The sequence below is a fragment of the Lagopus leucura genome, unplaced genomic scaffold (assembly GCF_019238085.1).
Source record: "Lagopus leucura isolate 7727_CA_CO unplaced genomic scaffold, USGS_WTPT01 Super-Scaffold_100001, whole genome shotgun sequence".
Lineage (NCBI taxonomy): Eukaryota > Metazoa > Chordata > Aves > Galliformes > Phasianidae > Lagopus > Lagopus leucura.
In genome coordinates this window covers 29,125,510-29,269,688 of record NW_024962262.1, presented here as the reverse complement: position 1 = coordinate 29,269,688, position 144,179 = coordinate 29,125,510, and positions in this window count along the sequence as shown.

Here is a 144,179-nt window from a genome sequence, read left to right as displayed (position 1 = left end):
GTCATGGTTTTATGATTTTTGGTCATCAGTATTCCACACCATAACATCATGTAATGCACTGGGGGGTGTTTGACTTCTGCCGAATGTTCATCCGATGGAGAAGAACTACATTTCCCCAGGAGGCTTTGCGGTCAGCAAGGAGATATAACTCTGTGCAAGGTCACCTGACGTTCTTCTTCGCCTGCTCTTCCTGTCTGCGCTTCGCTGTCTGCTCTTCGCCGTCTGCACTTCACCATCTGCACTTCGCCATCTGCTTTTCTTCAGTCACTCAACTGGACTGCACTTCTCACCTCAGCACTGTGTTGAGGTCTATCTACCATCCAGACAGACTCTCTCTCTCTCTCTCTCTCTCTCATTGTATTTTGCTAATACTATATTTAGTAAATCATTTGTTCCACCTCAGATTATTGCTGTTGTTTTCAAGTATTTTGGAGTCCCCTGTTTCCCCTTTCCCAGAGGCATGGATCCGCAGATCCCTCCGCCCTGCTGGTCACTGAACCGGGCTGAACCAGCCCGTAAACCATTGACAGAGGCAGTTTTCCTTCTATCCCCAAAGATTTATAATTTGACTTATTTTGGCCACTATGTCCAAGATAGCCTCCACTTCTGTCATGAGACTCCCCCTGTTTACAATCTAGGAAGACACCTTTCTCAGTTGGATTCTTTTAAAACTTCAAGGAAGTTATAATCAAGGTGTTGTAGGAATCTCTTGGGCTTGTTTATATCTGCTATTTGATATTTCTTCTTAACATCTGGCAAGCTGGAATCATCATAAGGACAAGAGTGTTCAGTCTAGAGGTATCTCTCAGTTTCTTAAATATTATTGTAATAATCCTGGCTGTCTGACCTACAGTAGACTCCCACAACAGCATTCGATTTATTTGCTTGTTCCTTAATCCTAAACCCAGAGGGTCCCAACCATGTCATCATTGCAACTGCAGTCTCCCATATAGCCTAGCCCTTCCCTTACACAGCATCACCCACCCACCCACTTTGCCTACACCGCCCGTCTCTGCTGAAGAGCCTGGAATCATCAACTGTGACATACTAGTTACATGATTCTTCCTACAAGTTTTTGCTTATGCTAATGATATCGTATCTCTGGGACTGAGCCAAGACTTCTAACTCCTCTTGCTTGTTTCCAACAGACCTTGTTATTTAAAAGGCATTTATGTTTTTAAAAAACCTAATGCGTTAGTGCTATATGATGAATAAACACTGAATTGTTGTCCCGTACTTTGATCCGTTAAGATGGAAACAAACTCATAAAGGAAAAGTTAAAAGTATGTATGTTTAAATAAATGTTCAATCCTGATTTAATGATGAATGATTGTTAAACCTGGAGGTAGATACAAAATCTTTGCTCATAAATTCCTTAATATCTGACTAACAGAATTTGGTATGATGGTGTATAACAACAATCCTTCTATTTTTTTTCTTCTCTTTCTCTCTAACATTGCTTACTATTGCAGCTGCCTACTCCAAGATATCAATTTGATCTCACTCGTTTTAGTAATTTTTATAGTAAGAAATAATGTTCTGTGTCATTCTCTGTTCATTCAGTCGTTCTTAAGTTCAGCTTCTACTATGCTATGCACATTTCTCTCTACTGAGATTTAATTTGAATGCAATTTTGTGTCCATAGAGAAAAGTAGATGCTTCACTGGTTTCTACATAAATACTTCTATCACTAAGAATTTTCAGGATTGAGGCTTTCAGCATCAACTTTTCATTTATTGTAAAAGCAAGTGAAGGAAGCAGAAAGCAAGCTAGATATGTTGTACACTGGCAGCTCTCAAAGAAATCATTTTACTGTGAAAATCTATTCTTCTGAAGCTTTTACTTGTGAACCTCTGAGCATTTCCTCCTTGCCTGAATCTGATTTAAAATTAATGCCCAATCATCTCCTAAGTCAAATGCAGGCAAAAGGCTGAGAAAAAAATGAATAATGAGAATGACAAAAAACACAGTTCTATTGTTTCTGATGTAGATATCATTTATAGACCAATGCCTGTAAGATGGCATATTATGAAAGTGCAAACATACAAGCTTCAAAACTTTTAATTGCATTTATACTTATAATCATGATATGTTGATATGATACAGAAATACTGAGTGTCTTGAATGGGTCAAGTTCGGACAAATCAGTTCAAAAAATAGTCAGATAGTCAGAAGTCTTGTCAGAAAGATGATTCTTCCTTGTTCTAAGTTCTCATTCCCACTCAAAACAATTCTCAGTCACATATGCCATATATAAAGAAAAGAGCGATAATAATTTTCGGAAGTAGTTGAGACAAAGAATAACAATGCCTATCTAGACAAGTAAAAGAGCTAAGCTTGGTTCCTCTTTTCACACTGGAGTCAATTAGTAGATTAAGTCAATATGACCAGTGATCTGAAGAGTTATTTGATATGCTAAAGAAAGTCCCTATTCTGTCTCTGCGTACAAGCATGTATGACTATTGAAATAACTTGAGGTATTTGGAGACAGTAACACAGGACTGAAAAATGCAAAGACAACTCTTCCAAGTTGCAACTGGACACAAGACAGGGTATACTGAACGTGTGAGATGAGCCAGAGATGTGGATTTGAAAGCTGGAAAATGTGGAGGATAAATAACTGATTGGATGGTTGTAGCCAGACTGTTGTTGTCAATGACTGTGTATTCAGGTGAAGGCCAGTCATAAGCAGCATGCCTCAGGGTTTTGTCTTGGGACCAGTGTTCTTCAACACCTTTGTCAACAGCAGAGACAGTGGGATCAAGTGAACCCTCAGCAAGATTGCTGATGACACTGAGTTGAGTGGTGCAGCTGACACAAAAGAAGGAAGGAATGTTATCCAAAGCCTGGGCAGAAAAGTGGACACAAGAGGATCTGGTGACGTTTAATGAGGCCAAGTACAAAGCACTTGGGTAGGGCAATCCAAGATATGAGTAGACTGTGAAAAGAAGTCATTAGGAGAAGCCCTCTAGAGGAGGACTTGGTTATCCTGATGGACAGAAAGCTGGACAACATGAGACAGCAGTGTATGCTCTTGCAGCCTGGAAGATTAACAGAGGGGTGGTCAGCAGGGCAAGGAAGGTGATTGTCCCTTTCTACTCTGCCCTTGTGTGGCCCCATCTGCAGTACTATGTCCAAGTCTGGGGTCCCAGTACAGGAAGGATATAGAGCTGTTAGAGTGGGTCCAGAGGAGGACCACATAGGTCATCAAAGGCCTGGAGCACCTCTCCTATGAGGAAACAATGACGGAGTTGGGCTGGTTTATCTTAGAGAAGAGAAGACTTTGGGGAGACCTCATTGTGGCTTTCCTATATGTGAAGGGAGCTTATAAGCAGGAAGGAAACCAACTTTTTACACAGTTCTCTGATAGTCATAGAAGAAGGGGGAATGTCTTTAAATGAAATGCATGGAGATCTAGGTTAAATGTTAGGAAGAAAATTTTTACTCAGAGGATGATGAGGCACTGGAACAGGTTGCCTAGAGAAATACTAGATGCTCCATCCCTGGAGGCACTGAAAATCAGCTTGCATGAGATCTTGAGAAGCCTGATCTACTGGTTAGCAACCCTACCCATCAGAGGGTTTGCAACTAGAATCTCTTTGAGGTCCCCTCCAACCGAAACCGTTCCATGATTCTGTGATTCTACGATATCCTATAATCTATCATTTGTGGCAGTGAACACCTACACTTTGATAACTGTATCAAATTACTAGCTAAGTGTAGATCTCTAGAATTTGAAATGAAATATTATCCTCAGAATCCTTCTAACACTGCACAGTGAATATTGAATTATTATTTAATTGCATTATGTTTAGAGATTTCATTGTCAATCTCATTATTCATATTCTAAATACATAACTTAAGCTACTCGTGTATTATTATCAGACTATACTACTCTTTATCTGAAAAGTTTGCTAACTCAGAATATAGAGGATTGGAGAGGAAGGACTGAATTATCCATGAGAAAGAAGGAAACTAGAAAAAGAATCCCACAAAACCAGTTTAACTTTTCCAGCAAATTGTTTGAAATATTAGTATGATTAAAGGTACATGCTATTATTCTTTCTTTAGAACTTATAACAATGACAGTATTCCTGTTTAAAAACATGGGAACATTAGCAGGTTTTTTATATTTACTGCTATTTTTATACTGATATATACTGATATTTTACCACCTTGTCTCATAGCCATTTGACTTACATCCATTCCTCTGTCATTTTTGGCCTCTCCTATGTAAAATACTTCTATGTAAAAAACAATTTTTTCAAAAGCTCAGATAGTCAAGTCTACAAATTACTCAGTAGTGGTTGCAGGATATGCAGTGTGCACCAGAGCACAGAGCTAGTGTGACTTCAAGACAAGTTTATTCTTGTCTGATTCTGAACCAGTAATGCAACAACACAATTCTTCCACATATGTAGGAGCATCCCAATAAGTCTTTTATAAAAAAACAGCAAGCAATGGTCATGAACTTCCGAAATGACAGGAAGTTTTGCTACAAAGACATAGCCTTTCCATAATCCCTGTATTACAGGAAAAAGGTCCTTTTCAAATCACTGTAGAGTCACTGAGATAATTCTTTAAAAAGCTATTAATATGCTGACCATATAGTTACCTCTTTAAAGTTACAGAAAGTTGTGTGAAAACTATTAACTCAATGGAATATAGAAAAATTGAAAATTTTCTTTGGTCATGCTTGATGTTCTGAGATTTTCATTTGTTTCTGCCTGTAAGTTCCCTAGAATAAAATAATATTTAATTCATTTAATGATGTACTTACAAATAACTTTTTTTTTTCATGTAGACTAAATTTGCTTTTCTCCTTGACTTGAAAATCTATTAGAATTGTGACTCTTATTACATAAGTAGCATGGAGAAATAATGTAGGAAAGTGCATTTCCATTCAGCATGCTATTCTTATTTGACATATGCATACAGACCTTAGAAGATTTGACTCCACCCAGAAGAAGATTTTGACTAAATCTGAGCTTTAGGAGTCAAGTGCTCAATTCAGTTACTTTAGAATAAATTACAATTAACATGGTTGTAGTTAACTGAATGGGCTGGGGCAGTCGCCAGGGTCCACAGGGGCCCCTTGGCCCCTGGGAAACCATGGCAACAAATGACCTGAAGATAAGAGAGAAGAACAGGATAGACCAAATAAGGAAGAAACAAGACATGCCACATGTCCATTGGTCAGAGATAACTGTAGTAGCCCAAAGGCATGGGGAAAGTTTTAAGAAGGATGTGCTCCTTGCAATTAACGCCATTTTGCCGCTCACCATATTGGTGTCATGAGAAGCGTGCGAAACTGACCGGGGCTGTCAGAACACTTTCACAAGGAGACTTCAATCAGGGTCGCCGAAACAAAGGCGACACATGGTACTGTGTGTACGTCCCTTACTCTCCCCCTTTCCTGTCTCATGTTCTCATCGCACTAGGATAAATGGACAAAAAGCGAGTACCAACAAAATTCTTTAGGGACCACCACAGCCCCATCTGCCTCTGAGTGATAAAGATACATTTACTGAACTAACTTTATTTCTACACAGATTTCATGTCTGGCTTGTATTTCAAATGGCACAGACTTAGAACTCAGAAATATCTATTTTCTGTCCCAAATACTGGAGAGTTAATGTCCTTACAGCTTTTTTTCAATGCACAGAATCACAAGAGACATCAAATAATCCAAATGGGGACAGCTAGATGATGGAAATTCCATCTCATGCTGACACTTGCGGTATTGCTACAGATTGATGTTACATTGAGAAACCAGAATATTTTCACTATTAAAGACTGATGGTTAGTGGTCCAGATGGCTTACTTGCCATATTCTAGGAGAGAAGGATGAAACAGAACTGCATTAACAAACAGATCTCTCACTACCAGGGTGCCATAAGTTCTGCCAACTCCCCATGGAGCAGTCACAGCCGTGGAAACTGTGGGAGGTGTGTGGGCCCTTCTCACTCACCTGAATATGAGCAAGTCACACAACTCTTATTCTCAGTAGATTGTCTCTTGAATAAGTTAGGAAGAAAAATGGACAAACTAAGAAAGTTTGGGATAGAGAATTTGGGAAATAAGTTAATCAGTTCTGAGAATAAAAAATGGCATTATGGGAAAGAGTAAGAAGTATGTTGGCACAAACTACTGCATCTTTGTGTGCTTTTATAAACTAGAAAGTAATTCAAGCTCATTTATAATGTCTTTTAGATTTATTATCTCGTGTATAAAACTCACAGCTTTGTTATTCAGATTTTCTTCTGAAGTAACAATCTGTACCATTGAGAGTTATCTGTCATTCAAGAAAAAAATAATGCACCCCACTGATTCTATCTCACAGTTGAAATGGGCAATATATTTTTGTTAGACTCACTTACTTTGCAGATTGAAGAAAGACGTGTTATCCTCTAAGATCAACAGTTTCAACTGTTAATTTAAAATAACTGTAACCTTCCTTGTTTGTGTCAGAGCCTTTCACTGCTGCAACTCCTCCTTGACTCTGAGCAATTTTGTGTGATATCTATGACATTCAAGCTATGGAATACAAGGCACTCAGCGTGAATAACAAAACCAGTTATTATGCTTTGCCTTCTAGACACTAAAAAAGTTAATGCCTTGCAAATATAGTCAAACATTGTCAATAGCTGCATACTTATCTTTTTTTTCAAAGATTTCATAGACAGATGTATTTTTATTAAATTAGATTACACTTACAACTTGCATTACACAAGTTGCATCTTGTAAACTAAATTTTCAAGAAACACAAGTGTATTTTTCCATTATACGCCTTCCTTGCATATAGATGTGTTGATTCACTTACACCGACAGCATGGAAGCACATGGGATTTTTGTTGTTGTTTTTCTCTCTCTCCACACCTCCCTCCCTATGCCTCTTCCTTTCCCCCTTCTTCCTCTCCCCCCCCACCCCCCACCCCCCAAACACATACACTGTAGTAAAAGTTGTGATGTCCAAGACAGAGCTAGAGGAACAAAACAATATTTTTTTCTAGACAGAATAGACATAGACAAAATGTGATTAAATTTATAGTAGTGTATTTAAATCACTGATTATTTCTCAAATCTTTTCTTTAACATTGGTGTGAAAAGAAAAAATGAAATTATGAATTTTATGGACAATGCAAAAATGGAAGATGCTATGTCAGAATGTATAAGGAAGGTTATGTCCACTGACATGCGGAATCAAACTCTGTAGCCCAAGTAAGATTACAAAGCAGGTACGGTTTATTCAGTGCTGTGTGGACGCCAGGTGCAAGGGGGATAGATCCTCCTAACTTGCACACCGTCAGGAAAAATCATGCTACAGATATAGGTGAAACATAATCAATAGTTTTCCCGGAATTCGGATACATATTCATTACACCCCTGAGAGTTTATTAGCATGCAGCTCCCCTCTTGCACGTACGTAGTGGGTCGTGGGATGAAGATTTGTTGTTTTCCTCGCGAAGGCTTCTGACCTTTCTCACTGTAAACTCCTGGCCTTTCATGGGGGTGTTCCCCCAAACTGGTTTCTTCTTGCCCTGTGGACATCTAATCACCTTCCTGCCAAATGTCCTCAGGCTTTTCTCAAACCCTTATCTTTATGGCCTTCATCCCCCTCACTATCCCCACATAGTGTCTGCCATCCCTTATTTTCTAACAAGCTCTACATTCTTGCTTCTATAAACTATCTCTAACTATTCCCCTTCACCCCCCTTATTCTCAGTCACTGTGAAGCCTTCTTGCCTTTTTATTTTCACTTATGGGGCCCATCTCACCTTTCACCACAAGAAATAAAATAGAGTGCCATTGGATGAGGGCCTGGAAAGCTTTAATCTTGTGCACCATTTTTGTCATCTCTATTGCAGCAGAATGGAAGATGGACTGAAGCAGAGAATCATCAGTAGCATGGATGACCTGTTTTACTTAAGAAAACATCAAGATTTGTCTGGATTATTCTACTGTATTAAAAAGAAAATATTTAAGTTTGACACTGAATTGCTCTGAAGAATTTATGGAGGAATGTGGTACTAAATACGACCAGCACAAGAATAAATTAACACTACTTAACTATTTTCATTAGCTAACATGAATGGTTGTCTGTCCCTTCTGAAGAGCTTGTAGCCACTTATCGCAGCACTCCAGTCACGGGAGTGGTCCCACCATGTTTCAGTAATAACAACTAGGTCATAGTTAGCCTGCTGCACAATCACTTCCAGCTTCTCCTGCTCGTAGCCATGTTGTGTGCACTGGTGTAGGCACCCTTAAGCTGAGTTATCTGCCTCATCCCCAGCTCGAGCATTGTTCTCCTAAACTCATCTCAGGTGAGCCCTGCTTTGTCCCATTCCCCCATTATAGCTAGTCTAAAGCTCTTTTGATAAGCCCCTCTAGCTTCTGTGCTAGGATTCGTTGCCCCCTTGGAGATAGGTGGGTTCCATGAACGTACAACAGACTGAGTAAACTGCCCCATAATCAAAGAACCTAAAGTTTCTGCCTCAACACCATCCTCTGAGACAATTATTCATTGCTCGTACTTTCCAAGTGTGCTCTGTACCCTTCACTGCCCCTGACGGTATAGAACAAAAGATCACTTGCTCCTGCTCCTTGAGCTAAATGCCCCAAGCCCCTGATATCTCTTTTCATAGTTCACAGCCTTCTCTGAGCAATTTCATCGCTGCCCACCTGAACTATAAGTAACGTAATCAGTGGACCTAGCCAGCTTTGGGAGTTTTCTAGTTATGTCCCTGTCCCAGGTCCCAGGTAGGCAGCACACTTCCCAGTGGCTTGGATCCAGTCTGCATATGGGGTCCTCCATTCCCCTGAAAAAGGAGTTGCCCACCATGACCACTTTTCTTTATTTCCTGACAGAGGCAGTCTCAAGGTGTGGGGGTGACTGCCTTGCCTTAGGTTCCTTCCTGGGCAGATTCTCCATTGCCTCCACACTTACCTCTCCTTCAATTTCCAGTGTCTCCAACTTGTTGCTTAGTGAGAGCTGGGGAAGTTTCTGGAAAACTGAAATCTGGAAATTATATTAAACTCCAGCTACAGAAATAAACTGTTTATTTTCTGTGCAAATTTCCTATGCTGATGACAAATTAGAGATGCTTCTTCATTTCAAATAGTGTAATAGTTGCTGTTGAGAAAACTCTTATGGCAAGAGGCAGCCAAAGTAAACCATGGTAAAAGAAAGCAGTCATGTAGCTAAAAGTGTGTGTTTGTTTGTTGTTTGGCAGATTTTGACCACATAGTTTTTGAATTATTTAGATTGGAAGGGATTCATAGAGGTCGCTGAGTTCCAAGGCTATGGAAAAAGCAGATCTAGTTAGCACTGGTTGCTCAGGACTGCCTCCAGTCATATTTTACATATTTCCTGTGGAGGACATTTCACAGTCTTTTTGGGCAGCCTATGTCAGTGCTTAAATATCCTCAGGGTGAACTAAATTTTCCTACTATCTAATCAGATATCTAATTTTTGTATCAACAGAATGTAAGTATATGAATATTTTATTACACTATGGATATGGCTAGGTGCAATCATTTAACCTAAGTATGTGAGAGATACAGCCATCAAGGGGAAAGGAAAAGGAATTCATAGTAACACTGATAGTAGCATTGTGGTATTCATAGTAACATTTAGTTTCCAAATAAGGGAAGCAAATAAAAATGACACAGTTCATTAAAAAAAAAAAAAAAAATAAGGCTCAAGAAGGCAAATTGTAGTATGTGGATACAAAACTGTTTAAGAAAATTTGAGTTTCAGAAATAATAAATACTATATAAATAGCAATAACCAAGAAATAAAATAAACTGTTGATGAGGGCAAAAAAAAAAAGTTCTACCTCCCCTCTCCTCCCTCCCCCCCACCCCCCAATCCCTCAATTTTAGTTAAAAAAATCAATAAAAACACTAATTACTAAAGGAGTAAAAAAACTAGTCATATGGGGAAATGTCTAATAGGAAATAACATTAATGTCACTTTTCACGGCAGGTGTTAGAAGCATAACATACGTGAGTTCTTTGAAGTAATTGATAAACATACTGATAATTGTTATAGTTTCTGTGATGGACTTCTAGAAGAAAAAAGCCAAACAATACAACGTTTTTGAACTCTAAAGTAATTACTTTGAGGCTATCAGTAAGTAAGGATTGTAACTTTGTTGTGTAAGTTGTAATCAGATGTAGTTTAGTGATGATAAAAAAAAAAAAAAAATTGTACCAGATAATTAAAATTACGTAGCTAAGGATGGAAACGAGCAATAAATATGGAAGGCAAAGCACACGGGGTGGATTTTAATTGTGTTCAAATTATTTTTAATCTAAATATTAATATACTGATACTGAATAAATGGAAAAGACTTTCTCAATCTGGTGGCCCCTCGAAAAAAAAATAAATACTACTGCCATTACTATTAATGGACCATAACTATTGTACTAGTTTGTCAATGGTTTGTGGGCCAGTTCAGCGCAGTTTCATGACTAAATGGGGCAAGGGGACTCATGGACCCACACCTTGGGGAAGGGGGAAAAAGGAAAAAGATAGGGAGATGGGCTTAAAAAGAAAACAGCGGCAACAAGCTAAGGGAGAACTAATTTACTAAATATGACATCACAATGAAAGATAACACAATATAATACAATATAGTTGGAATTGAAGATAAAAAATCAAATAAAATGAAAGAGTATCCAAAATAGAAGGCCTTACTCCAGTGCTGAAGATGAGATGGCTAGGGAGCACACACGGCAGAGAAGAGTGGTAAAAAAGGAAGGACAGTCTGGTGACTTGCGAGCAGTTATCTCTTTCCCTCTAAATGGAAAACAGAAATGGAACAGTGAAGTCTTCTGGGATATAGTAGGGATGTAGTTCTTCTCTTCTGAGAACAAGGCACGTGGAAATATCAACATTTCATGGAACCAGAGCATTAAACCTTTTACTCCCATTGTACTACATGATGTTATGATGTGGAATACCAATTAAAAAATCATAAAACCATTACATAGCTCTACTTTATGCTGACTGTGCAAGGTACCAGTAATAGTCTGTACTTATGAATTTGTCACGGGAACTGTCTATATGAGCTTTGAAAAGACCACCATGTCCACCTATTAACCCAGTACTGCCTGGACTATGATAAAATGATGCCTCCAAGTATCACATATACGCATCATCTAAATACTTCCAGAAATTGAGCTATTATTATCCTGACTCAACTAATTCTCTGGGCAGCCTGTTCTATGCCTCACAACATTTTTCCTACTATCCAATCTAAACCTCCTCTGAAACAACTAGAGGACATTTCCTCTAATCATATGTTGTTTGGCAGAAGAGACTGACTTCTCATGTCACTACAATCTCCTTTGAGGTGACTGTAGAGAGGGATGAAGTCTCCCTTAAACTTCCTTTTGTCTAGTCTAAATTGAGTTCCTTCGCATGTTCCTCATAAGACTTGTTCTCTAGATACTTTAACAACTTCATTGCTCTTCTCTCGGTACATTCAAGCAACTTGATGTCTTTCTTGAAGTGAGGTACCCAGTACTGAACATACTTTTTCAGGTGTGCTCTCAGCAGAACCAAGTACAGGGGGACAATCAGTTTCACAATGGCCATAACATTTCTGATAAAAGCCATGATATTCTTGGGCTTCTCAGGATCCTGGGTGCACTGCTGGCTCGTATTCAGTAAACAGTTAACCGGTACCCCCCACGTCCTTTTGTACTGGGTAGCTTTTCAGTCACTCTTCACCCTGCCTGTATCTTTGCACATGGTTATTCTGATCCAAGTGCAGGATCTGGCATGTAGCTTTGTTGAAATACAGTTGAACTCAGCTCATCAGTCCAACTTAAGAGTCTTCCTACCCTCAAGCAGATCAACACTGCTGTCTAACTTAGTGCTGTATGCAAACATACTGTGGGTGCACTCAGCGTCTTTGTCCAGACCACTGACAAAGTTATTAAAGAGAACTGCCATTTACTGTTACAATGTATGAACAGCAATTGTAATTATCAGCACAAGAAAAAGATTATCATAATTTTAAAACAAAACATGTCTTTACAAATGACTGTGGAGGTGAGAAATATTGAGTATCAAAAGTCGTTGTCAAGCTTATTAGAAGACAAATCCACTAATAAAATAAAGTAAAATAAAAACAAAATATCCATCTATTCTACTCACGAAAATCTGGAAGTTAATGATTACTTTTAGGGAATGTTAATTTGGTCATTAAGCTTGGATTCACACTATAGGCATCTAATTTATATAGCCGTGTAATGAAGTTCACTGCAGCTGGGAGTAGGAAGGCCCTACAGAGGGATCTGGACAGGCTGGATTGCTGGGCTGAGGCCAATGGGATGAAGATCAACAAATCCAACTGCTGCATCCTGCACTTGGCCACAGCAACGCCAGGCAATAGTACACATTTGCAGCAGAGTGTCTGGAAGACTGTGTAGAGGAAATGGACCTTGGGGTATTGGTTGGCGCTTGGATGAATATGAGCCAGGTAATGTGCCCAGGTGGCCAAGAAAGCCAATGGCATCCTGGCGTGTATCAGAAACAGTGTTGTCAGCAGGAGTAAGGAAGTGATCATCCCTATGTACTCAGCCCTGACAAAGCTGCATCTTGAGAACTGTGTTCAGTTTTGGGCTCCTCACTACAGGAAGGACATCAAGGACCTGGTGAGGGGCCTGGAGCACAGGTCTTACGAGGAGTGGCTGAGGGAGCTGGGATTGTTCATGCTGGTACACAGCAGCATGCACATGTGAAGTGTGAAAGAGTATCAATAAGAAATGAAAAATACTTGCATTGTCTGAAGTTATAAATAAAGCACAAGCTGAAGTCATAAATGCCTATATATTTGCAAGTGATTGGACAAATCCTCACAATTCAGGATCTAGGGACAATCAAACAAAAAGTGCAAAGCTGGTTAACTAACTAAATAAATCCAAGGATACTATTTTTCTTTGTCAATAACAAATAACAGATAACAAATGTGTGAGATCATAATCTAAAATCGCCGAGGATTGCTGCTTCGGAACTGTTTCAGCCAGAAATGGCAGCGACTGACCACGAGGTACAGGGGGGTTTTGGTCGGTTCCCTCGTTCAGGGATCCCTGAGACAACAGAGTGGCCGGGCAGGTCTCAGCCGAGCGCGGCTGACGCGGCGGAAGGAGCGTTGCCAGGGCAACGGTTCTGCATCCACCCCCTCGCCTAGAAAAAGCCTCAGGGACAGAGAGGAGGAGTCGGGGTGTGAGAATCACCTGGGCTATTTTAACGGGGACTACACAGCAAGGAGGGTTGTTATCACTGTCAAGTGAGTGATAAGCGCAAGGGCTCCTGTTAACGACCCAGCAATAGGGCAAGTGCAGAGCCAGTGCTACCGGCAGCAAGGTGGGGCTGATCAGTCACACCCCATTAAGGCTACCTAGTGCTGTTAGTGTGCCTGCTGGTTTGCAATGGCTGCACCCCGGCAGAAGGCTACCGCCACAAAAATTATGGAGACCCAGGGAAGTTCCATGCTCACCCAGAAGGAAGACTGCAGACGAAAAGAATGTGGAGACCCTGACTGAGGTCCTGTGCGTGCTTGAAAGGAGAGCTGATGCTAAGACAAGTGTGGAGACTCAGCTGAGGCTTTTGATTAAGAGGATCTTAACCAAAAAACTGGCGTGGGTCTGGTGAAGAGTGGCATTAGGACCCTGAAGCTGTTCAATGGACTGTTGGTCAAGATCCCCTGGGATGCTGTCTTTAAAAACAAAGATGTTGAGGAGAGCTGGCTACTCTTCAAGGATGCCTTCCTGAGAGCACAAGAGCTCTCCATCCCTCTGAATAAGAAAGCGGGCAGAGGAGGCAGGAAACCAGCATGGCTCAGCAAGGACCTGCTGGGGATGCTGAGGGCAAAGAGAGGTGCGTACAAGCTCTGGAAACAAGGGCGTGTCACCTGGGAAGAATACAGGGATGCCGTCCAGACTTGCCGACATGGGATCAGGAAAGCCAAGGTGCAGGCAGAACTGAACTTGGTGAGGGATATGAAAAACAATAGGAGGACTTTCTACAGGTACATTGGCCAGAAGAGACAGGCCAAAGCAAGTCTACCTCCTTTGGTAAATGTAAATGGAGAACTGGCTTCAATGGACATAGAGAAAGCTGAGGTACTGAATGAGTTCTTTGCCCCAGTCTTCGCTGGTGGCCAGGATTCCAGTATTTCTCACATCTCTGAGCCCTGCATCCCTAAACCTCGAGGTGGAGACCGGGGTGGTAAATCCCCTCTCCTACAGGACAGAGCAAGTCTGAGACTGCCTCATGAGACTGAATGTGTACAAGTCTATGGGGCTGGATGGCATGCATCCCAGGGTTCTGAAGGAGCTGGCTGAGGTGATTGCCGAGCCACTCTTCATCATATTTGACAAGTTGTGGCTGTCAGGTGAGGTCCCGGATGACTGGAGGAAGGGTCACGTCACTCCCATTTACAAGAAAGGGAGCAAGGAGGACCCCGGTAACTACAGGCCAGTGAGTCTCACCTCTGTGCCTAGGAAGATCATGGAACAGATCATCCTGGATGACATGCTTGATCACATGAGAAATAAGCATGTGATCTGAGACAGCATGGCTTCACCACGGGAAGGTCATGCTTGACCAATCTGGTGGCCTTCTATGGTGGAGTGATGGCATCGGTGGACAAGGAAAATGACCGATGTCATTTAGCTGGAATTGAGCAGGCCTTTGACATGGTCCTGAACACACATCCTTATCTCCAAATAGAGGGATGTGGATTTGATGGGTGGTCCACTTGATAGATCAGAAATTGGTTAACAGGCGACGGAAAGAGGGTGGTCTTCAATGGCTCTATGTCCAGGTGGAGGCCAGTAATGAGTGGCAGCCCCAGGGGTCTGTCTTGGGACCAGTGCTCTTTAACATCTTTATCAATGACATCAATGACAGAATGGAGTGCACCTTCAGCAGGTTTGCTGATGACACCAAGCTGAGTGGTGCTATTGACACGGTGGAAAGAAGGGATGCCATTCAGAGGGACCTCAACAGGTGAGATTTAGGTTGGATGTCACAGAATCACACAGAATCACAGAATCACCCGGGTTGGAAGGGACCTCAAGGATCATGTAGTTCCAACCCCCCTGCCTGGCAGGGCCACCAAACATAGATATTCAGATCAGGTTGCCCAGGACTCCGTCCAACCTGGCCTTAAACACGTCCAAGGACGGGGCATCCACAACCTCCCTGGGCAGCCCGTTCCAGGGCCTAACCACTCTCCTTGTAAAGAATTTCCCCCTAACATCCAACCTAAATCTTCCCTCCTTCAACTTGGATCCATTTCCCCTAGTCCTGCTGTTGTCAGCCCTTTTGAAGAGTTTACTCCCATCCTGGGTGTAGGTTCCCTTCAGGTATTGATAGGCTGCAATGAGGTCACCCCGCAGCCTTCTCTTCTCCAGGCTGAACAAGCCCAACTCCCTCAGCCTGTCCTCATAGGGGAGGTGCTCCAGCCCCCTGATCATCTTAGTCGTCCTCCTCTGGACCCTTTCCAAAATCTCAATGTCTTTCTTGTACTGAGGGCTCCACACCTGGACACAGTACTCCGGATGGGGCCTCACAAGAGCCAAGTAGAGAGGGACAATCACCTCCCTGTCCCTGCTGACCACCCCTCTCCTGATGGAGCCCAGGATCCCATTTGCCTTTCGAGCTGCTAGAGCGCACTGCTGGCTCATGTTCAGTCTCTCGTCCAAGGGGGGAAATTCTTTACAAAGAGAGTGGTAAGGTGCTGGAACAGGCTGCTCAGAGAAGTTGTGGATGCCCCATCCCTGGAGGTGTTCAAAGCCAGATTGGATGGGGCCCTCGGCAGCCTGGTCTAGTGTTGAATGTGAAGGTTGGTGGTCCTGCCCATGGCAGGGCGTTTGGAGCTTCATGATCCTTAATGTGCCTTCCAACCCTAGATACTCTGTGATTCTGTGAAAATACGTCACTGATAAAATTTCCATAGAATCAGAGAATCAGAATCATACAATGGTTTGGGTCGGAGGGGACCTTAATGATCATTTATTTCCAGCCCCCATTCTGTGGGAATGGCTGCCAGCTACTAAATCATTTTGCCTATGACCTCTCCCTCACCTTGCCTAGAATGTCTCCAGAGATGAGGCATCCCCCACATACCTGGCAACCTGTTCCATTGACTCAGCACCTTCTTTTCATTGTGCCATCATGGTGTTGTCTCTTCCCAACTGAACAGTCTGGTCTGGCCTAGGGCATGCACCCAGCACACAGCAACAACCAAATATCAGCATGTAATTGGCACTGTCTGGGCTGAAACCCAGGACAAGGGGAGGGTGCAGTGTTAATTCTACTTCCCGTACCTACCACACACAGTTTAAATTGAGTTGTAATGTACACATGGAATTCATGTGCTTGTGTTGCTTGGTGAGTAAGCACAGCACTGACTGATAACATTCCAACCTACCTAATATCATCTAAAAGGAAATATAACCTAGGGAAAAACAGAAAAACAAAACCAAAAAGTTTTAGATGAAGGAAGAGTCAGTGAAATATGGACAGATGAGTACTTTTTTTGTTGAGACAAATAATATGGCACTATGCTTAATTAGTAAATAAATCATGTCAGTTTTCAACTATTACAGTTTGAAAATATATGCAAAATCATGCTGCCAAATTTGATGCATATCAAAGAACTTTAAAAAGTCATCTCAACTTTTTTTTTTTTTTTTTTTTTTTTTTTAGATACAACTCAAACAGGCTGTATTATAAAGGCTAGTATTGTGGTAGGTAATCTAAGCATAAAAAAATCGAAGTCATTTACTGTTGGTGACTTTATGAAAAGCAGATATAGTTGTCCTGATTAAAAAAAAAAAAAAAAAGGATTTTTTCTAAAGTCAATTTATTTCAACATATTATAGCCAGGTGAACTGAAGAAACAGTAAAACCTACCAAATTAAATTTGAAGAGCTAAGCTTCTATTTCTATATTTTATGCTTTGATGATAAATGGAAATATTGATGCTATGTATACACAGGTAAAATACAGTTCTGTGAACAGCAAAAAATATGCAGCCTTGCTTTTCATTTTTATAAAGGCATTTATAGAAATTTATTTAAAGGAATTTATAAGTCCAGACTTTACTGGACTTTTGTAAGTCCTCTCTTACTGTCACGGAGTTGACCAGATCAATCGATGTCCGCGACAGGGGCGACAGGCCTCTGCCCTCCCCCCCCACCCCAGTCCCACGAAAATGGGAAGGAAGGAAGGGAGGAAAAGAGCAGCGGCAACAATCTATGGAGGAAAACTTACTTTACTATAATATTGGAATACAAGATAACACAATATATACAATTTCATTGAAATTGAGATTAATAAATCAGACAAGATGTGAGAGAGGGAGTTCCCGGGACCGATTCAAACCTGAAAAGCTTGGAACGGCTAGGAAAGCACCCTCCAGCACCCACTGCAAGGCAGCAAGAGAGCGCCCCCCCCACCCAGAAGGTCCAGATCCCGTGACTGCTGTAATGTACAGGGATAGGTACTTGGAACTGGGGCAGTGACACTTTAATGCCCCGTACACTACATGATGTTTTGATGTGGAATACTGAAACCCAAAATAAAAACAAACAAACAAACAAAAAACATAGAACCATAACACTTACCTGAGAAAATATGTCTCACTTTGCCATCATATCGGTGTATTTTGGCAGTGTGTACATTTGTGAAGAAGGAAAAGAAAAAAATTAAACAAAAATCTTTAACAACCACCTTGAGAACTCACTAAGAATTGCAATATTTTGCATCAAACCAGACTGGTGCATTAATTTCAAAAAACAAGTTAAAATGCACCAATGCCCTAGTTTTCTGTTTTTGTTGCTCTTTTTTTTTGTTTGTTTGTTTATTTTCATTTAAAAAATACATATAAAATTTTGTTACTTATATGTGTATTTCTATATTATGTACTTTATATGTGCCCAAGACAATTCCTGTTCATTCAGCGCAGCCCAGAAAAGCCAAGAAGTTGGATACCTATGCTCTAGATGTTTGATTTTAATTCCCTGCAAGTCTACTGCATTTAAATACAAGAACACAAATCATCTTTACCATCTTCTTTATAGATGCCCCGGAGAAAGATATTAAGAATTCAGATTGGTTATACAGATTTTAATCAGTAGATTTCAATCTGACAGAGGTTCCCTTCCCCCTCCCCCCTCCTCAAAAATAAAGGTAGGGAGTATGTTAATATGGATCTGCCAAATTTCATCCACTGCATTCAAGAATCATTTACAAAGCTTCCTTCTTTTCATGTTCTTTCAGTGTCTTCTTCTCATTATTTACAGGACAGAATTGTTGCCTTTCTCCCTCTCTGTAAAGAGGATTTAAGTACATGACCTGTAAGTAGTCTTGCTAACATAGGCAATTAAAATGTAAATATGCCACATTTGAAGTGATATTGAAATGATTCTACTTCCTTGCTTTGCCAGAGAAATCCCATACCAGTCCTACTACATTAAATGTCATAGAACTGCAAGTTTGGAGAAGCAAGTTAATGTTTGTTTGTTGTTTGTTTTTCCATCCTTAGAAAAGAATTGGCACTTTTGCTTCTACTCTTTGCAAAGTGTAAGCATCATACAGGAGAAAAATGACCACAAAATGTATGTGATAGGTAACAGATCTTTCAAATATCTTGTGGGATTTTTTTTTTGTTTGTTTGTTTTTTGTTTTTTTGTGTGTGTGTTTGTGTGTGAAATTTGGTACAACTAGAGGATGTCTAAAGAGATGAAGTAAGTATCTTTTTATTTCTACATTATCTGCTAGCCATAAAATGAGGGTTTTGGAAAATTTAGCTGTAGAGAGGAACAGATATTTTGCCATGCCATATCCTACTCAGTTTTTCTCTTCACTGATCATGTGTTAGCTGACCAAGACATAGGCTTTGTCCTAGAGATTTCAGAAGTTTTGCAACCACTGTGAAAAATAGATATATAACAGCAGATATATACAAACTATCATTGAGTCATTTCTCCATCTGTACGCAGCCTACTGTCATAAACAACTGACATTTTTTTTTTTTATATATAAATATGGAATTTGAAACAAATGTTAGGATTAATTGATCTTACAGTTAGATTCAGCAGGCTGCTCTCTTCATCAGGAATAGGAATTGCAGTGTCTGTGTCTGTACATGTCAGATTACTCTTCCAGGTTTCATCAGTCTTAGCTGTTGGATAAAATTTGAACTTTAACACTCTGTGTAGAGGATAGATAGTCACTGTAATAACATATAAAATTATCCTTCCCAAACAAAATGCTTCATTGTTTTCCAGAGGGTCACCTAAATTATCACAGAAATTGAAGTCAGCAAGCAAATACTTTCTAGACTTCAGATCAAAAATCTTGTGCCTCACTAAAAATAAATACATATGTGATAATTGATACAGTCTTCAAAGTGGTTCATGTTGATAATGACAATGATTTATCAAAATAAATTGAAAATGGACGCTGGAAAATCAATTCAAATACTTTTATGTGACAGTTAATTTGATGTACTTTCTAAGTATTCTGAAGAGTAGGAAACAGGTTTTTATTTCTTTTTTCTGTTTGTTTTTAAGATAAAATGCTATAAGGTGTTAACAAATAATCTGCCATTATTTGTGGCAGAAATTTTCTACTGATCCTACTTAAATGGGAATTATCTGTATGCTCTTATTTGTGTATAAAAACTTAACAAAACTATAGAAATATTGTAGTTTGCTAGTTATTTACTCTATCCTCCCCCTTCATTGAGTGCTGATGTAAATTTTTTTCCTGTCTCCAGATGAAACTGTCTAATGGATCCAGCAGCATTTTGCCAATATTACTATCTCAGTACGTGTTTTACGTAACATTCAATGAACACTATGTTAAAAGTTCAGGACACAGTGTATAAAATTATGACTTTGTTCTCTATTCATTCTGTAGGAAAATGAATTCAGATGTATAACACTAGGATGAAATTAGGAAGAATGAGTCAGGGGCTGCTCAGTCTGGAGAAGAGAAGGCTCCAGGAAGACCTGGTAGTGGCCTTTCAGTATCTAAAGAAAATGAAGAAAAAGAAGGGGACAGACTCTTCAGCAGGGTCTGTTGTTACAGGACAAGGGAAAACTGTTTCAAATTAAAGGGGAGAGGTTTAGGCTGTATAAAAGAAAAACATATATATATACATGTTATGGAAAGGATGGTGAAGCACTGAAACAGTTTGTTTAAAGAGGTGGTGGATAGCCCATCCCCAGAGGTGTTTGAGGCTATACAGAGCTCTGAGCAACATAATTAGCTGCAGACATCCTTGTTCATTACAGGGGAGATAGACTAGATGAATTTTAAGGGTCCCTTCCAATTTAAATGATTCTGATTCTATGATTTTATAATTATTTAATGTATTTTTCATTTTAGAAGTGTTTGCTCTACTTTAAATATTTTGATATGACAGTGGTTTGTTTAGTCATGCAAACTATTATGCTTTGAAATATTAGAACTGCTTGTTGCAAAAAAAAAAAATGTTTTGTAGTTTTTTAATCATGTTTCAAAAATTACTCTTTTTAAAAAGCAAAATATAAGAAATATGTAGTGGAGCTAATAAAAAGCTTTTAAAATGAGTGATTTAATAATCATGTTGTTAGCATTTGTGTCAAGGGTACTGATGTTCACATCTTTTCAAATGTCAACCTATTCTAATCCAACTTGAAGGGGAATTAAGTATGATTTAACACTACCTGTCTAAATTCTGCTATCTACACACAACAGTGGCAAATAAATGAGAATATGAACATCTTGAGCATAAGACATTGCTGGGGAAGACAATTAAAGAAGGGGCTGAGAGAGAATATCATGAGGAAAAAAAAAATAAAATAAAAAAGACCTAGTTTACTTCTACTTAAAAATGAAATTCCATTCTCATCTATCTTCATGAAAGTTATACTATGCTGAAATGGAAAATTACAGTGATTCTAAGTAATTAAACTCTCTAAAATAAAATAATCTGAATTTGATGTTAATTGTAAGTGTAGAGAAAAGTCATGCATTTAGAAGTTTCAGTCAAGTAGACATAAGTTTGTTTTTTACTATAACAAAAGAGATAGATACAACATCATAAGAACTTCTGATATCCCTCTTGCTGAAGTAAACCATTACATTACTTTAAAAATAAACAAACTGAAAAATACTCTTCCTGAAAGTAAGTGTAGGTTATTCTTAAGCAAAAATTGAAGTAGCAGCAGTGGAAACTTGTTATTCCCTTGTGAAAATAAGAATAACTCTCTACTTCTCCTAAAGAATACAGTGCCAGCAGAAACAAATTCTTCCCCTCCTGTTTATGCTCAAGGCTATACATCAGACTTTCAGTTTGACTTATGCACATTCAGTCTCTCATGGCATGCTAGTATATGACAGAACTCATTTTGGTGATAGTGTATCTCAGCAGCTTCACATTCCACTGGGATACTTGGTCAGGTCAGACTCAGGTCTTTAACTATCTTCCCCAGTTTTCTTAAAGATGCACACAAAATACTGGAGTTTCTAGGCTGTCAGCATGGGTTTGAGAGAGAATCAAATGTCCGGGCTCCAAGGGCAAATTGGTGCCCTGAGCTGACACAAAACACTATCGCGTAGTTTACCTTGGCTATGCTTCTAATGAAGGCATGAGAAACATATCTTCTAAAGCTGAAAATGAAAAAGAACACTAAAATAATTTTGTTTTACCTGATCTGCATGCCATTGTAAGATATTTTCCCTGTATGTGTGTCCCCTAACATATTCTGTAATGATTATTTTTTCTAATAGCAATTTGATATATTTGAGGTGCAAATTGTCAAGTAAGTTGTTAAATTTTTGAGTAACTAGTAGACGAAATAAAAGCTGTTAGTATCACTTTCCAAGATCTGTGCAATTCGTCTGGATTTCTCCCTATTTTGTTTGTGTTGGATCAGTTAGTTTCAGAAATCAAACACTGTCAAAATGGCAACACAGTAAAAAAAAAAAAACATTTCACCTGGGATAAAGTAGTCCACGCTGGATATCATATGGCAGTAAATAAGAACTGTTGCAGATAGATGAGCCATCTCTATTGAAATCCTTTCCTACAGTTTTTTAGAACAAAATAGCCTTTTGACAAAAACTTGTTTTCAAAGCATACAGCATGTAAGGTGTCCACAGTGGATACAAATAAAAGCAAGAGTAACTGTCATACGATGGCTGCACTGATTTGAATCTTGAGTTATTTTTTAAATCTTCCTGTGATTTAATATCTTGCAGGTGTTGGATTACTAATGCTATCAAACTGTTCTTACAAGCTATTGACAGTATTTGGGCAGTCAGTATAACTTCGCTGTACTCACATGATCTTCAATGGAAAGCAGTCTTGTCCATAAGTACCACTGTTTCTGTGAAATTTTAAGAATTGCTGGGATATCTTTCAGGTTATAAACCATGCAATTATTTTATAAATTATGTGCAACCACATCCTACATGTAAATCCTCATGTTTTCTATTAATTCCTGAAGAATTCTTAATATAATATCTGATGGTACAGCTTTTCCCTGAATGTAAGAGACATGCCAGTGGTATCCCAGTTTCCTTATGGATAACAGCTATATCTACTGTCATCATTCTATTTTAAGTTATTATGGAATTGTCAAATAATTCAGGTGTATATCTGAAATTTGCTCCATATACACTTATTTCAAGGTCTTACAGTTACAGATGAAAAGAACTAAAAGCATGAGAAACACTATCATTACGAAGAAAACTATAATACAACACTACAGAAATACCAGAAACAATTGGTCTTTCTCAGGATTTGATCTAAGTTTTTCAAGGTACCTTGACTTCTACTTGGTTGTAGAAGTGGTTTTATTAGAATTTTTATTAGAATTTTATTTTATTAGAATTTTCAGTTCGCTTTTCTAAAAGTGAGATAGATTTTATTGAACAGTAAGAGGGACTGACATACAGAATGAGAAGTAATGGATTCAAGCTGCATCAGGGGAGATACAGATTGAATATTGCAGAAAATTTCCTTTCTGGAAGATTGATAAAGTGTTAGAACTGGCTGCCCAGAGAAGTAGTCATTGTCCCCTCAAGAAATATGTAGAAGTAGCACTGAGAGACATGGTTTTGTTGGTACTGCGGTGATGGGTTAACCATAGGAGTAAACGATCACAGAGGCCTTTTCCAGGCTTATGATTCTATGACTATAATCTTGAATACCACTAGTGGTTAAAGGAGACAGGAAAAAAGAAAAAAAAAGTAGAAAAAATACCAAATACATGTTGACATTAGAATACAGTGCTTAAATGTTGTTCAGGCACACTATCTATGTCCACCTGCAGATAGAAAAACAGGAGAAAGCCTGTGAAACTTATATTTTTTACTCAGTTGAAAACTGCAGAATCGAAATTATTTATTTTAGGTGCATAATCAATGAATACACAGATGTTATAATTAAGAAATATACAAAAGAATTTGGCTAAGCAGGTTATTACACCAAAAAGAGTAGATAAAGTGTGTAGTCTTATCCAGTCCTCACTGGTAAACTCCAAAAGGAGGGATCTCCAGAAAGATCCTTCCCCACTGGTAGTTAGCTCTTAAATGGAGTCTAGGAGAGGTGGAGCCAAGCTCTACTTCTTCCAGCAGCACAGGTGAATTGCCTTTACCTGTGCTCCCAGTGCTGACTAATTGCTTGCCTCAGGTGATCAGTGAGAGGTTCAGGCCATGATTTAGCAGTTCCCATACATTAGGGAACACAATACATTTGAACAAGGGTATAAATATAAAGTTTTTTCATCTTTTGGGGTGTTTGCTTGCTTGCCTTAGTAATTCTAATAAACTGAACTCAAAATCAGATATCTTTGTGATTGTTTTCAAGAACATGTTTCTTATACTCTTCATCCAATGGACTGCAGCAGCAGAAAACTCCCTCTGTTAAAATAAGTAAATAATAAATATAAAATAAAAATTAACATCACATGACTTTGTTGCTTGATTTGAATGCTTTGAAGTGACTACAATACCTCCTCTTAGAGCAACAAGATACTTTCTTGCTTAGAATTCCAAGCACTGTGAACAGTGAATTTGTGAAAGAATATTTTTGGAACAATATTTTTGGAGGACAGTCTTATTTTCTTTTAAAGACAGATTAATTTTCTCTTCTACCTCTCACCCCTCCCTCCCCACCCCCTCCACCCCCCATTTAATTTGTCCTGATATTATGCTCTAATTCTGGAACCTTAAGGTTTTTTATAACTTTAAGGTTAATTATTTAAATCTAAGATATCAAGCTTAAGATATTCTTCACTGCAAATGAATAAACAGGCAAATCCCAAAAGGAAAGACACCTCATATAAAATAATTATATCTAGTTATTTTCTTTTCATTAGTTATAAAGGAAACCTAAAATTAGTTATTTATAATTAATACTTATATATTTTAACTGCATGAGACATTCAAACATTCATTTAGCAAGATAAATTTATATCTTTGACTTTTATAATTTATTCTCATTTTCATTAAGAGTTTGATGAACACAATCTTAGAAGCTATTACAGTTTGCTATAGCTGTTAAAATTGAGCAAGTTACTCTTTTCTTCTCTTTGTTCATTTGCTTTTCCCACACACATTTACTCCTACTTACTTGCTAGTCTAGTTTGATGTCCAGTTGGTTATCCAGAAAATCATACTCATGCATCTGGTGCTGCCCTGAAACACTTCAAGTTTTCTACTTTCCCATAACACCCGTGGCAAAATTGTTTCACTCCTTCTCCCTTCCTCGCCCTCAGGCTACATCGGAGGGGTTCCTTCAAAGACTCGTCAGACAGTGACCTAAGACTTCAGGTCTTGGTACTGTCTCCATTATTCTCTACTTCCAAGAGTTCATGTATCTGGATATTAAATCAATTTTCCCTCCTCTATCTTTATGCTGTATCATTCTTAATATTCTCACAAACCAGACTATTCACATTTCCATTTCACATGCACTTGCAAGTGCAACTTGAAATTGAGATGATGCAATTTGTTCAGCAGATAATAGAATAGTTGGTTTAAAATAGATTTAAATATGATGAATTTAATTCCAAAATAAAGGGAAATTCTCCTTCAGTGTGTAATGAAAAGAGATATAGCATCCCTAACATACTTGAGTTAGCAGCAGAATGATTATAATCCACTAATGTAATGCAGCCATGGAAAACAAACAAACAAACAGAAACAACAACAACAAAAAAAAGACAACAAAAAACCCAACCAACCAACCAACCAACCAACCAAAAAAAAAAAAACAACCCCTTATTTTTAGAATATATGAGGAGATATATTTCTGGCATATTAAATTAAATCTATGCATTTGTTTCGATACGTTTGACCAGATGGGACAACATTTAAATTATTATGGACAATTCAGGTCACCTACTTTCTAAAAGTGGAATATATAAGGAAAAGAGACTCCAGTCTTTCAGTATGAGTGAATAAAATGCTGATGTAACCTATTAAAAGGAGGACTGAATAGAAACAGTACTGTCATAAGAACTTCAAGGAGAAAGTTATATAAACTAATAGGCAGTGTTAGCACAAAAGTAGATGAATACAGACTGGACATTAATGAGTCTGGTCTTTAATCCTCACAAAATTGAGATTTCAGAACCTAAGTTCCACATCAGAAAGAAAAAAAAATGAGAAGACTTGTGTGTAATTAGAGATCACTGGTTATATATTTTAAACATATTTTTCCCGTTACAGTGATTGAGATCCTGAATACTGTAAATTTAATTTCTTGAGAGAGATTAATTTTTAGATTAAAAACTACTCCTTTAAATATGTGTCTATGATGTAGGGGAAATCAATTTTGTGGTGCTGCTTGCTCTCCTGATCCTTCAAAAATTTGGACTTGCGATCTGATGAGCACACTCATTCTTCATTTCACTTAGTGTCCAGAGAAAGATAAGAATGGAGATAAATAGATTGTTTCAATTCAGGACAGAGAATATACACTGTGACCTGGAAAGCACTCCTAGTTTTCATGAGATATATGTTTAGAATTTTTAATTTTTTTTCTTTTCATATTTAATGAATAATTAGAGAAGAATGAGTTTGTGTGGTTGTGTGTGTTTGTGGGAGATGGTAGCAAAGGATTAAGACAAAGATAAGAACACCAGCTAGGCCGCCATGACCTTCCCTACCACTCCAGGAGTTTTGTAGTTTCTTTTATATTGTCCAAGCTACCCCTATCAGTACCATTTGCAATCACATTGAGTATGAGCAGGGGCTAGCAGTCAGAGAGTTGGATCACTTCCACCAGGACCACCAAAACAACCTGGATCCACAGCTCTGGCAGGCAGCAAACCTCCCTCACTGATAAATCAAATTGACACATGGTTTCCTTTGTCCCCTGCAGCAGAGTTACAATGACCTGTCACTTCTTACCATCTGTCATGTGTAGTTTGGTAGTAGGCACATCTGACTCCTCTTCAATGTTGAGGGCAGTGAATCTACTGTAAAACTTCATAAAATTTGGGAAATTAAAAAACTTTGTAAGGAGAGCTGAGTCTCCAGAGCAACCTTTCACAGAGCCCCAGAGAGATGGGCTGTAGGAAAGAGCTATTTTTGCACAGAATACACGGCTCACAGTCTTTTCCTCATTTAGGTAGTTCTTAAGGTTATCAAAATAATTATCAAAACTTCATTGAAACAATTACAGTGAATAAAAATAATTAGCTGAATATTAAAGAAGATGTAGAAAAGATGATTAATAACCTAGCCCCATCAAAATCAGTGCTACACTGAGAGAGAACCAAGACAGATATATGTTCAAATAGAATTTCTATATTTTATCCTATGATTGTCATGACTACAATCAGAACATAAGCTATTGCAGTTGAATAAAATGTCTTTACTTTCATGTTTTTGTAATATCAGTCTGCCTGTGGTCTTAGTATTAATAAGGTTTATTTCAGCATGATTGTTTCCAGATATAGAGGAAGTGTGATACAAATTTGAAATTAAGTAATTTTTCCCCACTCACTTCTCTCAGAGTCAGGCAAGGATAAATTGGGACAACAATGAACTGTATGTGTATTCCACATAGAAGTCTGTCCCACTTCTGGGAAAGAGCAATAGTAGTTCACAAGAGAGATGTCCAGTAGAAAAGCTTTTATATGCTTCCTGAACTCTGGCAGGCTTGGTTCTGTGATCATTTCCACAGGAAACCTGTTTCAGTGTCTGACCACCCCCTAAGAAGAACCTTTACAAAACATCCGGTCTTAACTTTTTCTGATGCAGCTTCATGTCAATATCAAAGAAAGCTGACAGGAAACTTCTGATATTTTTTCTTTTTCCCACGCCCCTTAAACTTTACTCTTCTCTTGGAGCATGAAAAATATAAGCTAAAATTAATAATAATAATAATAAAAATCTAAAATAAAAAAATCTAAAGTATCTTTATAGATGACTTGGATGAGGGCACTGAGTGCACTCTCAGTAAGTTTGCAGATGACACCAAGTTGGCTGGAAGTGTCGATTTGCCTGCGGGTAGCGAGGCCCTACAAAAGGGATCTGGACGGGCTGAATGGCTGGGCTGAAGCCAATGGGATGAGGTTCAACAAGGCCAAATGCCGGGTCCTGCACTTTGGCCACAACAACCCCAGGCAACACTACAGGCTTGGGGTGAAGTGGCTGGAACACTGCATAGAGGAAATGGACATGGGGGTATTGACTGATGCTCTGCTGAACATGAGCCAGCAGTGTGCCCAGGTGGCCAAGAAGAAGGCCAATGGCATCTTGGCTTGCATCAGGAATGGTGTTGCCAGCAGGAACAGGGAAGTGATTTTCCCCCTGTACTCAGCTCTGGTAATGCTGCACCTCAAGTACTGTGTCCAATTTTGGGCCCCTCACTGCAACAAAGACATTGAGGCCCTGGAGCTGGTTCAAAGAAGGGTGACAAAACTCGTGTGGGGTCTAGAGCACAGGCCTTATGAGCAGCTCCTGAAGGAGCTGGGATTGTTCAGGATGGAGAAGAGGAGGCTCAGGGGAGACCTTATTGCTCTCTATACCTGAAGGGAGGTTGTAGTGAGCTGGGGGTCGGCCTCTTCTCTCGTGTAACTAGTGGTAGAACTAGAGGGAATGGCTTCAAGCTGCACCAAGGGAGGTTTAGGCTGGACGTTAGGAAATACTACTTTTCTGAAAGAGTGGTCAGGCACTGGAATGGGCTGCCTGGGGAGGGGTGGAATCACTGACTTTGGAGGTGTTCAAGGAGCGTTTGGATTTTGTGTTGAGGGACATGGTTTAGTGAGAACTATTAGTGACAGGTGGATGGCTGGACTGGATGATCTTGTAGGTCTTTTCCAACCTTGGTGTTTCTGTGATTGTGTGACTATGGGAAAAAAGTATAAGAAGCTAGGAAGCAGATGATTTTATAACAAGACGATAATCTCTTGATTAACATCAGGATTAAATCAGGTCATACACACCTTGAGTGGATGGGTCAGAAGGTGGGAACTGGGGGACCAATGTGCCTTCCTCTATAAACAAAGTCAGGTTCCTGACCACCCAAGGAACCTGAACATCCATAAGTCTACTGGTCCAACAAGATGCATCTCAAACTACACTGGCTGATGTAGTTGCCAAATCACTCTCAATAATATTTAGAAAGTCTGGAAAAAAGCAATGTCACATGCATTTCTAAAAGTGCTAGAAAGTGTGACCCAGGGAACTACCACCCACTCAGCCTCACTTCTGTGCTGGCAAAAGATCATGAAATGGATCCTTCTGGAAACTATACTCATACGTATGGAAGACCAGGAAGTGATGCAAGACAATCAGCATAACTTCAATGAGGGCAAATTCTGTCTGATCAACCTAGTGGTTTTCTTTGATGGTGTAACTGTGTCAGGACAAGGGAAAAGCCACTGATGTAATGTATCTGGAATTCAGTAAGACCTTTAACATGGTACCCTATAATATTTTTCTCTCCAAATTGTAAAGGTATAAATTTCACAGGTGGACAGTTTGATGGATGAGGAACTGGTTGCAAGATCATACTCAGAGAGTGGTGGTAAATGGTGCAGTGATGAGTGGTTCCTCAGGAGTCTGCACTGGAATTGATGTTACTAATGTAACAATCTAAATAAAAATTCTGCTTTTAAGCCAGCTAGGTGGCATTTTGGAATAATAGATTATATTTCCATTTGTGCCTGTGAGGCTAAATAAATCACTTAAATTAACATTTTACTAGTTTTATCCATAGATAAAGTATCAAAACAGAGCTTTCAAGCAGGTCCTGGATTCTCATTAAACAAAAGAAATATCGGAAATTTTCTTCCTGTTCCAAATAGCATGCTGTTATATAAGAGGAAGGACACTCACAACTCAAAACAGCAGCAGCTACATTGCAGATACATAAGTCTTCTGTTAGTTCTTCCCCACTCAGTCTCATTTCAGTTTTCATTTACTGCTTCTAATGTTCTAGGAAGTCTTTGGGATTTAGTCTCAATTCATTAATAAATTAAATATTATCATCACATTATGGAACATCTGTCTTCCTTCTGTCACTTGAACTAACTTTAATTCCTCTGGAAGTTTAGTAGCACTGAGGTTTGGGGTTCACAGGATAACTATATTGGAAGTTGGTGAGAAATGAAACTGCAAAGTTCAGTGAAATATCACAGAGAATTTGTTCAAGTGTACGGATCTGAGTCAATAATATAAAGAACACCAATGTAGATAGGAAAAGCTTTCTTTTTTTTCCTTTGAAGTCCTTAGCTGCTATCCTTAGACCATAGGATAATTAGATCACTAGCTAATTAAAACATATAAATTAATTGCACTGATTATTCTTTATATGAGATGATAATCCTTTCCTGAAAAATGTTCTTTGATGAGGCAAAGGAAGCACTTAACATTTTGCCATTGAAAGTTAATTGCTCTCATGCACCAATTAAAATGACACAGAATTTGAACTGAATTGCTGACAGAAAAACAAATAAATATATAAATAATGGAATAGAATAGAACCATAGACTCATTTAAGATGAAAAGTTCCTTAAGTTCGTCAAGTCAACAACCAACCTAATGTTATCAATTTCCCCACTAAATCATGCACTAATCATCATGTTGACACAACTCTTGAATATCTTTGGGGATGGTAAATGGCAAAACTGGCAAGAATGCAACACATAAGGTGTGATTTCAAAGAACAATATCTTGGTCTCAGCAATTTTATGACTATCAATATTTTTTTCTATCAGTAAAAAAAAAAAAAAAGTGAACCAATGGGAACCAATGGTAGGGAGTTGATTCTTCAGTGCTGGCATTAGCTTTGACAGAAGTTTCCTCTGAATGAGGGAAAGAAAAGTAAATAGTACAAATAACAAACATTAGACTTAATGGCTATAAAGAAGTGGAAAGTAGGACAAGTAAGCTTGACCGTGTTTGGAAGTTATTCTGAATATATTTCTTACTGATCATTTTTATTGTAAAAGCAAGGGCAATAGTACATCATAGAACATCAGAACAAATACTATTGATTCTGCATGTGAGTATGGGCCAGAGTGTTCTTATGTCCCATACATCACTTCTCTCTTAGGAATGAAAATTTTTTGTGATTCTTGTACCACTTGTTAGTTCCAGAGAAAAAATGACTGACCAATTAGTCACATTGAAACTAACAGTAAATGTATTATTTCAAGTAAATAACATCTAAATACAAAGTTATAATTCACTAAGCCACAGAAAAATATCATTTGATTGTTTAATTTTTAAACTTTTAAGAGAAGGCTAGAATTCAGTTTTCTGTTTTGTAGTATAACAATTCATTTAATTAATCATACATATTCTTTCTTCCTTTCTTTTCTCAATGACTTTTCTGCACCTCTCTAGTGTTTCTGTTTTAATGTGAGAATATAAATTTCTACTTTAAATTAAGCTCCTTTCCATCTTTTCCCTTATTGCTACCTATAGCTGGATGATTAGACTGGATTTTGTTAGAAGGAAAAGGACAGCTCTTTTGGCTGAGACATTGCTATTCACATGGACAGAACTGGAATGATGTTTGGGTTAGGAGAGATACAGCTCTTTCTGTTGAGAGAGGCTTAACATTCACAATCTTAACATTCCCAGTCATACAGAAGGCACATCACAAAGTAGCTGTCCCCTTCCTATCATTGCTATGGATACATATTATCTTTGACTTGATGGCCTGAAGCCATAAACAGATTTTCTCTTTCAGCTTCACTGCACACCATCAGGACTGCCTACTTGAATGCTTAGGGCTTAGTCTGGTGAACTACTATTTTTTTTCCCCTCAGTTCCTCCTAATAAGGTTTGTAGGCAATTTACTACTTCAAATAAGTTCCTATTGTCCTCAGAACAAAGCTCTACTGATTATCTACAAGCAAATAAAAAAGCATTGCTGTTTCACTGTATACTGTTTTTTATCTTGTGTCAGTGCGCTGACTGTTCATTTTGAAAAGCGACCTACCATGGATAGCTTAGATATCTATTTCCTTGAGAAATAAATGGCGAAGATTCTATTGAGTTCAACAACATCAAGATTTCAACACTTGCTTTTCTACTTATGCCTAATGTCTGATACAGTAACCAATAAATTAAATGTATTTAGTATCCATAGCTCTGCCTTTTTTCAATCACTAGAAACTTTAAAATGTTTGCAGCATTTCAAGTACAGTTATTTTTAATTAAACATCTACATTTCAGCACTTGCAAATTCAGAACTGTCAAGACAATTATAAGAATCAAATGAATTAGCATGTTGGTAAACTTGCTCTGTTTTATATAATTATTTTTTTTAATAGATCATTTTTGCTTCAGTTAAAAGTTTATAAAAGTATTTATTTTTATTTCTCAAGATCTTAAATCATGTTTTGTCATATTTTTCTTTCTCACACTAGTTAAATCAATACAAGTAGCAAAACTGTCCCTCAGGTATCATAGTTGTTAAAATAACTATACTATTGCAAAATCAGCAAAAAGAACAACAGTTCTTTTCACTACAGTGTGAGAGTATAGAATTACATGTATATAATGTCTGAGTATATTAAGATTTGCAGATATAAAATGTCTTTAGACTTAATCAAGAAATTAAAATAAGTCTTTTAACATAAGATTTATTGAAATGTCTCCACTTGCAGAATATAGCCAATACAGGTGGGCTGAATCAGATTTTGTTAGTTGTTCTGAGAAGGATGAGGTCTCAGTAGATGAAAACAGACAATGATTAAAAAAGACCCTGACACCTTGCCCTTTTTAAACAAAGACTTATTAATCCAAATCAAGAAAACATATAACTCTTTGGAGTTACATATTACCAAAAACAAACAAACAAACAAACAAAAAACCAAAACAATCGAACTCTAAAAACAGAGACCCCAAAATAAAAACAAAATAATATAAAGAGAAAATAAATAACAACAACAACAACCCAGTAAACAACAGAAACCAAGCTAGACCAACCAAATAATCAGAAGAATAAAAACAAATCTAGAAGAATCTTGTGAACATGAAAAATAATATTTTTTTTTTTTTTTTTTTTTTTTTTTTCTAGAACAGGCTTGCTGGAACAATTAATCATAAATCACTTCCTTGCACTATTGGAAAATTTGTTTTAATCAAATACTTAGATTTATCATCTTTAAATTTAGATGCTAAAATGAAAATTAACATCTGGAGACTTTCTGTAAAGTTAACATGAATATAATCCCATCCCAAATTACTACTGCTGAGATGCTTATTTCTTCTTTATTATGAGGGTGTCTGGGGGACTATAACTCTACACAATTGATTCTGGATTATTCTGGTTGTACAATTAGACTGATTGCATTGAGAAATCGTAGGATCATACAATGGAATCATAGAATGGCTTGGGTTAGAAAGGACCTCAAAAATCATCAAATTCCAACCCCCTTGCCACAGGCAGGTTTGCCATCTGCTAGATCAAGTACTAGACTGGATTGCTCCAGGCCCCACCCAACTGGCCTTAAGCAGTTCCAGGGACAGTGCATTCACAACCTCTCTGGGCAACCTGCTCCAGGACTTCACCACTCTCAATAAAAAACTTTCCCCTGACATCTAATCTACATCTTTCTTCCTTTAGTTTAAAACCACTCCCCCCCTGTCCTATCATTATCTACCCATGTAAAAAACTTGATTTCCCTCATGTTTATAAACTCCCTTTAAATAATGGAAAGCTGCAATTAGATCCCCCAGAAATCTTCTCTTTTCCAGGCTGAACAAGATTTCATCAAATCTGCTTCTGCCATTCTGTTAGAATAACTCTTTCAGATATATATGAATTCCTTGCACTGACTTTTCAGTATGATAAATTATTTGTAATTTTGTTCTAATGAGGTTGTAGGGAAAAATAAAAGCTTTGATGATTTTTTCTTGATAAGAAATAAATGATTTACTAATGGTGAGTAGATGGCAAATAAGTTTTCCAGAATAATTACTCATAATTAAGAAGTAATTAATACACATAGTATACAACAAAGGATAAAAGATTATACTATGAAAGTGGGCATAACACACACCAATATTCCTTTCTTATCTTACATATCTTTAAATCCAAATAAGTTCACTTCTGATAATATCTAAAACTGAATAATTATCAACTATCTGATGGTGTCGTAATGCGTTCAGTAGATATTATCAAGTGTCTCTTTTTTTCTGTTTATTATTAAGTAATTATAAAACGGTATAGTTTGTAATGTTTAAAAGTGAAAATGCACATGAATATATAAAGAAAAGAAAGACTTGGAAACACTGCTGTTAAGCTTACTCATCTTGTTAATGGAAATGTTTCATTTCAGTTTTTGGAAAAATGGGAAACTAGAAAGACTAAAAGAGTCGGGACTCTTCTGCCTGGAGAAAAGAAGGCAATGGGGGGACCTTGCAGAGGCTTTCCAGTACCTAAAGGGGATCTACAGAAAAGCTGGGGAGGGACATTTTGGAAGGGCATGTAGCATCAGAATGAAGGAAAATGGCTTTAAAGTGGAAGAGGGTAGATTTAGATCAGATGTTAGGAAGAAATTCTTTTCTGTGGAGGGTGATGAGACAATGGAACAGGTTGCCCAGTAAGGCTGTGAATGCCCGCTCCCTGGAGGCACTCAAAGTCAGGATGGATGGGGCTTTGAGCCACCTGATTTAATCGGAAATATCCCTGCCTATATCAGGAGGGTTGGAACTTGATGATCTTGAGGGTCCTTTGCAACCCTAATCATTCTATAATTTCACAGATATGTCAAATCATAAAAACATAAACAATGCTTATCACAATAACCAATAGCAACAATTTGCTCAAAGAAAAACAACTCATAAATATAAAAATATGTGAAAATAAAGGTCACCACAATTGATGTGATCTGATAAATTTAAAATTATTTCCTCCAAACCAATAAAATCTATTGTAAATAAAGACTTCTAAGGCATATCATCACAAATATTCATCAGAAAGAAAATGTGGCCACTGTCTTAAAGGAAAGCATTTTTGCTGTCAGCCGTAGGTAGTTTTAGTATGTGGATGGGAAGGCTATCATCACTTAAACAATAGGTGACCCCAAAATTCACTTGCCAAGAAATGTATCAGACTTTTACTAAGAAAAAATCTTACTAAAAATAGATTGCACCTCTAACAGTGTCTAATCAGGTCTTTCATTCTTCCTGTTATAACCTGCATCTGTGCTCCTCCCTGGAACACAACCCAGAATATGCCTCCTATGAGGTGTAGCTGCCTAGCCACAGTTCTGCTGAGAGAACACTCTTAAGTACTTTCTTTGTTCTCACCTGTTTGTATTTGAGTAATGTGCAAACTTCCCCCTGATGAGTATTCCATACTGATCCTTTTGGTAATTTTGCTATTTCCTTTTGAGTTCCTCTCTGTCTCCAAGGCTGAGTTTCATCACTTATTTACATAATCTTCCTTTCCTAGTTAAACTCTAGTGTCTCTGTTTTCCAGAGTCTGGAAATGAAACGCAAGTTCCTTTTTGACTCATCTTCTTTAAGTAGGAAAGCAAGCTAAAATATGGGAAAATATTCTGCTGAGCCCTAAGCACCTTGAAAATCTACCTTGAAGGAAGAAAGTGTTACATAATGAATTAAAATTAATAATTCATGCCTTAAGATCAAAACTGTTTGGAACAGAGTAAGAATGAAATGTTTTGTGCTGCTTCACACAAAAATCCTCTTTGGGACTGATTGGACTAGAAATGATATGTAATATCAACTGAATTTATTTGTGCATTTTTAGAATGTACTAAGAAAGGCATAGAAACAACATTCTGGAAGAAAGGAAAACTCATTACTTTCACAGGCAACTTGTCAATTCTTTAGTCTGAGACAAAAGAATTAAATCTGAAATTATATAAAAAATGAAACAACAAACAAATCAATTTATAGTGCAACTGAACAAACCCAAGGACCAATTAGAATCATAGAACTGTAGAATTATAGAATACTTTGAGTTGGAAGAAACTGGAAGGAACCTCTGAAGGCTATCTAGCCCAAATACTTTGCAAATGAACAGGGATATCCACAGCTAGATCAGGAACTTATCCAGCCTCACCTTCAATGTCTCCAGGGATGGGGCATCAATCACATCTCTGGGCAACCTGTTCCAGTGCCTCACCACCCTCACTGTAAAAGATTTTTTTTTTTTCCTTATATGTAATCTAATTTCCCCTTGTTCTATCACAACAGACTCTGCTAAACAGTGTCTCCTCCTTTCCTGTATCTCCCCTTTAGATACTGAAAGGCCACTATCAGATCACCTCACAGCCTTGTTTTTTCCAGGCTGAAGAGTTCCAGCTATTTTGGCCTGTCCTTGCAGGAGAGGTGTTCCATCCTGTGGGCCACTTTTGTGGCCCTCTTCTTGGCGTGCTCCAACAGGTCTACGTCTCTCCTATACCGAGGACTCCACATCTGGACACAGTACTTCAGGTGAGGCCTAACCAGTACAGAGTAGAAGTGCAGGATCACCTCCCTTGACCTATTGGCCACACTTCTTTTGATGCAGACCAGGATACTGTTGGCTTTCCGGGCTGTGAAGGCACATTGCTGGCTCATGTCCATTTCCCCATCTACCACTACCTCCAGGTCCCTTTTGGCATGGTTGCACTTTTTCATCCCTCAGCTTGTATTGGTAGTGAGGGTTGCCTCTACTCAGCTTCTAGACCTTGCATTTGAATTTGTTGAACCTCAAGAAGTTCACCTGGGCCCATTTCTCAAGCCTGTCTAGGACCTTCTGGATGGTATCCTATCCCTTTGGTGTATTGACTGCAGCCTACCATTTGATGTCATCAGCAAACCTGCTGAGGGTGCACTCGACCCCACTGTCAACATAATTGACAGAAATATTAAAGAGTGTTGGTGAATATGCGCTCCCTGAAGCATGGTCAGAAGCACCACTAAGAGGGAGAGAGGAAGGGTGGATCTAGGCTCCATGCTCCAGGCACTTCGATGCTCACTGGTTTAGGCTGTGACATGGCAATTCCATTGCACACACCTTTGCTTCATATGTTCTTCCATGTCATACACTATTTTGCCAGACTGCCCCTCTGCATCCGTCACACAATAAAATGTAACTGAATATTGGCAGAAAGGTTCAGCCTCTACTGTCATATTACCAACATCCACCTCTGATTTGTGGGCCGACATAATAAAATAAGAGGCATTACTTTCGAGCAGCCTACATATATAAAAATATATAGGTATGTGTACACTTCTATGTGGAAGCAAAATATACCCTTTAAAGTTTGATTATTTTTCTTCCTATATCATGTTTACTGTATAATAATACATTTAAAATGATAAGATGCCTGAAAAGGCCTATCACTGATCACCTACAATACTCCCAGTAGATACTTAGAATTTTTATTTTTTTTTCTACTGTCTCATCCTTTCTTATATGTTCCTTCAACCTCGTAGTGATTTCACTTAGCTCTTCTTCTGATAACATTTCTTTCATCTCCATTTCCGATGATCAGCAGGTACAAAATTTGTGTTTTACCCATGCTTACTGTCTGATTACTATTATTTTATTTATTTATCATTAGATCCCTCTACTTCAAGAGATTAGCTCCTAATTAATACTGATGTAAATCATAAGTCAATTAAAAACAGTGGAGATAAATCTGTACAAAGTTAAACCAGAATCCAATCCTGTTATCCTGCTCTATATCAAACATTGACAGCTCTGTAGCATACGTCTGAGAGCTTTATTTTTTTTTTTAAGTCAGGGACAGGAATGAATTTTAAACTTTTTTAAATACTAGGGTGTTCTTTCTTGATGACAGGTCAAGGAAAGTGAAAAATAAAAGCCCCCAGTACAAGAAAGACATGGAGCTGTTGGAGAGGGTCCAGAGGAGAGCCACAAAGATGATCAGGGGACTGAAGTACCTCCTCTACAAAGACAGGCTGAGGGAGCTAGACTTGTCCAGCCTGAAGAAAAAAAGGCTGCGGGATGACCTCATTGCATCTTTTTAGTACCTAAAGGGAGCCTACAAGCAGGAGGGGAATCAACTCTTTGAAAGAGTAGATAACGGCAGGACAAGGGGAAATGGTTTTAAGTTGAGGGAGGGAAGATTTAGTTTGGATGTCAGGGGGAAGTTCTTTACAGAGAGAGTGGTGAGGTGCTGGAACAGGCTGCCCAGAGAGATTGTGGGTGCCCCATGACCCATCATTGAGGTGTTCAAGGCCAGATTGGATGGGGCCATGGGAAGCCTGGTCTAGCATTAAATGGGGAGGTTGGTGGCCCTGCCTGTGACAGGGCAGTTGGAGATTCATTATCCTTGAGATCTCTTCCAACCCAGGCCATTCTGTGATTTTGTGATTAACCTCATCTTTGATTATAAATGTAACTTATAGGTTGTTCTGCATTTTATATTCAAATAAGACAAATGTTGACTCTAATATATGAGCTTAGATTGAATAAAAAAATAAATAGGATTGAAAGAACAAGGAAACACAGGGATTTATTTCTTTGTTGCCACAATCACAATATAGCAGCTTTAAGAAGACAGCAATAAATGACTCAGAAAGATTACTCTTTCATATTCTAGCCATCTTTAAATATGTGACTGTATTGATTCATGAAAAAAAAAAAAAAAAAAGACCAGCTAGTGATATCTGCGGTACTTCAAATTTTATTAAGAAGACATTATGATATGAACTTTCTATAAAAGATCTACCTTTCTTCTGTTTTCGATCAAGCATCTGTCTCAGTGTATTTGCTGTCATGTAAAGAAGTTGTATTTATGGACTGCACCACTTGAGGGAATTACGTTGCTCTTAACATGGTAGTAGGCTTGTATAGACACTACTTGAGGCATTGCTTCTGGGCAGATGTTTGAAATATTAATAATGGCACACATATCAGTATGGGTACAGTTCTGCATATTCATGCTACAATTCTACATAGACTTTTTGAAAAAAGATACTTGAGATATGGGACTGAAACACAGAAGAATAACACATCATTTTTTTTCAGCACCTGAGAATCTAAAGTTAAAATAAATAAATTTAAAAATAAATTTAAATAAATTATGCGTTGATAAGAAGTCACAGAAATAATTCCTGAAAGAAGTAATACTTCAGTCATTCTTCAATTACTTAATCATACTTTTCCAAAGATATCTAAATTGTCTACAAAGCAGTGGAGACAGTTAGTACTCCTGAGGGAGTACTCCCTCTAGAGGGACCATGCCAAATGCAGAACCATCTTGCTAATCCGTTAATCCTTATGAACATTGGCAGAACAGTTCCTTGGAGTGGTTGTGCTTCATTCTGAAAGCATGAATTTTGTGAAGCCAACTCTAACAGCAAGATCAAGTCCTGGATATTTCGATTTTGCATTGGTTTACTTCTGTAATGAAAGAGTATTCTGCCAAGGAGAAAAGATTCAGTCTCCAAGGAAAAAAAATTATATTCTTGTAGGATTTTGATATTAAACATCTACTTTTTAAATTTCTCAGTATCACAGACAATACTGAAGAGCTAGAAAGGTCATTGAATCAAGTATACAATGTTGAAAAAATATTATTTTGTCAGCTTATGTAGCAGTACAAAATAGTGGCTTGAATATTTTTTATTTTATATGAAATTAGCAATTCATAACTTCAAGAGGAAACATACTCAAACACAAACAAAATGGGTTAATTGTCACTATTCTCTGTAACAAACAACATAATTTTTAGTTTCTGTCAGACTACTGCTAGTAGAACATTGTGAATCCATATCCCCTCCTTTATATAATTTGATAAATACTCTGCATGCACCGTGTTTCATTGTGAATATGAATAGATATTGCTATAAAGAGATTTATTGAACTCAACTATATGTTGAGCAGGACTGTGTCAATCATTTCATCCCCATCTTGTGTTGGTAGTGAGGGTTGCCTCAACACAGGTGCGAGATTGTACATTTGGATTTCTTGAACCTCATGGGGTTCACCTGGGCCCACTGCTCAAGCTTATCTAGGTCCCTCTAATAAGATAAGCATCCATCCCTTTGGTGTTTTGGCTACAGCCCACATTTTGGTGTCATCAGCAAACCTGCTGAGGATGTACTCAATCCCACCGTCAATGTTACTGGGGAAGATCTTAAAGATTATTAGCCCCAGCGCTGACCCCTGGGGGACACCACTCATCACAGATCTCTATCCAAACACTGAGCCATTGACCACCACTCTTTGGACTGGATCCTGCAGCCAGTTTTTTGTCCACCCATCAAATCCATATCTCTCCAATTTGGAGGGAAGGATGTGGTGGGGTACTGTATCAAAGGCCTTAGTGGAGTGAAGACAGATGATGTCAGTGGCTCTTCTCTTGTTGCGGCAACACCAATATAGAAGGCCGCTAGGTTGGTCAAGCAGGATCTGTCCATGGTGAAGCCATGCTTGTTCTCCCATATCACCTTCCTGTCTTCCATGAGACTTAGCATAGCTTCCAGGAGAATCTGCTCCTTGATCTTCCCTGGCAAAGAGGTGAGACTGACAGGTCAGTAGTTCTTGGGATGAACCTTTTTACATTTTTAAAAAATGAGTACGATGTTACCTTTTCTCCAGTCACCAGGAACTTCACCTGATTGCCAGTGACTTACCAAATATCACTGAGAATGTCTTGGTGACTACACCAGCTAATTTCCTCAGGACTCTGGGATACATCTCATTGAGACCTCATTTTCATAAGAGACAGAGTTAGTCCAAACTTTATTAAAAAGGTGAAGATTGCTTGTTTACTTGTGGATCCAGAGATAGCATTTTTTTTACAGGTGTTCCATTACAAAATACTCAATGTGAAAGTCCCTGTTTCAAGTGTTTAGTGTCAGACCTCTGTACCCATAACTCAGAGCCCTGGGGTAAATGGGTTGTATGGAAATGCCTCTATTCGATACTCACATTGCTGGGAAGTGAGACAGAAATTAATGGATTGGGCATGCATTCTGCTTCAGAGACTCGTGTACAATGTCAAAATCAGGTTGCCAGTCAATTCATGCTCTCAGTGTGAAGGGCCTTTGCAACTCATCCTTGCCTCTTCTGATTAGGCAAACAAGCCTAATGAAGAATCAGATCAGAAGAATTTGTATGCTTGAAATGAATTACATGTATTTTCAAACTACCGAGATATTCCATGTTAGTTTACACAATTTCATGCAATTTTAAAATAAAAAGGAAATCTTTAATCTTTTATTAGTAAACACAGCAGCATACAATCTTTATTATGTATTTTTGGAAATTGAGACAAGTCTTATAAAGGATTCCAGTAGTAATGATAATTTATTTTGCTAATCAGGTATCATGTTGAAGGTATCACATTTCTCATGAAACCTTTTTCAAACCAATTAATTAACCTGAAAGACTGTCATACTGCATTTTCAAAACTTAGCAGAAATCTCTTTTTTATGATGGCAGCTGTAGTGTGTGCTCTCAATGCATTAATAAAAAATGAGGTTTAATAAATTTCACTTTCCTTCTGTGGAAGAAAATAATCACCTAGTATGAAAGGAATCTCTGCAAGGCATATATATATATATCATTAATATGATGTCTTAATTATGTAATGCATAAATTCAAAATAACAGATTATTTACATAACAAATCATTCTGTGGTGCTGTACTGTTATTTCTAAAGAAATTCTCTCTAATAATTCCTGGAATAGGAGGAGAGAAAAACTTTTTAATTTACTCTTCACGTATGTGATCTCCAAACATAATTTCATCACTGAACCCCTAAATTCGTCAGCAGTTTTCTGCAATAGAAAAAGAATCTGTATTTTTAATTTACATTTGCCCAATTCCATTCTTAATATTCTTATTATTCCTATTTGGTTAAGGAATCGGTCTCTTCGGAAAATTATAGCAGAAAAAAAGCATTGGATAATAGAATATATTAGTAAGAAATGTATGGGAGATTGTTTATTTTTGTTCAAGTAATTATAAAGCTTGCCTACATAATCTCAAAGATGGAGTAAATTTGATGTGATTATTTTAACTTTCAGTAACTTTTTTTTTGTCTTTTTAAACCAATGATTATTAAATTATCATTTAATAATCCATGTTTATTATGTTTATTAATAATAAATGGATTTTTATTAATAATAAAGTATATAATCTTTTACCTGTAGAGTTTGAGTCTTATCCAGCTCAGAAGGAATTAAAAGCTGTTCATATCTAATTTAATACTAGTTCATAGATGAGAGATTTTCAGTTTGAGCTCCAGTGTCACAAACTCATCTCCATACTTTTATTAATTGCCAGACTATCAGACAGCAAGAGATTTAAAAACTCAATGAATTTAAGAACATAAACTGAGGTGTTTGTAATATTTTATTCCTTTACAAGGGTCAATCCAGACTGAAAAAGTACACGTGGAGAACAGGATTTACTGGGGGCATGCAAAGAATTTACTGTGGCTGTCAAGATGGAATCTTACAGCCTTGCTAGTTTTCTACTCTGTGGCTTTGAAATTAATGTGATAGGTAGGTTGAAAGTAAGCCAGATGAGGAGTTATCTTTTCTTAAGCATATCGAGAAAAATAGTCAGCATTTTAAATCTAGAATTTCTATGACAAATTCTAGCGTTGAAGCTCACAATTAGTCTTTTTGCTCCAGGTACCTTTATCATACACAAATAGAATCTGCAAACACAATTTAGGCAAATTAAGAATTACTTACTATCACAGAAGTTTATTTATTGGCAAATACATACAATTGAAGTGTCATACTAGGAATGGCACGGTACTAAGCTAAAGACTAACAGGCTCAGCATTCTAATTGAGACATCCACTCAGGTTCTGTTGACAAGGCATGTGCCAATTAGGTAATCCGTGGTTGTTTGTTTGTTTGTTTATTTATTTATTTATTTATTTATTTATTTATTTATTTATTTATTTATTTTTTACTTGGAACAGGCTAGTTTTGATGTTGCTATCCTTCTTCCCTCTCTCCTTCCTTTTCTTCCTTTCTTCCTTCCTTCCTCCTTCCCTACCCTTCATCCCTTTCATTCCCCCTTTCAATTCCTTCCCTCCCTGCTTTGTTTCTTTCCTAGTATACCGGAAATCTTAACAGACTAATTCAAGAATCAGCATTAGTTTAGGTAAAGAAAACAGATCACAACTTCTCAAAGCCAAATTTTACTAGGAGCTCCCATAGTTCTGTGATGTGACAAGTCAAGGCCAGGGTCTTGCTTTAAGGGGAGTCTCACTTGAGGCAGCTAAAGACAGCACTGGACAGGACAGGATCTAAGATGCCCATCCAGGAAGAGCTCCCCACAGAGGCAGGGCCAGAGATGGGGCTGGGCACAGGAACACTTGCAGTATTTATGGGGCCAGATTGAGTGCCCAGCCAAGCTGAAATGGTGTCTTAGGCCTATGTTTGGGTGGGGGTTCCAAGGTGAAAACAAGGACGGTGAGACTTCACAGTGTTTTTCTGTGCCCTAAATAGAATAACTGGGACAAACAGAAGCAACCAAAATACCCAATTTTGACACCACAGTAGATCTCAGTGAAGTGACCCCTCAAATACTGACCAAAAAAAAAAAAAAAAAAAAAAAAGGTTTTAGGCAGGTATTTTTCTATTTTATTTTTATTCTATTCAATTATCTATACTACAAATAACAGCTACAGAAAATGACAACCAAGGCATGAAAGGTGCTAACAGGCATTACCTGCCAAATGGTACCACACATTAACATCAAAACACATGTTACTTTTGAGTCTAAACAAAGGCACAAAGCACAAAGAAATAAAATGTTTTTGATTGCAAAGCCAGTGTTCTCAGTCACCTCTTTATCAGGAATAAATAAATAAATATATAAACTTTTTTTTTTTTTTTTTTTTTAAAAAAAGGAAATTAAAATTTAAAAGAGAAAGGACAGAAGGAGGAAAAAAGCCTGAAGCAGCAGTTTTTATTATCATGCGATAAAATTTATTTTAGCCCTGTGTTACTTCTAATTGAGGGGGATTTGATTGTCTTCTGATAACTATCATTTTCACTACAAGCTCTGTCATGTTACACAGAGTAATGGTAACTTGTATAGACTTTGCTAAGCTTCCCAATCTATTCTACACTAATTTACTGTTGAAATTTTATTATCCTTTTGCCACTAAGCAATTAAAATGCTACATTTTATCAAAAAATCTTGTTCTGCTTTAAACAAGTTGTCAATCTATTCAAGTTCTCATGCTTAGCTTTATAACTGTCCATAAAGTTGTCTTTTACAAATTTAAAATTTCAAAACTGTTCTCTTGCTTAAGAAAAAAGAACCTACCAACCAAAAACAAAACAAAACAAAAAATAAGAAAAAACACAGTTTTGCAATAATGCATTTCATAAAATAGCTTAACAATGATACAAAATAAATAAATAAATAGATAGATAAATGAAATCACAAATCTGGAAATGCATAAATGCAAAGTCTGTGCTATGGGACTGGTATAGATTTGCATTTTTCTTAGAGAGAGCTGACAATAATTTCTCTTGGTTTCCTCAAAGATCAGATTACACCTGCATTTGTTCTAGTTATGCACATAACAAGAATTGAATAATAGATTGAGGATATCGATTGCTGTAGTGGAAAGCACTTTTTTTATTACTTGTTAGACTGGCTGATCAAGGATAAAACCTTTTATGCCTCTCCAAATGAAAACTCAATATTTTTTTCATTGTCAAGGTTTTACTTTCTATTTACTGATCTTCTATTTGAAAAAATGTCAGTGAATCTCCTATCTAGAATAAGTCAATTCTTCGAGAGAGGTGGGACATTCTCCAGATTTTTAAGTACTATAATCTTTAGGAATTCTGAGCTGATATACCATCTTACAGGTTTCTTGTCATTTAATTATCATATGTACTAAAATTACTTATTCTTAGATTAGCAAACTCAACCAATCTATGCATTAAATGGATAAAGCATATCTTTTATGCTGAGAACTGAAGAGTTCTTTTTCAGAACTAGAAGTTATTAACTGCTACTTGATGCTGTGTATTTGAAATGGTGCAGCCATCAGATTTATTGCCTTTCATAGTTTTTGCAAATGTTCTCTCCATTAGAGACACTGAGACAGGAATAGTCCTTAGTCCTTACAATTGTGGATGCATTCACACATTAATGAATACAGAGAACTGGGAGAATAAAAGTGATTTTTGATTATTCAATGAGGATATAACTGCAGATAATTCATTTCCTGGATTCTATTTATTCTAAAGATGTGCATTCATTGTTATCCAGAAACTGTATAAGAAATGCACAGCTTCTTAAAAGTTAAAACTACGTGGACGTTCAAATTTCTGCAGGTCTTTTTTTGTTTGTTTTTTCCTAGTTTTTGCGATAAGTTGAAAACTAATTTACAGGAAGAAAATCTGTTGGTTTTTTTTTTCCTATTAATTTCATATTTTATCTCATATATTCATCTCTAAAATGAGATTATCAAATTTTTCTGCAGCTTGCTGCCTGGAAAATGTTGAACACTCTCATGTACCTCATTTTTGTATTGTGTTTTCACAGGTAATCTAACTTCATGATTGGAATAATCTTCATTTTTACATGCTTCAGCTGATTGCCATCTGGCTCACGTCTAATACTCATAATTCTGTTAGTCTAATATACTATATTAATAATCACTCTACTTCTCATAATTCCTTAATTAGCTCTTTTTCCTTTACCAATCAAGAAAGAGAAACTCTTGTAACACGATTGAAACCTGTGCTGGTTTTATTTTATTTTATTTTTTTTATTTTAACCATCTTGGTGATATATTCATACAACGGACATTCTGAAAAATGATCAATCCTCAACTATTTCCCAAAGAATTTAGGGAAGTAACACTAACACACTACACCTTGTTGGGAAGAAAAAGTCAGTAGCTCCCAGACATTTATAATCCTTTTTCTTTAGCATGTGACTAAGGAATGATATTTGGAAAGAAAGATACAAATCTGCTTTGATAAGTCTTAGTCAAACCTCATCAAACTTCATGTTGTGAAAAAAAAAAAAAAAACAGTTTCAGTTTTTTTAAACAAGTCTGCAGGAATTAGTACTCCCATAACATACCTCATTAGTGTGAGAGTTAAAATTGTGTTTTTTTTTTTTCCTCCCATACCAGCTAGGGTATGCTCAGATAAACAGATAATCAGACAATGAGAGGTTCAGCTGTCACGATTAGGAAAACAAAGGGGCAAACATGATAAAGAAGAGGTAACAAAGAGAATGAGAGAGAGATTAAAATTTGATGGATTAGGGTGTAGATACAGTACTAAGTGTTGGGTAGATTGTGAACCTGGAGTACTCAATTAACAAAGAAACAGGACGAATTCTTGGCATTGGTGGATAAGGGTCATGGGGATGTGATGTATTTTTGGTTGCACACTTCTGCTTGCAGGATGCTTGCCATTGCAATCGCAAATTAAAAAATTTTCACTAGAGATCCAGACTCCAAAAAATCAGGAGATATTTCTCTCACGAGGAACACTTATTTAGAATATCTAATTTAGATTCTCTGTAATTAGAGAGGATTTAGTCCAACAAAGTCCTCACAAGTGTGCTCTGTTTTTGGTACAATCTTTTGAGGGTAACTGGTAGGAAAATTATTAAGATCAATTTGCTTAACTATGGAAAAATCAAGTTAAACTGTAAGGCAATCCACTTAATTTGCAGTAAAGTGACTCAATTACTGAAAGAAGAGGCTGGAATCCAGCTGGTGCTCAAGCGACATTTTGTGCACTTAATGTTTAAATATTCTGATAAAACAGCACAGAGAATGCACAACTGAAAAACCTGTGGTTCTCTCATCCTAGCCTGCCTGGCCTAATAATTAAAGATAAAAATGAAATTAATTATGTATCTCTGTCTAGTCCTTTTCTTTTTTTTTTAACAACAACAACAACACATATATTTATATATATATCTATTTAAAAGTTATTCAGTCACTACATTTGTGATCTAAGTCATGTAGTAATGTGGTTAGCTGTGGGATAAAGAAGGTCACTGTATTGCTAATGAGTGGTAAATCTCAACAACAACTTGAGCTGGATGTATACACCCACAAGAGGCCTAACCCTTACATGTAACCAGTCAAACTGTTATATTGCACGGGTATGAAAGATGGTAAGCACCTAGAATAAAGGCCTTTTGTTTTGTACCAGCAAATGAGTCCGCACCTCCTTTGCCTCTCCTGCAAGAGAACCCGGGGCAGCGCTGCGACAATTGGCATTGGAACAGGGACCAGCACGGAGGGGGGCCAGAAAAGATTGGACAGAAGCGGGCAGAGAAAAGTGGCTAAGAGGTTGTCATGGTTTTACGATTTTGGTTATCAGTATTCCACACCATAACATCATGTAATGCACTGGGTTTTGACTGCTGATGCCCAAGTTCCGGGTGCCTGTCCAGAGGAGAAGAACTACATTTCCCCAGGAGGCTTTGTGGTCAGCGAGGAGATATAACTCCTGGCAAGGTCACCTGATGTGCTCTTCTTTGCCTGCTCTTCTCCGTCTGCTTTTCTTCATCAGCTCAATTGGACTGCACTTCTCACCTCTGCGTTATGGTGAGGCCTATCCACCTTTCAGACACACTCTCTCATTATATTTTGCTGATACTATGTTTAGTAAATTAGTTTGTTTCACCTCAGATCATTGCCGCTGTTTTCAATTACTTTGGGGTCCCCTGTTTCCCTTTTCCGGAGGCGCGGATCCATGGATCTCTCCGCCCTGCTAATCACGGAACCGGGCCAAACCAGCCTGTAAACCGTTGACAGAGGCCCTAAAAACAGACAAGCTGAAAGAAGCTCTAAAATGGGCTGCAATAAACCTGGGCCAACAAGGGGGCTGCAAGAAGCCCCGGCTGCAGAGAGGGCTGAAAGAATCCCTGGGAGAACTGAAAGAAGCTCTAAAACGGGCTGCCAGAAGCCCTGGCCAAAGAGAAGGGCTGAAAGAAGCCAAGGCCATAAAAGGGGCTGGATGAAGCCCAGGGGAGAAGTGAACTGAAGGAGTCGCTATCCTGGTGAAAGAAGCACAAGCTTGAGAGAAGTCTTCTCATTCCTAGCTACTTCGATTGCCTCTCGCTGGGTGTAGGTAAGCAATTGGGATTACCGGGAACTGTGGGAAAGAATCAAATGTTGTTTCTGAGTTTGAATTGGATACTGTTTTTTTATTTCATGGTCTCCGCTGCCACAATTCTTTTTGGGAGTCTTTCTAGTTTACTTGAGGAGGGGTCTTTGATAGTTTGTATCACTTATCCTCTAGATGAACCTTCTCTAGCAATGCACATGCAGTATGTAAGAGTATATATGTATATTTTATCACACACATTGTGAGAATATCTTGCAGGAGACTGATCGAACCAGAGAACAAGTCATGGCATGCCCAACGGAAGGCCTGGCATCACCCTCCCCCTCCCTTCCTTTCTCCCCCCAAACTCCCCACCCCCTCCCCCCCGGTTTTTTAACGAAGACCTTGAAGAAAATCAGCATATGAGTACAACAAGAAGAGCATTGATATATCTTGGAAACAACAGGATGGCTACTGACTGACAGCAGATAACACACCAATTAACAAATGTAAACTTTGATAAGATTGTGAATGGGGAAACAGAAGAGGGGGGATAGGCAAAGGGGGAAACAAAGTACAAAAAGCTGTTGTTGTGTCTTTAGGGGTGCTCCTGCTTGTGGGACACCTGCCACTGCAATCACAAATAAAATCTGTTTTTTATCAGAGATACCATCCTGACAAAAAATATTTAGATATTTCCAACAGAACAAAATTACTTTTGCTTCTGTTACTCAAATTGGTATTTTTATTTTACTTGCTGTTATTGATTCAGACTATATTGGTGAAATTAATATAATGCTGTGGACACCAACCCCCCCTTGTACTATCCCTACTGGAAGTTGCATAGCACAATTGATTTATTTTCAGCCTAAGCCACCTCTGAGAACCAATATCTCACGAGGCAATAGCGATTTTGGGTCAACCAGCGTGCTGGAAGTTTTTTGGTTTCAGAAGGTCTCACAGAGTAGACCCAATCTGCTTTGTGTTCTGCAACAAGGGAACAAGAGCTTAAAGTGAAGGCATCCTTGATAGTGGTGCTGATGTTTCTGTTATTCCTGTGACTCTCTGGCCACCACAATGGCCTCTTATAAATCCCCATGCAGCACTAACAGGTACAGGGGGACACACACTACCAAAGCAAAGTGCAGCAGTAGTTACAATTATTGGACCAGAGGGCAGGACTGTTTCAGTTCTTGATGTTTGTTTATATCATTACATGGATAATATTTTGATAGCCTCACCAAAAGAGATGACTGTGACTGAAGTTGTGTCAGTTATTATAGCAGCAACAACTCAGGCAAAACTGCAGATTTCACAGGAAATGGTTCAAAAAACGCCCCTTGGCAGTATCTGGGCTGGAGGATTTCTCAAACTCATATTCAGCCACAGGCTTTAGCCTTAGGAGCCCAAATCAACACTTCAAACGATCTGCAAAAACTACTAGGGACCATAAATTGGGTGCAACCCATTATAGGGATTTCTACAGAAGATCTTCATCCTGTCTTCAAATTACTTGAGGGGGATCCGGACTTACTGTCAACATGACATGTAACACCTACAGCCACAGCTTGTGATGACACACTGTCATCACAAAAATGACTCGTCAGCACATCGAAGAAGACTGAATCATCCTATCAGTTTATTTGTCGTTAACTCTCCTTTTCAACCCTACGGACTGTTAGCACAGTGGGTGCTTTATGTGCTTTTGATAGAAAACAGGAAAGTATTCCTCTTTAAAAAAAAAATTCTGGCATTTAAAACTTCAGCATAAAGATTCTTTTCCTTATAATACTGAGTAAACATCGAATTTTTCATCATCTCCAGTTCTGGTAATTTTCCATTCAGTAAGTTGCCATCCTTCTTGTCTAGGAAGTAAGTTATATAGCAACATGTAGTTAATAAATTCTGGATTACAAGATAAGCAGTCCAGTTAAACCAACTCAAATTTTAGGAGCAGAAATTTTATAATTTCATATGTTTATTGATGAAGCATGAAGTCAACACTTCATCAGAACTTTAGCCTGAAAGGAAGAAGTTCAGTTGTTTGTACAATTTAATGTACAAATGTCTAATTACTGTTACTTCATTCTGAGTCAGCAAGAGCTTTATAAGTAAGTTTATCTATATTGTTTTAAGGGAGCTTTCTTATCACAAAATGATTTAAACCACTTTAGAGAAAGGGTTAAGTAAGGAGGAAAGGTAGAAATACAAACTGGGAAAAAATGTGTTTTCAGACAGCTTTCTACTAGTTTACTGTGAATTTTTACGGTGGATCTCTGCTTTAATTAACTCAATCTTTTAACACCCTGAGGTGTCTCCTGATATATATATATATTTTAATCTCTACTTGAGCCGTAGTTTCCTAGTTTCTTAAAGTGATTGTCATCAGTTTTGTTGAAGCCATATACTACTTTGGAGTCATTCTTCTTTTAAGTATACTTGGTTGATTTTCAATTTTTCCTGCTTCCTGGGCATCTGTCCTGGAAGGGTACGTCGTACTTTAAAAGAAAATAAATACAGCACAAAAGAACAAAACAAAATACATTCTAAACGCTCATTCTAAACTGAAAGAAAAATTAATGTGGAATATGGATTAATAAATAGGGTGGGGCTTTCCGGTAAAGAAAAAACAGAAAAAAAATCGAGATAATGATCCCGCATCACATTCTTATGTGTAAATTGGAAAGATATAAACTTGAAGGATGAACTATTCAGTGGCTAAGGAATTGGTTGGATGGGAGCAGGCAGAAGGTTGTGGTCAATAGCTGTATATACAAGTGGAGGCCAATGAGGAGCCCAAGGGTCACGACTGGTGCTGTTCAGCATTTTTATCAATTAAAACGGTATTTATCATATAGTATTTATAACAGTTAAAGCAGTATCTATCATATTTGAGAAGTCATGGCAGTTTGATGAACTGACTAGACAAGCACAAATATCAGGAGAAGAATGGCTTGGGGTACTGATTGATGAAAAACTTAACATAAGCTGGTAGTGTGTGTGTGAAGTCCAAAGAGACAAACATATCCTGGGCTGCTACAAATGAAGTGGCCAGCAGATCAAGGGAGGAGATCCTCCCTCTCTATTTTGCTCTCATGAGACACCATCTGTAGTATTGTGTTCAGCTCTAGGGACCCCAGTAGAGGAAGGCCGTGGACTAGTTGGAGTGAGAACAGAGGAGGATCATGAAGATCAGAGAGCTGGCGCACTCTTCTATGAAGACAGGTTGAGAGAGCTGAAGATTTTCAACCAGTCTAAAACAAGGCTTCCCGGTAGTCTTCCAGCATGTTAAGAGAACCTAGAAGAAAGTTGGGGAGGGATTTCAACAGTGGTAAGTAGCATTAGGACAAGGGGCAATTAATGACTTTATACTGAAGGAGGGTAGATTTAGATTACATTTAAGAATGAAATTCTTTACACAGAGGGTGGTGAGGCATAGGAACAGATTTTCCAGAGAAGTTATGAATGCCACTCTAGAGGCCAGGTTGCATGGGGATTCAAGCAACCTATTCTAGTGGGAATTGTCCCTGTCCATAGCATAGGAGCTGTAATTAGATGATGTTTAGGGTCCCTTCCAACCCAAGCCATTCTATGATTTTATTCTGTTGAAGTTAAAATATTTTTAGCTAAAGTACTCCAACTTGCACTGAAGACTTTTCTTACAAAGCTCATTATTTTATGTATTATAAGACTTTTGTGGTGTGTGTGTGTTGTTACACAAACAGAATAGAACAGAACAGAATAGTTCATCTGGGAGATACTTGCATAGATCAAGTCCAATTGCCTACTTCTAGGTTAACCAAAAGTTAAAACTGAGTTATTCAGGGCATTGTCCAAATGCCTTCACACTGAACACTTACAGGCATGATACAGTTCTCCTCAAAAAGGGCTTTTGTTAATGTATCCTGATCAGCTTAGTTCTGTCTTAAGATAAGCTTAATCATGCTAAAACCCAGATAGAATTAATATAGCCAGACACACAAAGGGAAACAAAACTAATTGATTATACAGCTGTATCAGTGATCAAATGAAGTCCAGAGAAGACGTAAACCTTCTCCGGAAGGAACCTGGAGACTGGGTGACAAGGGATATGGAGAAAGCTGTGGTTTTCAATGACTTCTTTGCCTCAGTCCTCACCAGCCAGGGCTGTAGACACGCAAGGCCAAGGCCAAGGTCCTGCACTTGGGTTAGGACAATCCCAAGCACAGGTAAAGGTTGGGTAGAAAATGGCTTGAGAATAGCCTTGAGAAGAAGAATTTGGAATATCCTGATGAACGTTGATGAAAGATTCAACCTGAGCTGGCGAAGTACACTTGCAGCACAGAAGGTTGACGACATCCTGAGTTGCATCAAGAGAAGTATGACCAGTAAGTTGAGGGAGGTTATTCTGCCTCTCTACTCTGCTCTTCTGAGGCCCCACTTGGAGTATGTGTTACAGTTCTGGGGACCCCAACACAAGGACATGGATTTGTTGGAGCAGGTCCAGAAGAGGGCCACAAATATGATCAAAGGGCTAGAGCACCTCCTTTAAGGGGATGGGCTGAGAAAGCTGGGGCTTTTCTATCTGGGGAGGAGAAGGTTTTGGGAAGACATTATAAAGGTCTTCCAGTACCTGGAGGGGGATTATAAAAAGATGGGGAGGAATCTTTTTTCTAAGGGCACATTGTGACAGAACAAGAAGTAGTTTTAAACTGGAAGAGGGTAGATTTAGACTAGATAAAAGGAAGAAATTCCTTATTATGAGAGCAGTGAGACACTGGAACAGGTTGCCCAGTGAGGTCATAGATGCCCCTTCCCTGGATACATTTGAGGTCAGGCTGGATGGGGCTTTGAGCAACTTGGTCTAGTGGTAGTTATCCCAGCCTATAGCAGGGGTGGGAACTAGATGATCTTAAAGGTCCCTTTGAACCCAAACCATCCTATGATTCTATGATTCATTCTATACTCTGGTATAATTATAAAAAAATTCTAGTAGCAGAAAGAGTAGAAGCAGTAGTAGTAGTAGTAATGGTAGCACTAGTAGCATAAGTACAGAGCACTCTCTTCTTCATACAAAGACTTAGCTGCTAATCTTTTATTGATACAAGCATGTATATGATACTGTTACTGTGACTCCTCAAAGCAAATTGCTAATCATGCTTATTTATTACATAGGCATTTATCTTCATTTGACAGGTTGGTCTGAATGCAGGTGAAATTTTCCAAAAGTGGAGATAATTATTAAGACTATTCAACTTGGGAAATGGGTTTAGATGAAAGCTAGAACCTTCGATTGTTCTTCCACATATCTCCTTGCTGCTGTAAAATGTTACAGCAGAGCTTGATATAACATGTCTGTATCCAGGTGCAATAGAGCTTTTCTGTTATTCTTACTGCATGTATTCCAGGCCTCTTTTCTATCATTTCTTATCTCTACGTATTCTTGCAGCCCACAAGGCGTCCAAGAATTTCTAGTAGTGACATTTCTTACATCTAAGGATAGCAGTGGAAAGCCAATTAGAATTGCTTCCTTACTAGGCCCTGTTTTGTTAGAATCCTTGTAACTCTCATTGCTTCGTTTTCTCTGGATGGCACTGCTAAACTTCAAAAGAGACCGCCCTTTGACAGTCAGCATTTTCTGAATCAGAACTGACGGTGAACACTGTGGAGGAGACACACTGTGCTCATTCAGGGGGATTTTATTTTAGTTGCTTCTACTTTGTTAAATCTAAACTTTTAAAATAAAGTTGAGGTGGAGATAGTTACACTGCACTATTACTTCTCATTGCCACTAAGTTTACAAAATGGAAAATTCTTATTAAAAGAATACATATAATATCAATCTGGCCATTCCTCTCCTATTTTAGAAAAAGAAATTGGGAAAATACTGTGTTCAGAAGTCTAAATGTTTAAGATTGTAAGCTGGATGGGACAGCATAATATCCTATAAATAATTATGAATCTTACTGAAGTTTGATGATCAGCTCAGGATAAAAGCCAATTGAATCAAGTTTCTACTGACTGGAAGAAAAATTATTATTTCACATATATAGTTTGCTTCCACATCAAATGGGAAGCAGCTTAAAATTTAAACACTAGCTTATTTTAATGAGTGTCCTTGAAAGAACAAAACTGGGGTCTAGAAGAAAAGCTATTCAGTAAACTTAGAGGGAAAAATATAACTGGAAAGCTGTATAATCTGGCATTGTCTTTATTTATTCTACTATAAAGACAGGTAACAAGCAATCTTAAGTAAAAAGTAATTTTGCAATAGTCTAAAATTTTTAGAAACCATCACTGTTATTGACTATGACAAATAGTTTCATCCTGTATCTCCATTCTACTCTTCCAAAACTGTAGGAAAAATATGAAAGTGTCTGAAGAATTTACTTCAAAACTTTCAGCATAAAATGCTTTATAAATCTCTACAAAGTAGTTTCTTTCTTTTTTTCTTTTTTTTTTTCTTTTTAGCCTGCTTATTGAACAGAAAAAATCATTCTCCACTGGAAATTGAGAAGAAATATAGTACATTATAGACATTTCTTTATCTGCAATAGTATTCTAGAGCATTTCTGAACTTGTCTCTTTCTGACAGTATCACGAACATATGCTTTGCATCACCAAAGTTCTTCCATATAAAAGCTCCTTCTCCTTTATTCTCCTGAGTCAAATTTAATCTTATGAGGCATACTTCTCTTTTTCACCTCAGGACATTTTTTGCAAAAATTTTTGGTCCTCTCATAATACTAACTTTCAAGGCATATGAAATGCAGTTTTTACACAGTTCAGTGTAATTCAAGCTCAACAGAAATCAAATTGCAGTCTTCCTTTTCTTGCAACCGACCAATCCCATAGACTGAGCAAAAGGATATGAAAGTTGGAATAGTAGAAATTCAAACAACATGACAGCATCTAATGTATTGTTCTTCTTTTATAGAATTGTTAATCATTACAACTTTGAATGCAACTGTATTTAATTTTTTAGTGCACCATACAGTTGCAATGCCTCACACAATTCCAGGGAACCTCTTGGAATAAAACAGATCAGAAAGAAATAAAAAACTAAGTTTGTTTGAACATTAGAATAGTATCAGCAAAATACTCACAACTTTGTCGTTTAAACATGGCTACTATATTTAACAAAAAGATATTTAACTTTGAACAGCATGAAAAATGCTGTCTGCATTAAATAGAATCATAGAATCACAAAAACCATCAGCTCATAAACTAATCTGTGTTGAAATGACTGGAGATTAGTTAGTCCAGTTCTCTACAAGGAAGAAATCCATAGTTTCCTAAGGAATTACTCCCACTGCAGTACTTAATTGCTTTCAGGATAGTGAACATTTTATGTTTACCTTGTTTCAAGTAATATAGATATAGATCTGTTCCTGGTCTCCAGAGACATGCACAACATATCGTGTTGTTGTTGCATTTTTTTGTTGCAAACAAACTCTCCATATGTCTTATTAATTCTACAGATTTTGCTTATTTGTTGGTTTTCAAATTATTATGACATATTTACAGTTTTGGTATTAAAGGCAAGATACATATCTAACCAATCAGTAAACTTCCTACATTTGTCAAACTTGGACAACTGCAAATAAAGTAGCTGGGGTGAATAGGATGTTGCCATTTTTAACTGGTCAGAAAATGAGTTCTTCTAATTTGCAATTTTCTTACAAGTTGTATTATTGGCAATTTTTTTCCGAATTCATGATTTATGAATTATTATCACAATCATAGATTTTGGTGATTTTGAATTATGTCAGTGCTTATAAGGGAGAAAACCTGAAGTTGCAGGATTTCTGCATACATGTCAAGCACGTGTTTATATGAGTAATTAGTCTTCACAAGTATTTTTGATAAAATGACAACATTTCTCTGGAGGAACAAAATACACTATTCTTGTTATTTACTTGTGTAAGGGATTTTAACTATTGCGCATGCAAATCAAAGCAAATATGTGGATTTCGTATATATTCTATCAGTCTCAAAATACTATTTTTTGTCAATTTAATTTCAGAAATAGATTTTTAACTTTAAGTATCTCATTTTCACTTAGCATTCAAGAGAAACACCTGTTTGTTTGTTTGTTTGTTTTTAAGAAATGACTCATATTGAGAATAAATCCACTTAGAGTTCCTGATTTTTTTACGAGAAACAAAACATGGTAGCCATCTTCTTTCAAAAATTGGTGACTTCACTATTCAAATAACTATTTATATTGAGAATTCACAAAAAATTTTAGAGAGAGAAATGTTAGCTTATCTTCAGTGTGATGGCTTTATGAGCTATAGTTGCCTACTCTGTAATTCTATAACCATGGGTTAAAATTATAATAGAAAATCAATCTAAAAAGTAAAGAGGATATTCTCCAACAGTTACACTGATATGGTCACCATAACGAAGTGTAAATATGCTATAATTCAACCCACCATTGCATTCCTTTCATTTATAGTTGTCCTTAATGCAAAATCTACTTCACAAAATTCTCCAACAGAACCACTGTGAAGTTCTGTAGTTCGTGATCTGTTGTAGTTTCACCTTGCAGGCAGCCAAACATCACACAGCCTTTTGCATGCTCACCCATTTCCAAGATACCGCTTAACTCCAAAAATACAAATGGGTTCTGTGCCTTTGTAACTTGATGGAGTTAGGGTTATGCACAAGCATCAACTGGAGCCTTATACTTCTGAGTTTCTGATCTGCCAATCCCTTGAATCCACACAGTCCAGTAAATGTGTCATGGTTTTATGATTTTTGGTTATCAGTATTCCACATCATAACACCATGTAATGCAGTGAGGGTTTGACTGTTGATTCTCAAATTCCAGGTGCCTTTCTGGAGGAGAAGAAGAGCTACATTCCCCAGGGGGCTTTGGGGTCAGTGAGGAGATATAACTCCTGGCAAGGTCACCTGATGTGCTCTTCCTTGACTGCTCTTCTTTGTCTGCTCTTCTCTGTCTGCTTTTCTTCATCAGCTCAACTGGACCGCACATCTCACCTCAGTGTTGTGGTGAGGCCTATCCACCTTTCACTCTCATTACATTTTGATTTATTAGCTTCAATTCCATTATACTGCATTATATTGAATTCTGATACTATATTTAGTAATTAAATTCACCTCAGATCGTTGCTGCTGTTTTCAATTATTTTGGGGTCCCCTGTTTCCCTTTTCCAGAGGTGCAGATCCACGGATCCCTCCGCCCCACTAATCACAGAACCAGGACGAATCAGCCTGTAAACCGTTGACAATCTGTCCATTTTCTTCACCTAGCTGGAGACAGGACAATCTTGATTACTATATTAATTACTAAATTCTTTTGAATATGAACACAAATATACATGGTATGTATCTGATATATTCTCTCTCCCATGCAGAGGAACACTTGCTTCTAGGAGGTGAGATATTGGTTCATACAGGTGGGAGGTTATTTTTTCTATTCAAGTCTCTGAATCAGTTTCTCTATGGGTGAGACATAGGTCACTGGAAGAAACAGTGCACTGCAGAACTACAGAAAATGAATAAGGAACTGGAACATCTCTCCTACAGAGAGGCTGAGAGAGTTGGAGCTATTCAATCCAGAGAAGAGAATGCTCTTATCAATATCTATACATAACTATAAATACCTATAGATATCTATACCTGATTCAAGAGAAGGAAGAGGAGAGAGCCAAATTTCTTTTTATTGATGCCTACTGTCAAAAGAAAAGAAGCAAAATACAGGAAATTCCTTCTTAACACAAGAAAAAAAATGTTTTTCACTGAATGTGGTCAAATACATGTTGTGCAGATTCTCCATTATTGGAGATATTCAAAACATTACTGGACACAGCCATAAACAACCTGCTTTAGCTGATTCTGCTTGAACAATAGTTAGGACTAGAGGATCTTCAGAAGTGCCTTGCAACTTCACAAACTTCTGTGATCCTGTAATTGTATTAGTTGTTAGCACAAGGTACATTATATCGGGTAATGTGCTTATGACATGTTTGTAAATTTCTTTCTACGAATAAAATAGCTACAATTACAGACTCATTACTTTAAAACCTTTAGAGAGGTGGCTATGAGAATCACATAAGACTTATCTGCAAAGTTTAAGAAAACATCAAGTTGTCCTACATTTACTTTACTAGGTTGTTTCCTGAAAAAAACCACTAATTATTTCTTCAGTCTGAAGCATAAAAAAAACAAACAAAAAATTTTATAGAGGTATTTAAGGTGTGATTGGAATAATTTGATCTTAACAGTGTCAAGAACAATTAAAAATACAGCAAACACAGCAAATAGATTTAGATGTGTAATTAGTTTAAAATTGTGTAAACATCCACAGGATGTCTTTCAGATCCACAGGAAATCCTTCAGTGGTAGCAATGCCAGTGTGACAATAAAGTAAATTGGAGCATAAGAAATAGAAACGGTGGATCTCAATTGCATTACTGGAAGCATTAAAAAGTAAAAATATATATATAAATAGCTAGTGCTGTGCTATTGATTTTTTTTTTCTGATAATATAAACAAACAAATTAAGAGAGTGTCTATTCATAACTTAGAAATAACAATTTAAAAATGCAACTGGACAGTCTTGAAAAATTGTGGGCATGAGAAGTTATTTTAAGAACATCCAAGTGAAAGTATTAAACAAAAATTGGATTCTTTTATTTTTTCTAGATGCATACAAGGTATCATTGTATTGGTTCTACAAAAGCTTAAATATTCATTTAGTGCTATTTATCCTATTACATCTCTTTCTCCTTTTGCTTTCTTTCCAGGATCATCAATACTTTAAAAAAGCACTTCTAGTTTGTCTTCTTTTCAGAATACTGCACTAGAGTACTAGTATGCTAGTAAAACTATGCTATTTTGTTTACTCTTATAGAATTCCTATATACACTATTTTAAGATATTGTGGAAAAATATTTGGACAACTATTTATTAATACTTTAAGCATATTTATTATTGGTGCAGGGGAAATAACTAGTCATCTCCTTGTATACAATATTCTCATTTCAAAACATAAAATAGATTTGTTGTATCATTTCCTGTAATTGAGAAATTCAGCTCCGTCACTTGATATTTTCCTACGCAATGCAAATGTTTATTCAATCCCTAATGTAGTCAAACTCTTTGCTATCTTTTCTTCTATCAAACATTCTATCTCATCTTCCAAGAAGAAAGATTTCCATAATAATATTTTTATTGTTGTATAATAATTATTGTATTAAATACGTATTATTGCCTTTGTTTGTTTGTTTTAATTTCTTAAATGATCATAGCTCAGTCATGGTTCAATTCATGCTTAATAGCTTAAAACCAGAAGCTGTGGGAAATGATCTGACAAGTGGAAACCTGGAGAGACTTGCTAAAGCAAAACATTCGTGGGACATTTGATCATAATCTAGCTTCTATTTTAAGAAAAGTTAAGATGCTAAGTTCCAACTAGATTTAGACTTATAAGTCTCAGATTGAATTTCATCTTTAAAATCAGATATTTGAAGACTGCTTCAGAGCTGTTTTTTTTTCATGTATAAATACTTTCAACAAAAAAACACTGATTTAGCTTTTTAAATAATTATGTTTGTGTAAATATGTCAGTCTCTTCATTCCTGCCTTCATATAAAAATTCCTAAAAAATTTATATTTGTTTGATTTGATTGAGAGTTCTGATAAGGCCTGAATTTTGCTCAAAAAGATAAAAAATAAATCAAGTGAATAGATACTATAATTATATATTCTGAAAATACATACTACCAAGCCTTGAAATATTTTTTCCAGTAAATCTATATTATTATTATTACTATTATTATTATTATTATTATTATCCCCAGATGTATTTGCTCACAGAATCTATCTAAATATAACACTTCCAGTCCTACAGTAATAGATATTAGACATGAATTTACTTGTACTGATAAAGGGGAACTTTTGTATTTTGTATTCTTCCAATTAACAACTTCCAAAATTCTTGAAATCACAATAATCTTAAAAATATGCATAATTTTAAACATTTTAAATACTCACTCCTTTTGGTACTTCTCCTTACAGTACTTCAGAGATCTCAAACTTCAGCATTCCAAAATCTTTTCTTTTAGCTAACTTCAACTTGCAATAGAAAAAGTTATATTATCTGAAGACTATGAAGCAATTCTTTTAAACGGAAAATATCTAGAGATACAAACTTCAAGAAATAGAGTATGGCCTTAGGAGAGAAGATTAGGAGAGAATACTAAATAATTCTCCAAAAATAAATTTAGAGAAGATTCCCTTAAAAATATTATTGGAAGATATTTACTTCACAGTATGATGCCTGTTTAAGTGTAGAAGTATAAGAACATTATTCATTTCTCATGAAAGCAAAGGATTTCTTCTGTAATATTCAACTATTTCACATTTCTTTCACTACTTACCACTGTTCATCAGAGGAATATTGCAGTGAATATTCCTAATAAAGCCAGGGTCTTCAGATGATAAATTAGGTCTTTGTCAGATTTTCTCCTCCTTTTCTTCCAAAGGACATTGGACATTGGTGTTTTCTAACCTTCATCAGTGCCTATTCACTCACCAGTAATAGGAAAATTAAATGGAAATATGTAACTTACAATATTGAAAGTTTGTGCTAATGTACTGTTCACTGCAAGAGTTGCTGTTGCTGTTGCTTTATTTTATTTTGAACAATAAAAAGGGAAAAAAGAAAAAAAGAAAAAAAGGATTTTCCTTCTAGATCCATTCAAATAGTGAACAAATCTCAGAAATCTTTTTTAGCAGTTCTCAAACCTAAGTACTTGTGATCTCAAAAGTAGGCTGGAGATTACCATATAAGAGTATTAGGAATACAGACTTATTAAAATGAAGTATCATTTAAAGATTTATGATTATTTTGTATTCAGTTCCATCCTGCTACAAGACTTTTTGGTAAAAAAATAACATATCCAGATATATAATCTGTTAAGTTTTATACTATTTAAATAGAAAGTCTAATAGTCATTTATTCTCTCCTTCAGAATACTATGACAATTTTATCTAGAATGTGAAAAACAAAGAAACAAAAAACAAAAACAAAAAAATTGAAAAAACAAACCCAAACTTATAGATGCTTCCCTTAGGCCACATAAAACTCTGTGACTTTCACTGTTATTAATTCTGAAGATATATTATACATTCTGTCAAATGTGTTAGTCTTCATATTTTGTTCATTTCTTTCCTACATGCTGCAATATGACATTTGGCCTATTCTGTAGGCCACTTAACCAGACTATGCTTCTCTATCTGTTTCACTTTTATAAATCTTTTTCTTTTAATCCTTCTCTTCAAATATAAAAATAAATAAAATAAATTAAAAAAAAAAAAAACAAAAGAAGAAATAAGCACAAAAGATAACCTAGCTATAAGATAAATATCAATGAGAAAACATAAATAGAAATTTAGATTGTTTGCTTCTCCAACAGTCAGAATATATGCAACAAAACAACATGAGCTTTGCCAGGGAATAAGTTGAAATATTGTCAATACCTTGTGTAGTCTTTCAAACCAATGCTGTTGACACTGTGATGTCATTTTATGCAACATATTTGAATTGAGTCCAAATGAAAAGTTACGTTGTACTAAAATGCATTTTACCTTGAAATTTTTGTACTCAGTAAGTTTAAAGTGGGTGTATAGTTAAATAAATTAAATTCATTTATTTCAGTATTTACAAAAAGGTATATATTCTTGACCTTATTGGCAATTTGACAAGAGACAAAAAGCAAATGAATCAAGCAAATGAGTCAAAAGTTAAGACTGTTTTTCTTCTTCTTCTGATTAGAAGGAAAGGCATTTATTTTACAAGCATATAATTCCTGTTGTGAAACATGTGTTTAAAACCAAACCAAACCAAGACAGCAATATTTCTACGATTATTTTTTCATGACTTGAAATGAAATGAAATATATGTATTTGTCAGGAATATAACAAATACTAAAGAAAAGACTATTTCTATCAAACATGGTTTTCACCCATCTAAAGAGAAAGGGGGTAAAACTGTTCTGAGAGCAGGAATTAGTGACACTTACTTTCAAGCCAAATACCTTAAACTCCAGAGTCTATGCTGTTTTCTTTATTACTCATTAATGACTTAGTTGCCTAATTGCAAGGAAAAGCTGGACTTTTTAAACCAAAGGTTGAACATCCTTATTGTGATAGCGTTCTCCTGGGATGCAAGACATCTGACTTCCCACACAGACTGAATGAAACAATTTTCTGCATATTGTATTTAATTTAGTTCTCTGCAGATTCATTAAAAGAGTTACATATTTAATTTACTAGGCAGTATTAACCAACTAGTATAAAATAAAATGAGGCATCTCTCTTGAGTAAAGGTCTCTTTGCAAAATTTTCAGAAAAATTAATATTTATTTACTGATGTTTTTAAGAAAATCATGTAAATGGCAGTGACATAAATATCTAACAAAACCCATAATATTTTGGTGCGGTAACACCTCAGCTAGTCACCTAAATTAATTCTACTGGATATTGTCTGTGCTTTAAAATCTTACAAACTGTAAATATTCACACTTATGTCCTGCATCAAAAGATGCAAAGCTAGCAGGCCAAAGAAAGGGTCCTCCTTCCCTGCTCTGCTTTTGAAACCCCATCTGGAATACTCTGTTTATCTCCAGGCACCACGGCATAAGAAAGACAGAATTTTTAGAGTGATTATGGAAGAAGGACACAAGAATGATCAAATGGTATCTCTAATGTGAAGAAAAGCTGATAAAGTTGGAGTTATTTAGCCTAGAGAGGAGAAGGCTCCAAGGATATGCTTTAGCAACTTTCCAGTAGTTAAAGGGAGCCAACAGGAAAGATAGAGATTCTGTTAGGGAATGTACTGATAGGAGAAGGAGTAAAGGTATTAAATAAAAGAGTGGAGGTCTAGATTAGATATTAGGAAAAAATCCTTTACTCAGAGGGTGGTGAGGCACTGGAACAGGTTGCCCTGAGAAACTATGGATGCTCTGTCCTTGGAAGTGTTCAAGGGCAGGTTAGATGGGGCTTTCAGCAACCTCATCTAGTAGAAGGAGAGCATAAAGTGATTCCCCCAGACCTCCACCCTCACCCCATTTCCATGGCAGGGGAATCAGAACTAGATAATACTTAAGGTCCCTTCTCAGCTGAAATGTTTCTATGACTTTATGATTCTAAGGGGTAGTAAGCTCATTGCCATTTTTATTTCAAAATAATTACATCCTACAGAAAGTATTTGATTGGAAAAAAAAAAAAAGTCTGTCTGGATGTATGATCATTCTTGACATCTTGTTCACATCTTTGTTTTTTGAGCCCATAACTACAAGAAAGATATTGAGACCCTGGAGCGTGTGCAAAGAAGGGCAATGAAGTTGGTGAGCAGTCTGGAGTACAAATCTTATGAGGAGCAGATGAGGGAAATGGAATTGTTTATTCTCGTGAAAAGGAGGCTCAGGGGAGACTAAAGTCTCAAGGAGCAGTAATTTGCTCTCTGTACCTGAAGGGAGATTGTAGTGAAGTTAGGCTCAGCCTCTTCTCTCACGTAAATGGCAATAGAATCATAGAATCACAAGGTTGGAAACGACCTATAGGATCATCCAGTCCAACCGTCTCCTCATCTCCATTGCCACCACTAGTACTAAATCATATCACCATACCTATATTTTTTGAATTTAATTGCAAAGTGAGAAAAATGTAAAAGTACGCATTCTAGGTATTGAGATCTCACATTCTAATTGCCTGTGTACTAGGTTTAGCAGAAAAAGCAGTATTACTAAAATGAATGGACACACGTACACTAGTTGCTTGGAACATGTAAACTTCATTTAACATATGAAACAACAGTACTGCTCCTTTATCTCTTTTCATCACTAACAGTAACCAACAGCAGTTTGCTACTTAATGAGTTATAAATGATCTAATTAAATGTCTCCTTGCAATTGTCTTCACACTTCATTAGTGAATTGGGTTTTTATTAAGCTAGGAAGTGTACTGTCATTTTAATAATTCATTCAATTTTAGTTACATTTATAAAGGCCTTGATGATATTATTTGAATGGAGGTTTAACCAACTATATATAAAAAAAAAATCCAAAAGTACATATTCTTCAATAACATATATTTGATTTTTTCATGTAGTACTGATGAAGTATTACTGTAGAAGATATGTACCTGTTATTTGTTGGATATATGCATGCTATTTGTTTTACAGATGATTTCAGTCAGTGTATCTTGTATTCTAACCAATTATTTTCTTCCTTTAACTTTGAAATATGAAGAAACTGACACTTCCTCTAAAATTCTACCATTCTTTTCATGGAATCATCTAACCAGTAAGTTCATCATAGGCTATGTTCAGTGGAATTCAATTATAGTGTGAATGTCAGCTGCCCGAAGCAAATTCCCCTTAGTTTTATGTTTTGTTTTGTTTTGTCACGTGATGTCATATGGTGTGAAACATGCCTTTGTCTAGCTTAGGTCTGCTGTCCTGATTCTGTCACCCTCCAGCTCGTGTCACCCCTCAGCACCCTTGTTGACAGGACAATAGAAGAAACTGAAAAGCTCAAATATGCCTGACTCTGTGCAGTACTGATCAGCAACAGCTAAAAAATTCATGTGCTGTCAACACTGCTGCTTCTCCTACAAAGAAAACATAGTATCATACTGTACATTAGGAAAAAAAATATTACCTCTGTCCCAGCTGAAACCAGGAGAGAGACTCATACTGGAGCAGTCCATTCCTAAAGAATGGATCTCATGATACAGACTGACCATGTTGGAGCAGTTCTTGAAGAGCTGTAGCCTGTAGAAAGCCTATCTAGGATCAGTTTGGGAAACACTGCTTCCCATGGGCAGGACCCCAAACTGTATCAGAGAGAGAGTGGGGAAAGAGTGGAAGAGCAAGCATTACATGCTGACCACAGCTACCATTCATTTGCCATTTCCCCATGCTGCTTTCGGGAGAAAGTAGAAAAGTGTAGATGGCATGGACAAGAAGTTTTAATTTGCTTTTAGCTCTTGATGTTTTAGTTTCTTATTAGTAGGCAACAAATTATATTCTTCTCCCGATGCTGAGTCTGTTTTGCCCTTGACAGCAATGAGAAAGTGATCTTCCTGTCCTAATCTCAATCCATGAGTCTTTTCTCATCACATTTTCTCCTCCTGTTCTTTTGAGAAAGGAGAATGAGTGAGCTATGATGGAGCTTAACTGTCCATCAGAATGAAATCATCCCCCACCAATACAAAATCCAAGAAATATCTTTCCAGGAAATATGTTCATTTGTGTTATGTTAACTGTATGTGCTTGGTACCAGACAATTTTTGTTTTTCTTTTAATGGTATGCATTTTAAGCATGAATTAAGAGTGAAAATCCTGAAAATAATGGTAAAGCTTGAAAGCAGTACCCCAGAACAATAAAAATAAATACACTGCAACTATTAAATAATGCTTGCCTCAGCAACTCATTCCTAATTTGTCTCAGTGAAGATTTTTCCAGTATGCCCACACCAGTCTTGGTGATTAAGGAGGTCAGTAACCAAAATCTTACCATTTTGTCCTGGCATGTAAATGAGAATACAATCGTTAGGATCTGACAGCTGCTGTTACGATGACTTATAACAAACAATAGAAATTAACAGTATGCTTTTTAAGCCAAACATTATAAAACTGACCTTTGTTGTTCTTCTAAACAATTTCACCACAGATAAGTCAAATCCTTAGTCAGTTCCGATGCTCTCCCCTCTAGCTCTGCTTGGAGTCTGTCTTGTTCAATTATGAGAGTATTTAGTTCAGATTGGAGGGCGTCCCATTCAGATTGGAGGGTGTCGAGTTTGGACTGAAGTCTCGCTCAGATTCGAAGGCATCTCGTTTTGATGGGAGATTCCTTCTCTCAGCTCGGAGTTTTTCCCCTTCAGCTTGGAGACTTTCTTTCTGAGCCCGGAGATTCTCTGTCTCGGCTTGGAAATTCTCTCTTTGGATTTGGAGACTCTGTTTCTCAACTAGGAGACTCTCTGGACCTGGCATTCTCCCTCTTGGCTCAGAGTCTCTCCTGTAAATCCTCCTTTTCAGCTTGGCGACTCTCTCTTTGGGATTGCAGGGAGCCTCTCTCAATTCGGAGGGCATCTCTCTCGGATTGGAGTTCTTTTCTCTCAACCATGAGACTCTCTCGCTCATTTTGTACTGTCTCCATGAGACTCCTCCTCTCAGCTCTCAGACACTCTCTCTCAACTTCCCAAACTCTCTCCCTTTTTGGGATACTATTGAATAAGGCCTGATAAGCATTAGCCACAATCATTTGTGCCTCCTCAGATCTGCCTGAGCCGCAACATTCTTGTCTCAAACAAATGTTTAAGCTCTCAGGGTCTTTCAGGTGTTCAGGAGTAAAGTTCCATGACACCAAAGATGTCCATCTCTCTGAAGTCTCTCCTAGGCCTCTCCACACTCCCTGCCATTCAGTATTCTCTGGCTTTGGGGAAGGCTTCCTCAAAATACAATAAATACAAAAACTGACTGAAATAATGAACAGTAAATTCAGGGAGATTAACAATGCGATCAGGTGAGCATTCAAAAACTGCATAAAGGATTCAAAGGAGAGATTGGGAACCTGTTTAAAAATCCCAAGTTCTGTGAAATTAGCAGCTCCCTCTGCAAGCAGGTTTAAAAGAGAAAGCAGAATCTTTTTTTTTTTTTCTCTCTTTACGGGAGCAAGATAGCAGTGCTCAAAGTTTACAGATATCCCAGAACATTGGCAGTCCGCCTAGACTTTCAAGGTCAAGTTTTCAGTTTCATTGTTTGTTGTTTTTTTTTCCCTCTTTTTTTCAATATTTGGCTTGGTATGAAGTATCATTCTCAATTACTTCTTTCTGGAGTCCTCAAACACAAAAGAGGGGGGCTAAAAGGTCTTTGAGTCATGAATGTGGCACTTAACATCCTCCCTTTTAGGGCCATAGGAAGCAGAAAACTTGGGGGTGGTGGGAAGAAATACATCTGTGTGGAATCTTGGTGCAAGAAGGCTACCTGCCATGGTTACTGTGTTCAACCTGGTTAAGGACCCAGGGTACTTCTGCATTTTGACTGTATCCTCAAGCCCAGCAACCTTGACAGTGATTGATATTGTAAATTTTTGGGCCCAGAGAGAGTATGTAAGGGTGATTTTAGCATTAGAGGAGTAGATTCCCAGAAAATGTATTGGAAAAGTGAGCTGTGGGCTATCCTCAGATATGGGACAAGCTTTCATATAATAGAATTTTTAGGACAGAGAAGAAAATAAGTTGAGATAAAGGCAGGGGAATTGCTTACCAATTATTGTTATGGACAAAGCTGACTTGATTTGGGGAAAACTATTTTAATGGTAATAAATTAATATAATGAGAAAAACAAAGATTAAAACAACTCTCCTCCTTCCCCTCTCAATCAGCAGAGGAAGGATAATCTCAGCACCAGCATAAAAGGATAAGTACATTGAACTGTGCATGTAGGAAGTGGAAATAACATTTTTATCTGTAGTATTACTAATGCATGTGCATTAGGCAATTTGGACTGATAAAACCTTAATTGAACTATTGCTCCACCTTTATTTCTCTATAATCAGTGCATTTCCTTTTGCCCCAAACAAGTCTCTGAATGTAACACAGTGCAACTCCTCCTGGGGTGGTTGAATAAATACCACAGAGCTTAGCAGAGGCTTGTTGGTAGCCACCCTTTATCTAAATTCTGTCTTTTTAACAACATACTGTATGAGGAAAATCAGTTGTCAGTAAAACTCAATGCCACACACGTACCAACATGCAGTCATCATGAACTAACATGGACAAAAATATAGAGTCTCTCCCTTTCTGTCAGGTCTATTTGTTTATCCAGTGCCTGAGATGAGAGCAGCACCCTGCAAGCTTTCACTGAAGTTTCATTTAAGAGACTGGAATTTCTTGGAGGGAGTAATACTCGCATTTATTTTCCAAGGTCTTTTTCATACTCTTTATTTTATCTTCTTCCCCTCGATTATTCATGATCAGATTCACTACACTCAGTAATTTGTATTATCGGTGATAGAATAGAATGATTTTCTCACACATCAGTGTGCAGACTACTACATACATTATTTGACCAACTAATTGGAAAGAAAAATAGTTGTGGGTAAGGATTTGTGTGAATTGTATTATGTCTGTGATAATAGGAATAATTCCTAGTCAGCAGTGGCTTAATGCTTTCTAACAGCAATGGCATAAAAAGGGCAGTCTTAATTAACATTTAACCTATTTATCTATTTCATATTCTCAAAATGGAATTTTATTTTCCAGACAAAAATTTCATATTTCCCATGATCTCTTCAATATATGAATGTCTACAAATTTATAATATCTTATATAAACACAGAAAGAGTAATAGTAGTACATGCTCAATTTTGCATAAGCTTTTAAAATAATTGTTGCATAATAATGTTTGCTAGCAGTACGGATTTAAAGAATTTAATGGTTATATCTATGCTTTAAAGGAGGAATTTAAGGGGAAAGCATATAATAGCTTTTACTCCAGTGCTGTACTGAATCAAATATTTGTCGAATACTTGAAATATATCTACTTTTTTCATGATTTTGGAAAGCTATACTTGGTCCTCAGTATTAATATCTTTAATGTCCCAGAATGCATATTATCCTAATATGATTATGCATGATCATCATGAATACTGTGCACCTTAATGTAGTCTGCAGATATTACCTACCTTCTCTACTTTAATTGTTTTTTTGAGACTTCTGTTGCTTAGTAGGAAAAATTTCAATTTAAGTTATTTTAATAGAAAATTTCGGTGTACTCAATTTTATCTCTTTCTTACTAGCCCTGAAAATGCCTTTTGAATTGTAATCACTAGTTCTTTAAATTAACTTTCACAATACTGAAAGGTGCTCATCCACATACACTGGGCAATCCCCATGTTACAATATAATTAGATTAATGTAAGATCTATCATATCTGAAGAATTTCAAACTAAAACAAGTAAGGTCTAAAACAAGTAGGAAATACTGCTTGTAGCTACATTCACCTATTAAGAAAACTTCAGATCCATCATCCAGGAAATTGAATCTGTTCATTTATTTATTTGTCTAATCTTGCCCAGTTTTTACGGTTGCATTTGACTTTATTTATTAGAGAAGCTATTAACAATCTTGTTTGATAACACATGAACACATGTTCATGAGAATTTTTTCTAGAATGAGAATATTTTCTAGAATCTACCTATAAATATTTTCCTATTAAAAAAAAAAACAACAAAATTTTAATAAAACTACTTTAATTATTAAATTTAACTACAGCTTCAGCTTTGATTTATCACTTTTCTATGGCTGAATATGGTTATCCTCCCAAAACATCACACACTATATCAACTGAAATAATTGTAGTCTGCAAGATTTTGTAGCATTTTCTGTAAGGTTATGATTGACAATTGGAATTGTGTGCTGTGTTACAGGACAACATTCTAAGTGATGCCCACTTACAGTGGGCACTGTCAGTCCAATTACATTCAACATATGAACTATCACAATTACAGATTCACAAATAGCACCCTGTCAGACCTGTCTAGTGGCATTTCTTGAACTTACTCATGACCACCTCATTATGTGTCTGGAGGCATTCAATCAGAACACACGTGATCAGATCAGGAAAGGAATTTTTCCCACACCCAAGCAGAACTTACAGTGAGCTCCTCTGAATTGTGCAATTTATTAGCAGCAGATTACAACTTCTTTTAGATTGCTGGTGAGTAATTCACTGTATGCAAATTATATCAGGTTAACAAAGAATAATCCAAAAAATCCAAATCCAATACATTGAGAATAATACATTAAGAGTAACATATCTTGGCAGCAAAGCTCACTAAAGGATGGCATTTTGTCAAAAGGATGACAGGCTTTTGACCCATGGGTAGCACATAAGAAGCTTGGCACCACCAATTCCTCATCCTGGCATTGTTCTTCTTACAGCCAGTACATCAAATTCTCCTGATGTTGCTAACATTTAAGGTTGCCTAGGGAACTGCTGTGGATGCCAGTTAATGGCATAGAGTCTGCTATTGTTCTTGTACACCATGAACAACCTGTACCTTAATTTCCAGTGAACAATGTTATACTTTAAGCAATTATCCCACAGTGACAAAGTTAAAAATCTCATACACGTTAATTACATTAATAGAAATAGATGCATAAATTATTAACATTTAAGCCATGAAACTAATAGCATCAAACATTCTGCATTAGTCCTGCCTTAGTAATTTGATTTCTTTCCATAATAAGGTAACCTACTTAGATTGGATGAAGATAAGGCAGTCATATAATTTTTTTCTGTATTTTTATTAAAGTCTTTGATACTGTTTCTCACAGTAACCTTCTGGAAAAGTTATCCACCTATGAGTTGAACAGGTTTGTGTTACACTGAACAATGAACTGTCTAAACAGCATAGTTCAAAGTGTCACAATAAATGGGGCTACATCCACCTGATGACAAACCAGCAGCATTCCTAAAGGATCAATTCTGGGACCAGTCCATTTTTAGCATTTTTAACAATGACCCATATATAGGAGTAGAATGTATCTTCAGAAAGTTCTTTGATAATATTAAGTAATATTAAGGTGCTGTTGACTCTTTGGAGGAAGAACAAGCCTGGCAAAGTGAAATAGTCTGAAGCACTGGAAAAGCAGTACAAACAACAAAAAGGTAAAAATGTCAGGTGTTGCAACTGAGAGACAAGGGGCTATGGAGTAGCTTAGCAGAAAGGGATCTGGGGCTTCTGGTCAACAGTAGGATCAACATGAGTTAGCAGTGTGCCCTGGCAGCAGTATCAGCCAGCTCCTTCAGGACAGTGGGACATATGTGGTAGGGCCCCATAGACTTAAGCACATTCAGACTCATGAGGTGTTCTTGAACATGCTCTTCTCTTCCACTGGTAGAGATTTTGCTCCAGGGATGTGAAGTCTGGGGATATGAGAGACACAAGAAGACAGACTTCCAATGAAGACTTCAGCTTTCTACATGTCTGTTGAGACCAGTCCTCCCTTCTCATTTATCAGAGGGGGTACACATTCCTTGCACTTTCTCTACTGATCAGTGTACCTATAGAATCCCTTCTTGATATTTTTCATATCCAAGTTCAGCTCCATCTGCGTCTTAGCTTTCCTGACCTCATCCCTGCATGTCCGGACAGCATCTCTGAATTCTTCAGGGTGACACACCCTTGTTTCTATTGCCTATATGTGTCCTTCTTATCCCTCATTTTAACCAACAGGTCCTTGCTCAGCTATGTCAGTTTTCTGACCCCTCTGTTTGTTTTGTGTTGCTGGAGGACATAGAGCTCCCCTGCTCTCAGAACAGCCTACTTAAAGAACTGCTAGCTCTGCTCCCGTCCTTTGTCTTTAAAGCTAACTTCCCAGGGATCTCATCCAGTTATTTCTTAAATAGTGTTATTCTCATTCTAAATCCAAACACAGTACTATATTAGGTACTAGGAAGAAAATTATCATAGACAAAACCAGGACACTAGCATAGAAATAGGTTGAATTATAGCAGTTGCCTTCCATGCCCCAGTATACTCATTTTAATGTGGACTTAGCACTGTTAGTGGACACAGCCAGAAAATCACAGAATCACACAGAATCACAGAATTGTCTTGCAAAAATATTTTTTATTCCTGAAGTTCTTTAATCTGAGAACTGTACTTTAAAAGCAAAATGTACACAAGAGTGAAAAAAAAAAAAATCTAATTTCTGATAGTCTGTCAGTTAATATTTACCGGTCCCATGAATCAAAATGAACACGTGCTTGCAAGCATTGCATTTTCTGGTGTCATATTTTGAAAAGAAAATTGCTAGCAAATTTGAATGATCAGAAGAAGTCAGTCATCAACACTTTTCTGTGTTCACAGATCTTTCTTATCGAGCGTATGAACTGAATATTTTATCATGTCCAATTATTACTTCATTGTAATTTTCATTCTTTATCTATTTTTTCCGTTTTCATACAGTCGAAGGTTTTGAACTTACTTTTCTCTAGAGGGTATGACTGAGAGAATATTGAAAACATGCATTATCTCCTAACAAAAAAACTGTAGATGATTTATCTGTTGTCTGCCAGATGTTTTCTTCTTTTCTATACAAGTTTTATTTTTACATGTTCTCTATAAGTGGAAACACAGAGCGGAGGGGAAGGGAGGGGAGGGAGGTTGGACTGATTTACTTGAATGTAATCAGCAGGAAGACTGGGTTTTCTAATATAACTGCTAAAGTATATTCTCTCTGTAATGAGCAAAACAGAATACTAGATCTCTTTACAGGTAAACAAAAAGCAGAAATTGTTTTCAAAACTGCAAAATCTTTCTTCCTGGAATATCATTCTTCATTTCATACATCACTGAGCTCACTGAAATTTCTTGTTCAGCTGAGTATAGCTTTCATCACTAGTCCCTGTTTCTCTGACTTCCAGACATTTTCTTTCACAAAGAGCTGGCAAAATATATACATATTTCATTATCTCTGATAATGATAATGCTTGCAGTGCATCATGGACAGGCATCCAGAGCTTGTGTTTATGATATTACACAGTATTTTAAGAAGGTTGACAGGTTTCAGACACAGTCTTCTCTCAGAAACACCCTTTCTAGTTAGCATTTTGAAAGAGAGAAGTTTGAAATAGTGTTTGTTGTTCCATAGATAGTTATAGAGTTGAAGATGCTCTGTACTGTGTAGCAGTCTAGTAATATTATTTGTTTGTTGTTTTACATGCTTTGTACATGTTTTTCTATATGCTTTTCTACATGCTTTTGTGCAGGTTGTATGGGCTTTGGGCTATTGCATAGCCCAGTAATATTTAAAGTGGTGTCAACTACAGCCTTGCTCTAGGGTGCTTAATCGTATAAGAAACAAAGAATCCCATAAATGGGTAAGGTAGATAGCAATTATAGGAGAAAGCTGATAGTGCATTGTGCAGTATATGTTAAGTTTCAATAAAAGCTTAGGTTCGGTGCCATATAATTTATCACCTACAAAGTTAGAATGGCAAGTCACAGCTGTACAAAGCAGTGCAACTAGTTCTTAAAAACACCCTTGCTGGAGCTGTTCCTTACTCAGAAGCAATTGCCAACTATTTTTCTGCATTTGCCTTTTAAAAAAATCAAGAGGTTAACCCTTTGTTGTATTGATAGCAGTTGTTGCTAATGAAGGATTTCTAATTCAGATATAGAAACACAAATTTAGGTGTTATTTTTTGTTTGTTCATTTTTTCTTTTTCCAAGATCATATTTTTCAGAATTATTTTGTTGCTCTTGGAACTATAATTCATAAATGCAATGTTTAAAGCTTTGTACACAATGTACAAATGAGTTCTGACAATATTATTTCATCTATTCTTTCATTCCTTTGCAAATGTTCCTGGCATAGTTAGGACCAATAGCATAACACTGTCATCAGATAGGAATGTTAATAAATAGGAAGCTATAAATGCAATAAGAAAACAGAGAATAATTTTTATTGCACTCGAATATGTACGCTTCCAAAATATGGGTAGAAATAAGCTGTCAATTATTAACACTAAAATGCATATGTCTAATAAAGGTTTCTGTATATGAACTATGTTGTCTAGTTGATGGAGATTAGATGTGGGACACAGTTACCTAAATAAAATGACTTAATGCTATTTGAGATATTGTATAGAAACTAAGAAGCCTACACCTGGCTGTAAAATATAGTACAGGACATAACACTCCATTTGATTTCTCTTATATGGGCAGCTGTTGTCACTTGATATTATACTGGAGATACTTCCTTCTCTTCAGTTACTGCTCAAAAAATGCAAAGTCTGCTCTTGGTGTTAAGATATGTACAAGGATAGTAGATATAATAGGGGGCATATAGAAGATGTACGCCCTGGTTGACTGCTGGATGTTAAGAAAAATGTCTTAAGGCATCTTAGAAGGCACAAAACATTAACTTTGTGGCAATTTCATTGATACCATTTCCTTAGATATCTAAGTGTCTTGAATCTGGAGCTGTATCACAGCCCAGAAATGAAATTTAGTGGTTTGGATTTAGCCACTAAGAACTAGCCTGTCTGGCCTGGAATAGTTGACATTAGTTACTCTAGATCAATTGATCATGGAGTCAAGAATCACCTCCTATTTTAAATTTTCAGAAATCTGGGTATCACCTTAATGATCTCTATTCATGATATAGAAAGTCTACAGGATTAACTCAGTTGTATAAATCTAAATCACAGTTGTCTATATTTGACCAGGTGAATCCAACTCAGAACAGCTTATACGATACTCTCCATTTCATAATAACATGTAAAATTACCCTTTTTCGTCATGACTTCCCTGAAGTTTCTATTTATTTTGTCCTGCATGTCATTCCCTATGCGGTCTTTAAGTCTGAACAATCTTTTTTAAAGATAATGTAAGCACTATCATGGCATGGCTGGGCCCAGCAGCCAAAATGGTGGCACCTCGGAGAAAAGTGCTTTAGGTGCCATAGAAAAGATTTCTCTGTAGACTGAAGACTGCAGAAGAACTGTGACTGACCAGACCTGGTTCTCATTACTCCCTGCCCTTCTTACTATTCTATCTTGCTATGGAAAAGATAGTTGACTAAGGACATTTAAAGGAGTAGATACTCCTTCTAGGTACACTTGCCTGTATAAAGACAAAAATTGCCATAAGCAAGAATTGGAAAAAGATGCCCAGAAAAGTGACAGAGTTTTGTCTTTCAATAATTTCTGGACAAATCCTTGACAAAGATAGAATAAGATCATTGCCATGCTTTGAGTACAGACTCACCTAGATACCTCCCATAGATTCTGTTATTCTAAAACAGAGCTGAGTACTACATTGTGCCATATTGGGCTGTTTAGTACCATAAAAAATTTGAGTGACTGAGTCAGTCTCAGTAAAAACTAAGCAAAACAAAACTGAGCAAAACAAATACTACTGTAGATGAAACAGAATCCAAGACATTAACTTTCCATGTTGTCAGCCTACTACAGAAGTAATACAACTAAGGTCATTCTTCAGTTACTTTTTTTTTTCCACTGCTTCCAATTGCCTTACTTAATAGAGGTGGTGTTTGTAGTAATTTTAAAGTTTCAGCCTTTTGAGTTAGTAGTGTAGAAGGCCTAAGTGATTTCAGATAGTGGCAATTTTATTATTTGGTAGACATATTTTAAGACATTCAGGGGAAAAAATAATTTCATTTTTAATCTTGTAAAAGCAACATCAGAAACTGAGAAAACATAAAAAATTGTGAACTACAAAAGGAGCCTATTTAAAAGTGACACAAGACATCAACCTCTTTTCGAAGTGTGAAAGTTTATAGTGCATAGTAAATGAATTCAACAACTAAGAAGGAAATGGCTGGGAACTGGAAGTCAACAATAAATCTTAAAATCTACAGAATTTCTATAGCTTTTCTACAAAATCTATAGATTTTTAATATGATGCTGAACAAATTATTTGAATGTAACTACTAACTGGTTATTATTAACTGTATTTTCATTCAGAGGTGCTTATACTAAAAATTATGGTTGCCACCAGCAAAGATACTCAGCATTTGCAACTTTGAGAAGTGTGATAGGAAAATATTGCATAGTATTAGTTTGCTGATTCTTAACATAGAAAAAGAAACAGAAAATCAACAGGAAAAGAAAATCAACAATAAATCAGGGATTAGACAATCAACTATCGAAATCCTAGACTTCCATCTTCATCACTCCATGTTTTTTTTTCTCCTTAATGTGAGGATAATTCTCTTTCTCTATGTATAGTATATGTATTATTGTGCCTTACTTAGCAAATATAAAGATGAGCTCCTCCATATTTATGAAGGAGTTATCTGTTATAAGGAATGCCACAGAAATGTTTATAAGAAACTTAAACCCATACTTGAATTTATGTTTATTAAATATTTTTATATACAAGAAGAGTCTAAGAGTCATGTGTAGAACAAGAATAAAGGTATATTATGGGTTTGTTTCCTATTAAGAAGATAATATTTTGAACTCTGAATGCAGAAGAAATGCTGTAAAAAGAAAAAAAAATAGTATAGGATCACATAATAAGATACTTTGTCATTTATGTGCGTATTTATGAATTTGACCATTGTTTTTCTTTCCATATATTTGATGCAAAATTAATATAGTGCATATAGTAACTGTCTAGGAAAGTTCAGCCTTTTGTCTGATGAAACTTCACTGCACTAATTCTGAATCAGCGAGAAGACAGCATAGCTTAGCATTGTGGTACAAATATACTTTTAAATATACATTATGAATTATATATTTCCATATTATTGCATATGGAATGTCAAATAATGCACTTTGTCTACTCTTTTTTTCATCTAATTAAAAACTCCGTTAAGGACAGCTAGCAATTAGTTTGACATAAGCTGCAGTTCATTATCTACTATTTAAAGTTCCAGTTCTTCCTTTCTTGTTGATTGGTGTTTTTATCAATAGGTGCTGATGGTCTCTTTGGAGAAACAGGTTTCTCTGTGAATTAAAATGAAATATGACATGAACAAGAATTGGAAACAAAGTCAGCTCCACAACACTAAGCATCAACATCTGTTATATTGTCCAAAAGAAAGCTGTTACATTTCTACAGATGCAGAACTGAAATGATTGGGGATAAGTGAAGCTCAAACCAGAATTGCAGCAATTCTCCACTTCTCTGCTTCATGTAGTGAAATAGTGTTAGCAGTAGCATTTGAAAGCCCACTCCCTACGTCATTTGTTGTCATTCAGAAGTCTGATTATATGGTAGGGCGTTACACGGCCTCACTTCTGCAGCTTGACTTCCACAGAACAAAAAGTGTGTGAACACCCTGATTAGCTTGTGAGTGACTTTAAAGTACCTTATCTGAGTAATTAGAGATTAAGACCTTCAAATAAATCTGACGGATAGCTAAAGACATAATAATCATTGTCCTTATTGCCAGACAGTTGCTAAGAATTACCTGTCTGATATGATGATGGGAAAAATGTTGCTCAATTGTAGAAATACATATATATATATTTTATCATTTGCTTGTGAACTGTTTCAGACCTAACCAATACACTTCTATGCTTTACTTTTAGACCTACAAGACCTTTTGCAGCTCCTAATGTTTACATGCATATTTCCGCAACACAGATCAAATCAAGAAGCACACACAAACAAATATTCTTTACTGAGAATTCTTTTCCCTTTAGTAGAATTAGTGTATTCTGGGCCAATACCAAAGAGCCCAGAAAGAATATCTTGTCATAGGAGAAAATAAATTTGAACTGCAAGTTCCGATCAAGTTTGCATTTGTATTAAAGCAAAGATGTTCAATTTAAGCACTAAGTTTTTGTTACAATTACCTGACTAATCTTGCTTGCCAATATTATAGAATAATTTTAAAGAATTTATAGTGTTTGCTAAAATGTCAGTATGCTAATAAAATGTACTGATTCATATATGATAAGAACATCTTCATGTTATTTTAACAACATTTATTTTCATAGATAAACAGCATTTTGTTCCTTGTGTTCATAACGTGAATACCACATTTACTGTGATCTTAAATGCTTCTCCTTTTAGATGTACTGAGAACATGAAGAGATACCTGGGAAGTGTATTTTAAATAAATTATATGTATATATTAGTTCCCTAAAACACCAAAATTAGAGAGTGAATTATCAGCTTATCCCCAAAGAAAGCTATTCATCCTGTCTGGTATCTGGTCAGCGACTTCAGTTAAATGTATATATAAGTTAATACAACAAGAAAATTTTCTTCTAACTTCATGGGTACAGTTAATATTTTAATATTGTGGGAATATTTAAAGTAAAATAAAAATTACAATAGTCTTTGTTAAATGCTCCTAAATCTGAATATTCTGTCTAGCAACACTTGCCAGTTGGCAGAGAAAATAAATGCAGCCTCCAAAAACAAACAGAAACAAAAAAAGAAACCTCACAGTCTAAAAATGGCCTTAGGCCAAAGGGGCTGCATCGGTCACAGGTACTCCATTCCTCCCAGCACAGGACCTGGAGCGCTGGCTACCTGCCAGACCAGCAATGTGGGGATGATTGATGTCAAAATTCGATGCTGAAGGGAGAGTGGAATAGTGATATCAGTATCAGAGAAAAGTGTGTATGAGGGAGTATGCATAACACTTTAATTTGTATTAATACATATTTTTTTCTATGTTCGTTGGATTGCTTGGACTGGTAAAACATTAAATGGACTAGCATTTGAATGTCATCTTCAGATGTATAAACTGTGTTCCCCTTTGCTGGCAATAAGATTTTGAATGTAAGAACTGCTTTTTTCTATGATGTACAGGTTTTTGATTGCACTTAGAGCACCTCCCTCTCAGATACACCTTGAAGTATCTATAGCCATGGATCAGAGTATAGTAGCAATAGACTTTGTAGTGGCTCTGGCTATGGATAAGGCCATGCTGTAATACCTCAGTGTCCGCAGTAATGGATGAGTCTATCATATAAGAAGTACACTTCTGAAGGGACTGTGACTCATGGATAACAGCATGTTGGAGCAGGAGCAAAGGGAAGTGTTCATTGCAATATTAAACTATGGCCTGGTCCAAAAGGATAAAGGACAGAAACTTCCATGACCAGCAATTTGAGTTGCATTTTATAGAAAGTCTCTAGAGGGATTATCTAGGCAGCAAATGGGTGCCTCGATACCCTTCAGCATGGAGTCCCCAATTACCAATAATCCTTGTCTATTTTTGGTAGCACTGATTCTGACTTGAGTCCTCAGTTGTATTTCCTAATGCGTTAGTCACTTTCTTAGCAATTATCCACATCCTCTCCTCTTTCCAGTCCCAGAGTTTTGTATCTATTGGTTCCAGGGACTACAGAAGCAAGAACGTGGCTCTTCCATCTGTTTTGAGCACATACAAGAGTCCAGTTTCCCTCAACTTGTATGTTTTTGCCATCTGTCTCCTTGGGGTTTGAAGCTTGCTTATTATCTTCCTCTTGCTGGGATTTAAGACAGGGTTGTCGATCTGCCCATGTCACTGCATGATACCAAGCATAAATCTCTCTATCCAATTGCTGGATACTTCTCAGCCTGGTGATTTCTTCTCACAACCTGGCCATCTGCTGAAAAATGTTATCAAGCTTGGCACACTTTCACTCATGACACCCCTGTCTTTATTTAAGCACTTGGTGAACTTCCACATTCTGGAGTTCCCCACAGCCACGTATCTGGGCTGCTCTGTAGTTCCTTGAAAAATCTATCTGGGTGCACACATCAGCCTAGAAGGCTTGTGGGCCGTCAGTCTGGGTTTCTGCCTCAGCCTGTTTGCAGCAGGTGGCCACAATGTTTGTTTCAACAGTACTGCACCTTGATGATCACAAATGAGAAGAAAATGGTCCATCCTGCATCTTCCCTGCATCAACTGCCATGCTAAACTTCCCCAACATTATCCATCTTATTAACCAAGGGAAGCCAATTGACGTAAAATTGATAATTGGAAGCAAAGCTTCCAATATTAATTTTCACAGTATCCTTCTGGACAAAATGAGAGTACCAGGAAAAGTAATCTGATAAATATATGACTAAGAGGCTGGTGTCTGTAAGATATTATTCTTTTACATCATTGTCTCAAAGCTTGCTGGGGACACAGATGAACAAGTCCAAGCAAATCCGGGGCAGGGGTTGAGAAATCCCTTGCCTGGAGAACACTGATGTACAAGTCCTAGGCAAGGATTGCAAAATCCTTTGTCTGAGGGACACAGATGGACAAGGCCAGGGGCAACAAGACAGAGATAAGCTGCAGATTAATGGCCAGAAAGCAGACATTTGTGTGAGTTTATCTTAAGGAAGATGGCCATCTCAGGAGGTGCTGCATGTGGCTCTTACCCAAGTGCCCAGGAATGCCATACTGGCAGAAGGAGGATAAAAAGACGACCTATAACCATGAGGTTGAGGTTTTCTGGCAACAGATTCCTCACGAAGAAGAAGAGGTTTCTGCCATGAGAAGCCTCATGACCTGCATCTCTCCCTCCTGGACTTGCTCTATGCTCTACCACGATGATGAAGAACAAAGTTGTCTGCCATCAGATTCCTCACTACGGAATTCCTGCATACTGACCGACTCTCCTGGGCCTGCTACCTGAGTTCTGCTGCTTCCTCCCAGATTGGCTCTGCGACTTCTTCCTGCTACCTGCTTGCTGCCCAAGGCCAGCCACATTGCTGCTCTCCCCCTCCACTGCTTTTTCCTTGGACCTTTGAAACAGCATGCATTGGGACCGCTGCTGGATCCTAGCGGTGACTATCCCCACTTTACACGATCCTTACTTCTTTCCTATCTTTTCTACTGCCCTCCTTCCCTTCCCTGTCTCCTTGATTAGGATTTGTAATAAACTGGTTGGACCAACATTTGAATTGCTGTTTCTTAATCTCACGCCGGGCATACAGATATTAAAAGAACCTCATCTCCCTGCTATGAATTGGAGTGAGACAGTGTCTTTGGAGGAATTTAAGATTTTTGACCATGGGGAAGTTTACTAAGCACCTGGCTTTATGGATGCAGATGGAGGCCACCTAGGTCAAAGGGGAAAAGGATTTTGCACCAGGAGTTGACTGGGTTAACTGACAGGGCTTTATACGACTGGGTTTTAAGGGGGAAAGGACTGATAGCATCTCTCCACAACAAAGTGTGGGATGGCATAACTAAGTAAGAGGGGCCCTCAATCTGCTGCATCTTATTACAATGAAGGCAACAGGGAAATTAAACATAAATACTTGAAGTTATCCTTCTGAATGAGGAAAATTAAGCAATCTTACAAGGTCATGAAATCTTGCAAATATGCAAAATAAAAATTATGATCTGCATATTATGTGTTAACAATGACATTATTTAAAGATCATCCTCTGAGATACTGCTGTCTTCAAATTTGGATTTTTCTAAATGAAATAGAGTCCACTAATGAAACCTGCGACGCTAAATTACTCAAATAGAAATTGTATTTACAACAAGATCAGCTATTAGTACATATTATGTGTTTTACTGTAAAATTGTTTTTGTTCTGAAATGAGAGTTGTTTTTCACTTTGATATAGTAAGACAAGGTCAACAGTATAATTCTATGTCCTCCTTACTTGCAAGGTCTCTGTGATTAATTACATAATAGGAAATGCTGTATGGTCTTTCTGATAAAATCCCATACCACCTGTTAACAGTGTAGTCCTACAAATTGCATATTTGACAGTTCAGTTGTTCACTAAGATTCCTACCACAAGATGCTGATTTTGGAAGTAATTGTTGTACCTAACATGATTACAAAAACATACTTGATCACAAAACAATGACAGTAATCAAAAAGATCTTTGAAAAGTAATAAATAATAATAATAATAATAATAATAATAATAATAATAATAATAATAATAATCTGAGCTTTCTTATGTTGCATGTAAAAGAGTGACACTACTGTAGTAACTAGCATTGCAGCCATGTAATTAAGTTCATATTCATGTCTTTGAAATGCTAGCCACAATTCGTCTATAACAGTAATGATTCTTAGTAGAGAGTGCAATAAATCAACCACATTCAAACATCTAGTATATTTACAAAGAGGAAGTATAGGTAGTTAAATTCTCTCTTATTATTTTTCTGATATGTTTAATTTTTCTGATAAAGGACATTTTTCTTCCTCAAATATTAATTCTGTATTACTAAAATAAATAAGAAACATCAAGTTAATTAAAAAGTACTATTTCCTTCTGCTTATGCTCCAGTAATTCCAACAGTTTAATAAGAAAATGAACAGGGAGATAGTATTTGTCACTGATCTTTTTTGGCTATTATCTTTATTATGAGAAGACTTCCAGAGCAACTAGCAAATGCTGTCTGCTTCACAGAGTATATTAGATGAAGCCAAGGCCTCACAGCACCCCATTCTCTGAGGTAGGCCTTAGAATATATCACAGGTGGAAGAAAGCAGCAGAAGAAAGAACTGCAGCTCAATTAGATGATGCCCTGCTTCACATTTCCTACTGGTTAACATAGGCATCTTAAAAAAAAAAAAAAAAAAAAAAAAAAAGACTGGGATTTCTAAATGAGCTGAAAATGCAGACAAAATCTAAAACTATAATATATATATATATATATAACTATAATATATATAATATAAAACTATATTACCTCTCATCATTGGGATCACAATGGAGTAGTATATTTGTCTCGACAGTCTGGTCCCATCAGTTCTGCTTGCTAGCCAAGTATGGGACTTAGGCTACTGAATCTACACATCTATCCTGATGACCCCTTCCTCAGAGAAAGGTCCTGACACAGCCTTAGCTTCCAGACCCTGATGCCCATTCCATTCCATTTCCTCATTACAGATATCTAGCTTATCTAAAATTATTCCACTTCTGACATCAACATTCAGTTTTGCTGTTTAATACCAAATTTACAATACAAAATCTAATTGTACTGAGACATCAAAGAAGATTTTTCACAGATGTGTTTAATTTTAACAAGTGATATAACCTCTCTGTTCTATGGGGAAATGGTGTGGTCCCGAAGGAAGGTCATTTGAGTCAGTGAAGAAGTCCTGGCTGTATTGCGTGCTACTTGCAGCCCTTAGACAGAGTCTTGGGATTCCTATTCTCTCTCTAGGGTATGTCTCAATGTTTCATCCAGATCTGAGATCTGTCAGGGAAAGATGTGGATTCTGTCAGTTAAAGTCATGGATTGAGAATACCAGTTTCTGATTACCTCATTCAGATTTCTGCGGTGCTTAAACAGGCTGTACCCACTGCAGGCACTCACAGTCTGCTCCCTCTCAAAGGTTCTCTGCATGTCTCACAGAGAATGGTTTGTCTCTTGACCTTAAATTACTCTTTCATTCCTATCTATTCCTTCATAACAGATGCTCGGCTACTGCAAGTCTATGTCAATTGCCATAAGACTCCAGGAACACTAGAAGAGGCTGTAAAAATTGGGCTCTTTCAGCCTGGAAGAGGGAAGGCTACAAGTAGCTTCTTGTTCTGTAAGACAACTAAATGGGAAAGCACGAAGACAAACTATTCTCCAAGGGATACAAGAAGCACTGGAGAGAAAGAGAGAGAAGAATTTTTTGGTCATCCAACAGAAGGCAAAAAAAAAGTGTAAGACATAGAAAAGGCAAAAGGAAAGGATGAATCTGACAAAAAACCCTAAGAAACTATTAAAAATTTACAGCATTTTTTTCCTGCTGTATTGTCTGCAACTCCAGACTGTAAGGACTGCTTACCTTTCTTTAAGGGGAGTGAAGGTACATGTTTGCATTTAAATGATCTTCGGTGGAATGCTGAGCTTTCATTTTTCAGAATCTCAGAAATTTCAGACTGAATGTAAACACCACCAGTAAGTTACATGAAATTACTGTGAGCTGTGTATATAACTACCATATGTGTATGATTATATATAATATAAGCTCTAAAACAGTACTTGTATACAGTTAGAAACAGCACTTGCAACTAGGGGGATTTGGATGATGACGTAAGCCTCACTGCATGGCCAGTTCTGAGGAGAGTTTTCTGCACCTGTATAGGCGTTTAAAGACTGCATGCAGACAGTATATTTTCTCTGTTCTCATCTTATTCTTTTCAGATTTTCAGCAATGTATGCAGTCTCTTTATAGCAAACCACAGGAGTAGCCATTATTAGCTGTTATTGGTATGCATTCTTATCTCCTGGCTTTTATGAGTCTTTGGCAGATTCAGAATAGAAGAGAAAAATAGGTGACGTCTTACCCTTTTTCAGTCAAATGTCTTCTGTGAGAAAGTTATCATTGATAGATAATGTAGTAGTAATTGCAAGACTTGTGATAACATGCTGAAAGAAATACTATTTTAAGTGAGAAATTTGTTCGCTTAGTGCTTGATTCTTTTGAGAGATATTTGCCTTACACAGACTTATTAAAGTTATAATTAATTGAGGAAATTGTTGCACAAAAGGTTGTTATGGAGGTTAGGAATATTATAGGTTTAAAGAGATGTTGGACAACACATGGCTATTAATTTTCTTCTTTAATAGAAAGCACCAAAATCACTGACCACAAGAGAATGAGACGTAACAGTTAATAAAGGGTTGTTTTACTTTAATTGTTCACTTTAATTGAAGACAGAAGCAGGAAAGATAATCTTCAGATGAGTCAGTTTCTTCCCATCCCTAATGTCAGTGTTCATGTGCTCTGTTTAATCATACGCTAAAGAGACTATATAGACTGAAGAGACTTTCCACATAAGAGTACTTCAGAGAACAATTGTTTTCATTGATCTTACTGCCATTAGTAATAAGCTAGGAGGCTCTTTCATATTACCTCCCTCCATATCATTGGTCAGTTTAATAGCTCTGCCTCTTCTTTAGTTGGCCTAAATTTTAAACCAAGGTTTACTGTGAGGATTCTGCAAGTGACTTACTCCTTAAGGGAAAATGGAAAATAGCATTCATCCTTGCTTTCTTTTGCCTTTACTCTTTTAGTTTACCTTAACAAGAAGACTGCAAGGTTGTTCAAAAATAGATACAGAAATGATGGTGATGATGATTTTTTTTTGCTTATATTTGTAACTCCAAAAATATGAACAGGGCAACTAACTTGTTGGATTTTCTTAGATCAAGCAAACTTATAGCCAGGTTTAATCAGATTAATTTGTTCAGAAATAACTCTTCCCTTCTTTTTAGCATCATTATTTATCAGTAAAGAATTGCAAAAAATATTCACAGGGAAATTACAATCCTTTAGTTTACTTTGGTATTATAGATAAATAAGAATTAAAATGATTTCTATAACTATCTTCAGGAAAACAACTTTTCCTTACGTTTAATAATATTATGCCAGTCAAAATTTCCATACAGGGTTTTTCATTCAACTTTATGTATTATAGGATATTTCTTGCTTTCAGTATGTTCTGTGTATATCCTAGTGCAGTTGTATGTCTTTAAAAAACCATTTTCCTGTCGATGCCTGTATATTAAAACATTTTAATGCAAAGTAGAAAGGGATTAATTTGTTACATCATCTATTTGAATACTATTCCAAGCATAATTAAATGTGCAGGCTAATTAAATAAATCTCACATTTATTTTAAATTCTGTTATAGTTGCAGCTCAAAACTTTGTTAAAGGATATTTGAGCATTTCTGTTTTTTGCATATGGGTTCCTAAAACACTTACACACATCACTTCTTTCTTACTGTTCCCTGTTGTTTGAACAATATCTTGCTTGTGGTTTGAGATAGGAAATCTAATTATAACAGAAGATTGGACAGCCCTCAGGTGGGGTCAATTTGTATAACTCAGCTTAATTTGATGGAGCTGTGCTGAAATGATAACTGAGGATCTGGTTTCACATTTGCAATTCTGTATCTAATCATTTTTAGTTTAACAAAAAACCCTAAAGATAAAATGCTGGATTCTGATTTCACTGATGCTAATCTGAAACTAGAGTAATGTAAATTGCTTCCATCTTTATACAACTGAGCACAATCTACTCATATGCATTGAGCAGACTAACAAGGCTCATACATGAGATCATCCTCAGGGAATAAAAATTAGCCTAAGAAAATGATTCTTTTGTTTAAATAAAAACTAGCAGCAAAATTCTGTGTTCTTCAGTGTTGTTTTTTGTTTGTTTGTTTGTTTGTTTCAAACAAAATGTTCAAACTGAACATTGAAATAAAATAAATGTCAGTTTAGACATCTAGGATCTGAGAAAGTTTTCTAAACGTTTAAACTGTCTGGTTTCACTTGTGATAGAATAAGAATGTACTGTCCTTTTTGATTATAATGCCACAGGAAATAAAGGGAAACAGAAAGCCAATGTAAATGCTCTGTTGGAGTCTAGTTCAATGTTATATGTTATTTTCTTAGCTTGGAGAGCTGGAACATATGGAAGTAAAAGATTTCTATGGTACAGCTCGTATTGTGAATTTGTACATATATATACATTTATAATGTATGATCAGGACAAAACATGAATTACTGTGTCTAGTTCAAGAATGTACATTTCAGTGATTTTAATTATTGATAAAACTATTTTTGGAAGCTTGGAAGTCTTCTATAGACTTTCTGTTGATATTCCTGAAATTCACCTTCTATTTTTAGAAAAGTGCAGTTATTACGGGGCATGAACTGCAAGCCTTCAATTCAATCTGCTTTATGAGTTCTTTCATTAACACCACCATGGCCCATATGCTTTTGGTAACTAGCTCTTGAAGTAAAGCCATAGCCTTTTGCTAATACACGAAAGAACTCCAGGAAAAAAAAAATCAAAACTAGTTCCTTCAAGATCCATGATGTTTTAATGCTTTAATGTTTTAACTTAGACTTCCTATCTGCATACATGCTGCAAAACAACTCAGGGAATTTGTCTATTAACTGAGTAGACGAGTTGTCTGTTGGATGCTTCAATTGCATCTCGTCTGCATCCTAAGTTTCCCTCTTTATGAGAGCATGGACACAGGCTATATCAGGCTCACACAGTTCTCACTATAATGTAAAGGTGGGAAAAGAATAAGGCTAGATTTCAAAGTATCTCAAAATATAAAAAATATATTTCAAAAATATATTTCAAAAATATATCAACATTCTTTAAACTAGGGTTAAATAATATCTTTTAAAGATGGACTTTTTTTACATCTATGTGTAGGTTGCTCTGAAAATAACGCTTCCTATTTATCTCCATGAAAACTGAAATAGATATAAAGAGCACAATAAACCTATTTGATACTGCAAATTCTCAGCTATCAAACACTATTTTTAACATCGTCACCACCATTAGGTATGCATTTTTACCAGAGATGAACAAGAATCTGTACGTGGTACTTATAAAAATCTACATTTCTGCCTGTAATGTGTTTTTTCTTTCACCTTGCTGTCACCACTGCAGAAATGCTCCATTTTCTGCCTCACTGTGCTAGCAACCACTGTTTGGTTTCCATAAATGTTCAGCAAGCATTGATGAATGTCAGTGGGTATAATTTTTTCCATATGAGAAATTCAGTTACAAACCCTTGCTTCATATACACTTCCATGTCAGATGCCACTTCGCCAGATTTCCCCTCTGCTGCCAAATATTGCATTGCAACAAAATTTATTGGAATGTTGGTGGGAAGGTTCAACCTCTACTGTCATGCCACTAATAACCTCTTCTGATGTCCAAGACCAACATAAATAGAAGGCATTACATCTGGAGAAGCCCTTGTGTGTGTGTGTATGTACGTTGTTTTGTTTTGTTTTGTTTTTTCCCTCAGACAACTCTAGATTTCACAAATTCCATATATGTAAGACCTCTATTTCTTATACAAATAGTACTCCTTGTCCCATGAAATAAATAAAATAAATAAATGCATTTGCAAAGAAAATAGATGCAATTAGGCATCTCCTTTAATTTTACTGATTGCTTTCTTATACATCGATCTAAATATTCACTGTTTTGGAATAGATGCATTTTGAAGACCCATGAAATTACAGAAAGAAAAAGGTTATAAAGAATCTCTGGAGATCGTTGAGCTTAGCTTCCCACTTAAACCACATCTAACTTCAAAGTTAGCTGAGGTTGCTCAAAATCTTGTCAAATTTTGAATATCTTCAAGGATGGGGATTCTACAGACATTTCATTCCACAATAACTTTGTGAGATGGCATCCAGTTTGGGTCAACATGACATGAAAATCTGCATAAATTGTCGTACTAGTTTCTTAACAGTTCATGTGACACAGTTTTCTGAGATAACATATCTTACAGTTAAAATTATTTTCTAATATTATCTGTAAGGATTCTCTCTTTCAATTGTATAGCAACGTTTTCACACTGATAGATAGCTAAGCTGAACCTTGTTGCTCTCTCACATATCTTCTTCAGAAGCACAGGGGCAGAAAATGTGATGATAAAGAGTTCATGGATAAGAATAAGGAACATTTTTTAACAAGACTTGATTGGAAGCAAAACAAAGAAACAGAAGCAATTATTCTATATAAGTGCTGAAGTGCACTTATATAGAATCTATAAAAATCTATAAAAGTGCAGAACATAGTTGTAGCTGTTTTGAAAATTATCTACATCTCAGCCAGACTCAGGCAATTATAAACAGTCTTGGACATATGCACATATATTGCCTTTGAATTTTTTTTCCCCTATTTGCCTCTGATTATGCAAATTTGTTTTCTGATTTATGCTAATTTTGAAAATTAAGAGGGTAAAGATTTGACTGTTGTCTGTATTTTGTCAAAGTATACATACAGTATGTTGTGACACATCAGCATCAACACTCCAGAAAATATAGGAAATATTCCTATTTCTTAAATTCTCTGAAGACCTTTCTTTTATCTTTTTCCTAGAATACATATGAACTGGATCATTTTTCTGCTCCATACCACATTAAGATATCTGCTACTCACAAAGTTAATAAGGAAGTTCAGGTTAGCTCATAGAGAAAGAGGACAAAGGAGTCCTACAATAAGAACATATGGGTATTATGGCTAATCAGGACACACATTCAAATCACAGTTACAGCAGTATAGCCTGTCACTTGTTGGGTTGTGGTGGTTTCACACTGATAGGCAGCTAAAATCCACTACAGTCACTCTTTGACTCTCCCTCCTGAGCAAAACAAGGGGAGGAAATATGATGTAACAGAAAAATCATGGATTGAAATGAGGACAAGGAAACCACTCACCAATTACTGTCATGGACAAAACATACTCAGCATATGGAGATTAATGTAATATATTGCCTATTGATAACAGACCAGAACAGTGAGAACTACAAGCAAACTAAGATCACCTTTCCCTATCAACTCTGTTTTACCTTTTGCTGAGTGATGCAGGGATATGGAGAATGAGGGCTGTGGTCAGTCCACAGCTCTTCACCTCTTCTTCTCCTTCCTCACTTTCTTCCACTGCTCCAGTATGAAGTACCTCCCATGGGATGCTTCCTCACCTAGCCCCATATGAGATTCCCTCAGATTGAAGTCCTCTAAGTTCTGCTCCAACATGTATTCATTCTGCAGAGTTCATCTCTCAGGAGGGGACTGCTTCAGCATGGGTCTCCCACAAATGGAAACTCACTCAGGCTTCCTGCTCCACCTTGGGCTTCTCTCCATGGGCTGCAGTTCTGGCCCAGAGTCTGCTCTTGTGGAGATTTTCCATGGCCTGTAGCCTCCTTCAGGACGCATCTACCATGTGTGCCATACTGAAAGTCTCCCTGCTACTTAAACCTAGACACGTAAGCCCAATACAGGAGTGATTTTATCAACAGCTTTAAGGTATATCCATTTCAATAGAGGAGGGATTTCGCGAATCTGCACCTCCAGAAAAGGGAAACAGGGGACACCAAAACAATTAAAAACAGCAGCAAAAATCTGAGGAGAAACAAACTAATTTACTAAATATAATATCGGAATGCAAGATAACACACTATTATAAAATATAATTATAATTGAAGCTAATAAATCAAGTACGATGAGAGAGAGTCTTAAAGGTGGAAAGGCTTCACCATAACACTGAGGTGAGATGCACAGTCCGGTTGAGCAGTAGGGAGGAGAGCATCAGAACGCATCAGGTGACCTTGCCAGGGGTTATATCCCCTCTCTGACTGCAAGGCCCCCAGGGGTATGTAGTTCTTCTTCTCTTCCAGACAGGTACCCAGAACTGGAGCATTAACACTTTAACTCTCAGTGCACTACATTATGTTATGTTGTGGAATACTGATAACCAAAAATCATAAAACCATGACAGAAATATATTTTAGGGAGTTGATTCCTTTTCTTTTAAAATAACTTATATTCTTACCCAGGAAGTTTGATGCTGAGAAATAGGCAGTGCTGTAATACTAAATTCTACATAACAATATAATCATCGCAGAACACAGACGTTGCATAGCAAAACAGTTTTTTTTTTTTTTTTACCTCTCACCAACAAATTTGATTGTCTCAAGTATTGTTTCTGTCTATTGTTATTGTCATAAAGAAATGAAAAAAAAAAAAAAAGAGCAGCTTGGATAAGTTAAAAATTTGAGAAAAGTTCCTGCAGCAATTTTCTATGCATTCTCAAGACATATTAATCATATTAATTTTGGTGTTCTCATGAAATCATGACAACATTCAGTCATTTCTGATTGCATCAACTTTAAGTGAAAATACTGCAGGTGAGAGAATTGTCTTGTTCTAAATAAAATAATGGAGTCCATTCTATGGTCAGAACTGTCATGGTTTTATGATATTTTGGTTATTGATATTCCACATCATAACATCATGCAGCACTGGGAATTAAATTGTTTCCTGCTTCCATTATTATTATGGTGGCGGTTTGGTCTCTTGTTTTGAACTATAGTAACGCAGTCCATAATGAGGAGCAGTAAAAAGAATACATCCATAAGAATGTACAGAGACTAGCTTTAATTCTATTCCATTTTGTTGGCAGCAGAAGTATCTCCAATAAATGTTTATAAATGTTTGTTCTCTAAGCATGGTGAAGTAGTGATCCTTCAATAATCACCAGAACAAATTTTATTTAATTATTTTCTGTTCAAGAATCCACGAAAGACCTGTAGACTATGCTTGAGAAGCAGAGCATCCAATAGGTAAATGTTTATGAAGTAAATGCATGGTTTAAAAGTATGCTTGTATGCCTATACTTATTACAATTTCTTTAAAAATGATGCTTTAATAAGATTAGACACTGGCAAGCATAGCTGAGGATAACAGAAAGTCTGCAGGAATTAATAGCATGTAATGACATAAAATTATCTAACAGAACTGAATATGGACTTAAAAATTAGCAGATGCTGTAAATTTTCTAGTTGAGAAGAACTGGGGAAAAAACACAGCAACTGAAAACAATAGTATTTCCCCTTACATGACTTCAGTAAACTTGTTTCAAAAATGCTGATAAGATATTGGATTTTCTTCTGGAGAAACCAGAAATTAGGTATCTCTAACATAGCTGTTCAAAGTACAGTAGGGCTTGTAAAAAGCAATTTTATGCTCTTTGAGTTATCAGCTGAACTGTTGTTTAATCCTGCCTTCACATAGCATTGATTATTCACCTTAAATGTATCAATTGATGTTTACACTGCAACCTTCACAAAAGACCTCGAAGGACTAAGTTGAAGACATATGTCATTTTGGTAGATGAAGATGGATGACTTTCACTGAGTATACATACAAAAAATCCCTTAAAAATAGAAATATCCTTGACAAAGAGTAAGTGTGCTGGAGTTTTTAATATACAGTCCTACAGATCATGATCTGTACAGATTCTGGTTCAATAATATACTTTCAGCCCTGCCCACTTTCAAATACACTAGTTCACTTTCAGTTTTAAGAAATGTGCTTCAAATTAAAATACGCATTTAAATATACTCTGAGTTTCCAGGCATACTGTTTGGATTTGATTATATTTATTCATAGAAATGCTGCGACAGCTTATCAGATATGAAGCATTCAAAGGCAGAGCAGAACTCTAAAATTCTTTGTTTTTGATTAGATGGTACATGTTTGATATTCTTATTCTCAAACATTTTGACTTCTGCATAGGTCTTATACAGGATCAATTAGCATAAAATAGCATAAATTAGCATACAAACCTGTTAGATTAAGCAGTAGTACCATAGGGGAATATATTAAAAAGGAAATCATCATAGATGAGAATGCTTAAGAGATGCTGAATATCCCACAGCTAACATTTATATCTATTTAAACATAGAATGATAAGATAGGATTTATTAGCAGTGGTTTAACTTCAGAATATCAGAATGAAGTGCATTTTCTTATTGTATTTGTATTAATGTATCTTTACATTAGTGATTTCAACTTTTTGATTTTAAAATATTTTTTACTTGTTACCTTGTCTTTTTTTTTTTTTTTTTTTCCCCAGTGAGTACATGTATTAAATGTAAAATTACTTAATGTAGTTTAATTTTTAGTTATTGGTCATGGACAGCATACACATCACAAAGACAGATTTATTTCCTTCATAATTCTAATGCACTTAAGTTCCACTGGTAGGTTTCGGATTTCTGTCCATCTTTCCACTATCCAATTAATCAATTTATTTTCTTCTCCCAACTTCATCTCTTTTCACAGTACATTTTCTGCTTCCAGATGTTTTGCTCATTATTTTTATTTTTTCAACTAAAATTTAATGTTTTCCTCACTTTTATCTGTATTTGTTTGTTTGTTTGTTTAAATTTATTAGGCATTATTTACTCCCATTATCTTATTATCTGCATAGCTGATGACTTTTGATTGAATAATGCTATGTTAAGTGCTATTGAGCAGACAGTAATAGATAACATGGACTGCAAATTCAATAACAGAAGGGCTTGTGTGGGAAGATGCAAGTAGAAATACTGTGAGTATTGTGTCTGAGATGAGCTGTAGACATGATGTCTAATGAGGAGTGTAACTGGCTAAACTGTGGAAAAAAACAAAGCAAAACAAAACAAAACAAACACTTTCCTGAATTTAGAATTCTTACTACAAAAATTGGCATTATGCCTGTACTTGCTGAAAACCTTTTACATCTACAATTGAACTGCAGCCCCATTCTTTACTGGAAAATCTAATTTAATTATGTCACTCAATTTATTATTCTTCAAATATTCTTTAGATAGGAGATTTAAAAAAAATCAGAATGAGACTTAGGAAGATTTTATTGTCTTGACTATAGGAGTTAAATATTAAAAACCTATACTCATCTTTTTTGTTAATCCTACTTCTAGAGATCTTTTAAATTTATAGCTCGCCCTTTTAATTTTCCAGAAGCACCTTAAAAGTAGTAATGGATTACAGACAGCACACAGCAATGTTTTCTCAACTGTTTTACATAGGATGAACCAGAACAAGTTCTAAATATACCTTCTAGTATCAAGTAAGCTTGATGAGTTTCGAATTTGGGAAGGCCTGTGGATGCTCTTCTAGTGGTTGTAATGCATATTGTGTGAATGCTTGAGTCAGCCAAAACCTACTAGATTCTGATTGTGATCAACATTTCAAGGTAATCCCTGTAAAGGAGAGCTTCCTTTGGCCTGAAAGGATAAAATGGCAACTGCTGAGCAACTAAGTGAGAGCTTACTAAATGGATTAGTCTACACTGGAAATGGGAATCTGTAAGAGTACAAAGGTCACTACAGCTTGTGTTCCTCTTGCTCTTCCACTTTCAGATATATTTGAAACTTAAGTATATCTAATCAGCTAAAACAGGCCTCACTGGATTGTGAAATTATTGAGGGCATGGAAACTTTCAGAGGAAAAAAAAAAAAAAAAAAAGCTTGTAGTAGTAGATCTGAAAATTATTCAAAGTGATTCTTGAGTTTGGTATAATAAAGATGACCAAATGAGGATATTTGAAGTGGAAGAGAAGAGCTGGTTGCCCTGATTCACGATGGCAACAATAAAATAGGGAAAAATATGATTAATGTTTTAAAGGTGAAATTCAGGTTCTGCCCAGTCTAGCTTTTCTCACAACAGCTTGTAGAACACTGACAGTTACAAGACCTGAAGATATTGTACTAGAAAGATGAGTTTCAATACAATTCAATACAATTCATTAAAAGCAAAGGGAAATCGAATAGATATCACAGAATACTTGTTTGATATTGTAAAAATCTTGTTATAGACAGAAAGGAATCATATGTATTATTAATTAAATACATTGTCCCAATAAAGCAAAGTTGCAGGCACTTAAAGAAGTATTCCAACAGAGCAGCCATGAAAACCTTTAGTCTCGAGGTCTTGTAGACTCACATCAAAATCCAAGCTTGATGGTTTGTTCCCATGGGGTGTGGGAGGGATGGATGATGAAGACATTCCCAAGGACTTGAATAAAGTAAATTTCATTCTTGTCTTCAAGAGGAGAAAGTGGGAACAGGTAGGTCTGTCAGTCTCACCTTAATTTCCTGATTGATGAAATGAATCCTCCTAGAATCCATTTCCAAATATATTAAGGACAAAAAGATGCCAGCATAAATTTACAAATGGGATCATGCTTAACCAATCAGATAGCCTTCTGTAATGAACTGATAGGCTACTTGCATGAGAGAAGTGAATGTTATCTATTTCTTTTTTAACAAGATTTTGCCTAAACATTCTACTAGACCATCTGATCAAGTACTGATTCAGTAAGTGGACAGTAAGGGGGATTAAAAATTGAATTTATTATTTTTCTCAGTTTACACTCAAGGGAGGTCTAAATAATTTCAAAACAGGGACAAGGTTCAGATGAGCTTTTATTTTAAAGAAATACTTTCCTCCTCTTCACTTTCAAGTGAAGCACAACACAAGAGCAGCACAAACACTTGTTGTACCCTCATATGTAATTTACACACAGTACAAAGTTGCTCCCAAGATAGTAACTTCAATAGAAATGCTACGAATATGTTTGGAATTTAATATGATTAGGCTAAAAAATTACTGCATTGTCAATCCGGAGACTGCAATATTACTTCTGTTAGTATAGTAATTTAAATCAGAACTGGAAAAGGTTGATTCACACTTCATGTACTGAAGCAGAAATCATCAATTAATGTTAATAAAAAATGGGGGAAAAAAAGCAACAAACCATTTTTTCTGATCAAGTTATTAATTTAATATTCCCTTACATAAATAGGAATCTGAAAATTGATTAAAGCATTGTATCATGGTATGGTCAGGCACAAATTGTACAGCTCAAACATTTGTGATAGTTGTTGCATAATAGAGAACGTGAAAGAAATCACTGTGTAGATGCTAAGGTCAGTGAAGATTAAAAGGAGGAGCAGATAGAATTCTCCTGCAGCCCATGCAGCCCATAGAGAGGCTTGTGGAGGGCAGGAAGTGCCGCAGACAGGGAGCAGGCTGTCCCCCTGCAACCCATGAGGTATCACATCTGTAAGAAGAGTGTTTTCCCATTTATAGATATTTATCTAGAGACACACAACTTTTTCCTACAGATAATCTTACACATAATTATACACTTACATTTGCATGTACATGTTGAATGCACTACTCTAAATGCATTCAAGTTTGCTGACAGAAGTAGACCTGAGTTTAAGTGCCTTGAACTGTTTACACGTGGTGATGAGGTACATGATGGGCTACATTACCGTTCATATTCTTTTAACTGTTAGATTTATGCAGGTATCCATTCAAAGGAGACAATGTGTTATTATGCCTATGTTTTGTAGTTATATAATCGGGGCTAATATGATTGGCTAGCAGGCAGAACTCAGCCTCTTTGGTCTGTTTCTCCCTAGAGCCTTTGTATCCTGTGTCTGTGTCTCCCATTTTAATCCACATCTGGTAGTAGTTGTCAGTACAAAAGCTATCTCAGCTTTACTGTATGTAACTTCTATGTTTGAGAGTTTCTAATTTCGGTTAAAGTTTAATATTTTCTTCATTTTCAGATTATTATTAGTAATTGTAGTAGCAGTATGGAAAGTATCCCAAAAACTAAGCTTACTGCATAAACATGATAGTAACTGTCATCTGGTCTGCAGATGATTTTTTTTTCTCGGTAAGCTTCCACGACCACGTGTCCTATGGTTTGTTGCAGAGCTTACACTCCAAATAACATTATCTATAAATTTATCTTCAATCATATTCAGTAAGGTAGTATCTTTGTGAAGAGAATGAGGCCACAGTTTGTTCTTCCCCTGGTGGCAATTTTATATTTTATATGATCAATTCAACACTTAATTTTGTCATTACTGTAGATTCCTTCAGGCCTATGTTCTTCCTTCATTTCATTTAATGACATTTTTTAACACAATATTCATTGTATTGGTATGGTTACTTAATGAACACAGATGAGACTCCTAAGTAAGGAGATTCTTTCCCATTCATTAAAAAATAGAAAATCACATGCTTCCAGCTGTAAATATAGACTTTACGTGAGCTGAATCATTTTATGGGGATGTTTACTGTCAGAGCTCTGAGTGCACTAATAGGTCTGAATTACCTCTGCTGTCTTCGAGGACCTTCACTATTCTCCCTCTGGCATTGATGCAGGAGCTCCAGTTAAGCTCAAGCCCAGGATCCTGGTCTTTGTGAGATGCCGCAGGCAAATGTGTCCTGTACTGACAGGCCTAAGTCTTTATGTTAATTTGTGGACTGACCTTGGACTTTCCTCATCATCTGGAACTGTTCTCATGACCACTAAGTGGTTGATTGAATCTGCTACTGATATGGGATCTTCTCTGCTTGGTTTGGATACCAGGTTCTTCTTGGTGAGGTGATGAACCCTGAATATATTGTCGTTACCTTTGGCTTTTGCCTTGTCTTTACTTGCAGAAAAACTCTTCCATTCATACATCGCCATGTTACCTTTTCTCCACTGATTATATATCTAAAATTTGAGGGGATTAATTAAGAACTAGACCTTCATATAACTGTGCTGTATAGTAACATCTCAAGCTGTTGAGAGACAAATGTGTTTTGCGTTGGCAATTTATATCTGCTATTCACACCTATGTTAGCTCTTAGAAATCATTTTTCCTAACCATGAATCTCTAAAAAATTTATGAACCTGTATTTAATTTACAATGCTGTAGATCTTAAGTGTGTAGATATTCCTCAGTTTAGAGGAATCTTGGAACCTAGACACTTGTTCTGGTTTTTGATTCCAACAGGGATTCCTTGCTTCCCATTCATAAGTTGATTTGTCAACTAGAGTCAGGGAGTGATCAGCAAAACTCACCTTTTAGCAGTCCCATATGGCCAGTGCGTAAAGCCAGTGGAGAGTGGAGGATGACAGTAGACTTCTGTGGCTTGAATGAAGTCACACCCCAACTGAGTGCTGCTGTGCCAGACATATTAAAACTTCAACATGAACTGGAGTCAAAAGCAGTCAAGTGGTATGCCAAGTGGTGGCCCTGAATGTGGCAGGGGGTTGGAGATTCATGATCCTTGATGTCCCTTCCAACCCTGGCCATTCTGTGATTCTGTGAGCCACCACTGACATTGCTGATGCCTTATCTTCCATTCCTTTAGTCACAGAACGTAGGCCACAGTTTGCTTTCACCTGGACAGGTGTTCAGTATACCTGGAATCATTTGCCCAAGGGTGGAAACATAGCCCAACAATTTGCCATGGGTTGATCTAAGCTGCACTGGAGCAGGGTGGTGCTCCTGAGCACTTACAGTACATTTATGACATTATTGTGTGGGGCAACACAGCAAGGGAAGGTTTTGAGAAAGAAGAGCAAATAATCCAGATCCTTCTGCGTGCTGGTTTCACTATTAAGCAAAGCAAAGTGAAAGGACCTGCCCAGGAAATTCAGTTCCTAGGTTTAAAGTGCCAAGATGGCCATTGTCACATCCCGACAGATGTGGTCGACAAAATCACTGCTATGTCTCCACCCACTAATAAGAAAGAGACACAATCATTTCTGGGTGTAGTGGGCTTTTGGGCAATGCATTTTCCAAACTATAGCTTCATTGTTAGTTCCCTTTATCAGGTGATATGGAAGAATGACTTTGTGTGGGATCCTGAGCAGCAGCAGGCATTTGAGCAGATTAAGCAGGAGATAGCCCATGCTGAGGCCCTGGGGCCGGTACAGATGGGACAGGATGTGAAGAACATCCTCTACACTGCTGCTGGAGAGAAAGGTCCCACTTGGAGTTTGTGGCAAAGAGCCTCAGGAGAGACCCAAAACCGACCCCTGGGATTCTGGAGTCGAGCCTACAGGGGGTTCAAAGAATGCTACACCAGAACTGAAAAGGAGATCATAGCCACGTATGAGGGGGTTCGGGCTGCTTCTGAAGTAGTCGGTACTGAAACACACCTCCTTCTGGCATCTTGACTACCAGTGCTAAACTGGATGTTCAAGGGAAAGGTTTCCTCTACTCATCATGCTACTGATGCCACTTGGAGCAAGTGGATTGTGCTGATTACACAATGAGCTCAGATGGGGAAGCATGGTCATCCACGGCTCCTAGAGGTGGTCATGGACTGGCCTGAAGGTAAACATCACCTGAAGGAACATCACCAGCAGAAGTATTGCGTGCTAAAGAGGTCCCACCATACAATGAACTACCAGAAAATGAAAAGAAATATGCCCTGTTCACTGATGGAACATGTCATACTGTGGGGAAGCATCGTGGATGGAAAGCTGCTGTGTGGAACTCCACATGATAAGCTGCAGAGGCCACTAAAGGGAAAGGAGAATCCAGCCGATTTGCAGAGGTAAAGGCTGTCCAACTGGCCTTAGATGTTGTTAACGGGAGAGGTGGCCAATGATTTATCTTTACACTGACGCATGGATGGTGGCACATGGCTTATGGGGGGTGGTTACAGCAGTGGGAACAAAATAACTGGCAAAGAAGAGGTAAACCTATTTGGGCTGCTGTGGAAAGATATTGCTGTCTGGATAAAGAATATGGTTGTAAAGGTTCATCATGTAGATGCTCATGTGCCCAAGAGTCGGGCTACTGAAGAATAGCAAAATAACCATCAGGTAGACTGAGCTGCCAAAATTGAGGTGGCCAAAATAGACTTGGACTTGCAACACAAGGGTGAATTATTTCTAGCTCAGTGGGGCCATGAGACTTTGGGCAATCAAGGAAGTGATACAACATATAAGTGGACTAGAGACTAAGTGGTGAACTTAACTATGGACACTATTGCACGTTATTCATAACTGTGACACATGCGCCTCAATTAAACAAGCCAAGAGGATGAGACCTCTCTGGGGGGAAGGGTGATGGCAAAAGTATAAATATGGGGAGGCCGTTTATGTCACCATTAAAGTAAGGGTAACAGTGCTCCATTTTAGGTTTCTGATTTGAGAATTTTGGATTTGATGGCTTGAGAGCAGCTCCAAGTAGAAGAATTTGAGGGTACTGGTTGATGAAAGATTCAACATGAGCTGGCAATGTGCACTGCCAGCAAAGTAGGCCAACTCTGTCCTTGGTTGCATTAAGAGAAGTATGACCACCAGGTTGAGGGAAGTGATTCTGCTCCCCTTCATGCCCCACTTGGAGTACTGCATCCAATTCCAGTGTTCTCAACACAAGAAAGACATAAAGCTTTTGGAGCAGGTCCAGAGGAGGACAACGAAGAAGATCAGAGGGCTGGAGCACCTCTCCTATGTGGAAAGGCAGAGAGAGCTGAGGCTCTTCAGTCTAAATAAGAGAAGGCTCTGAGGACATCCTAGAGCAGCCATCCAATGCCTGAAGTGGGCCCACAGGAAAGCTGGGGAGGGACTTTCTAGAAAGGTATGTGTTGAGAACTGGCTTGAAAAACAAGGCCATGTTCAGAGTTATTAAGGATATGATAACGTTGTAAAGGAATTTGAGTGAACAACTAGTTGCAAGTTGTGCTGTATGAGAAAGTATGGGAAGTAGGCGTAGCGGGGAACTTCGCATTGTCACAGTTACAGGTTGACGGACATGAATAATAGCCAATGAGAACGCGACAAGTGTACTTGAGTTATATAGTCTGTTGCTCTACCATTAAAGTCGGACTTAGTTGCTAACTTGTGTCAAGTCACTGCTAAATTTCCCACAATACCACTCCTGCAGGTATGTAGTGACAGGACAGGGAAAAATATTTTAAGCTGGAAGGGAACAGATTTAGACTAGACATTAGGAAGAAATTCTTTAATGTGAGGATGGTGAAACACTGGAACATGTAGCCCAACAAGGTTATGAATGCCCCCTTCCTAGAAGTATTCAGGGCCAGCCTGAATGGGTGTTTGAGCAACCTGGTCTAGAGGGATGTGTCTCTGTCCATAGGAGGAGAATTGGATCTAGATGATCTCAAAAGTACCTTCCAATTCAAACCATCTGTTTCTATGATTCTATGATTTTAATGATTCTACGATTTTAACCATCATTTCCACAAAATTGTATTATGATCCTCACTAGATGCATATTCTCAAATACAGAGCATCTTAAACTGTAGGAAATGGTTTCTTATTCTTTATCAATATTTTTATAAGAATGAAAATAAAATGGTATTAAGTCAGTATTACATCAGCTCAGAGGAAGCCTATGAGGGACATGGATTAAGCAACAAAATTTGTTTTATCTTTTCTGAATGCTTTTTATATTCTTCAGGAAGGTTATTTCTTAGTAGTTGCTTTTAGGGATTTGGTCATCAATTTTTTACACATTCTGATAGCAGTAGGACAAGGAGGGACAAGGAGAAATGGTTTTAAACTAAAGGAGGGGAGATTTAGGTTAGATTTAGGAGGAATTCTGTATTCAACCATTGAATTAGATTGCCAGTCTTTAAGGGATTCACAACCAGGCTGGATGGGGTCCTGAGCAGCCTGATACAGTGAGAGGCAGTGCTGCCTACATGAGGTTTGGAGCTGAGCGATTTTTAAGGTCTTTTCCAATTCATGCCATTCTATGATTCATTTTATGATACTATGGTTTTCCATTTTAAAATAAAGACAGACTGTTCCTTTTAAATTATAGTGTTTTTTATGTATTTCATTAAACATAACCACACAAACCTTAAACATCCAAAAGCAGATTTGAGATAGAAATAAGAGAGTTTTTTTCATTGGAAGCTGAAGTCTAGGTTTTTATGTGCTTGTAGTTTCATTATTTTGAATACCTAATGAGTAAGAATTTGTGTGTGAAATGCTGGAGATCAAACAGAAAGTAAAAGAGATTTTTATGATCTATAAGATGATGTAAAATATAGGGAAGAAAACCTGATTTCCTTTTACCCACCTGACAATTTCAACTGATCATTACAAGAAAATGAAATATAAACAAATAGACAAGCATATGCTTTATGAAGTTGGTGAAGCTGAAACAATTTAAGGATTTAATTTCAGGAAACTATGTACAAATTAGTCACTACTTATTGAAGAACCTAAAAAAAATTGTCCTTGAATAATAATTTTCAGTTACTAAAGCTCTTATATCTAACTAATGAATAAGCAAATCACATTAGCATTTCCAGGAAGGTAATGACTGTGAACATTTAAATTCAACAGCAATTGAACCTGACCTTATTTTGGTAAATTAATGATAGTGTTAATACATCACTTTTAGAGAAGCAGTTTTTTTGCAACTGCAACTGTAAACATTAATATAATAATGCATTAAATGTATATTCCCATGGATCGGCTTTTATCTTCTGTTTCAAAAAATATGAAGTTTAATACATCTTCCCCAAAAATGTGGTAGAAGGAAAATAACCTCTACTGACCTACAATGAATAAGATATTTTTTCCTAAATTTTGTCAACTATTTCAGTTAACCACTATGAACTGATGAGAATCAGAATATATTTTAATGCTTAAACTTGTCTTGTGCAACTCACATTGATGCTTGAAAAAACAGAACAATTTTTTGTTGCGTTCAGTGATCTCATGGCATATATCACAAGACTATAAAAAAATAGCCTCTCATTCTTAGCTTTTTAATCAAGGACTTGGAGAGGGCATGCATTCACGGTGGAAAATGAGCTATTAAATTCATAAAATACCTGGAAATTCTGCATTTAATCTTCTGTTGAAGGAGAAAAACTCTTTGAAATACCTGACACTGTAAAGAATAAAGAGGAGTTAATAAAAGGAAATATGTCAGAATAACAGTATCATAGTTAGTAGCACAACTGAAGATCTTATTTAAATCTTGGTGAGAGGGAATATCTTTTAGAAGCTATTCTTTTAGAACTGTGAAAGATCTTCTTCACCTTTGTCATTTGCACTCTTCAAGCGGTTCAACGTAAGCCCCACTTTTCCCATTGTTGGTTTATAACTTCTCAGACATTTAGCCTAAGGCAGTGCTGCAAGAGTTGTGGACTGAAGGAATTCAACATAACTGAGATTGGATAGAACTCCAGGAGCAACTATCATTGCCAAACTTATACTTGGGTGAGAAGCAGTGGAAGCAGGGTTGTGTAGCTTGGGAGGAATACAGGGCTGTTGTCCGCATGTGTAGAGATAGGATGGGGAAAGCCAAGGCTTAGATGGAGCTGAACTTGGAGAGGGATGTGGAAGATAAAAAGAAGGCATTTTATAGGTAGATAGGCAGGAGGAGACAGGCCAAAGAGAGTGTTCCACCTCTGATAAATGAGAACAGAAAGCTGGCTTCCTCTGACATAAAAAAAGCTGAGGTACTCAATGAATGCTTTGCCTCAGTCTTTACTTATGGTCAGGTTTCCCATGTCTGCCAGGATCATTAACCCCAAGGTGAGGGTGTGGGGAATGAATTCTGTTCCACAGTAACAGTGGAAACAAGTTCAAGACTTCCTCATGCAATTGAATGTACATAAGTCCGTGAGGCTGGATGATATCCATCCTAGGATTCTTAGAGTGATGGCTAATGTGGCTGCTGAGTTACACTTCGTCATATTTGAAAAATCATGGCTATCCAGTGAAGTCCTCTGTGACTAGAAAAAAAGGGAAATATTACTCCCATTTTTAAGAAAGGTAGAAAGCAAGACCCAGGGAACTACAGGCTGGTGAGCCTCACCTCTGTGCCTAGGAAGGTCATGCAGCAGATTATTCTAGAAGCTATGTTGAGGCAGTCTTTTTCCAGTATATAGGAGGAAAAGGAGGTTATTCTAGTTTATGTATACCCAACGGCAAGATTAAGACACAACAGGTCAAATGCCTGACATGATTATTACAAATCCTAGTTGTTTAGGGATATGGGGAAGGGAAGATGGGTGATAGAAAAGATATAAGAATTAAAAGCAAGGAGTCTTTGGAGAAAGCAAGAGAGATAATCACCACCTTGTGTCACCACCTTGTGACCAATCTGGTGGAGTAGCAGCATTGGTGGACAGGCTAAGGGCAGTGGATATCATCTTCCGGGACTTCTGCAAAGTCTTTGACATTGGAAGGAAGGGAAGCCATTCAGAGGGACCTGGACAGGCTGGAGAAGTGGGCCTATGAAAACTTAATGAGGTTCAACAAGGCCAAGTGCACTTGGGCCAGGGCAATCCCAGGTATTTACACAAACCGGGGGAAGAATTCCTTGAGAGCAGCCCTGCAGAGAAAGACTTGTGGATCCTGGTGGACAGGAAGCTGGACGTGAGCCAGCAGTGTGCACCTGCAGTGCAGAGGGAGATGACTGAGAGAGAGGGAGGTGATTTTTTTTATTTTTTTTTTGTATAGCATGTGAAGGGTAAACATTCTGCAACTCTTTATTAGCAAGAATTATTATGCATATTTTTAAGCCATTATGATAGTTATTTGCAGTTAAGAACACAATTAAGAAAAAATATGGATCTTATGCTCTGATAGTTTGGTGTATGCTGAATAACATAAGTGTCTTGATATGTCTTTTTGTTTATTTGTTTTTCTGTATGACATAGAGGCTGTCCTACTTCCAAGTGAATGAGACAAAATGAATCTTGGCAATGGAGTAATGAGTTGAAATTAGCACCCTCTATTCCCTTTTCTAACCAGTTCAACTATCATTTAGCCTGCCAGCTATCAGGTTCTCTCAGAATTCAGGATGCCTATGTTTTTTAAAGAGTAAATTAAAATCTTGTGCATATTGTAGGATTTGTTTTTTTGTTAATGGTACACTGCAATGAGAAGAAACAAGATATAATCCAAATCATTATTTGTTTCCAAAATCACCAGCATGGAAGTATGTTTGCCATGTCTAGAAGAAACATGGTCCTTAATTTTGTAGATGATCAGGAAATTTTCAGGTTCTAAGAAGTCCAATAAGTAAGCATTCAGATACTGTAGTGTTAAAGGATTAGCACAAAGTTAGATGGGATGCAGTATCTAACCAGACATATAAAAGAACCTAAAGAAAGGGAATACTTTAATACATACTAATCCTATGTTGTTTGTCAGTCCTGTCCAAGTGCCAATCAGTAAAATTGAGGAAGTTCTCTACATTTTCACAGCCATTTGTTATGACACAGCCTTATTTGACTTTGTCTTGGGTTTCCATGGCAAATGTTAGGATGGATGAATAGAGGCAGTGTTGGCACCTATGAGAAGAGACCAGGGGCTTCCAGAGGAAATATAGCCAGATGCAGCAAGAACTGCAATGGACCCACAGTTGAGAAGGGGATTAAGTGACAGAAAAGAACTGTTACAGACGGACTGTAGTCTCCTATTCCCTTGCCACTCTACACCCCTGGGTATTGGGGAGAAAGCAAAAAAATCAAGAATGAAGGAGCAAAGTTGAACCTGGAAGGAAGGAGTGTTCCAGGAAGGTATTTTTGCTTTTGTCACTGTTTCTCACTGCTCAACCCCCAGTGACTATTCAATTAATTTTCCCCAAGTATGCTTTACTTGTTATGTTAACTGGTAAATGATCTTCCCGTCTTTACCTTGACCCACGAGCTTTATCATCTTCTTTTCTATCCTGTGTCCTGTTGCAGAGGGACAGTGAAAGAGCAGTTGGGTTTAGGTCTAAAGTAGTCAAAGTCAATTCAACACAACTGTAATGAACTAAAAATTATGAAAATAAATTTCATTTAATATTTTCAAAAATAATTTTATTATTTTAAACTTATTGTAAGAGATGTAATTGTACAATTATTGTATTAAATTTAATGACGCAACATGGTTCTGCAAATTCTTACTGTATTTTTTAATTCCTCTCACTGTTTTCTCTCAATTTGTTCTATAACTTAGAAACTCAGTAGCTATTTTGTAATTGTATCTTGAGTCTCACAGCACATCTTAGATTTAAGTTCCAGATGTTGTTTTGTGGTTTTTGTTTTTTTTTTTTCAGATACAGTAAACTGGTGTTTCAGAAACTGATTAATCTATTCTCAGTTATGTTTGGAGGACTTAGTAGCATGCATTTTGGTAATGGACTCCAAACTTCAAAGCCTTCCTTGGCAAAGCACTCCTTTCCCTTTTACAATTTCAGTTTTACAAATTTCTGAAAATACTAACTAATATTGAACTATTGCAGCTACGAGAGCCTTTCTTTCAGGTACTTAGACACAATTAGACACTTAAATAAAAATTTCCATTCCTTTTCGTTGAACATTCTTGTGTATGTATATGCAGTTAAATAACTTTTGAAACATCAGTCTTAGGTCATAACAGATGAGTTTGTTCTGTGTTAAAAAGAAAACAAATTATAGCACAGAAATTCTGTCAAAGTCATATTGCTATCCACAATAAAATTAAAATTTTAATTGTAGCATGGACAGAAAAAGTAGTATGTTCTGTCTGAAGATTTCTTTTGATTTATTTTGTTCATACAGTTATGGAACTGTAGAATATCCAACTCTTGGCTCCATGCAGGAATACCAAAATTGAAACCATATTTCTGAGAGTGTTATTCAAACATTTTTTGAACTCTGGCAAGATTGGTGCTATGACCAATATCCTAAGGATCTTATTTCAGTACTTGATTACATACTTGGTGAAGAATATTTAGCTAATATTCAACCTGAACCTCTCCTGATGCAGCTTCGTGCCATTCCTTGCAGTTCTGCCACTGTCATTAGAGAAATCCATACCTCTCTTTCTCTGAAGATTTTATAGAGACAATGTATACAGACTCAAACTAGATAGAAACAATGGACAGTCTTTGTGTTTTAACAGTTCTCATTTCAAATAAGACTGTGTAAAGATGTATGTATCTCAAATTACTGGAAATAATTTCATTTAACTTTCCAGAGTTAATAATGCCAATTCATATTCTAAATAAATGAAGTGAAAAGCTTTTCTAAATATGCAAGTTTATAATATTAAAAATCAGTTAATTTTGTAAATGACATAATAAATTAACTGATGTATTTCATTACTGGATGGCTTCACCCCTACAGTTATTTATATTTTTTTTGCTTCTGAAAAGGGGTATTTTCTTATCTGCTCCAAAAATGAAACCAGATGTCAAATCTGGAATGTATTTCCATTCAGTGTCTCACGTCTTAAATGTTGTTTGGCTGATCTCCTTCATAGATATATATGTCGTCCACTTTTTGTAGTGGTTATTGAAATGTCTAAATGTTGAGTTCAAGCATAAGATATTGAACTAGTGCTCTATGATCACATGCGTATTTGAATTGGTGTCAAAGAAACTAGCTTGTGTATCAGTGATCCTGAAACACTGTGCATTGCTTGAAAATCCTTTGGATACTTACATACTTTCAAAATCTAAGATTTTACTGCAAATATAGAATTGGAACATGTATCATAAATACTATGTATCACTCTGAAATTTTCTTTATACAGAAAAATGCAAGTCAAATCAACGCATGATGTGACGTTTTAGGTAGAAGTGTTTCTTCATTCTTCGTTATTTTTTTCTGTGTTATCATAACGGATGCAGATCTCTCAAAGGTACACATAATTGTATTGCTTTGGCTTTAGACCCTGTTGTCATTGTCAAAATTTTTGGCTGATATTTTCGTAAATTCAGTGTTAAATCTCTTGTCATTTTATGTAGGCATTATGTGTCCCTACTCCCTTGCCCCACAGTGTAAGTTCTTGTCAACGGTTTATGGGCTGGTTCAGTCCGGTTCCGTGACCAGTGGGGTGGAGGGATCTGTGGATCCGTGCCTCCGGAAAAGGGAAGCAGGGGACCCCAAAATAATTGAAAACAGCGGCAACGATCTGAGGTGGAACAAACTAATTTACTAAATATAGTATCAGCAAAATATAATGAGAGAGAGAGTGTGTCTGGAAGGTGGATAGGCCTCACCACAACTCTGAGGTGAGAACTGCAGTCCAGTTAAGCAGATGAACAAAAGCAGATGTAGAAGAGCAGATGGAGAAGCACAGGCAAAGAAGAGCAAGCGAAGAAGAAGAGCATCAGGTGACCTTGCCAGGAGTTATATTTCCTCGCTGACCGCAAAGCCTCCTGGGGAAATGTAGCTCTCCTCCTTTGGACAGGCACCCAGAACTTAAGCATCAGCAGTCAATCCCCCAGTGCATTACATGATGTTATGGTGTGGAATACTGATAACCAAAATCATAAAACCATGACAGTTCTTAATATTTAATGCAGGTAGACTTGATATGCAATATTAAGAACTATCAGTATATTCTCATGTTCTCATGCTCTCTGTTTTTAATTGGAGGTTGGTAGACCTGGCATTTCTCAGGACCTCAGTGAGCGAAAATGAGTGGTAAAAATAAATAGTTCAGAATAGATATATACTTTTTATGTTCTGTGGTATATGATTAAAATACAGAAATTTACTGCTTGTATAATTTCTTTGCCCTTAAGGAAAAGTATTGCTTTGTCATGTTCTAAACATATAAGATCTACCTAACCAGAATTCTTCTGAAATTTATGTTGAGGTGTGTTTATAAAAAATTTAAGTTATGAGTAGAAAGCTATAAAAGAAAATTATTTCACTCTTCCTTAGTTCTCTTTTCTATTTACATTTCTTCAAATCAGAGTTCTTGCACAGTCTGTGCAGTTATCCAAAATATAATTTGGAAGATTTGTACGAAGGAATTTGTACTGGATTTATATGACAAGATTTGGGTAGTAGGGGGCTGCAGGGATAGCTTTTGTGAGAAGGGATCGAGAGTTGCCTCCATGTCAGACACAGCCAAATGAATGTGGGTTCAAAAGGATGGATGCTATATATCTGCAGTCCATAAAGTTCCATACAAGAGCAGATACTCACACTGCAGCTCTTGGAGAACCAATAACTTGTGGTGGATAGAGCATGCTTTCTGCCAGGAAAACTGTGTGAGGGAGACTCATGATGGAGTATTCTGTTCCTGATCGACTGTAGCACATAATACAGACTGATACTGAACTTCTTGAAGAATTGAAACACATGAAAAGGTCCAATACTGAAGAAGTTCATGAAAGACTTTGTCCTGTGGGAGATACTCTATGCTGAAGCAGGAAAGAGTGTGAGAAGGAAAGGGCAGCAGAGAAGTGTTATGAACTGAACACAACCCCCTGTTTCCCACCCATTTTTTCCTCTCAGGGACAGTATGTAGAAGACTTGGGAATGAAGGAATAAAGTTCAGCCTGAGAAGAAAAATGTGATCTGGAAGATATTTTTAGGTTTGTTTTTTTTTTTTTGTTCTGTTTTTCTTGCTGTCCTCTACTTTTAACTGGCAATACATAAAATACATTTTTCTCAAGTCAAATCTGCTTCAGTTGTGACATTATCGCCAATCTCCCTGTCCTTATTTTCACTCATGAACTTTTTCATCTCATATTTAATCTGTTCTACTGTGGGCACCTGATAACTAACCAAGTTTAACTGAACCAGAAACCTAAGAACATGAAGTACGAGATGCTGGTTTTTAACCTCCTCATTAATAGGCAAACTATAATGAGCCTATTACTGTAATTATCCTCAGATTACAGCACTCGTGCACATACCTGTTGTATCTGAATGAATGGCAATTTGGATAATAGGAAAAATCTGTGAAATAATCATCAAGCATTGAAATGTGCTGCCCAGAAAGATGGTGGAGTGACTGTTTCAGAAGGTTTTCTAGAAAAGTGTAGATTTGGCACTTAGGGGCACGGTCTAGTGGGCATGGTGAGGATGAGTTGACAGTTTGAGTTAATGATCTCAGAGTTCTTTTCCAACTTTAATTCTAACTTTCTATGATTCTGAACTCTCACAAAATATCAGATTTCCTTTATTGATCAGTGAAGTTTTCCAACTTTGTTATTCAGTATGCTACAGTGATTCACTTGTGTATTTTAGTTTTCTACTCCATTCAAGACTCCTCTTTAATTTCTTATGCTCTTTTTAGATTACTGTAGAAGGATTTCAGCATTACACATATGTCAAATGCAGGTTCTACATGTTTTCTTTTAACATAAGTCATTTTAAGATGTTACGTAACTACATCAAATAAAATAAACAATTAAAAATAAAAATGAATATGAACTGTAATTATTGTCATTCAATAAATTTACTCTTTTTTTCCCCCATATTTATAGAATTGAATGAAAATAAAAGATTCTTCAGAAGTTCCTGTTCTACAAACAATATATATTTTTTTTGCTAAAAAACATATTTTGCACATGAAGAAGTGTACACCCATATGATTGAATTCTAGTTCTCATAAAACAGCTTTAAATTAAATAATTAAGTTATTAATCATTATTAAGTGGATTATATGACTGTAATCTGTTTTTATTCTAAATTATTTTCATTAGACTTTTACCAACCAAAATGCAAATTACGTTCTGAGTGATGAGTGAATACCTGCATTTTAACATGAGTCAAATAATGGAAAATTCAAAAGCAATTAGTTTCTGAGAAACCCTGAGAAAATTTGTTGAATTAATGCACTGAAAGCATTAATTCTGAATAAGTTAATTCATTTTCTCTAAGATAGCTTAATTTCTTCAAAGATGATTATTAAAAAAATATTTTTTAACATTGTCCATAGAAATTCCAAACATTCGTAGATTCTGGGTTGACTCATTTTGAAAACCAAAAGTTATAAAGAGGATTTTGAAAGAATAATAATTAAAACATCACAATGCTATATTTGACTTATCAAAGTAAGATAAAATGGAGAGTTGGCCTAATTTTTATTAGGTGAGCTCTCATATTTGAATAGAAACAGTCCATGCTTAGAATCTGTTCTGGAAATCTGTACTGTACACTTAAATGTCTAATAACTATTTTGTGATTATGTAAATATTCAAGAACGTCCAGGAATAAACGAAGAGATTTTATCTTCAGTGTTCAGCTTCTGGAAAATTTCAGGTGTACCACCTGCTGTCCATTGACTACTTACAGAATTTATGTCCTTTCAGCTGATTGCTTAGTCACATGCTGAAAATACAAGTTCAGCAACTGCGCTAACTAAAATAGTTTAAACTCTGTATTTTTATGTTTAATGGCTTTAGAAAACTATGGCATTTTAAAGCCAATTTAGCAATTCTAAATCCTGGGAAGGATAAAACTTTGTTATTAAATTTATGTGATTAAAGAAATGTGGGGCTTGGAATCATGAATAATATGAATTAGATATGAGAGTAGGAGCAAGATGTATGGAGTCCATCTAAAGACGTAGACAACCGTATAGGCAGCACAGACCACCACACACTAAAAAAACACTGCAGAGTGTTTGATTTCCAAATACAGCATTTTGAGAAGAGTTTGTGGTGAAGGTATTGTCCCTATGATTAAAGTTCCACTGCATATTTATTGTGTCAGTTATTTACTCAGTGTACTAGGTCAGACTATGATTGATTTTCCTAATAGAAGCCAGCATGGTGCCATGTTTTGATTTTGTGACTTAGGCAGAGTGGATAAGACACTAACAATTCAGTTCTTGCTTTACAGTGTTTGCAGAACATCCTGACTCCTGCCAGCAAGAGAACTGGGAATGCACACAAATTTGAAAGAGGAAACATCCAGGATCACTAAACCCAAATGACCCCAACAAATGTTGAGATATTGTATGATGTGCTTAGCGATGAAAGCTTAGAGAAAGAAGGAGGGAGTAGAGGTTATTCGTGGTTATGGCATCTGTTTTCCCAAGTACTCTCTAGGCATGCTGAGATCTGGCTTTCTAGAAAGTGGCGGGATAACCCCATGCTGATGGAAAGTGGTAAGTAAATTCCATGTTTTTTTGCTTTTTCTTTTGCACGTACATCTTCGCTTCACTTACTGAATTGTGTATCTTAGCCCATCGTTTGTTTGGTCTGTTTGATTTCTTTGTTTTGTTTTGTTTTATTCTGGTAATCTTTTCTCTTACTCTGCTGAGAGAAAATGGGTGTGTGATGGAATAGAGGCTTAGCTGCAGATTGAGGTCAACCTATCAGTCTTTCCTAGCAGGTACAGAGTAGGCAAAATTAAATAGATCACGGAATAATGTATCTTACTTAAATAGAGGTTTAAATCTTGGCTTCTGTGAACCTAATTTTCCATACAACTAATCACAGTAAGTGCTGTCTGATCTCTGCTACCTAGTGTTTCACTTGCTATCTGACATGTTGCCTGCAATAAAATAATCTAGATGGTAAATCATGGCAAAGTTGGTGTGGCTGAACAGAATTGTGTAGCTCTTCTGATCAGTAAAGGTAACACTGGAGACAATCTCTCTGTCAATCAACTCTAGACAGAGGATAAGTTGCTGTAGATGTTTTTAGAGGTTATTATCTGAAATACTGATCTCAAAATATGCTTCCTGGAATGATAATCCAATGTTCTGGATCAAAATCAAATTTATTATGACCAGCATCAGTTCATACCTAATTTAGAACAAATATATTTCAGAATTCATAAACAAACAAGAAATATCAGTATACTCAAATAGCATTTGAGTTGCTGAGGACAGAAGGAGCAAAACTTAGAGTCAGATGAAACACATTCAGACAAAAAATGATTTAGATACATAGAATTTGAGTACTGGATACTTCTGGGACCATTTCATTGTTGTGTGCTCATATATCATCATGGTTTTCGCTAGAATGGAATTAATTTTCTTCATTTCAGTCCGTATGTTTTGGTCACAAATCCAAAACATCCCTACCAAAAGGGAGACTGAAGGTTTGAAAGGTGGCACAACCAGGACAGTTGATCCTAACAGACTAAAGGTATATTCTATATTATATGATGTGGCCACACTTTATATTCTTTATCATAGAATCACAGAATCAGCAACAAAGTTGGGAGGGGAAATGATGGAGGGAGTGGGACAACTCCTGGAAATTTTCTGTATTGGTGTTTTAACAAGATTACATAACTAAGCCTCACATAAGGCCTGTGTGTAAAGTACATGCAGAAAGGCTTAGCTCTACAAAACAGTGGTGCAGGCAAGAAATACTTACTTAAAGCTTGCATTATACCTGTCATGTGAAAATCTCTTGATCCAATCATGCAGCTGTGACTTATTTGTTGATTCATTTACTTTTAGGAAAAGAGAAAGAAGGGGTCATTTTGTTTTCTTAGTTTTTCACCATTTTCTAAGAAAGCAATAATGAGATCTGAATTTTCTTTCCTAGAAGAAAAAAATAATATCTTTTCACATTACAAATTTTCCAAACCTACATTTAGTTAAAACATTCAAATACTAAATTCTTAGTCATTTTTATTCAGTATATGTAATCACTTACCCATTATAATCTTAGCAAATCAATTTTTCAGTTTGTCAAAATGTCAGCAACAAAATGTATCTAATACACTGTTGCCAAGATTTTGCCCAGAAACAGAGCTTCTTTTTTTCTGTATTAGAGACAAAGAACTTTTTCTCCTAACTCACAGTTGCAAGAAAATCTCAAAGAAAGATTCACTTTTATCCCAGTTTCAGAAGTATCTTAAACATGACCTGAAAAGCACCAAGAGCAAGATATTATGTCATTGAGAGTTAACATTATTGCTTCTCTAAATCCAAATGACAGGTTCATACAAGGTCAATATTCTGAAAGTATCCACTCATAGCATGATGCTCTTTACTACTGTATTAAAGTGTTTTGTTTTGTTTTTTTTTTGCCTGTATACAGCAGTTGATTATTCTTCTAAATGGCATAAAATGATCTAATCAGGGGAAATCTTGATTTCCTTTTTCACAACACAGATGAGGGAGATGCATTCTCAAGTATTTGATCTGTGTCAGAAAAAAAGACACCTAAGCATGGCAGTTATAATTTCACACTAAGATTGTTTGGAGGTATAATATGCTATAGGTTCATAAACATGGTGAAAAAGTCCCTTCCCAGTTTTCCTGTAGATCCCCTTCATGTACTGGAAAGCTGCTATAAGATCTCCTCAGAGTCTTTTCCAGGTTGAAGTGCTGCAATTCTCTCAGCCTGTCTTCACAGGGGAGGTGTTCCAGCCCTTGATCACCTTCATGGCCCTCCTCTGGACCTTCTCCAACAAATTCATGTCCTTCTTGTGCTGGGGGCTCCAGAACTGGGTGCAGCACTACAGGCTGTGTTTCATGAGAATCATAGAATCATAGAATCACAAGGTTGGAAACGACCTATAAAATCATAGAACAGAGAAGAGAAGCAGAATCACCTCCCTCAACCTGCTGGTCACTCTTCTCTTGATGCAGTCCAGGATACAGTTGGCCTGGGCTGCAACACACATTGCTTCTCATGTTGAATCTTTCATCAACCAGCATTCCTCAAATCCTTCTCCTCAGGGCTGCTCTCAAGCCATTTTTCACCCAATATATATCTGTGCTTGGGACTTCTCTGGCCCAGGTGCAGGACCTTCAACTTGGCCTTACTGAACTTCATGAGGTTGATATGGGCCCACCTCTCAGGTTGTCTAGGTTCCTCCAGATAGCATCCCTTCCCTCTAGCATGTTAACTGCACCACTCAGCTTGATATCATATGCAAATTTGCTGAGGGTACATTTGATCCCACTGTTCATACTGCCTACAGAGATGTTAAATAACACCAGTCCCAGTACCAATCCCTGATAAACACCACTCATCACTGGTCCCCATTTGGACATTGAGCCATTTATCATAACTCTGAGTGCAATTATCCTGCCAATTCCATACCCAACAAGTTCATCCATTAAATCAATTTTTTGTCCAATACGGTGACAAATACGTTGGATCAAACAGTGTCAGATGCTTTGCACAAGTCCAGGCAGATGACGTCAGTTACTGTTTCTTTATCTACTAGTGCTGTAACTCCATAACATGTGTTTATATTTCCTGCTTCTACTTAGCCAGACCTTGTCTAATCAGATTCCTTACTGCAGACTATTTTGTGCTTTTTTTGTTGTTGTTGTTGTAGTTTTTGTTTTTTTCCCTGTGTGAAAGCACAGTATTTATTTCCTAATTTATAATCAAAGCAATCAAGGGGAGGCTAGATCTACAGTAACAGATTCTGCAAAACTTTGAAATATACTAGCTTGAATGCAATGGTGAATCAAGACAGGCATTCCTAATCATACATTAATTTTACATGTGTTTACAATATCAGATCTGGAATTGAAGGAGCAGATCCTTAAAATGACTCTCATTGAAACAGGGTGAAATTAAAAGTCCACTATAAGGATGTTACAAATGAAAAATCTGTAGTATTATGACAGTACTTCATACCATTCTTTTGGTTTACTATCTGTTGTTGCAAAATGAGGAAAAGTTTTCTGTATTCATTTGTTTGTTTGTTTGTTTGTTTTTCCGTGTTCTTTCTATAGTATTTTATCTTGCTTTTATTTAATACATACAGTAGTAAACAAAAACATTTTTCAGCTGATTGAATGTGTCAGCTTATGAAAATGTGATAACTTAAAAATACATACCTAAAGATCTTTAAAATGCCTGGTACTATTGGAAGATAAAAATGACAGTTTATGTCTATATATTCAGAAAGCAACATATTATATTTGACTAATGTTGTAGTCAAGAGCTTGAATATAAAAAAAAGTGATGGTCTTTAATCATACTGGCACAAGACATCCCCAGTAGTAAAATGGTTGTAATGCTATCACGTTAGTGTGCTGTTACAGTAATGTAAAATAGGGTACCAGGGGAAGGCCTGGGGCTTTGACTTGCCTCTATGTCTTGTTCTATCTGCTGATATACAAAGTAGGATCCAGTTTCTGAGTTATTCAAAGTTGTTTGAATGTTATTGCTCCGTGCTTGATGGAAATATCTGCCTTCGCACATTTGAAAAGTAATACAGGAAGTCATATGTACTACCAACAATATAAAAAAGTTCCTCCTGTATTTAAGAGTTTATCAAATACAGTATTTATGAAATGCTGAAAGGAAATCAACATATCATCAAGAGATGCTTCCAATAGCTGAAGAAACCTTCAGGGAATATCACCAGTTATAACACCTTCAAAATTGCAACTTCTAAATTAATCTTTTCCTACAGGAAATAACTTCATCACAGTGTCTTGGCATTCTCACTTTTATTCCTTTACTGCTTGGTTGATGACATTTCAGTGTTTTGTGGGTTTTTTTTTTTTCTTTTTTGTTTGTTTGTTTGCTTTTTAATATTTTTTGTTTTTTTTAAATTGTATATAAAAATAGTTTAAAATTCTACTCCAAAGAGGTCACAATCTCATTTTATAAGATCTACTGACTAAATACATCAAGAAAAATAAATAAGTAAATAAAGCCTGAGATAGAATGTGAATAGAATTTTATTAGGAAAATGACTTGCATCAGAAACTGTTAAAGTCAAAATTGTGCTGATACAAACATATTTTCTTGTTATTTATTCAGGAGAAGTTAGGACTTGCTGAGACTGCTTGTATACAATTTTTATTTAAATGGTTAAATAAAACCTGTTAGGCAGTACAATTGAGACAGTAAGAAAAAAATTTTTGTATAGCATACATCTTTTTGTATTTGATCTATCCAAGAAAAACGCATTCCTTCCAGAGACAGAACACACAAACAAATGACAGTGCTACCAGTTCTGGTTGTTAGTTGCCACAGAGAAAAAGGAAACCATAAAAAGGGCAAGCTGAGTAATGGAGACCTGTAAGTTTTGTACAAAATCTGCCTATGCCTGCATTGTTAAGTCTATTCAATTGACAAGTATAGCAACAGCTATTATCACTTTCATCCTTCTACTTAAATGTTTCTCTCTTCTCTGAAAACATGGTATATCTGAGTGCTGGGTGTCAATAGTAATATGTTTTTAATGAGTTCTGCAAGGTACAGTGTATGTGTATGTGTATGTGTACGTGTATGTGTATGTGTATGTGTGAACATGCCATTCTTTCAAAAGAACCTGAGCTGTGACTGATCAGACAATAATATATACATATATATAAATTAATACAAATAACCAAACAAACCTAATCCATAAGAAAAGAAACAAAGCAAACAAAAAAAACTATGTTACATCCAGTATACCTGCTTAGGTACAGGAAGTGGCATTTATACAATAAAACAGGTATTCCTGAGACTTTTATCTGGCTAGCACTAAAAAAACCCCACATTGTTAAGCACATCTTTATCCATAAGAAGGTACTGCTTGCAAATGTTTTGTTGGAATTGGCACATGACCTGTGCTAACTCTCAAATCATATCCAGAAACTGCTTGGGTAAATACCGACTGGCATAGGCCAGAGTTGTTTCCAGGGAGCACTTTAATGGATTAATGTTATAGAAGACTGAGATCCAGTGCATGTACAAGAGCATTTAGAGTCAGTATCAAATCTGATAGCACAGATCTAGTCTTACTGAAGTAGCACTTGCATGGAAGGTACCTCCATTCCTCGTATAAGCAACAGAGCAAGGAGCTTATTCTAAAGATATTAGAGAAAAAATCTGCCTTCGGTTTTAGTACTACCACTATCTAACTGCCTTACATACAGAGACTAAGTGCATCTGCTAAACTGCATCTGAGTTTACAAATATGAACCATACAATCATGCACAGATATGTAACTGCATGTACATTAGTCATACTGATCTAAGTATTTTGTGTAATATTAAACAATTAATTGGAAGTTTATCGTAAATAAATAAATAAATAATAAAAATAAAAATATAAACATGGAAAATAATGAATGTGTGGATGCCCACATGTAAGAGGACAGAAATAAAATACAAAACCACAAAACATTACCGAATCAAGAAATTACAGAGGTTGGGAGCAACCTCAAGAGTTCATCAAGTCCAATGCACCTGCATAGATTCTCTACAACTCATCACCCAGCTAAGCATCTGGATGAGTTTTGAATATTTCCATAGAAGGAAACTCCACAACCTTTCCAGGTAGCCTGTTCCAGTGCTCTGTAACCTCTACCATAAAGAAGTTCTTCTACATGTTTCTATGGAACTTCCTACATTCAAGTTTTAGGCCACTGCTCCTTGTCCTGTTGCAATGCACCACCGACAAGAGCCTGGTCTCATTCATTTGCCTCCCACCTCCCTTTAGGTATTTATAAACATTTATCAGATTCCCCCCTCAGTCTTTTTTTTTCTGCAGAAAACAGACTCAAGTTACTTAACCTTTCCTCATAGAGGAGATGCTCCAGGACCTTTATAATCTTTGCGGCCTTCTACTGGACTGCTTCTAGGAGATTCCTGTCTATTTGAACTGGGAAGTACAGAACTGGACACTGTATTTTAAATGTGGCTTCACCAGGGCAGAGTCAAGTGGAAGGATCATCTCCCTTGACCTGCTGGCCACACTCTTTCTAATGCACCCCAGGATACTGTAGGCCTTCTTGGGCCACAAGGCCACATAGCTGACTCGTGGCCAACATGTTGTCCACCAGGACAATCAGGTCCTTCTCTGCAGAGTTCTTCTGCAGCAAATCATCCCTTAACTTCTACTGATGTATGTGGTTATTCCTCCTCAGGTGCAAGATTTGCATTTGCTCTTGTTAAACTTCATCATGTTCCTCCTGGCAACTCTCCAGTCTGTACAGACCTTTTTGAATGGTAGCACAGCCTCCCAGTGTGTTGGCCGCTACTCTCAGCTTCATATCATTAGCAAACTTGTTAATTAATATTGTTGATTAAAGGAAAAAGTTTATTAAGTGAAATTGAAGCTATATTCGGAATCTTCATAGTATCACCTTTAAAAACAATTGCCTTGCATTACCTTGAAAAGGAGATCTTGTGTGATTTTGAGTCTGCACTTAGGAGTCCAAGTGTCTCTGAACCTGTGCTATTATCAAGTCTATAAAATGAATCTTAAATCTTCAATTTGTAGTTCTATGAAATAAAAATTATCTTCTGACTTCAGGGTAATTAGCTTTTAATTTGACTTTTTAATATTTTATTTGTTTTCAAAGCAAATAGTAAGATTTTAAAAAAATAGCCTTCTTTTCCATCCCCATTTTTATTTTAACTTATTCAAATTTGGTGAAAAAACATAGCTTATAACTTTGTGAATGTGCTTTTTATAAACAATTTCCTATAATTGGTATGTATTTCCTGACAGACATAGATGCAATGTCATTATCTCTCTGTCCGTAGTTAATACACATAGTCTACGGCACAGTCTGCAACACTGTACATCAGTTATGCACATTTAACCTACAGGGATATTAAAACTGCTCTTAAATACAGCCCAGGAAAAATTTTTCTCCCACACATACGTGTTATTGAATTATGGATACTTTCTTAGTTCTAACATTGTAAAAGAGCCTGGAAAATAAACATCAAAAATTAAATGCATATCATGTGTTTAGCTTGAGTAGATTAAAGTGAGATATATTCTGTTATGTCTGAAGAGAAAAAAATCTGTAAAGTCAATTTAGTTCAGAAAAAATCTGTAGTAAAGTGTGTAGAAATAAATGTGAATTTACTGTGTTGAAATATTCATTTCAAAAATTTTTATTTGACTCGTGCATACCTTATAAGCAATAAGCTCTAACAAATCAAACTAAAAAAAGTAAGAAAAAGTATAGGAAAAAAAAAGAAAAACACAATTATGATTATGATATAAGGTTCATTACTTACTATATTTTACATTAAAAAAAAAGTTGAGAAATCTACAACTTTCACAAAAATATCTTTCCTTATTTAGAAAATAACCGATTTCACAAATATTTATTTTCAAAACTGTTGCCAAATTTTAGATGATTTTTTTCATACTCTACAAATTCTGACAGAATAGATAAATAGATTTTTGAACATCCTAAAGAATAAGTTCACATTTGATTTTTTTTTTTTAATCTAGTATTTATACCTATCACTTCTACTGAGCAAATTTTTCTGAAGGCAGAAAAAATGACTAATTTAATGCAATGTGAGCTCACACATAGACAATAGTCTCAGAAGATGCTGCTATAACCTACAACCAATTTTGTACCTAGCATTTAAAGCAGTGACATCTTATTGAAGTACCATAATAGTAAGTTTGTTAACTAACCATAACTGTCACAAATATTTTCAATCAACATATTACTTTATGAAGTCAAGCTGTGTAAAATTTTCATTTCAGAAAGCTAGATCGTGCAAAACAAGATTGTGTCATGTTTAATTTGTGAATGCAAAACTCATCTCAGTTCTTCGGTAATATCAAGAGCACAAGAAAGTTTTTGGTAAAATGTGTCTCTTCTGGTAAGTGTATTCCTTTTCCTTCAAGTTTCTTGAAAATAAAACCATGTTAATCATCAAACAGGCAGTTAATCCACACAGTAGTGCTTGGAAGAGTGTTTCTTATTTTGCCTCATTTAGACGGACTGTAGGAAACCTCTGTAGATCTTCTTAAAGATGAATTAGGGAAAGGAAATTAGGGAAAACAGTGTGTGCCCAAATACATACTGAATTGCTATCCACTTCCATAAGCACATGAAATCTTTTTCCAGATAAATATTTTGCTCACACATACTTGTAAATAATAAGTTTCCTTCGGTGGAATTAATGAGAATGACTAAACCTGTCTTTTTAGTTTTTGTTTCTGGATTTATTTTAATCTTAATTTGCTAGGATTTTTGTGGCTGTCCACTAAGTATGCTGTTTATAATAAATCCTTTTTTTTTTCTAAGCTATGTGTATACATCATACAAAACCATGAGTTAGGCACAGCTTTCACTGTACATCTGAAAAAAAAGAATTCTTTCAAGTTTTTCTCAAATATTCTTAAAAAAAAAAGAAAGAAGGAAAGAAAAAAAAGTGCTCCTTGAAGTGTCAGAAATCTTAATAAAATTTCACTTGTATAATAAAGATCAATGCACTATCAATACACATGTAAAATCTTCATAAGTGTTTCCCAGTATTTTCTCTGATATTTCTGATTCTCTGAATCATTTATTTGTGTGGATTAATCTTGATTATGCTACCAGGCAGTAGATGCAATGGCACCGGCAGATATTATCTGTAGGAAGTCTTTTGTGGTTCATTCAAAAGTGAGTATCTGGTGAGCCAAACATGCAAGTTTGTTGTAAATGTTATCAAGCTGACAGACAACCCCAAAAGAAGATGAAGATTCAGACTCTTGACTTTTTTAACTTAGTCCTTGGAAACACTCATTGATTCATAAGAATTTAGTATCTCAAGCTGTTTCATGCAAAATTAAGAACTTTTCAATTTTCTTGAAAGGTAGAGCTTTATGCCTCAGTGTCAACAGTTTACGGGCTGGTTCGGCCCAGTTCCTTGACTAGCAGGGCAGAGGGATCTGTGGATCTGTGCCTCTGGAAAAGGGAAACAGGCGACCTGAAAAAAATTGAAAACAGCAGCAGCGATCTGAGGCGAAACAAACTAATTTACTAAATACAGTATCAGCAAAATATAATGAGAGAAAGTGTCTGAAAGGTGGATAGGTCTCACCACAACGCTGAGCTGAGAAGTGCAGTCCAGTTGAGCCAATGAAGAAAAGCAGACAGAGAAGAGCAGGCAAAGAAGAGCACATCAGGTGACCTTGCCAGGAGTTATATCTCCTCGCTGACCACAAAAGCCCCCTGGGGAAATGTAGTTCTTCTCCTCCAGATAGGCACCTGGAACTTGAGCATCAGCAGTCAAATACCCAGTGCATTACATGATGTTATGGTGTGGAATCCTGATAGCCCAAAATCATAAAACCATGACAATTAGTTTGTTGCTTTAAATATTCTAACAAATTAATGTTTCTGTTATTCAAATATTAAAACAAAAAAAAAAAAAATCTTTGAAATTTACAAGTAAGATTAGAACTTTAAAATTAACAATATAGAGAAAACAGAATTAAGTTATTGATATATACATTGGTCCAAAATATATCTCCAATTACACTAGAAAAATTCCAATATGCTCACTTGGACATGAATATAGATTAAAAAATGTTGAAGAAAAACCACAAAAAAGGTAGAAATAATCCTGGAAACAGGATTCAAGCAGGATCATCTTCCCCATTTAGGGAGAAGAATTCACATTAATGTAACATTAACATTAGCACGTAACGTACATTAATATATTAATGTAATGTCTCCTGGTTAGCTGACTATTCCAGGGATTATTCTGGTCTCCTTTTTGCATACCCTCAATCATTTGTACCCCCTATATTCATGAACTGACTCTGTGTTACATCTGATCACTCAAGATAAGGATGCAGGGAGAAAAACAGAAAAATAAAGAAAATAAAACAAATAAAAACAATTTAATGTCTTTACCTCTCTGAATACAGTATCTTCTGAATATATATGCATTAAGCTAGAAGCCACAGTGCCACAGTTTTCAACGTCAGTAAGGAATCTGTAAGAAACCTGTTTTAGAAGGAGGGGTTGGACTTCATTATCTCTTAAGGTCCCTTCCAACCTCTGCAATTCTGTGATTTTCTGTGATTCTATGATCAGGTGAAAAGATCTAATCATACTCTCAGACTTTTGTACAGACCTAAAGAGGGAGATATGACTTATACCTTAGTTTGGAAATAAATAAATAAATAAATAAATAAATAAATAAATAAATGATGGAAGGCTAGATGCATCTTCCCTTAGATTTCATGTGGAAACACCTAATGACAGTGAAACAAAAATACATACAGGAAGGAGAAACATCCTTCTATCTGCGTAAAAGTAAATTATTTTATCATTCACCAAGAAATACTTGATTTTAGATTTTTGTCTTTGCTTGATCCACAAATCTGCATCATGAGTATCCTAACTTCCTGTCCATAGAGTTTTGTGCACGTTCTCTTCTGTGTGCATTTGTGACTCCCATGAAGAGAAGGGGTGGATTAATCTGGAAGAAAATGAAAGAGAAAGGAGAACAGCAAAGACTATAAATAGAAAGAGGGTCACTGAACAGGAACAAACCAGTTCCAGGAGCCTGCAAGGAGAACAGGTAGATAAAATTATTTTCCTCTAAGCTACTAATTTGGAGAAGAAGGGTAGCTAGAGAGAGTGACTTGTAGCAATAATACATTTTGTGTAGTTCATCTTATCAAGTCCTTTAATATTCTCATCCCTTTTTATCCAGTTGTTTATAAATTCTCACAAGACTGGTGAGCGATGGAGGGTGAAGGGGGTGAGAGAACAAAGGATTTAATCCTAAAGGGAAGATTACATAAGTAACCTCTATGACTAACACTAATATCTCTATTTTCCCACAAACTTTGGCCTCAGGTGTGATAACAGGCTAAAAAGCAGATGCTTGGGAAGCTGTTGTGAAATCTTTCTGTCATATTTTGTCAAGTTATTTTGTTCTTGTAAAATGCTTCTTACTCTATTCCAGGTCTTATACAAATCAAAAGCAGCAGTTATATTGAATTGTACATACAGTGATTTTTAGTGGAAGAAATTAGTATCAGACTATAAATCTCAGTTCATCTGAATGTTCTTAGAGACTTGTAGTCATGAAACTACAAAAATGAGAGATGAGATATTCTATTCCCTCATTAAATCTTTTTTTTTTCTTTTATTAATATATAAGTACTTGTACTTTCATAATAAAACGATAGCTTATAGCAATAAAATAAATAAATAAACAAAGTCTCCATGATTTAAATTCAGAATTATCAATATGATGGCATAAAGAGGTTAAAATAAAAGCAAAAAAAAAAAGCAAAATATTGAATATCATTGACAAAATTCATTGTTTGATTGACAAATATATTGATACTATTAGTTTACTATTGAATGGGCTCCCCAGTACAAAAAAGACAGGGATCTCTTGGAAAGAGTCCAGCGGAGGGCCACGAAGATGGTGAAGGGCCTGGAGCATCTCTCCTGTGAGGAAAGGCTGAGTGAACTGGGTCTGTTCAGCCTTGAGAAAAGGAGACTGAGAGGGGACCTGATCCAGGTCTATAAATATCTAAGGTGTGGGGGGCAGAATGGCGAGGCCGGACTCTTTTCAGTGGTGAGTGGAGACAGGACAAGGGGAAATGGCCAGAAACTGGAGCATAGTAAGTTCCGCACAAACATGCGCAAGAACTTCTTTACAGTGAGGGTGACGGAGCACTGGAACAGGCTGCCCAGGGAGGTGGTGGAGTCTCCTTCTCTGGAGATGTTCAATACCTGCCTGGATGCCTACCTGTGCTACCTGGTGTAGGGAACCTGCTTTGGCAGGGGGGTTGGACTTGATGATCTCAGGAGGTCCCTTCCAACCCCTACAATTCTGTGATTCTGTGATTCTGTGAATGATGAGAGAGAATATTTTATATTCATTGTTTCAAAAACTGCATTTCTTTCTACTTAGCAAAGCACATTGCAACAAAAATTTGTGGTGGCTAATAACATCATTTCATCTGGGAAGAGATAGAAAAGACAACTGTCGAATTTTTAATCTTCTCTATTTTTTTATTAAAACATCAGCTTGATTGATTCCCATGTTGTTACATGAAATTTTTGCAGGATTCGACACTTGTATACTACCTGTGGACAGGTAATCAACAGACGGTTACGCAGAAACCTGCTCTGTTGTGCAGTCCTCAGTCTATGAGGTATTTTTTAGATTAATTAAACATTAAAATATCACCAAAACAACATTTTCTAACAAACAAACAAACAAATAAAATAGCAATATTTTATCTTCTCGAAATGGGATTATTATTTTTCTGGTAAACCAAAAGCCAACTTTTTTCCCATTGTGATTACTTTTCATCCAAGGCTTTTACTGACACATACTGATTGTGTCATGAAATTACATCCACATCAAGGAATGGTCATTAAAGGAATGTCTAAAGGGTACATATAACCAAGATATCTGTGTCTTGGTTAGGTATTTTTAAATATGTATTTTCAAATTATATTTGACAAATAACCCATACACAGTGTTCCTTTGAGGAATAATGTACCAACAAATCTCTGTAAGAGCAGCATATTTTTCAGTGAGAGTTCACAGAGTTGATATAGGATATAAATAATTTTATAATGAGATTGCCAATTAAAATAGAAGGATATTCTCAGGGATTTATTTTTCTGTGCTTTATTATTTTTTTCTGTGCTTATTTTTTCATAGCTGTTTGATGTTTCTGTGAGAAAACCATAGTGATACATACCTTTTGAAAATATGTCTACTTCACAGACAGCACTGCAGGAATGATTATAAAATCATTAAAAAAAAAAAAAAAGCAGAATATCTTCACATGTCTTCTTCAATATCTTCACAAACAACACTTTCTGTAAGTGCCTGTTACGAGAACTTCTCATGACTTTGAGATCGAGTTCTTCAGTTGGCAAAGAGACAGCACAACAAATCATAAGGTGACAGTGGCCTGGCGGAAGGGGAGGGGGAAGCAAAATGTTTTAAGGGCATTAATGTTTTATTGTTACTGGAACAGCAAAACATGCTGTTTCATGTATTGCTATGTAAAACCATAACTCTGACACAAAACTTCATTTCCCCTATCTTGACCAGAGTTTTGGAGTAGAGCAAACCATTCCAAACTATCAAAAAATGTAAATTTTGTGCTCTATATATCAATTCCACATAGGTATTTTTTCACCAGATTTTTAAATTCATGTCACTTTTTGAACAAGTGCATCAAAGTCAAGGGTTGTAGTAGTTACAGAAGATGTCTAGACTGCCACTCACATGCAGACATTTAGAGATTCACATTAACAAATTTCAGTAACTTCTAATATTTTGTATGATGCTACAAGTTGGCCTCTTTGGATTTGCACCAACTGCAGATAACATATGTGAAAATAATATTAAAGCCCATAGTTTTCACTTAATCATTTTATTTCTTCTGCCAGATTTAATTTTTCATGAGTATTTTTACCTTCACAGAACTTTGAAGATAATATGTCCCCATGTTTCGGACAGTGGTTTAAATGTGAAATGAACCCATATTGTAATTAGCTGATTGTTATGCAAGAGTCATAGTGCAAGAGTCTTAAAATTTGCACTACTGCTTTTGGATTCTGAGGGATCTACAGAAGAAGTTGAGTTCAGTGTGATTCAAAGGAGAAAAGATTCCACAGGGTCTAGTTCAAATGAAAAGACAGTGAAACAGAATACACCCACTGATGCCACCACTTCTTGAAGTATATTTTGAGTAAATCAGCTTTATGGGAAGTCAACACACTGGATATGTAGATCCAGATCTTCAACATACGCTCTGTCTAAATTACAAATATAAAGAATAATGCCAATGGAAATACTGGAACCAACACTGAGAAAAACTGAAACTTCCTCCAGAAATACAAAATGTCTCCCAACTGAACTGAACACACACCTCATTCCTAAAATTTTATATATATGTATATATTTTTTTTCCTAGTTTGTTTAAATTTTGAAAAGAACATAAGATTTTTAGGTCACTATGTTAGTACTTATTCAGTAATGCTACTATTAATGGCAGTCTGGAGTACAACAAAAATGTGACAGTACTATGTTCAGCAAACACTGAACCTGTATTAGATTTTTTTTTTTTTTGGTTTTCAATGTTACATACACTATTTTTCAACATAGTCACTACCATTAGCTATGCATTTTCACCAGCAATGAACAAAAGCATGAATGCTGTGCTCACAAATATCTGCAGTAGCCAAGGTGACCCATTGTTTTACAGATGCTATGACAGTGTCATTGCTAAGAAAATGTTTCCTATGCAGTTCACCCTTCATTGGCCCAAACAGGTAGAAGTCAGAAGCCATTTAATACAGGCTGTACGGTGGGTGTAGCAGGACAGTGCAGACAAGATTGGCAGTCTACTCTCCATAGAGAGGCCTATCATATGGCACTATTATATGGCAGGAGGAAGATCCTCTTCTTCTCTGGACTGACCCTGTAAGTTCAAGCCTTCAGCTTAGTCAGCACTGAGATGTAGCAGTTAGAGGTCATGGTGTATCTAGATTCCAGGTCATTAAGAGAATCATCCTTTTTATGTCCCAAAAGACAGTACACATCACTTTATCCACTGAGGGCTGCATCACTCAATTATTCAATAAAGAATTCACACCGATCCATGGACTGCTGTTTTAACACTCACTCAAAATGGTGACACCACATCTTGTCACTGATAATAAGGTGTTCTAGGAATCTGTCACCTTCAGCCTCATATTGGTTTAGTAGATTCTGACAAACTTGCATGCAGTGTTCTTTCTGTTCCTCTGTGGGTATTTGTGGGACCTACCTGATGCAAACTTTTCAATATTTTAATTTTGCCACCATCATTTCCAATGCTTTGAAGCCAATATTCAGCTCCATACACAATTCCCTGGTCATAATCCAGTGATTCTCACATATGAGTTGATCAAGATGCCCTTCTTTTCATGGTGTGACAGCTGTGTGTGCCACTCCAGAACATGACTTCTCTCACCTCACTGTTGCTGCTGTTGAAATGCACCACTCACTGCCTCACTGTGCTTGCACCCACTGTTTGGTCTCTGCAACATCCAGCAACTGTTGGTGAATGTCAGTGAGTGCCATTTTTTGGAATGAATGAATTCAAATGCAAACTTCTGCTTCATTTGCACTTCACATTAGATGTCATTTTGTCAAACTGTCCATCTACATCCTTAATAAAATAGGTGGCATTATTGTGGAGTATCTTTCACATACAAAAGAATTATGCTGGAAGGTTTTTTGAACTACCGTGAGATTAATTACATTGGATAAAATAAAACATTTGAATGAATGTTGTTAAGTACTAAAAGATAGGTTAATACAATTTTTTTTAAATTTTCGATTGCTTTCAAAACTCTTTAGTGATCAAGATATATTGCCCTACTTGTACATTTTATCTTCTTTATTATATACATGTATTGGTTGTTGTTTTTTTTTTTTTTCCCCCTCTTTCTCTGTAGTTATTCTTTACTCGTTGAAGAACTTCCTAGTTTATTCTTGTGTCTTTGTAGCCTCATCCTCTATGCTATATAATTGTTAGTTTAATCCCCTGAAGTCAGTCAGTAAGTTCCTGTCTGAAATATCTTCTTGGTTCTGAAAATAGTCTACTCTTGGGCAGTTCTCATTGTAGAATGCAGATAGTCCATAGTTGGGACGTGGTACTCCAGCCTACTCTCCAATCTACTCAATTATACTAAATAGTTATAGCAGACCTTGAAATTTTTTTTTTTTTTTTTCGCAGAATTTTTCCCACCTTGTAGTGTTCTCCAGTTAGAGAAACATCATTTTTATTGTCACCAGACTAGTGGCATAATCTTATTATTGCAGACGTTATAATATAAGAGCAATAAGCATAGTTTTGGAGCCACTGAGACTCATGGTTTACTCAGGACCAAATACTGTGGACTCAGCCAATCTATTTGAGAAGTACTGTGACCAGTTTGATCATTACTTTAATAATTCTCTTCAAGCTGATCTTGATATCAGTAAACTGGAATTAACCAAATATGCAAATTATCTTAACAGTACACTTGCATTTTCAGCTTCCGTTTTCTCCTTTTACTCAAAAGCAGAATATTCTTTTTCTGCAACATTTTTTTGAAATCAGATTAATCAGATTAGTGAAAAAGGAATAATGAAACATGGTTAAGGACTTGCCAGAACACAATTAGCTATGGTTAATGACCTAGGACAACTGGAATAGAATTCTCAAGTTTGAAACCATGTTACTTGCAAGGAAAATAATTCACTCTGAGTAAGCTAGAAATCCAGAATTTTTCATCATATAAATGAAAATACTGACAGAAACTGATCTAGATTTCCTAATAAAAGATTTCATTCACTCACTAGTGAAAGATCTGCTCTGTATTCCCTCTCTTGATCATCAGATACCAGAGGAGCAGAGGAGTAGAAACCAACCTCAGTACTCCCAAACCTCTTCAAGCACATATAGGAAGGGGAGGATTTTTTGAAGTGATTTTTTGTTTTCCTTGATTTTAAGTTTTTGGAGCAGTGGCCAATTGGACAAAAGCAGAATTGATGGATGAACTGCCATTCTATGATTGCATTCTATGATTCTGTTAAAATCCTTACCTCATTTTTGATCATTTTTTATTTAGTTCAGACCAGGACCACATGAGCCTCTCTTGTATTTTCAAAAGAAAATTTGGTTTGGGTGTCCCAGTTTTTGTTATTGTGTTATTTGTTATTTTTGGGCCCCTCACTACAAGAAAGGCATTGAGGCCCTACAACGTGTTTAGAGAAGGGCAACAGAACTAGTAGGGGTCTGGAGCAAATCTTATGAGGAGTGGGTGAGGGAACTGGGATTGTTCAGTCTGGAGAAGAGAAGGCCCAGGGGAGACCTCATTGCACTCTACAACTTCCTGAAGGGAGGTTGTGGTAAAGAGGGGTTTGGACTCTTCTCTCAGGCAATGAATAGGACCCAGGGAAATAGCTGCAAGTTGTACCAGAGGAGGTTTAGGTTAGACATAGGGAGGAACTTTGTCTCTCAGAGAGTGGTCAGGCACTGGAATGGCTGCCCAGGGAGGCAATGAAGTCACCGTCCCTGGCAGTGTTCAAGAGGTCTCTGGATGAGGAGCTACAAGATATGGTTTAGTGCTTGTGGTAGCAATGGTAGTGGGAGGACAGTTGGACTAGATGATCTTGCAGGTCCTTTCCAACCTTGTGATTCTATGATTCTTATGATTCTATGATTCTATGACTATAAAAGACCCCTTATCTAGGACTGCAATTTTTTTCATTTTATTCAGTTACCTACTTGAAGTGAAAGGGCACTCTTGGAACTCTTGGAACACAAATGCTCTAATTTTGTTTTTTGCAGTAGTGCACTCCATTGTTCCATTTTTTTTTTATTTTTTACTTTTATTTTTTCCAAGCTGTAATACTCTAACATGGAAAGATTTCAGCCTGAGAGAAAAAGTTCCATCACAGCAAGTGAGCACCATCATCTGATGATGAAATACATCAGGCTTCACTGCAAATTACTCTGTATGTCTACTAGGGGGTAAACATTAAATCCAAAGTAAAAAGTAGTAATCAAAGGATGAGGAATAGAATTTCAAGTGCAGATCAAGGTGGCAAGCAAAAAAAAAAAAAAAAAAAAAAAAAATCAGAACATTTATGAGATTTAAAAAATATGTATATTATTTATGGAAGGATGCCCATTTTTTGTCCTTACACTACATCAGCTCCCAGATGCTGTTGCTGTCTTCTGTTTATTTTAATGCAGAACAGAAGCTATATAATTGCTGACATTAATGAAAAACCACTGAGCGATAAGGCAGTATGCCAGATATTCAGGAGTGTTTTTATGAGATCATAATTACCATTTCAGGCAATATTAAAATATGCAATTGGGCTGTGTATTTGATGTATTCTGGTGCATTTTTGATACAGAAACAAGTTAAGAAACTGGGAAAAATTTTTCTGAAATAGTGATCAGGCACTGGAAGAGGCTGCCCAGGGAGGTGGTGGAGTCACTGTTCCAGGTAGTGTTTAAGAAGCTTATAGATGTGGTACAGGGGCATGGTTTAGAGGACAGTATTGGTGGTAGATGGGTGATTGGACTAGAACATCTTAGAGATCTTTTCCAACCTTAATGATTCTATGATTCTGTGAAATGCAAATTGATACACTCAGCTATAGATAATCTAATTTTATCATGATCAGAGACTGAAAATTTGTGTCCATTGAGATATCACAAGAATATTTTATCATAAGACTGATTTCAGGCTCCACTCTAAAGAGAAAGAGAAAACACAGAGTACATTGAGATCTTCAGACTTGAAAATGCCTTGTCAGCTATTGCCATAGGGATGTTCAAAATTCACTCCTTGCTACATCAGTCATATATGTTTGCTAGCACCATTGCTTTCCCTGTTAATAAATTATAATTTTTCCATTAATGATTTGAGAAGATCAAGAAAAGAAAACAAAGAGAAGAAAAAAAAGTCTCTATTTTCCTGTTTCCTGTAGTCCTAATTTTTAATTGGCATCTTCTGAAGTAAAATCATCACCCTACAGTGTAGCAGACAACTAGTTTCAAGGTCTTTGCTAACAACTGTTCCATACAGTATCATATATATGAGAAATTATTTCTGTTTGCTCTCTTAAACTGTTGAATAATACATAAGATAAAAGTCTCAAGGGCATTACAGAGTGTAAAAGGGATATGCTGAGCATTGAGGATTATTAACACATAGTATATCACAGGATGGAAGATATGAGTGGCAACTGGAGAGAGATTAGAGAGAATATTTAAAAATCAAACAATCAGAATATCCTACTGTGAAAATAATGGAAAAGGATGAGTTTGATCCAAACACACTGAAAATTACAAGTGATAAAACAGGAAAAATGCTAATATATATTGAGAAGAAGTCATTTTAATTTTATTGCTTTAACTTGTTTAAGGATTCCAAACTTGTGAAGAAATGGTAAGTAGGAATTTAAATAAGGAAATAATAATATTTTTATGGATCATGGATGGAAAATACTGAGAAAGGAACAGAAATGCAACCAGAAATAAAGCATTTGTGAAGTCAAGATCTGTGGGCTGAAAATGTGCTTGTTTAAAATCTGATATAGTCTTTATGTATTCAGAATTTGAGTTTTTAAGATCTTAGCAAGAATGCAAATGCCCTTGTGACAAAGAGTTCTCAGTTTGGATTATAACGTTGCCTAAAATATTTACATTTTCTCACTCAAAGGGAAAATAGATGCTTTAAAATGAATTTAAAGGCTATGGTTTTACTTCATTTCACAATAATATTTCTCAAAATTAATTAAATCACTTATGTGTGTCTAAAGAAAAAAAAACACACAGAGAAAAGCAGGAACATTTTTTGAAGTTTTAACTCCTTTTATTAAAGTGAAAATCAACTCACTTTACTGCTATGATAAAAAATGAAAGTCCTATTACAATTTGAGTAAAGACAAGACAGATGACTATGTAAATGTCCAACAAGCTATACTAGATTTTTCAAAAGAAAGATGAAATAATATTTTGATGAACCAATTTGGGGTACTATGTTTCATTGCACTCAAGAAAAATATCTTCAACACTACAGAAGTGTTTCTGAATTTGGATTATAAAAGAAGGCAGAAGCTGACAGGAAAAAAATAAAGTAAAAATAAATAAAGAAATGTAACATTCGTTAGATAAATTAATGAAAATACTTTACTTCAGAAGGAACCAACCTCTAAAAGAAGTTTCTTGTTTTGCTGAATTACAAATACTCCTCACCACGATTGTAATTAGGCATACTTTTTTTCACTGGTATAAATGTTCCCACATGTTAGTTTCAGTAGTAGACTAGGTAGGAAGTTCTGTCATCTAAAATCATTCATTTGCTGAAAAATGGCTTTTGTTTTTCTTCATCTGAATGTCCATTTCACTTTCATATGAGTTAAAGTGAGCTGACCCATCACTGTAGCTTACTACAGTAATGGTCCTACATAAGAAATCTGTGTGCGTCTGTTATTTCTGTTCCAACAAATAAAAGTTTAATTCAAATTTTCATTCCTGATCAGGTTGAATGCCAGTTTTTAAAATCTTGATTCATATAGTTAAAGACTGTAGAAAATAAGGTTTGGATTTGGAAGCAGTAATTTTTACAGAAGTAAAAATAAAAATAAACATCATAGTAATTTTCAGGAAAGATGGAAGCTGGAATACTCTTTGCAAAAGGAAGAAGTTAGGAGACAAAAGCAAATACATTCTCTTAAAAGCACTTTTCTTAGCAAAGACGCATTCTAACATTACAAAGATAAAACCTTTCACCTTATTTCCCAGCATGTGGCGCATAAAACAAAGTAGACATTTTCAGATAACTGAAGGTGGTGAAAGAAGTTACTCAGTAAGGCAGATCTCATATTGTGTAAGGCAGCTTAACAAAATGCAGCTGAAACTTGAAGCTCGGAGCTCACAATACCTAGTTCACTCCCTTTCTTCTCTTTCTGATTACTACCTTGGCAGCATCTTACGCATTAAGAGATCATTTTCATTAAATGACTATGCTGATTTGAAGTGGCAGTACTCTTCAATCACATTAACAAATGGATGGTTCTCCTCAGCAGTTTTCTGAGAAGTGTCAAAAAAAGAAATGTCATTCTGGAATGACTGCTGGAATTGTGAGATACAGTATTACAGCTACCAAGAAAAAATAATTTCTAGTTCTTAAATGGCTAGCAGCAAGTCATTGAATAACAATGAGAATTTGATGCTTAGGTACACAATGAGGAGTAAGACACAGGGACTACAAAGATGTCTAATTCCTTTCAATGTCTTCTCAACAAAGCAACATCTATCATCACTTTGAAGAAACATGACAGTCAAAATTATTTTCAGGCGTTAAAGAAAACCTTAACAATAAAGTTTGTAGATACTCTAATGGAGCTCTTGCATCTTTCCAGTTTAATGTTATATACTTGTAAAAATGTTATGAGAACAAAGAGAACATTAAATAGCAATATATGATTTGTAGACCCAAGTGGACAGCAAAAGAGATGGTATGAGTCCCTGAGTTAAAAAAATCTTTATTCATTCCAGCAATTTTATCATAGAAAATAAACTTTGTTATCTAATATTTTCACTTCTTGCAATTCTCAAAAACTTTATGATGAAGTACTATATTGGTAGATAAATTTACATCAATATCAGTAAACAAAACAAGGCCTAGACATAGGTCAAAATGTTCCAAAGTATTATCAGTGTTGTCAGTTTTTAGCATAGTCTCCACTGGATGTCTTTCAAATAACAATTTCAAATAACATCCATACAATGTTTTGAGGATCAGCATGGTGTCATGAGACAAAATAATTGAAAACCCATAGCAAATCTGGATATGTGTGTATATATAAGATCCATCAGGATTAATTTTTGTCCTGTTCAATTATTTCCCTCCCTCACTCACTTGTTCACTCTCCCACAGCAATACATTCACTGAAACTTTACCACCTTCCCTAGCAGGGACATCACTGCTGCTTTGGGAAGGTCAGGCAGAAAGTGGTGTTAGTTCTCTCAGTGCAGTTGCTCACAGTTGGCAGTCTCTGGCATCAGTGATCAGAGTCAGACATTTGTCTCCGTGTTTCTCTCTCATCTTCAGGATCACCTCCAATTTCCAAGAGTCTTATTTCAGTCAGACTCTTCACACTCTTCCTTCTGGGTCCATTTCTTCTTTTCATGGCTAGTTATTCAGCTTGGGAAACCTTATTTTTCTCAAACACTAAGTACCTAGTTTTTCTGCATGCTGAAATAAATGTCTGATGACCTTCCTAATTTGTTTTTGTTATTCGGCTGTTAAGAAAAAATGCTATATTTAAATGTACATATATCTGATTCCAACACAGAGTGAAAGTGTATCAAGAATTTTTGAAATAATAGGTAAAATTTTAATCAACTCCAAGCTGCCATCCTGCTGTCAACATAGCAGTAAAGTGCTTAAAAGCATGGTTACATAAAAAGAGAATTCACTTTACCATCTGCAATTTTTTGTTTTAATAAAGCCTTTTATTTGCATACATGGGAAAGGAGTGATTTATGCCATGACGTGATTATGTTTCAAATTGGATAAGATCTTCAATAGAAATATTATTGTTGATAAAATCTTTATCTGCCACACTTTTTAACTTACTTATTTTATTTTAAAAATATATAGATTCCTGTTCCTCCCAGAGATTTTTCTGGAGGGTTTAGAATAGAAATCCTGAGATCAAGTGACTATCCTGTAATATTATGGGAGATAGACTGGGGGTCAGGGGAGTTGTGGGGAGCAGGCACAGAGGAGAGCTATACTTCTGCAGGTATTCTTTTAATGAAAAATGTAATTTATATTCTACTTAAATATCCTTAGAAGAATTTCCTAATTGTGGTGGATGGTGTAACTGACTTCTTTCTTCGCTGTTTACTGTATGTACCTTGTATGTTACATTCTGTTTGAAACATATGGCAGCAAAAAAAAAAAAAAAAAAAAAAAATCATTTTTTTACTTTACTCTTGGGTACTGTTTTCTGAAAGAGGTGAAATACTACCACAGCAGAAACAAAGAATTGATGGCTTTCTGAAGAAAAATAATCATGTGCAGTTGAAAGATCTTCTGGAATGTTGGAATGTCAGAAGGGGTAAAGGTGGAGTCACACAAATAAAGACTGAGAGACTGATATTTCAAGTGACAAAAAAAAAAAAAAAAAAAAAAAAAAAAAAGAAGTTGAGGGAGATGTTCTTGGGGGATTAAAGGGAAAAAAGTTGAAGTACAGCAAGACCTTTAAGATTTCTGGACTTAAACCTAAGCAGAAAGGAAGAGCAAAGTAACAAAAGTAGTTTAAGAATAATACCTTACAAATGAAAATTTTCACAAAAATCTACTGAAAAAAACAAAACAAAAAAAAAAAAACACAAAACCCTGGTATACTACTGTGCTATGCACAATGCTCACAGAATGCCTCGGGTTGGAAGGAATGTTTGACATCACTTAGTTTCTATCACATTACCATGGGCTGCCTACTAAATCAGACTGCCCAGTGCTCCATCCAGTTTGACCTGAACACCTCCAGGTGTGGGGCATTGTCTTGGATCTGAGAATCCTTCCACCCCGCTAGTTACAGAACTGGGCCAAACCAGCCATAAACTGTTGACAGGCATCCAGATCAAATCTGGGCAACATGTTCCAGTGCCTCACCACTTCCTGAGTACAAAAGTACATCTAACATCTAACTTAAACCTCCCCTCTTTTTGTTTAAAACCATCTCCCCTTCACCTTTCACTATCAGAGTATGTAAAAAGTCAGTTTCCCTACTGTTTATAAGTCCCCTTAAAGTACTGGAAAGCTGCAAGGTTGCAAGGTCTCTCCAGAGCCTTCTCTTCACCATGCTGAGCAAACCTCACTCTATCAACTTTTCTTCACAACAGAGGTGCTTCAGCCCTCAGATCATCTTCGTGGTCCTTTTCTGGATCTTCTCCAACAGCTCTGCATCTTTCTTGTGTTGGAGGCCCCAGATCTGGACACACTACTCCAAATGAGGCCTCATGAGAGCAGAATAGAGGAGAACAGTAGCCTTTCTTGATCTGCTGGCCACCTCCTGATGCAGCTCAAAATACTTTTAGTCTTCTAGAAAAACTTTGCAATTGGTGCTATTTGCTTTTTATTTTTGGTTGAAATTTTCTACTAGGTGTTTCATAATCCCATATTAGCAGATTTCTTTTATATAAATAAGAGAAAAAAAATCAAAGTATTGTCTAAATATTTCTTTTTTCCTTCACATATCTTCCAGATTTCCTATGCATAATTTTGTTTCTCCTCTTTACATAGTTTATGTGTAAAAGTCTAATTAATTGTACTTTGCAGTATTACTAAAATATAATTATGTGATGGAAAAATAGTTTTTTGTTTTTTTTTTTTAATAAAATGTTCTTTTTGGATTCCTGCTATTATGGTTTCAGGGTTTCGTCGTTTTTTTTGTTTGTTTGTTTTTGTTTTTGTTTTGTTTTGGTTTGGTTTGGTTTGGTTTGGTTTTGCTGTCATTATAAATTGCTTTGAATTTTTACCGTATTGAGACAATGTCAAATATTTCTACTAACATGGGCAAAAGGAAACATGCTTAAAAAGAAGATGCAGAAGCATTTAATGAAGACACTGTGGATAATTCTTAGATGGCTATGAATATTGGACAAGTATAAACTCATGCTTTGTGCTTGATACATGCAGTGCCAAATAAGCAATACATAAGAATAGCATTATAGCTGGCCTTTGAAGTACTAATGCTACTTTGTTCTTGGTTTTGTTTTTGTTTTTGTTTTTTTTCCTTGCACAATGTTTTCAGTGAAGTTATATACAAACCTGTTATTTGGGAATTCTGAAATTCCTTTAATTATTATAACTTTATAATATGTACCTATTTTCCTTAGTTACAACTACTGCTAGTAATTTACAAGTAAATACCACAGATTAGACTGTAATGAACTCTCGAGGGAGTTAAAACAGTCTGGAAATGGAAACCAGTACAAAACACAGCAGTCTGCATGCCAACTAACATAATGCTTTGAGATGATGTTACCTTCATGTTTCCTATTTAAATTCTTAGTTTGAACAATATACAGGAGTTTACTACTCCTAAAAACAGCTCAAGGTTCAGTCTTTCACTTATAAAACTTTTAGCCTTCACTGAGCAACCTCTCTGAGAAATGGGGCTTCTCATTCACTCAAACATCTCCAGTATAGCATATTCATTTAAATTAGATTCCTCTCACTGATGTCACATCACCAGTGTCAGAACACAACTGAATGATCAACTGTAGAAGTATATTTTATGGGACTATTCATGTCAAGAGGTACTATTTCAAAAGAGCATCTCTATGGTTAGGTCAAATGTAAATGAACAACACAGACACTGGATAAATAAATTAGATTTCAAGACCTTTTGAAATCTCCAAGGCCAAGGTATTTCAAGCACTGTGGGAATTACAATTTCATGTTTCTGTGCAAATTCTATTCATTTGACAGCATTAGGAATTAGCTTGGTGGTTTCTGGGTGCTGAGTGATTGCTGAGTGCTGAGTGATTGCTTAGCAAAATTGATGTTTTGGCTTTACTGTCACAGTGAAACTGATAAGAACGTCAACTGAATGCCTCCAGCATCTGTGAAATAGATGACGTTTCAGAGGAGGAAAAAAAAAAGAAAAAAAAAAAAAAAGTGTTTAAATTTGTATCTTGAACTGTTTCTGATATTACTGATTTTTTTATTTCTTTTTTTTTAGGGGGGGGAGGAAGGTGTGGAAAGGAGTTTGGAAATTGGCATCTGGGGGGAACACACTGAGTTGTTCGCAATATTAGTGATTTTCAGACATTTTTGTTTTGGAAGGTGGGATGGGGTGCTGGGATCTTGGGGCAATTTAGAAAGTTGTTTGCAGATGTCATGGTTTTATGATTTTTGGTATTTTATTGGTATTCCACATCATAACATCATGCAGTTCACTGGGAGTTAAAGTGTTAATGCTCCAGTTCTGGGTAGCTGTCCCAGAATAGAAGAACTACATTCCCCAGAAGACTGTTTGCTGCGTTGTTATCATTTCTGCTCAGGGGGAACAGATATAAAGCCTTGGTAGGTCATCTGACGTTTTCTTCTTTGTCAGGCTCTCCTCCCTGCTGCTCAACCAGACTGCGCATCTTATCTCAATGTTATGGTGAGGCCTTTCCACTTTTTGGACACTCTCTCTCATTATATTTGCTTTACTAACTTCAATTCTAATTATATTGTTTTATGGTGTATTATCTTGTGTTCTAATACCATATTTAGTAAATTAGTTTGTTTCTTTTCTGATCATTGCCACTGTTTTTAATTATTTTGGGGTCCCGTTTCCCTTTTCCGGAGATGCAGATTCACAAAATCCCTCCGCCCTGCTGGTCCCAGAACCAGGTAATGCAGGTAAACCAGCAACCCGTAAACTGTTGACAGCAGCAATAACAACAACAAACTAAACGTGAGAACAATTTCCCAGTAACAGAGTTTATTGAATTTTATTAAAATCTTATAATATCAATAGCTCTGCTCCCAGTTTCTCAAATTGAGTATATATACTGGCTACTGAATTAATTTTAAAGCAACAATATTCTCAAACAGATAACTACAACAAACATGGGATGATGATGATGATGATGATGATTGTTATTATTATTATTATTATTTCTGAAGAAACACTGGAGATATGTTAGTTTTATTTGATTTTTTTAATATAGCTGATTAAAGGAGCTACTTTGAATATGAACTACTGCAGCAGTTCATAGCAGTCAGTTTTCTTAAACTACAAAATGTGAAAAGAAAAAAGAAGTCACTGATATGAACTAGAAAAGAAAGATTAATATATTAGAAAACTTCCCTATTATCTCATTGAAGCAAGGAAGGCCTTATCAGCAATTTCATTTCCTTTGTCTTGCTGTGACAGCAAAGTCATATAACCTTAAATTAATGCATAGGAAAGAGAAAGAATGTACTTCAATTTGCACAAAAGTTCTAGAACAAGTACACAATGGGCAGTTAGGAACACAAGGCATTACCACTGCTTTTATCTTTATTTCATCAAACTGACAACACATTAGCAGCTCTTTAAAATAGTACATACAGTGCATCTGTGAAAGTTCTTCAGTGTTTTGGCAAACTGAGAATACTCAGCATGATTTTCATTCGAATAACAAGTAATAATGTTAGTACAGTGTCACTAGTAGTATACTAGTGTAGTATGCACTAGGCCCTTCTGAAAGAAGAAAGGCCATTAATATTTTTTCAAAGAAATCCAATGAAATGTATTATACTGTTTTCATGCATATTTTTTCTGCTGTCTACACACAGGTAAAATATAAAGCCAAGGAAATGAAATCCCAAAGAAATCTCTATAGATAATCTAATCTCTTCTCTATCTACTTGACAACTTATGAATACACAGCTAGAGAAACTGATAAAATCAATGTAAATTAGCTTTTTCCATAGTATAATGTGATTATTTAACATATAATCACAGAATTGTTAATATCAGAAGGAGCTTCTGGAGATCATCAACTCCAATATCCAAAATCAGGCCAGATGCAGCAGGCTATTAAATACTATATTTAAAACAAATGTCTCCAAAGAAGTTTACACAACATCTCCAGGAAACCTGGTCTAATGTTTGAACATCTTCAAATTAGAATATCTTTTTCTTGTGTTTACATGAAATTGTTTTTTGTACATCAACCTGTACCATTTTCTTCATTCACTGAATACCAGTAAGAATCAAGATTTGTCTCCCTTTTTACCCCCACTCCTCTCCTCTCATGTATTCATATGCATCATTATGATTCCTTTAAGCCTGTTCTCCAGACTGAACAGTCCCTGCTCCTTCAGCCTCACATGTCAAATGCTCCAAGCCCTTCATAGTTTCTGTGGTCCTTTGCAAGACATAGTTCAGTATACCAATATTTGTTTTTGTACCAGGGAACCAAGACTCAGATACAGAACTCTAGATGTGGACTCATTAATGAAGAATAATCATTTGCAGATTCTTGGCAATGTTCTTCCTAATGCAGCTCAGGAAGTTGTCCTTTTCTGCAACAGAGAATTGCTGACTTACATTTAATTTACTGTCCAACAGAACCACACGTTATTCTCTGCTTTTCTGCTGATCAGTCCTCAGAATGTATTCATACATGGACTTTGCTTTTCCCTTTGCTGAACTTTGAGACATTAGAGTTGTCCAGTTTATCCACTTATACATATCCCCTTGAACACCTGAACTGTCTGATGAATCATCCACTATGTCCTAGCATGTTGATCATTACTGAAGGTGCTAAATATTATGGATATCACTGCCAACTCTGGAACATAGACTGATGACTGATTTACAACTAGATGCTGTGCCAAAGATCATAACCCTCTAAGTCTAGCAATTCAGACAGTTTTCAGTCCACGTCACTGTCCATTTACCTGAGCCATCTGTATTTTAGAAGTATTATCATGGCAACTTAGTGTTGTAACATGGTAAACCTGTGATTTATAGCTGAATGAGTCATCAAGTACTGGATTTTCATCAGCAAAAATAGATCTACACTTGATCTGATAGCCATGTGAGTATTTACACAGAGATTATCTGAATTTATAAGTTAATTTGTTCATTTTGTTCCTGTCTTACTGTTTGATTCCAGATTCTCATTTTGTAAATAAAAACAATTAGTTTTTGGGTCTGGTCCCAGTGTCTGCAGTGGTAGTTTCGATATTAATGATTTAATACTGATTCTGAGACAGTTTGTTCAGTTTAAATTGTTCTACACCTGCTATTTTTCTGAATTCGTGATCTGCTGAATTTGCTAGGGCAGAAAACTTCAATCTGATTGAGTTTTAAAAGACTTTGTATAGATTGTTTCCCTATATGTATTGTTTAAATTGAATATTCATTTATTGATATATTTGCATTGTTTTTGTTTTTGTTTTTGTTTTTTAAATACAACATCAGTACTACTTACAAACACCACAGTTACTTAGGATATGGGTATAACAGCACACAGAAAATAAAAATTTGTTCAGTCAGTAATGAGAAATCATTAATAGAGTCAATCTACAAGTGACTGAGGCCTGAATGATTAAAATTATATGCAAAACAAACAAACAAACAAACAAACAAACCAAAAAACAACATCAAAAATCTCCCTGTCGTTACCAAACTATTTAAAAATCATCATGGTTGGAAAATTTTATATATTTCAACATATAATGTTCCTCATTTCTAAGGTTCAGAAAGAATAAAAAGGTCTATCTTCAGAATGTGTTATGTATAATTAGTATTAAATTGTTTATATCATTTTAATTATTTTTTACTATGAAAAGTATAGACAAAATAATGCTTATCTTCTGATTTTTGGATTTCTTTTAATAAAAATATTAGAATTAGTTAATTCAAGTTTAGAATGTAAAAATATCACTCTTTTTAAAAATTAAAATACTTCTGTATAAATTCTTTTCCTCTTCATTCTGCATGTGACATTTATCTTGCAGTTTTCAATAAAATTTACCCTTTTTTAGCAATCCAACAAAAGGAAAATCTGGAACATGCTAGATGCAGACACTTCCTGTTCTTAATAATACATTTTATTTATTTGTTTGTCTGTTTGTTTGTTTGCTTGTTTAAATGAAATCTCTGCATTATCAGAAAGTTCTTCTCTTTTTCAGGTTGTCAGTGAAAATATTCTTTCAGATGCATTGACCTTCAAGTCACATTTTATGACACGTTGGAGTTTGAGCTTTGTTGTTTTAGACATCATTTTAAGAAAAATGTATGGTTAGCACACTTTATTTACTTGTGTACTTTCAGACTTCATAATCAAGTAAATAAATCACACAAAAATATGGTATGTTGTAGCTTCTCTTGTCTGCTTGCATCTCTGCTCTTGTGTAAGAGGAAGTTCTCTAACAGAAAATAGTTATGCTATAATACATATCTTTTTCATTCTCAAGTTTTGAGTTTCTGAAGACTATTCTGTTCAAGGTTCATGGTTATCTCCAGTGATTTTCTACTGAAATTAGAGTAAATATTTACTATCCATTCAGTTGGCTGTTCTAGATTTCATTATGTCTCTTCAGTGAAATTGGTCAACTTTAGAAGACCAAGAACATTGCCCAGAAAAAAAGGGACATTCAACAAGACTGGCATACATTCAGATGTCTGTCATTTTCTAATAGCCTTTTTTTGGAAACAGAGCAGTTTATCTTATGAAAGATATTGCCACTGTGCCATTTAAAAAATACAGTCAAGAATCAAATTATGCAGTGTATCTTGGAAATAGGACTGTAAAAGTAAATGGGATACTGAGAAGAAGGGAAAGATAGAACCAGACTATGGGGAAAGTGTGAAAAAAAAAAAAATGGGCTAAAGGAAAATAATTTATGTGTACAAAATTAGTGCTAAGCAATTCCAACTGATATTTAATTATGTCTATATATTGTTGTGTGTAAACATAAGCTAACTATGCTATGCTTGGAGACTCTAAGCTACCAGTAAAATTCACACAAAAAAGATCCTACTGTCTAATTGTGGTGAATAAGCCCTACATCTCTGCAAGAGAGAAAACAATACTTTATAAAAAGGACTTAATAAACATCCCTCTAAGTGATCTTGAAAACAAGGACAGAGCAAGAGTGACTTCTGTTATTGAAGCTAAGAAAAAGATACTACAGGACCATGATTTTGAACCTGGAATGGTTATTTACAATGAAGGAAGATCACCATTCAAACCAAGAAAACACTTGTGAGTTTTGGGCAGAAGAGCTAACACTCAGTAGTTCGAGTTATCTGGTTGTTATAATAATACAGAGCTAGTTTAATTGTCAGTAGATTTTCTGTGAATATGAAGAGAGTTCATGGCACTTTCTCTAGTCCTACCAAATAGCTTAATTTTAGCACAGACTATAAAAATGGAAGGCAGGAGGGAGACCACTGTACAAGTTAGTTCCATCTGCTTCCCAGCTAGTCTCTGAAGCTGCAAGCCAAATTAGCATGTCACCTCCCAGCAAGTCATAGAAGTATTACTAATTAAAATATTATCAACATGTCAGGTTTGATTTTAATCAAGCAATTACTTGTGCTGTGCACTAAAATAGAACTGAAAAAAAAAAAAAAATTGAAAAGTATATTTTAATCCTTTTTGTTCATTTGTTTAAGAGAGAGATTATTTTAACAGTAATTCCACCACATTAACTAATGAAATTTTGTTTCCACTGTGTAATAACCTCTCTAAATACTATGTATGCCAACTTAAAAAGCTTGTTACTGAGCTAGAAAGTATATGTAGCAAGGAGACAAGAACAATTCTTAATATTTCTTAATACTTACATTAAAAAAGAATCACTTAAAATATGTATATCTTTTAAACTGTTTCCTTTCTGAAATACATTTATAGTCAGCATAAATATTTGGAAATATATATCAAATTATTAATTATAATAAATTAATATATGTTATAATAATATATAACATACAATAACACATAAAATACATATTATATAATATTACATATGATAAAATAATAAATCATTAATTAATAATGTTAATTATTAATTAGCTGCTTATGACACTTTATTTGCTCTGGAATATTCTAGCATTTCTGTTTCACCTGTGTGAAGTTCTGTTATAGGACCATGGCCATATCAATTATGTCAGCGTAGGAAATGATGTCAACTGTGATATCTCAGTGACAGTCATATCTCAACTTCTGTTTAATCAATTAAGCCAATCCCAAGGTACATAAATGACTACTTTAGTAGAAGACTTATGGTAATTTTTTGTTTTCTATGATGGAGTATTTAGTCTTATTTGATATGCCTTGGTATATTGCATTAAATTTCCTAATACAACTCTAGGAAAGCCTATCATTCTGGAAGTTGACCTGGAAGGTCAATAACACTGTTTGATAGAGAATATTCTCCGCTAAAAAACATTGCTTTTCAACATTGTCACCACCATTAGCTATGTATTTTCACCAGCGAGGAACCAGTGTAAGTGACTCACTGTCATTGTAATCACTGCTGCAATGCACCTTCCACTGCCTCATTGTGATAACATCCATTGTTTGGTCTCCCGAAACATTCAGCAAGCATCAGCAAATGTCAATAGATGCAACATTTTCTGCATGGAGGAATTCAACGACACACCTTCGTGTCCTATGCTCCTCCATATCAAACACCGTTTTGTTAGTTTGCTCCTCTGTTGCCATCTGTCACGCAGCCATAAAATTTAATGGAATATTGGCAGGAAACTTCAGCTTCTACTGCCATACCACCAACATCCATCTCTATTGTTGTAGGCCAATATAACAAAACAGGAAGCATTACTTGCAGAGCATCCCTTGTATTTTGTAAACTGGTTTGGGGTACATTCAAAGCATTTTTAATAAATTGCTATTCTAATAAATCAAAGATCTAAAATTGCTTAGCTAAAGCATCACTAAATTTGCCAACATATTTCATGAATCAAGCACACAGCTACTAATATTTTCATTATTATTATTTATTTGGGATTATAGACATATCAGTGTATGCTCAGGAGAAAGTGTCATAAACCATATTTAAGTTCTGAGAGAAAAAAAAAAAAAAAGAAAAAAAAAACAATACAACAACAACAACAACAAACATTAAAGGGTGGATGGACTTCAAATGTAATAGTTTACATTTAAAAACTAAATCATACCATATATTTAATTCATTCATCTCATATGTTCTTCAGGTCTTTGTATTAGTGGACATGCATAGAAATATTGCTCTCAGCACCAAAACAGTGACTGTTCTGTGCTGTACTTTCTTTGACTCATCCCAGAAATTATCTGAGGTTTTCTTTTTTTTTTTTCCCCCCTAAGTTTTTAAAAAGCAGTGCATTCTGATAAGTAATTATAATTTTAACTCAATGAAAACCATATGTTAATTGTTCTTTCTCTGGGCTAACTCTTAATATATATTTGAATGAAACAAGTTTCATACTACTCTTTTGAACTATAAAGAAATAAAATGTATTGTTTTATTTCAATTTTTCTGTGTAACATTGGGATTAGGAATTCAGAAGTGTGAACCAGATGAAGTAATGATGAAGTAACAGTGTGTATATAGAGCAATCACTGAAGGTCAAGAAACATTCTTTATTATTAAATGTAGGTAGAAGTAACTGCAGAATAAAGTCAATGTTTGCAAATGAAAGAAACTAGAGATCATATTTGTTTCTGAACGCAAGGAAAATGTCTAAGAACTTGTCACCTCATGTTCCAGGATAGTGAGGAAACCAATGACATTTTTCTTCTGATTTGAAACTGACTGTTAGCAAGTAGAGAAGCTGTTATCCTGATATAGTCACCTGATGCCTTTTATATGGATTGAATAAATGTTAAAAACCAATTCTTGCTTCTAGTCAATTAATCTCATATTAGCATTCTCAGAGAAATAATAGGTAGAAAAAAAGTAAGTTGGATAGAAGATTACAGTACACCTTTTATTATGAGATAAAACACTAAATTGAACTATAAAAATATACATTTCTAAGGCTAGGTTACTGTTAAGACTTTTGCTTTTCTTCATCTAATGAAATTATTTTGAAAAGCAAACTTATTAATGTTTGGAGATGTAACGTATTGATACTTTTTATTTTTTTCCCTTTGTTTCATTTTGTTTAATATTTGATTTTTAGCATGCTTACTAACTTTTAATTTCATCTGGTGAAAGTGGACTTGAGTGTGGTCTGCTGGTCCAAATGGGCTCGGTATGACTCAGTTTTGTTTCAAAAACTGTTTTTGCTGCCAGCATAGAGATACATTTGAGAAACTAGTCTAATTAGCTCAATCATAGTGAAGTCCAACATAGTAAAGCAATTTTTGAACTGGAGCTGGTTTGCACCATGCCAGTTTGGAACACAAACACTATGTGGTCAAGACTGTCTGCGAAAGTCATGTATGTATAACAAATAAAATATATTAGTTTTCAGTGTACCTTTATTTTTCAAGAGTCAAAAACTGACTATATCATTCCAGAAAAAAAAGCCATATCACCTCCCATGTCTTTGAGGCAATGCTTTTGTTACGATTCCTAGAATGGCATTCCTTTTCTAAACTGATTGTT